This window comes from Thalassophryne amazonica, chromosome 19 (genome assembly GCF_902500255.1).
Source record: "Thalassophryne amazonica chromosome 19, fThaAma1.1, whole genome shotgun sequence".
NCBI classification, from domain to species: Eukaryota; Metazoa; Chordata; class Actinopteri; order Batrachoidiformes; family Batrachoididae; genus Thalassophryne; species Thalassophryne amazonica.
In genome coordinates, this window is record NC_047121.1 from 6,023,342 (window position 1) to 6,167,520 (window position 144,179).

Genomic DNA, 144,179 nt, shown 5'->3' on the forward strand with positions numbered 1-144,179 from the left:
GTTTCCACCCCCATGCTTCACAGTAGATATGATGTTCTTGGGATGCAACTCAGCATTTGTCTTCCTCTAAACATGACTAGTTGAATTTTTACTAAAAAGTTCTATTTTGGTTTCATCTGACCACATGATATTCTCCCATATGCTCTCTGGCAAACTTCAGATGGGCCTGGACACGTACTGGCTTAAGCAGGGGGACACGCCCACTGCAGGATTTGAGTCCCTCTCTGCGTAGAGTGTAGCCTTTGTCACTTTGGTCCCAGCTCTCTGCAGGTCATCAGGTCCCTCGGTGTAGTTCTGGGATTTTTGTTCACCGTTCTCATGATCATTTTGTCCCCACAGGATGACATCTTGCATGAAGTCCCAGATTGAGGGAGATTATTAGTGGTCTTGTATGTCATCCATTTTCTTACAATTGCTCCCACTGTTGATTTATTCACACCAACCTGCTTGACTATTGTAGATTCACTCTTCCCAGCCTGGTGCACATCTACAATTTTCTTCCTGGTGTCCTTCGACAGCTCTTTGGTCTTGGCCATGGTTGAGTTTGGAGTCTGACTGTTTGAGGCTGTGGACAGGTGTTTTTTTATACAGATAACGAGTTCCAACAGATGCCATTAATACAGGTAACAGGAGGAGGACAGAAGAGCTTCTTAAAGAAGATGTTACAGGTCTGTGAGAGCCTGAAATCTTGCTTGTTTTTGGGTGACCAAATACTTATTTTCCACCTTAATTTACATATAAATTCTTTAAAAATCCTACAGTGTGATTTCCTGGATATTTTTTTTTCTCATTTTGTCTCATAATTGAAGTGTGCCTATGTTGAAAATTACAGACCTCTCTCATCTTTCTTAGTAGGAGAACTTGCACAATCAGGGGCTTACAAAATACTTTGTTACCCCACTGTGTGTCTGGGGGCACTGCAGCACCCGCCTCAGGTCTTCCACCTTTACAATCTATTTGATCCCTTCAGTTTGGATCCGTCCATCATTCGTACCTCGGACAGAGAGAAAAAGAGCAGAATCAGTCGGCCGGAAAACATTACACCTATGACATAATTCATCAGCAGTAAATCAACAAAAAAACGAGAATGACTAAGGTGATTGTCGGCCGCTAGCCCGCTTCACTTACAGACACTAAATTTAGACAAAGTTGAGGCTGAGACCTGTTGTGTTACAAATAAAATTACTTTAAAAAGATAGGAAGCATCCACCTCACATGATTCTCCCGAAGTAACCACTTGTTTGACACATAGTCAATCCAACAGTATGTAGCAATTCTCCAAAGAGACCTAGTCCCAAATAGGCCACCGACCAAGACCTGACCCCATGCACCACCACATGTAACAGTGAAACCAATTTTTTTCAGAAGCCCAAACATGTCCTTTATCCAAATTTGACTGATAACTTGAGATGGTATGGGATAAGATTTTATTGATATCGATGCCATTACTGATTCCACTTATGATTCACACCTCTTGTGAATTTTCGGTGTACTAAAAGTAGGCTTTACAAGTTTTCTATGTCAACAACATTTTATTGAGTCTTAAATTAAATATGAAATTGGTCACTGGATCCTTGGTCTCTGGACATAAATAGAAATAAACAGTTCTGTTTTTTGTCAAAACCATTTCCTTTCAGACATTAATGGCATGAATGCCACTCCGTACCTCTGAGCTCAGCCGGCTGCGCTGCACGTCAACATCAATGTAATTCATAAAGAATGCAGGACGTCTCATTTGGGAGGAAAAAACATTTTAGTCAATTGTAGTTTATTGTTTGCATTACAACGTTTGGAAAGAGGTGTCATTTGATTTAAAACGGGGATTTATTTTGAAGTTATTAATTCCGGCCAGACTCTAACTTGACTTGGCAGACAGCGGCACAGCGTTTGGAGCTGTGCAAACGGAATGGAGGATGATTCTCATTTCTTGCCTGCAACAAGAGTCCCAGTTAGTGACTTTAATCCACAAAAAAGTGACTCGTGATTGATATTTTTAAATGGCTTTGAGAGGGGTGAAGAAGCAGACTTGCTGCTTCTGAAAAACAGTGAAGCAGAGAACCAAGAAAGCAGTGGGTAGGAGCACTGCTTCGTTAGTTAAAGCTTCAATCAGACTCGTGTTGCAGAAGCAGTTGATTACAGACCCACTGCAGGGTCTACAATCTTTAGTGATTGTAGACCCTGCAGTCACTAAAGAGAAATGATCATTTACCCAACAAACATCCTGAAAAACGACTGCTCTGAAGGACCGATAAGGGAATCATTAAGCAAAAAGGCTACTGATGTCAGTGGATTGAATCATTTCTTAACAATTCTCAAAAAGAACTGGTTCTTGAAACCCATCCCTACTGGTAACCGTGTATAAACTGTGATGTGTTATGCAATTTTAACATATTTCCATTGATACTGTCAACCGTGTTCAAGAATCCGCAGCAGGGTATAAATTTGTAGTTTTCATCATAACTCTGCTTCGAATTGCTGTTGAGTCCTAATCTTGGTGTCTAAAGTTATATTTTTCAGGCCAAGGAATCCATTGATAGTCCTTCTGACAATTTATTACTTACCATTTTTGAGAAATTTGAGATGAAAATGAGCAAATTTAATGTTTACATGGTTCTGGTTTTTGTGTACTTCCCATTTACTCAGCCAGTGTTTTTTATTTTCTTGGTTATGAACATGGTCCATGTAAGATAGCCAAAGTTGGGCAGTCTTACAAAGAGGACATGCTCTCCATTCTTCACGGTAAGCAAGGAAGTTGTCCAGGTAATCTCACACTGCATCATTATTTACGACTGATTCCAGAGCATCAGGAGAGCAGGTTTCAAGAATATCATTAAGGATCTTCTTGTGACAACTCAACACTCTGACTGTCCTGATACTGCCTGAAAAGGAGTTGCTCCAAAGCCTCTGTGAGAACTTTGTGACAGTGAAGTGCCCTATCATAGTGTTTGCCCGGGAGAACATCTTGTAACCCAGTTTCCAACAGGATATCTGAGAAGCCACTTCCATCCATTTTTGTCCCCAGAAGAAGAGGTTTATTATTTTATGTGGGTAACCAACGAAAACACTTTATCAGCAGCTTATTTCCAGAAGGGCCCACGCCACGTGTCTCTCATTCCTTCCCAGCACATCTGTTCAAGGTGTCAGTTGGGAGCTTGGCTGCAATCGGGAAGCGAACCTGGATTGCTGCCATCCCAAACCAACGTGCAAACCATTATGTTACCACCTCCCAGCATCTTCATGAATGCACACGCCCAATGAAAAGTTAGAATGATGTGGTTTTGGTACCTCTCCTGACTGTTCCATGTGACAGGGTTATGCTTTCATACACACCCCCAGGTTGAATGTGGTGATGGTGTATCTCTGTTGCACTTCCTGTGTTACACTATCTGCATATCACAGGCACTCCTGTTTGGTCTTGTAGTCTATGATGGGACTTGCAATCACTGGGTAGTAACCAATGGTTATCAATCAATCAATCAATCAATTTTATTTACATAGCGCCAAATCACAACAAACAGTTGCCCCAAGGCGCTTTATATTGTAAGGCAAGGCCATACAATAATTATGTAAAACCCCAACGGTCAAAACGACCCCCTGTGAGCAAGCACTTGGCGACAGTGGGAAGGAAAAACTCCCCCCTAACAGGAAGAAACCTCCAGCAGAACCAGGCCCAGGGAGGGGCAGTCTTCTGCTGGGACTGGTTGGGGCTGAGGGAGAGAACCAGGTAAAAGACATGCTGTGGAGGGGAGCAGAGATCAATCACTAATGATTAAATGCAGAGTGGTGCATACAGAGCAAAAAGAGAAAGAAACACTCAGTGCATCATGGGAACCCCCCAGCAGTCTAAGTCTATAGCAACATAACTAAGGGATGGTTCAGGGTCACCTGATCCAGCCCTAACTATAAGCTTTAGCAAAAAGGAAAGTTTTAAGCCTAATCTTAAAAGTAGAGAGGGTGTCTGTCTCCCTGATCCGAATTGGGAGCTGGTTCCACAGGAGAGGAGCCTGAAAGCTGAAGGATCTGCCTCCCATTCTGCTCGTACAAACCCTAGGAACTACAAGTAAGCCTGCAGTCTGAGAGCAAAGCGCTCTATTGGGGTGATATGGTACTACGAGGTCCCTAAGATAAGATGGGACCTGATTATTCAAAACCTTATAAGTAAGAAGAAGAATTTTAAATTCTATTCTAGAATTAACAGGAAGCCAATGAAGAGAGGCCAATATGGGTGAGATATGCTCTCTCCTTCTAGTCCCCGTTAGTACTCTAGCTGCAGCATTTTGAATTAACTGAAGGCTTTTCAGGGAACTTTTAGGACAACCTGATAATAATGAATTACAATAGTCCAGCCTAGAGGAAATAAATGCATGAATTAGTTTTTCAGCATCACTCTGAGACAAGACCTTTCTAATTTTAGAGATATTGCGTAAATGCAAAAAAGCAGTCCTACATATTTGTTTAATATGCGCTTTGAATGACATATCCTGATCAAAAATGACTCCAAGATTTCTCACAGTACATGTGGTACATAGCCAACTAATAAAGATAGATTGATCATATTTAAGATCGAAGCATTAATTAATGGTAGGGCTTCCTTGAGCAGCCTGGTAGGAATGGGGTCTAATAGACATGCTGATGGTTTGGAGGAAGTAACTAATGAAAATAACTCAGACAGAACAATCGGAGAGAAAGAGTCTAACCAAATACCGGCATCACTGAAAGCAGCCAAAGATAACGATATGTCTTTGGGATGGTTATGAGTAATTTTTTCTCTAATAGTTAAAATTTTATTAGCAAAGAAAGTCATGAAGTCATTACTAGTTAAAGTTAAAGGAATACTCGGCTCAGTAGAGCTCTCAAGATATCTGTCTTCTTCCCTGTCTGTGAGAGGAAACCTGAGAGTCCAGAAACTGGTTTCAATACAGTGTGGCCTTCTTTCCTCTTAAGGATCCGTAACATCTGCTTCAGGGTGGCCTCATACAAAGTGTCTTCACCTCCAGGATAAATCATGCGTGTTATTGTCAGTTTTGGGCTTTTACGTACTGTGACATAACACTCTGGCAATTCAGGAGCCTCTACGCTCAAAGAATGCTGTTTTCTCCTCTATTGATGCCATTTTGACCCAGAGACCAGTGTGAGTTTCTGATGGACCTGTAATATCCCGCAGCATTATGCCATGAGCTGTATGTATTGAATCCTTTCCATTACATGGCTCAGAAGCATTTCCAGTATGCTTGGGATCTGTAGGTTGTCTTCCAAATCAAGGGCACTTGGCGGCCATCTCAGCTCACCAGCTTCATTGAAGCACTGGTGAATGATATCATGGAGCTGATTCCCTGATTCTTTGAGGATATTGGATGAGCCAAGTTCATATGCCTTCCTTATTGCTTCATCCATGCTCACACCACTGCTGTAGACAATATTGCCATCCACCTTCTTTTACTTCACAAAAGGACAGAGATGATGAATACTTGGGATGATTCTGGAGTTTGTCTTCCAATTTGCTGCCCCTGTATTCTGGATTAGGGAAATCTGTTTTCTCCAGATGAGCTATGTACAATCTTGTGAGGTCACCCAGTTTCATCACTGACTACGTTTACATGCCGTTAATATTTGGGTTAAGGTCAATATTCCGGTTTCTGAATCATTAGGAATAACCCGTTTACATGCTTAAGCAGACAGAGTTACTCCTATATACATGGTCATTGGTATCATTTGGAATATCTCTGGAATATCTCCATCTAAACAGCGACGCACGTCGTCCACTGGTGCTTGATTTGGTCTGGCGTTCGTGCAAATCCTGCTTCGTGTAATCCTACTTTGTGTAAAACCCCTCACTACACACTTTTCTCAAACAGGCAATAACATTTTCTCATTTCTCTTCTGTGGGCTGCCTCTGCATCAAAACAGCGAGCGTCGTCTCTGGACCTGTTGCCAGATTTGGCGCAGCTATGCACAGAAGAGGGGGGGCGGTGTGAGTTTACTGAGCCCGCAGACAGTAAGCGCATCGGAGGCAGAGCAATCGTGGTGACATGCCGACCGATAAGGACGCAGAACACAATGCGCTGTTTATCTCTGTTTCTGTGGTGTCCGGTGGGCTGCGCGCGCCGCATACAAGTAATTGCTGTACTCAAAAGAAAAGAAGAAAAGGAGTAACCCAGGGGTCTTATTCGCGTTTTTAAAAACCGGAATATGAGCATATTCGGGTTTTTGCGGGTGTTTACATGGCTGTGCGCAACCGCGTTATTGCTAATATTCCGGTTATGAAAGGGTTATTGGCTGCATGTAAACGTAGTCACTGTCTTGTTGACCAACACTTCCTTCTCGATAACTTCACAAACTTTACCGAACGCAAATCTGTGAGTTTCTTCCAGTGCCATTTGTGCGTTTCTCTGTGCATCATTGTGGCACCGCCACGTTGTGGCATCTCGCATGTGAAATGATGTTCTGCATGAACAATGATCCTTGGCTTCACAGGCAAAAAGATCCTTTCCTCTGATTCTAGTGAGTACCTTGTTGTCTCCTTGCAGTTTAGCTCCTCCTTGTATGTCTTGTCAGCGTCCAAACTCGAATTGACTTTGACCTTCAGTCGTCCAACATCCTTTGACTTTAATCTTCTTTCATTTTTCAGAATTACAGAATATTACTCAGGTGTGAACAGCAGCACGGTGTATTAGTGGTTAGCACTGTTGCCTCACAACAAGAAGGTCATGGGTTTGATTCCCACCTGTGGAGTTTGCATGGTCTCCCTGTGTTTGTGTGCTCTGGCTTCCTCCCACATCCAAAGACATGCAGCTTAGGTGAATTGGAAACTTTATTATTGTCCAGGTCTTCCTTGTGAAAAAGATCTCAATCTCAATGGGACTAACCTGGTTAACTAAAGGTTGAATTTAAACAGTATATTGTTGCCAGATTTACTTGTAGGTCTAGATATTGACTAAGCATGTTCACCCCCTGGTCGAACAAGTCCAGTCAAGTTCATGGTGAATCTCTTCTGACATTCTCGGTGATAGCCATGCTTTGCAGATAACTCACCTGGAATTTGGCTGCAGATGTCTATCATTCTGTAAGGTGAGTACAGTGGCTCAGCAAGTCTTCTATGTTTTCATGTCATTTAGCCAGAATCTCTTCAGCATCCTCCTTTGAAGATAAGAGTTTGACTTCATCATATTTATCTGATTTCAATCCAGGCAAATGGACCACACACACTGGATGCTGGCATGCTGATGTTGGTGTCCTATCTCACCTAGGTTTCTTGGAGAGCTGACCCCCTGTAGACTGAGGCCTATCACTGTCCACCATCCTTCTCAGACTCTCAGGTAACATATCCTGGAAAATAATTTGCTGACATGGTCATGGTAACTGTATTTTATACTTTACAGTAACCAAGAATAAAAAAGAAGACTCTGGCCGAGCAAAGGGTGCAAATAGGAATTGCATAAAAAACAGAACCATGCAAACATGAACTTTTGATCAATTTCATCTCAAATTTCTCAAAAGTGGTTAGTGATAGATTTGTCAGAAGGACTACCAATGGATTCTGTGGCCTGAAAAACACAAGTTCAGACACCAAGATTATGATTCTACAGCAATTAGACGCAAAGATATGATTAAAACAACAAATGTACAACCTGCTGCGGATTCTTTGATGCGGTTGACAGTATCAATGGAAATAAGTTAAAACTGCATTGTGCATCCGAGTTTATACACTGTTACCAGTCAAATTTGGATTAAGGACATGTTTAAGTTTCAGAAAAAAACTGGTTTCGCTCTAACATGGGGGGGGGGGGGGGGGGTGCATATGGTCTGGTATTGGGCAGTGGCCTATTTACTGTTATGTTAGTTCTATTCCAAAATGAATTAAATTCATTTCTTTCCTCAAACTTCTACACACATTTTTTACAAATTAATATATATATATATATATATATATATATATATATATATATATATATATATATATATATATATATATATATATATATATATATATATATATATATAAATGTAGTCTTTCTTTCATTGGAAAAAACATTGTGGTTTAGAATGAATTTACATAAGAATATATGTGACTTTTTTACTATAAGGTATGTTATTGATATTTTACCACAATTTTCAAAATATTCAGCAAGCTTTACCTGTGGTTTTTGAAATGCTTTAACATTCTTTTTGGTCTACATGAATTTCATGTAGTTTAATTGTTCTGAGTTCATGATAGTTCCAATGAAAAGAATATGTGCTGCTTTGAGATTTTTTCTTCCAGGAGATGTATCATTAGAAAATGCATCAGATACAAAATTAATTTGGTTTCTGAGGCCCTGCGGGCCCCCGACCCTGGCTCATGGGGGCTGCACCCCCCAGACCCTGTGCAAATTTTCCTTGGATGTCACAATTTTCATTTCACAGTTCAAGCTTAGCTGCTTCCGTTAAGTTTTTTTTTTTTTTTTTTGGGGGGGGGGGGGGGGGGATATTAATTGACAGAGACCCCTGGAAGAATGCTAAATGTGCTCATTCTGTTTGTTTTAACATGCTAATGATTAATTATATTGTTTATTCATAAACAATAACATTGCATACTAATAAAAAAATAAAATATACCATTGTTTTGTTTTTCATTGCAAAAGACTGGAAAACACAAATTACAGTATTTTATTGCAACATGTACATCAGTAGGCACTCTGAATGAAAATATTAAATTGAAGTTTCACAGAATCAAATAACAGGAATTTCTTGTCCAAGTTGAAGTAAATATACAGTAAATAATAGATTACAGTATTTGACTGCAATATCACAGTAGCCTGTACTGTATGAACACAGTACTGCACTGTATTAAAGTTACTGCAAAAATCCTGGAAATTTCTCACTGCAATTAGTTGCCAAGAATTTCCCATAAAAATGCAACAAATTTCTCACAGTGTAGTTAAGATCATCAACCAACCCTAAGTGACAAAAATGACCAGAAACTAAACATCCTGTTAGCAGTAATATTTGACCCGATGTAACTGTTGTGATGATACAAATGATTTCCACCAAACAAATTGTGCACTGCTAACTGATTTCTACAGGGCTGCAAGAAAAAAATAATCATTCACCATCATTAACGTTTTTATCATTAAATGATTAATGTCAGAAAATGTCCATTAAAGTTTTACAAAGTGCCATCCAGGTTTTCAGTGTTTGACTTTGTTTTGCACACCCACAATATCACCACATCAGACACACTTATTAAAGGAGATAATTATTATTACTGTTTTTGGTTGGTTATTGGACTACTTGGACTCATATTCTTCAGTCATGTTGGAGACTTCAGCTGCATGTGACCACGCTGGGACATGTGCATGTTGATGTCATGTTCAAGGATATATGACATCATGTCCTATAGCACGGTGGCTTAGTGGCTTAGCACTGTTGCCTCACAGCAAGAAGGTCATGGGATCGATTCTCACCTGTGGCCTTTATGTGTGGAGTTTGCGTGTTCTCCCCATGTTTGCGTGGGTTTCCTCCAGTTTCCTCCCACATTTAAAGATATGCAGGTTAGGTGGACAGGAAATTTTATAATTGTCCAGGTCTCCCTTGCAAAAGAGATTTCGATCTCAATGAGACTAACCTGGTTAAATTAAATTAAAAAAGGATGTTCTCTGTGTCACAGTTGTGTGCTACTGTATCAGTGCATGATGGTAAATGTTTATTTCCACAGGATCTAAAAGCTCAGTCTCGTATACTCATCTATCCCTGTTAGGTTTTGTGGGGATTTAACATTCTTCATTATTTAGCCTTTTTTATAGACAAGAAATGCAAACAGAATAAATTCTGCGCAGTCAATTAAAGATTTGTCAGGTCAAAGAACATTTTATTACGTCCGCCACGGATGTAATTAAATCACCAGTGTTTATTTATGTGTCTGTCTGTCTGCAGGATTTCATCAAAACTACTGCAGGGATTTTAACCAAATTTTCACCACAGATAGATATTAGGGGATGAAAGACTCCACTGGATTTTGGAGGCAATCCAGATCCGGATTCTGGATCAAGATTTCACTTTACATAGGCTTTGAAGGATTACGTCAAAACTACTTCACAGATTCTCACCAAATTCACACCACAGATAGATATTAGGGCAAAGAAGACTCCACTGTATTTTGGAGGTGAGCCAGATCCGGATCGGCAGACGTCAGAAATCTCAGTTTGCTCTTGTTTGAAATATTGCACACAAGTAGGAGGCGTGGTGGCTTAGTGGTTTGCACTGTTGCCTCAGAGGAAGAAGGTCCTGGGATCACTTGGCGTCTGGTCCTTTCTGTGTGGACTTTGCATGTTCTCCCTTAGCATGGGTTCACTCCGGGGGCTCCAGCTTCCGCCCACTTCCAAAGACATGCAGGTTATTTGAGTTTGTGACTCTGAATTGAGCCCAACTATATACTAGTCCAGTTTTTGTGCAAACCAGTGTACATCTCCAATCCAAAATATCATTCCAACTCCCTGCAGATGTCGTCATTACATAGGTACACATTCTCACCCAAACACATATTCACATCCCAACACACTGTTGGCATATCTGTACTGTTCAACCCCCCCATCCCTATACCTATTAATAATAACCAGTTTGAACCTTTTCTTAAACAGACTTGGACTTTGTTTCAGCTCTTTGCCGAGTTAGTTCCAGATCTTCACACCACTGACTGAAGTGCACATTGTTTTCATGGTTTTTCGAACACTTTAGGTTTTGATATTTGAGTTTTCCCTATAATCATATCCACCTTCTCTCTCAACAAAGAGCTTTTTAAGTTATCATCTGGTAGCTGTTTGTTTCTCACCTCATAAATTAACTGAGCTGTTTGAAATTCTACCACATCTGGCAGTTTTAGCTGGCAGGAGTTAATGAATAATGAATTAGTGTGATCACAGTAAACCGCCTTGTGCACCATCCTGATGGCTCTTTTCTGGCTCATGCATAACGGTTGGAGTGAAATCCTGTAGGTGTTACCCAAAACTTCTGCACAGTAATTCAGATTATGGTTGAATCAGACAGCAATACAGAATATGTAGTGCTTTACCATTCAGAAAGTGTTTTACTTTATTAATAATTGAGATGCTCCTGGGTAGTTTAGTCTGAACATATTTAATGTGAGGTTTCCAGCAGATTTTGCGATCAATCATCACACCCAGATATTTAATTTTCTTTATTCTTTCCACATTCCCACCATCTGTTTTTAAGTTGCACTTCACTATTTCCATTATAATTTCCAATTAGCATAAACTTAGTTTTATCTCTATTTAAGGACAATTTGTTAATATCAAACCACTTTATTTAAATTTACTAATTTCTGGTGTGATTTCTTCCAAGAGGTTTGTGAAACCTGTAGAGAATAAACATTTTTGGTCCTAATACTGACCCTTGGGGACTCCCCCAGGGGTCAGTATGAAAGAAACTGACATACCAGCTCATTTCAAGCTACATGAAACCGACCATTCAAGTGCACTTGCTTTTCATTTCAATCATGCGTATGATAACAGGATTATTCTGTGCACCATGTGCGGAAATGTCACAAACGGGTATAAGACAAACAAAATTGCTTTTGATCTAGTACATCCTAGCTGGATGGCTAAATGGGGTACATATTGAGGCTTTTCCTAGACAAAGCGTAGGAATTCATTCAATCATTCATTCATTTTTGGTTGCTTAATCTGGGACTTGTGCAATTTAGACAACAAGCACAATCAAAGGTAACCACAGAAATGCCTCCATCTCTCTCATTCTGCTAAGAAGTGATGGCCAAATGAAGCTTCATGAAGCATTTACTGGGTTTTTTTTTTTTTTCCTAAGCATTGGTACCACATGATCAGAATATGTCTCAGTAACACTTCTGTATGTATCTCGAAACATTGTTGAAAGTGTCCACGTCAGTGTGCTTTGAACCCTTTTGTGAAATGATATCGCCCTCTAATGGACTCATGATTTAAAAAAAACGACAGCAAATGCTTCACAAAGCCTGATTTGGCCAACACTGCTGCTCAGTATCTGTGCTGCCAAGTGGAATGAAACTGTACAAACATTCAACCTGGTGTCATGTTGAATCCACACGTGGGTTCAGATCATCATGAAAACTAATATATGTTTGTCAACAAAATCATTCATGAGACTCATTAGTACCGTTAACAGGCCAAAGTTTGCTGTCGTGTTTTGTCTGTGCAGCATAATCTTGACAGGAAGGGCTAACTGGTGACATTGTTTGGCCTAGGGACAAGATCTGCATTCCATGGCATGCTGTCATGCAGTAAATTAACCTTTAATTTTAAGCTTCAGTGGTTTATAGTAAAGATGGAGGCAGTTCAGCTCGAGTTCAACTGTTCATCAGCATTACCACAAAACACTGAGAATCAGGCTCAAATTCAGCCTGCATTGATGACCATTATTGTTGTTGTCTCCAGGCAATGAGCAGGACCTGCAGCCAGAGCTCGCTGCTGAGCACCACCACCCCCTCATCCACCCCCCCTCCACCTGTGTCACGCAGACACAGACGTGCACACTGACAGAGCACCGTGCAGCTTGAGCTGTTTTACAGAAAGTCTTTTTTATGCTGGTCACTGAGCGACTTGACCTTCCGCCTTGTGGCAGCTGGCCTGACTTGGAAGAAATGACCTTGGGTATTTTCATGTGGCTGTCACATAATATTTCACAAAATTGAAATTAGTTGCAAAACATTATTTATTTAACCTCTTCTGAAGGAAAGTCCTCATACTTAAAAGCTAAGCAATATTGACATCTAGTGGTTTAAACTGAATCCATCTGCTGTCCACAAACAGATTGTTTATTGTGGGGGTTTTTTGGGAGGTGGGGACGGGGGGGGGTGTAACTTGTCAGTCAGAAAAAAATGGTTCTGGTTCAGGATTAAAACTTGTGTCTACTTTATGCCACTGTGAAACACATAAACATCAGAAAAACAGACGGACCCGATTAAATCAAGTGTATTAAACAAGACAATAATACCTGCTAGACTGTGACATCTACTGCAGAGGGAAGGGCTAAAGAACAACAACATGTCCAGAAAGCCCTCACAGTATGTGGGTACCCACGATGGTCCCTGGACAAAGTGCAGAAGTCCCAGAGAACAAAGAGACCATATAGACAGGAGACGGAGACAAGAAGAAGAGGAGTGTCTCTCCCTTATTTAGCAGGAGTAGGGGAAAAACTACAGAGGATCTTCAGACAGCACAAAATCCCAGTTTACTTTAAACCGGTTAACACCTTGAGACAGAAATTAGTTCACCCTAAGGACATGATCCCTAGTTACAAACAGAGCAATGTAGTGTATCATATCAGATGTCAGGAAAACTGTAACGAACACTACATAGGTGAAACGAAGCAACCTTTACACAAAAGGCTATACCAGCACTGCAGAGAGGGCGCCAGTGGACCTCCACCTTAAAGACACTAACCACACGTTTGAGGACAAGGAAGTTAAACTATTAGCCAGAGAGAAGAAATGGTTTGAGAGAGGGGTCAAGGAGGCATTCTTTGTGAAACGTTTGAAACCCAGCCTTAACCGGGGAGGGGGTCTGAGACACACTTTATCCCCTGTTTACAATGGGGTACTCAGGTCAAAGGAGTTTCAGTCTTTTGTTCATGGTAATGAATAATTCACATCATCAAGAGAGCCATCAGAAAGGCATCCATCCCATCATTAGAGGGACAGCTGTCCTGCCATTAGGTGTGCTAACTACAGCACAGTAGTTGCTAATCAGAGCTACTGTTTAGTCACTAGCCTATAGCAGTCTGCCTCTCAGTAGGAGGGGTCTGGTTAGGTTTAAAACTCCAGCTTTTGTTGGCTTCTGTTTTATTCTTCTCTACAAGAGTCAGAAGTCAGACTTCCAGAGCAAGAATTTTAGCTGAGGAAGCTTCTGTGATTTGAAGCGAAACGTCCTCGCATCAAGCAACCCAGTCCAGTCGAAGATTCAAGCTTCTCTACTAAGCCATGAGAAAGATGACAGCAGGTTGATTGTGCTCTGGAAGAGGTGCTGAGAGCAGGTCCCCCAGAAAAATGCCCCCCCCCCCCAAAAAAAAATAACAGTACAGCATTCATCAAGTGCATTACCATTTTGACATCCATTTAATATCTATTTACTATCCTCGTCTACAGGAGAGTCCTGTACACAGCAAACACTATCCAAATTAAGACTTTGATGAGATTGAAAATTGAGTGGCGTTGTGACTAATTAAAGTCAGAGACAAGCCGGGGATGTATTCCTTCTAATTAGAAGTTAGAGAGAACAGATGTGTCTTTTCATTCTGGGTTGAAAGAACTCAGTGGTACTGGACTGTCTTTTCTCAGCAGGCAGACGATTCCACAGTAAAGAAAGCCCTGAGGTCTGCTGACGTCTTTTTTACCTTTGGAACTCAAAACAATCCTGTTGTCTGAGAAGGTCAGGCATGGGAAGTTAACACATTCCACTTTACAAGGTCTACTAGATAGGGAAGGTGAGCTTTGTTCTTCAGAATTTGATATAACATTCAAAAGACACAGTTATTTAAAGTGCACATGGGTGTTTATGTATAATAGCAAACATGGAAATACATTTATTGAGCACGTAATAGATTTTATTTGCCCAGACAGAGGTGTTTGGAGATGCTGATATCTTTGCAGGCGAATGTATAGGTCCAAATCTTTAGCGTCTTGGTCCTGCCCTGTCTTGCTGTATGGTTATGAGACTTGGACACTAACCAGTGACCTAAGGTGACAACTGGATGTCTTTGGTACTTTAGTTTGGATCTTTGGATACCGCTGGAATGACTTTATATCAAACCAGCAGTTACTAAGAGAAACTAAGATGAGGAGTACCACTTGCATTGTAAGGGAGCATCAGCTTTGACATTTTGGCTATGGTGCCCGTGTCTCTGTGCGTGATCAGTGGTGAGGACTCCAGTAACTGGAGAAGGCGAAGGGGATACCCACGTTCCACCTGGCTGCGGTTGATAGGTATTTTAGAGATGGGGAAATGGCCTGGTTGTCTGCTAGGTTAGTTGCTGCCTGGGACCTCAGGTGGTTCCATGATGTGCACATTATATAGTGCCCATTATGAGCAACACAACAGGTCAGTAGCAATATTTAACATACTGTGTCCTAACGAAGCCACAATTACTTAAACTACGAGGTCTGTGAGAAAAGTATCGGACCTTTTTATTTTTTTCTAAAATCATATGGATTTGAATCACGTGTGATTGCATCAGCCAAGCTTGAACCTTCGTGCGCATGCGTGAGTTTTTTCACGCCTGTCGGTTGCATCATTCGCCTGTGAGCAGGCTTTGTGTGAGCAGTGGTCCACCCCTCTCCTCGGATTTTTATTGCGAATAAATGTCTGAATGATTTGGAGCTTTGCTGCATCAATTTTTTTCCAGAAACTGTGAGAGATCTCCAGGTGGACACCGTTCAGAAAATGAATATGGCTTTCAGGGACGATTTTATGGGGATTATACAGATTAAGGAGTGTTACTGCCGCTTTAAGGATGGCCCACAACTGCTGAGAGCGCGGCGCGCTCCCAGCGCCGATCGACATGCTCAGACCCCGCTGAAACAACCAGATCATTTCCAACGTGAAGGCTTTGTTGATCCGGGACCTCGTCTGACTTTCACAAAAAGGCAGGAGACGTGGACATCAGCACTTTTTCAGCACATTCCACTGTTACAGGAGTTTTTTTCATGGAAAGAAAAGCGGAGGGACGCGCCACGGAGCCATTCATTACGCGGGACAAAACCACCTCGGTGTTGGTCTCACAGGATGGCTTTCAGGTGGATTTCAGATGGATTCCGGTTGCTTTTCAGTCGTGTGATTATCTGATTGTGATTGTGCATGAGCTGGACATGCCCCAACATGTCCTGGAAGGCTTCATCATGGCGTTGCTTTGTGCCATGCGGCTCCACCGCGACGCGCAAAACTCCTCCGCACGTCTGTCTTAATGTGCTGAAAAAGTGTTAATGTCCACGTCTTTTCACAGTTCCTGTGCTAGTCAGACGACATACCGGATCAAGACAGCGTCCAGTTTAGAAATGAACGGCATATTCCACTGTTACAGGAGTTTTTGTCTATCAGGTGTGGCACAAACCAGAGGGACACAAATGCAAGCTCGCAAGACTGATAAAGTTCAAATGGTTTAATAACAGGCAGGGGTTCTGTACACGGGTGGTCCAGCAGCGATGCAAAGGTAGCAAAAGGACAAGAGGCTGAGACGTGGTACAAAAAACAGGTACAGGTCAAAAAACACGGTGTAAGAGCTATCAGAGGCAAGGCAAAGTCAAGGTCAAAAACAAGGCAGAGTCAAAATACTTACAGGCAAGAACAAAAAGGAATTGGGCTGGAAGGTGTACAGAGACAACGATCTGGCGGTGAGCTGTGAGACTGTGAGGGCTTAAATAACTGGTGGTGTAATTAGTTAAACAAGATGCAGGTGTCAGTGAAAGTTCTGGAAGGGGCATGACCGGGGAAGACAAAGATTGTGCACAGTGCGAGAAAGTGAAGGCAGGAAAACACAGAGTGGAGTGATGAAAGAGACAAAGACACGTGAGCAGGTGCAAGAGTGAAGGGGTAGAAAACACAGAGCAAAAAGAGTCATAGTGACAGACAAGGACACAAGAGCTGGTGTAGGGGCAAACAAAGAAGATGAGGCAAAAACAGAAACCATGGACAGATTAAAATACAACTATAACCAGGACAGAGCATGAACATGAGAACTGAAAACAAAACTGGACATAAAAGCATAACTGAAATCACAAAAGCGAAGAGCCAAAATAAACTACTGATGAACAGAGAATAAAAAACCCTGATGACTACAGAATAATGCAATTAATGAAACAAGATAACTGATAAACAGAAAGTGCAATACATAACAAATAGAACATATTCAGATAAGAAACACTGATGATAAATAATAACAAAACCCTGTGACTAAAGCATAATATAATAAATGTGATAAACAATGAAACTAAGACTAAAGCAACTAAGGGACCAAGAGTGAAAGAAAACAATAAACAATAAAGCAAAACAAAATATGTGAATCGTCCCTGAAAGCCATATTAATTTTCCGAACGGTGTCCACCTGGAGGTCTCTCACAGTTTCTGGAAAAAAAAATTGATGCAGCAAAGCTCCAAATCGTTCAGACATTTATTCGCAATAAAAATCCGACGAGAGGGGTGGACCACTGCTCACACAAAGCCTGCTCACAGGCGAATGACGCAACCGACAGGCGTAAAAAAACTCACGCATGCGCACAAAGGTTCAAGCTTGGCTGATGCAATCACACGTGATTCAAATCCATATGGTTTTTGAAAAAAATAAAAAGGTCCGATACTTTCCTAACAGACCTCGTATTTAATATGCAGGGGTCAAAGAGACAAATGGTACCTTTGAGTGACTGTCACAAGGGATGCAATAACCTGGAAACAAGTGGGAGAGTGGAGAATATTTGTGCAATATCCTTGATGAGTGAAAGTGAAACAGGTGGTGGCGATTGTGCTCATGAGTTCAGTAATAATAAAAATGAGGAACAGGGGTCAATTGTTGATTAGATAAAATGGCAAAACTGAACAGATGGTGTCAAACATAGAGTTTTATGTTCCTATTCTGTGAAATAATTTTTCTGTGTTCTGCAGTCAAATTTAGTCAGATCTCTTTTCAAATAGAATTTAGCAAACTGTGCAGTTCAGTGTGCATTCAATCTGTTTTCAAAAAGAGACTACTGTCTAGTGGGCTCAGAAATTCCAACAAATGCGTCATAAAGTTTGATTTCGTCATCACGACATGCTGGGATCCTCAGCACTAAGTCAGCTGTGTGCTGGATCATGTTCTCCTCAAAGGGCAAATGATACTACTCATTTGTATGTCCAGAAGTGCCTGTGTGATACAAAGTCATTCCAGTGATCTTCTGAGTAGACCTACATAGTACCAAGACATCATTTATCATCCAGTCATCACCATAACACACAGCAAATATGTAATAATGGATCCTGGAGACTTCATTTTACTCCAAAAATTATTGGTTTACCCAAACACCTCTATCCAGGGACCTCTTGACTCCATTAGCTGTACTCAGGAGTGTCTTGATCTGCAAAGCCGATGAGTCACAAATACCTATGAATGACACTTTTGAGAGAAATGAATGAACTATTTCACTGCATACACATACCGTACACTTCTGATGGCCGGGTCCTAGAAGATGCTGATTCAGTCCTGGAGCAGGTCCAACCTGGCCAGGCCACATCTTGATCCCCTCCAGTTAACCTCCCAGCTCCGGATAGGAGTTGAGGATGCCATTATTTACCTGCTGAAGCAACTCTACTCTCACTTGGTTAAGCCCTCAAGCACTGTGAGGATCAGGTTTTTTGACTTTCTCAATGCTTTTAACACCATCAGGTCTACGCTACTGACAGTGGTTTACGTGGATCCCTTCCCCACTCCTCCTGGTGTCCTGGATTGTGGATTACCTCACTTGCAGACTGCAGTACATGCGCTTGCAGCACTGTCTGTCAGATGTTGTGGTCAGCAACACCGTGGCACCGTGCTCTTGACTTTCCTCTTCACCTTTTACACCGCGGACTTCAGCTACCAGACAGAGTCTTGTCATATTGTTGCGTGGTTGTTGAGGATGAATGCAGAGCTGTGGAGGATGACATTGTTTCATGATGCAAGCAGAACCATCTGCAGGTAAATGTTTCAAAGACAAAGGAGCTGGTTGTGGACAAGAGGAGAGTCAGGGCACCGGTGACCCCCGTTTCCATCCAGAGCTATAGTGTGGACATGGTGGAGGATTATAAATATCTGCAGGTGCATGATGATTACACCCCCAGCCCCCTCCCCATGTCCAATAAATTTTTCATATATGTTTTTGTGGGTTTTGGAGTTGTCCAGGTTACATAAAATTTAGAGTTTTTCTCCAATGTTCTAGGTCAAGTCAAGTCAAGTCAACGCTGTGAGTGTGCACTGGTATAATGCTTCTCTCTACCACGAGACCACAGCACCTCCACAGCAATCACTGAAGCGGACAACTGATTCATCCACAGATTTCTAAAATAACCATCTGTCTCCCACAGGCAAGTGAAGCGTGGCCTTCTTCAGCCATGGGATTCCTCAATACCTGGGCAGCTATGTGCTGGATCATGCATAGAGAAAAGTACCACATTACCTCCCTCACAATGCAAGTGATACTCCTCATCTTAGTCTTCGCTAATAAACTGCTCACTTGATACAAAGTCATTCTAACTGTACCCAAGAGGCCTCGTACCAAAGACATCAGGTCATCTCTTTGGGTCACTGGTTAGCATCTAACTCTCGTAACCATACAGTAAGGCAAGTAGCGCCAGAACCACTTGGACATTCATAGTCCTACAGCAATATCTACAACCCCAAACACTTCAGTCTATCAACCTCATGACTCCAGAAGCTCTTGTCAGGTATCTCTCCATCTCAAAGGCTGAAAACCCAGAAACATGAATTTCAATGCCAAAATAAGTGAATGTTTCATCTTTATCCAGGACAATTTCCAAACCCAGACTATCGGATTCCTCACTTAACTTCTAACTTTGATTCTGTAAAAATCACAGCATCACTCCCAAAGTCAAGGTCAGTAAACCTTTCTTCACCAACAAAAGGAAATAAGCCACTGGCTTCCATGATCCTAAGACCATGCAAGCTTTGAACAGTAAAGAGCCAGAACACATCCCTGATGAACACCAGTTTTCACTGAGAAAAACTTTGACTGCTGTATGGATTGGAGGCCGAGACAATCCGTGTCCATGCATAGACTGGCTATGATGTCCAACAACGTCTCAGAATGTCTGAGAGAGCAGTTGGATCAACTGAATTTAATGCTTTACTAAAATCCACATAATCCATGAGACTAATCCATGTGAGGCAGCATTGTGGCTTAGTGGTTCATGCTGTTGCCTTACAGCAAGAAGGCTGTGGGATTGCTTCCCACCTGGACCTTTCTGTGTGGAGTTTGCATGTTTTCTCTGTGTTTGCGTGGGTTCCCTCCAGGTGCTCCAGCTTCCTCCCACATCCAAAGACATGTGGGTTAGGTGAACTGGAAATTTTAAATTGACCTTAGGTGTCCATGAACGTGTGTGTTTCTCTGTACGTGGCCCTACAATAGACTGGCATCCTGGCCAGGGTGTACTCTGCTTCATGCCCTGTGACTGTTGGGATAGGCTTCAGTCCTTCCATGACCCTTAACTGGAGAAGGGCGTATAGAAAATGGATGGATAATCCATGTGAGCACCTTCCCTGGCACCGACAACAGTGTACTAATACCCCTTTATGTGTACAAACCATACAATTGTCCTTTCCTTTACAGATTGGAACCACAAATCCTTTCTTCCCATTTGTAGGGGTCATGCTTGTCTCCCATAATGAAAAAAGATTGTTTGCAAAGCCAGGAGAACATCTCCACCCAGCAGGAGGAGCTCAGCTTGCACGCTACAGATCCCTGGAGCTTTTCCCACCCTCAGCTGTTTCATGGCTTTTGAGATATCACCAGTATTTAGTAGCTCACAGTTGATTGGAGAATCAGCCATGGGAACCCTGGCACTGGAGATGTCTAACATCACAGCAGGATCGACCTTATACAACTGCTCAGACGAGCCAGGCCAACATGACAATACAGCAGAGGCCTCTGCCAGGACTGAACCATCTTCTGCCACAGCTGCAATGGGGCCGTGCTTTGAATCCTCTGGAAGCAGGTCAAGTCACCTGATCGAAGATTCCTCGAACACACAGCTTCTTGTCCACTGTCAGGGCCATCACAGCCCATTTTATCAATTGTCCAACGTCCTTTCAATGAATTCCACCACACTTGGTGTGCCAATGAAGGCCAACCTCAAAATTTCCTGAAAATAACTAATTTAGGCAAAGACCAAGAAGATTTTCAACCTAATTTGGACCAAATGTGGCACATACGCACTTCAGTGGATTTCACATTTGCTCTGGCAAAGCCCGCCAGGGGTCCCTCATTTGAGTGAAGGTCAAGGTAATTTAGGTCACATGACAGGCTGCTGTATCCCTTTAGTGTAATTACTGCTGAAAGAAAATGTACCCAACATAAAAGAGCAGCTGAAGTCAGTTGATGCTGAGACAAAATGTCCAAAACAAAACAGAGCAGATGGAGCAGTGGCAGATGGGTGGTATTACATGTCCAGATCACATATTGATTCATCATTTTAACAACACTAAGTGATAGCTATTGGCTAGAGCAGTGATTTTCAACCTTTTTTGAGCCGCGGCACCCTTTTTATATTTACAAAATCCTGCGGCACACCACCAACCAAAATAATATTATAATGCTATTACCTCTGGTTTTGCGCAAAACCCAATTATCGCAATAGAAAATTGATACAGAAAACACCGCATTTCGAAAATCCTCAAGCATTTTGCACTCTGATCTCAACTAGGGCTGTCACGATTAGGAATTTCTGGAGACGATTAATTGTCAGACAAATAATTGCGATTGATGAATATATTGTCTATTTTTTTCTTTTTTTCCCCTTCTTTATATTCTACTATTGTAGTATAATTACACAACTCTGGAAGAACGTTTGGCTTCTGTGATGGGAAAAACTGGGAATGGTGCACCATTTTTATTTTTATCTTCATTTTACATACAGTCCCAACTTTTTCTGATTTGTGGTTGTTTCTGTTGCATTTCTGAAATTGTTTCTCCTCATCAGTCACGTTTTGTGCTTAAACACTGCATTAAGCTCAAGATTGAACAAATAAATACCTTTGGAAAATAACAGCTGTTAAAGTTCAGAGTTCTCACCTGCTTTTTGTGATCTCTGCGTCTGAACATTGTTTTTTTTTTTTTTTTGTGGCTCAGTTCATTCATATATTCTCATTTTTTAAATATGTTTTTAAAGATATTTGACCGTTTATTTCATCTCATGATCTCTTAAATTCAGCATATGACGCGCACATGGTGTGTACAGGACGGTAATGGCAGAATCACACCTTTAGAGAAAGTTCAGAGAGAAGTAAAGGCAGCTTCATGTTTCCGTTTTGTTAACGTTCACTCGGGTTAAAATCCTCTCTCTGCTCCGCGCTCGCTGCGCACTGAACGTGTCGCGCCTGCATTCAGGAATCTCCCTCACGCACCCCCTCCCTCACCCACCCCCTCCCTCGCAGTCTGCAGCCTGTTAACTCCGCGCGCGCACACACAGGCACAGACACACACACCGACAGCTCCGCATTTTAGATGGCTTTTGAAGAAGACAGCACTGTTTTAATCGGCCGTCAGCCTCCTTGTTATTGTCCCACCTTAAGACGAGAGCGAGGCTGCAGCACGTTTGACATCAGATTCTGAGTCGTTTTATGCTTTGTGGATAAAATAAATAATTCACGGTAACGGCACCCCTGACGATCGATCACGGCACCCTAGGGTGCCGCGGCACCCCGGTTGAGAATCACTGGGCTAGAGATGCATAAAGGGTGATGTGATGACAAACACTGAAACAGCAGAAGTGGGCAGAGTGAAGAATCACCGTGAAATGTCACCATTTTTGTGTCATCATGATGGTCAAACTTAAAATGTCAAGTGACATCACAAGTTCAGTCGAACCTGAGTGAATGTGCTGCACACAGAGAGGCCTCTGAAAACTGAAAAAGTGTTTTCAATTACAGGAAATTGCCTTTGCCAACATCTTAGCAAGTAAATTGGCCTTTGAACATTACAGAGGTGAGTGGAAAATGTTCCTCAGTTGCATGTCATATTTGGTAGCAATGTTTAAAGAAGGAAAAAAAGTGAATCCAAAAAAGTGATGGCAATATGGAAAAAGCAAATAAATAAATAAACAAAAATGCAGTGATTCTTACATTTACTTTGACTTTTGTTTCATTGCAGACATTATGAACCTGTCATTTTTGTCATTTATGGATTTACCTACAACACCAAAATTGGATGGAGGTTCCAATTTTATGACTGTTTGCCTTCCAGTTATCAGTCGGAAATAAAGTCCCTAAAAGCAATGACAAATTGTGCATAGCAGAAATAACCAATGTTCTGAGAAAATTATCGGAAAAAGAATTCAGAAACCAAAAACACCTGAAAAAAAACCTGACAAAACCACAAAAAACTTCCATTCAAGTGCATGAACTAAATACTACTAACATCTAATTTAAAAGCCACTTATAACAGGACTTTGACCTTGAAAGTGTTTTACAAGGTAAAGTTTTGTGGAATTGGAAATGGGTTTTGGCAAAGGTTTGTGCTCTACGAGAGCAGTGCTCTAGTTCTCTTTTTTCCCTTTTTTGTCAACTTAATTTAATTTGTCAATATACATACTTCCCTGTGTTTAAGGCCTGCAACACATTCCAAAAACATTGGGAGGGACAATTTAGGGCAAATAACAGAGATTACCCAAATAAATAGCCTTATTTCAAAATAGGTGATGATTGAGTCATGACTTCATGCAATTTCAATTCAATTTCAATTTATTTTCCTTTATATATCGCCAAATCACAACAGAGTTGCCTCAAGGCGCTTCACACAGGCAAGGTCTAACCTTACCAACCCCAAGAGTAACAGTGGTAAGAAAAAAACTCCTCAAGCAGACCAGACTCAAAGGGGTGACCCTCTGCTTGGGCCATGCTACAAACATAAATTACAGAACAATTCACAAAATGAATATACAGGAAATGCTGTTGGTGCACAGGACAGGAGGGTCTCCAACACAAACACAACTCCCATCTCTGGATGGAGCTGCACCTTAAACAGAGAAAAAACAGAAACAGGCATCAGAAAGACAAATAATACTGTATAATTTGCCAGCATTAATCAACAAGAAAAACAGAGAAATACTAACGTGATCGCCGGCCAAAAATGCAAAAGCAATGTCAACAAAAAGCTGTGTCTATGAGGAGAAAACATGGGCAGAGGGTCTCCAGTTTGTCAACAAATGCATGACAAAAATATAAAAAATATTTAAAAACAATGTTACTCAAAGAAAGAATGGAAGGAATATACGTATATATTTCTCCCTCTACAGAGCACACATACTCATCTTTAACCACGTATTCAAGATCGGGTCATGGGGGGCTGGAGCCTATCCCAGCATTCATAGGGTGTGAGGGGGGGTTCACCCTGGACAGGACGCCAGTCTGTCACAGGGCCACATGTAAACAACCAAACACATTCATAGCTACGGACAATTTAAAGTTTCCAATCCACGTATCCTGCATGTCTTTAGATGTGGGAGGAAGCCAGAGCACCCGGAAGGAATCCACACACATGGGGAGAACACGCAAACTCCAGACAGAAAGACCATAGGCGAGAATCAATCCCATGACCTTCTCGCTGTGAGGCAACGGTGCTAAGCCACTGTGCTGCCCCCTCCACAGTGCATTATATCATTAAACAAGGAATCTGAAGGAATTTCAGTGTGTACAGGACAGAGCACAAGCCTAATCTCTCAGATGGCACAACATGAAGAACTGTCATTCATCAATAGCCGATATAACCACATGGGCAAGGGATTACTTTGTCAAGCACTATACTAAGGAGTTGCATTCACAAATGCCACATAACGTCCACTTTTCTGGCATTGGGGGCATCTGGGTTGGACCATCACACAGCGGAATCTTTGTCAGATAAATCACTATTCCAAATCTTTTTTATTTTTAATTCAGAAATGGATGCAGTGTGCTCCGGATCAAAAAACACAATCCAGACTCTTACCAGGAACAAGTCCAAAGGTCAGGGGATGTGATTGTGTCAGTACCCTCAGCAAAGGTTATTTACACTTCTATGATGGCAGCATTAATGCAGAAAAGTACATTGTGGTTTTAAAGCAACATATGCTGCCTTTAAGACGACATGTTTTCTAGGGACATCCGTACATTTTTCAGCAAAACAATGCAAAACCACATTCTGCACACAATTTAAAAGGCATGGCTGAGGAAGAAGAGCGTACGGATACTGAACTGTCCTGCCTGCAGTCCTGATCTGTCCTTAGAAGAGAAAATGCGGAGAATTGTGAAATGAAAAACACAACTTGGTCAACACCGTAGTGCTGCACACCGTGTTTGCAGGAAGAATGGGACAAATTAACACCTGAAATGTATCAGGTGTTAATTTGGTGTCCTCGGTGTCAAAGCATCTTTGAAAAGAAATGGCAACATTACAAAGTAGTAAATACTTTATTCTAATCCAATTACATTTTTTCCACAAATCTGATTGGTTAATCTCGTGAGATTTCAGACTGTAAAATATTGGGGTAGCGGTGGCAAAATATTTGACCGTTTCACATTTAGACGCATCACTCCGCAACCTGACCCGTGTTCTGATGTCATTCCTGTCGACAGGCCAGCCCTCTGTGCAACTGCACATGCACATGCATGCGCAATATTGTTGGAACACGGAACCGTCGAGAAACACAGTTTGACAGAACACTGGCTGAGCACGCTGCTACGCAGATGTCATAATGGTGCTGTTAGCTGAGAGCGCAAGGAAAGTTGCGCACCGACGTTACCGCTGAAATGGGTGAATTTAGGATACCATATGAAAGTAGTGATGTGGATTCTAACACAGAATTACCGTTTCACATTTGATGGATTACTCCACACCCTGACCGCTGTTGGAGCAATGCTGCCACGGTAAGACTCGCCGACTGAATTAGCTACAGAAAAATAAACCATGCAAACAATGGAATGGGATGAGAATGGGAATTATCCCCTTCTGTCTGATGATTTGCGCATGTTCATGCTGTTATACGGTTACAAATATCTGTTTTAAAAACTCAGTTTGGGACCGTATAACCAGCGTGAACGTCCGCAAATCATCAGACACAACAGGGTTAGTCCCTAAGTGTCTCAACTTTTTTTTGAAAGGTGTTGCAGGCATTAAATGCAGGAATAGATGTACGTGTGGTACAAGGTGACCACACAAAATATCTTGAGTTCATTCTGTCTTCCAACTTTTTTCTGATTTGAGGTTGTAAATGTTGGCAAAGTGTTCTCATTTCGTATCTGGCTGCAGTGTGTTAAAGTGGACCATGAGGTCTCTCAGACTGATTCTCCTCTGAGTCATTGTGCATAATTCTCTGTGGACACATAGTACAGAGAGAAAGTTTGCCTTTGAAGGCTTCTTGTTGCTCCCTTTTCTCCGAGGTGACCTGACATTTCTTATTGGCGGCTGCGGCACATCCAGAGTTGACCTCTGCTCTCTTCCTCTCCTGTGGTTTGCTCAGCTGAAATGGGACAAAGCTCACAGGGGGGCTGACAAATTCGCAGGGGAGCTCCTGCAGAGCCACGCTGACAGATGTGCCGTGGTACAGTGGGACTGCTACCCCCTCCGGAGGCTAGTGGATTATCTTATTACACATATTTACAAAGGAAATGGAAGTGTGAAGATAATAATATTTCAACCCAGCAGGCAAGTTAAAACTTTTCTCTGCTTCTTTTCTCAGAAAGATACTGACGTAAAATATTGTGAGCTGCACTCTTTTACACAGGAATGATATGGATTTATGATTTTCCATGGTTTGGGGGGGGTTCAAGAAGGATAAATGTTTTCTTGTACCATGAAGTGCAGCCTGTTATTGATAGCAAGTTCATTCTTCCACAGTGAATTCCATTTTCACCTTCACTTCTAATCTTTTCACTGCCTGTCCTGCTCAGTGGTGGAAGACCTTTATTTCATTATAGCCATGTACACTCAGGTCCATCGGCAGTTGGACAAAATACACATTTTTTTGTAATTTTGCATTTATAGAGCAAGAGAGTCAATGTGATAAGGAATTTGTCAGCCGCTGTGTTGACCTGGGCTTGATTCCCAGTCACATAACCTTGGACAAGACTATTCATCTCCATTATGCCAGTCCACTCTGCTGCTAATGGGTACCAGTCTTGGCTGCATTGGAATGGGGTCCCATCCAGAATAAGTCATGTACTCCTTACCGCACCACGCTGCAGAATCTGGTGTTACGCCATCTAAATGTCACTTCTTGTTCTTTTCACCAACCACAATGCAGTTCAAATGAAACAATCAAGGTGTCCTTGTCGTGAAGGCTTTCAGCTTTTAATCAAACCAGCACACCCGGGGTCCAAGCAAACCCCAGGTTTATTTTTTTTTAAACATTTTCTCAACTGTTCTCTTTCCAGTTGTCTTCAATTTCATTTATTTCAATCATATTTGACTAAAGACTGTGGGCTCCATTATATTTTTTTCTTATTGGGTCCACTACTGGGTCCACCAGATACCAGTTTGATGTACTGGTATCTGGTCACTCACCACAGCAAGGTGTCAATTTTTCACAACAAATGAACTGTCAGTGTCATTTTTATTCAGGTTATTTACGCCAAAGTCCACAGTTATTGCATTGTGAAGTCAAGTGCAAAAAGAGATAAAGACTTATCAAAGGTCTTTCAAAATGAAATGTGGTTTATCAGCTCGATACACAAAAGTCAAAATAACTGGGATAGTTACACGTGCACACACATACACTCATAGTCTGCAATATGAGGTTTGAAGTTTCTTTGAATAGTTTTTTTCTGTGACATAAGGATTGTACAGCATACATAATAATAAAGATAATATTATTCACAATCAACAACCTGTGGCAGAGCCCAAAATCAAAAATCAAACCATATCTTTCTGAACCTTCATGTTGCATAGTGTAATTATTCATTCCTTCATTTAATCACTATATATATATATATATATATATATATATATATATATATATATATATATATATATATATATATATATATATATATATATAAGAAATCATATGGACAAAAGTATTCACAGTCTTTGCCATGAACCTCAGAGCTCAGGTGCCTCCTGTTTCCACTGACCATCCTTGAGATGTTTCTACAGCTTAACTGGAGTCCACCTGGGGTAAATTCAGTTTAACAAACTTGGACAGCACAGTGGCTTAGTGGTTAGCACTGTTGCCTCACAGCGAGAAGGTCATGGGATCGATTCCCACCAGTGGCCTTTCTGTGTGGAGTTTGCATGTTCTCCCCGTGTTTGTGTGGGTTCCCTCCGGGTGCTCTGGCTTCCTCCCACATCCAAACAGACACAGGTTGGATGCATTGAAAACTTTAAATTGCCCGTAGGGTGTGACTTTATTTGTTTGTCTATATGTGGCCCTATGACAGACGGGCGTCCTGTTCAGGGTGGAACCCACCTCACGCCCTGTGATTGCTGGGATAGGCTCCAGCCCCTGTGACCCTTAAACGGAGTAAGCAGTTGAAGATGAGTGAATCGGTCAGTTTAACAAATTTATGCAGGGTTGATACATGCTAGAAAAGATAGACTGACTTGGGTACATTTGTTCAAATGTTTTACACCACTAAGGTGTCGAAAGTTGTGAATGTAATGTGGATAAGCATTTAACTTTTGCAGACCACATCAGTATGAAGATTACCAAGGCAAACCACAAGGTGGGACTTACTCCCATGTTGCAGACGTGCTTGCTTGGGGGGAGTTGGTGAGATTAGATTTGTGAAGTGCCTTGGGATGACTTATGTTGTGATTTGGTGCTGTATAATCAAATTTAATTGAATTATTATGAGGAGTTTCCAATATCTGGGAGACCCCATCTTGAAAATTTAGAACCAGTGTGGAACTGTAGCAAAAGTCACATCCCTGAACTAGAGGTTAGTGACCAAATGGTACCAACCCTCCACTATTGATGCCTCGGAGGTGAAACGATGGTTGTTTACAAGATAGTTAGTCACACACACTTGTGATGGTGCTGGAGGTCTATGCATCTGGGTCTTACTAGGAAGATCAGAGAAATCCAGTAAAAGATGCTGGAGCCTGGATGCCGAATACGTAGCCACTCAAATTGTTTCACTCAATATATGCAACAGTAAGTCAGTTTGGATTTTTGAGGAATCAGCGCCAGCCCACTAATTCTAGATCTGAAAATACAGGACCAATACAACGAGAAGTGGTTTCAAGAAGAAAGTCTCATCAGTCCTGTATTTCCAGATCTCGAACTAGTAGGTTGGCAATGATTGGTACGTACCTTGTTACATGTCTCCTCATCATTTTTGACTTTGTCCAGAGGTCACAGGTGCATTTAAGCATGAAGAACCTTTGCCTGTGGCTTTCTGGTGAAATGCCACATCACAGATTAAAGAGATGTTCCTGCTGTGAAACTAAGCTGACATGATAGTTGGTCTTGAATGAGCAAAATCTGGTGTTTGAACCCCACTGGATCCACAAAGATTGTCAGTTTGGTTCCAGTAAGTAATTGATTAGTGTTAATTTGTTTCCATTTTGGACATACTGCATATTTTTATACCGTATTTTCTGGAGTATAAGTCAAGGGTTCGTCCTGCAAATTATACTTCTCAGCATCTGTCTGTCTGGGGCAGACGCTAGTGTAGTGTCCAGATTTTTAAAAAGAGTCTATTGACTTATGAGTCCAATGTGTGAGTGACCATCTCTGCTGAACGTGTACTGTGATTCCTCCTGAGGCTGCCGCTGTCGCTCCTTCCTCCTGGCTCGTTGCTCAGGCAGACCTTGGTTCCTCTCCTGCTCAGCCTTGTGTACCTACCTGTTCTGACAGTAAGGCGCCAGGCTGCGCGGTCCTCTGCACACTGTTCCCACGTGTTGATGACACTGATACTGCACATTTTCACGTCCTTCTTGTAGATATCCTTGAAGGGCAGGCGTGGTCGACCGGCCAAACGGGTGCCCTCTGCCAGCTCGTCATACAATAGATCTTTGCGAATGCCACCCAGATCCATTCTCCTAACGTGGCCAAATCAACGAAGACGCCTTTCGCCAAGAGTAGTGAACATGCAGCTCATGTTGGCATGTTCCAAGACCTCTGTGTTGGGCACCTTGTCCTGCCATCTGATGTGAAGAATTCATTTGAGGCACCTCAGATGGTAGCGGTTGAGCTTTTTCTTGTGTCTGGTGTAGGCGGTCCATGCCTCATTACCGTAGAGGAGTGTTCTGAGCACACAGGTCTGATAAACGCATTTTGTATCCTCAGTGAGGCTGGAGTTGTTCCAGACTCTGTGGCTTAGTTTTGCTATAACTGCTGCTGTCTTCGCAATTCTGCTGTTCATGTCTGCATCAATGGAGAGCAAGTTGGATCAAATAAATGTGCCACTAGGTGGCAACAACACATCCACTAGTGGTTTTGAACACCAAAAGTTTGCAATGAAATGCACTCATGCTGTTATGTTATTTTTTTAATTTAGATACACAATCACTAATAGACATAAAAAATTATTCATGTCTAAAATTATTTTTAACAAACCTTAACATGTGCACAATTATCATAAAGCATTTCAATCAACAGAATAAGTAGACAATTATTTATCATTATAGTTGTCCCAGAATCCTTTGTGCTCCTGCAATGGTGCTGTTCTGCTGTCTTTATTCAGGTAAAATCTGTCATAATGAAATAGGACCAGTCCCCATTTTTACATAAATTTGCAGGAAGGAAACTATTTGAAAAGTACCTTGTAGCAGCAGGCAGAGATCGAGGTGCTTGTTGCTGAGGTCAGAAGCTTCTGTTTAGTTCTGTTTTAGTTCTTTTCGCCACCAATGAGGCTGTATGGCTGTTTCTAAACCCATTTACTAATTTTGTACATACGAGTATTGTGCAGCAGATACATGTAACAATTGTTCAGTTGATGATGCAAACACCAAATTTTGCATAAATACTTCTGAGACATCTTTTTCTTCAAAAAGAAAAAGAAAAACTGTTCATCACATGAAACTTTAATTTTGGGGGGTATAATGTTGAAGTCACTGTTTAATCTGTCCAACAGTCCATTCTGGATGTTTCCTGTCTTCATGGCCTGATATGGGAGCAAAGTAAACTCCATCAAACAGAATCTCGCTGTGTGCTACCGTTACCTAGTTTAGCCCACAAGCCAATGCAGTTTACTGGGGTGTGGCCATCATTGTACACAAGCAACAACTTGGGCCAAGAGGTAGGTAAGCAGTGAGGACTAGTGTCCATCCAAAGGACATGGCTGACTTTAAAAGCAAAAATACTGCCTCTACTACTAAACCCTCACACCCCAAACATGTACACTTATTAAAATGATATACAATCTGTCTAAAAAGCATGAAAATACTGCCTGAAGTTAATTTCACCCCCCCCAGTCCACAGTACAACATTTAACAGCATTTAACAATTAACAACATTGAATTAAACCAAGATTGTACAAATATATGACAAAAATACATATTTCCAGGTGCCATCTTCAACAAATGGCTGCCAAGTGGTAAAAGGCTTTTTGTAAAAAAGTAGACCAAGCAGTATAACTGCCAAATTTGGTGCTTGTATCACAAAATGAATGATTCCTATAATATATGAATTTATCTGCTGCCCTATATTAATTTGAGGAAATAATGTCTAGCTGCAGTTTGCCTGTTCTACCACTAGATGCTGTGCATTTATTTACATTCCTAAGTACAAGATGATAAATTCCATACTTTGCACAGAAATGTTTGTGATAATGCTGTGTTTACACATTGGCAAGACGTGTTACGAATGTCATATATGCGTCATTCGTGGCACATTCCTGACACTCCTGCAGGTGTTCCACCTGCTGCTGTGCCTGATGTTTGGGAAAACAAGCGAGAAGAGAGCCACGTGGAGCCACACATCTGGCTCTCTCCGTCTCCTCATCCTGTCTGTGCCACTCCTTGGCACAGAGACCAACTAAGCATGCAGTCAAAGTTCTTCTGTTGTGGCTGTTGATTCAAAACTGTAGTGATCTGTTCAGCAACTGACGGTTGGATGAATATGGGTGTGTGTGGAGACAATTCGCCTCATTCACAACGTGACAGAACTTAACGATGCGCTGTTACACGCGATAGCGCGCAACAATGCGGAACATTATTCTTGACCGTGCGTAATGGTTCCTGATAATTCTCCAGCAACACGTGCCATTAATCGTAACGTGTGGTAACTTGTTGCAGCAGTTCCTGAGGACATCCGACGCCTCTGCCCTGAATCATCACATTCATGATCAGCCGCCAAGAATGTGTACTTCATGGCATTCGTGATGTGCCATCGTTATGTGGAAACAAAGCATAAATAAGGGTCCAGGAATGTAAGGCAGGAACAAATGGAGACTAACCACTGCGTGCACATTTCTACACTCAAAAAACTGATGGATTGGATGAACTCAATTCAATTATGTGCAGGATTTCTATCTAATAAATATATGTAGTCCCAACTAAATTAAATTATCTTGCATGGATGTGCTTTATTTGAGTTGGGGCTACATACAGTAGTGTTCAGAATAGTAGTAGTGCTATGTGACTAAAAAGATTAATCCAGGTTTTGAGTATATTTCTTATTGTTACATGGGAAACAAGGTACCAGTAGATTCAGTAGATTCTCACAAATCCAACAAGACCAAGCATTCATGATATGCACACTCTTAAAGCTATGAAATTGGGCTATTAGTAAAAAAAAAAAGTAGAAAAGGGGGTGTTCACAATAATAGTAGCATCTGCTGTTGATGCTACAAACTCAAAACTATTATGTTCAAACTGCTTTTTTTAGCAATCCTGTGAATCACTAAACTAGTATTTAGTTGTATAACCACAGTTTTTCATGATTTCTTCACATCTATAAAGGCATTAATTTTGTTGGTTCAGAGTTTGGGGGTCGACTCACAAACTGTCTGCGGCCCTTGGACCCATCCATCCATTTTCTTCCGCTTTATCCGGAGTCGGGTCGCGGGGGCAGCAGCTCAAGCAAAGCCGCCCAGACCTCCCGATCCACACACACCTCCCCCAGCTCCTCCGGGGGAACCCCAAGGCGTTCCCAAGCCAGCCGAGAGATGTAGTCCCTCCAGCGTGTCCTGGGTCTTCCCCGGGGCTTGGACCCAAAAAGAACAATTTTACTCTCATCAGTCCACAAAATATTCCTCCATTTCTCTTTAGGCCAGTTGATGTGTTCTTTGGCAAATTGTAACCTCTTCTGCACGTGTCTTTTATTTAACAGAGGGACTTTGCGGGGGATTCTTGCAAATAAATTAGCTTCACACAGGCGTCTTCTAACTGTCACAGCACTTACAGGTAACTCCAGACTGTCTTTGATCATCCTGGAGCTGATCAATGGGTGAGCCTTTGCCATTCTGGTTATTCTTCTATCCATTTTGATGGTTGTTTTCCATTTTCTTCCACGCGTCTCTGTTTTGTTTTGTTTTTGTCCATTTTAAAGTGTTAGTGATCATTGTAGATGAACAGCCTATAATTTTTGCACCTGCGTATAAGTTTTCCCCTCTCCAACCAACTTTTTAATCAAACTACGTTGTTCTTCTGAACAATTTCTTGAACGTCCCATTTTCCTCAGACTTTCAAAGAGAAAAGCATGTTCAACAGCTGCTGGCATCATCCTTAAATAGGGGACACCTGATTCACACCTGTTTGTTCCACAAAACTCACAAACTCACTGACTGAATGCCACACTACTATTATTGTAAACACCCCCTTTTCTACTTTTTTTTACTAATAGCCCGATTTCATAGCCTTAATGTGCTGTGGGAACTTCAACTGCTTTCCAAGATCAGCTTGTAGCTGCCAGTTAGAAGCTGTGTGGAGGAGGCCTGTTGTTGTTTTTGCCTGTGCCTGGGGTTTTTCTCCTGCTCTGATGAAGGTGACTTCCTTCCTCTTACAGTGGTGCTGTCCACAAGTGTTAATAGCTGAGGCTAGGCTCTCAGCAATTGATTTGAGCACCTGGTCATGGCGCCACCGGTAACGACAATCCGCCAGGGCTTTGGGGCAGCTGCTGAGAATATGCTCTTAATGAGCCTCTTCCAGTGCAGAGTGGGCAGGAAGGTGTTTCGTTCTTCCCCCAGGCATAAAGGTTCACCATGCTTGGCAGGGCATCGTAGACTGCTTGCACCAGGAATCGGACGCGGAAGAATACTGTATATTGTACTGTACTGTATATAATACTGTATATTAGATGGAAATCTTGCACATAACTGAACTGAGTTCATCCAAAGAGCCTTTTTTTAATGTAATTAATTTCAGCATACGAGGTTGTACATTCAATACAAATAAATAAATAAAAATATCTCTCTATCCATTTTTAACCTTAGCATTAACTGAACCAGAAATGGCAACACTACATCATTTGTTGAGGACTCGGAATTTAACCAGCTCTTCAGATTTATTGCAGTTCGCCCAAAGTGCCCTTCAAGAGCTTTTTGTTCAGTGCACGTTTCTCTCTTCACTCTGCCGTGTACCTGCAAAAACTGACGGCAAACAGATGGTGACTGTCCAGCTGGAAAATGCTGTACTGATAAATGTTCTATTGTAGCTCTGCATTGAAATATGCATGTAATTTTAATCTTCATGCATACTGAAAATGCATTATTCAATATGCAAAAGTCTCACACACACATTCACACAGTTATTGATGTAGTGGTATGCAGACGTATTATGTAAGCGTTCATGAATGTTAATCACCAGCGCTGGTCGTTCTGGAGATTGCTCAATTTCTGTCGGCTCTGTCACCAGTGATCTTAAGACCTAACGTGTCAGCAGCGTGTCAGGACCGTGTCCCTCATCAGGATTCTACTGGTCTTACTGCCAGACAGATAGGACATATAGACGGATCAAAGTGATGATTTCTTGGTGTTTTTCATTTGCACAAATAAACACAATGCTACATGGTTCCACTGTAAATGGTTAGAGCTCCATGCTTGTTCCCTGTGCTGGAGACAGAGTAAAGGCTGAGCAGAATAATGTAGATGGATGATGGAGTTGTGAAGATAGAAACTCAAACAACTATTGATCATCCTGTAACTGACCAAATTAAAATAACATATGGAGGACAAGCCCTCGTGCATCTGATGATTTTTGATGCACCAGATCCATAAAAAGTGCAGCTTTATTTTGATTGTGTAAAATTCCAGGCACTCTGCCACCTGCTGGATAGTTGCCCGTTTTCATAAGCATCAGAGTTGTTGGATGCAGGATAAATTGTAGAAACGGGTGTAGTAAAGACCCACATCTGGTTTGTCTACCTCCTGGACACACTGCTTGCTTTTTGCTGCACTGAGTGCTCCAACCAGCAAGTACAGCAAGAAACATGATGCCCGCTTTGTGGGCAAATTGGACACAAAATATGCAACAGAATGTGAATCTAAAACACAAATTAAAGACTAGACAGAATGTGTGGCCAGTGATGGTGCCAAAGGCTTTAATCAGTTTTACAAATAAGTGACACGAACAAAACACTAAAAAGTAAGTCCCTTCAGCATCTGTCTTGTTTTTGCTCAGGGTCACCAAAGTGGACCTTGATTTGGCACAAGTTTGATACCAGCTGCCCTTTCTGATGCAACTTCAAATTACAGTAGTGTTCAGAATAATAGTAGTGCTATGTGACTAAAAAGATTAATCCAGGTTTTGAGTATATTTCTTATTGTTACATAGGAAACAAGGTACCAGTAGATTCAGTAGATTCTCACAAATCCAACAAGACCAAGCATTCATGATATACACACTCTGAAGGCTATGAAATTGGGCTATTAGTAAAAAAAGTAGAAAAGGGGGTGTTCACAATAACAGTAGCATCTGCTGTTGACGCTACAAACTCAAAATTATTATGTTCAAACTGCTTTTTTAGCTAGTATTTAGTTATATAACCACAGTTTTTCATGATTTCTTCACATCTGCGAAGCATTAATTTTGTTGGTTTGGAACCAAGATTTTGCTGGTTTACTAGTGTGCTTGGGGTCATTGTCTTGTTGAAACACCCATTTCAAGGGCATGTCCTCTTCAGCATAAGGCAACATGACCTCTTCAAGTATTTTGACATATGCAAACTGATCCATGATACCTGGTATGCAATATATAGGCCCAACACCATAGTAGGAGAAACATGCCCGTATCATGATGCTTGCACCACCATGCTTCACTGTCTTCACTGTGAACTGTGGCTTGAATTCAGAGTTTGGGGGTCGTCTCACAAACTGTCTGCGGCCCTTGGACCCAAAAAGAACAATTTTACTCTCATCAGTCCACAAAATATTCCTCCATTTCTCTTTAGGCCAGTTGATGTGTTCTTTGGCAAATTGTAACCTCTTCTGCACATGTCTTTTATTTAACAGAGGGACTTTGCGGGGCATTCTTGCAAATAAATTAGCTTCACACAGGCGTCTTCTAACTGTCACAGCACTTACAGGTAACTCCAGACTGTCTTTGATCATCCTGGAGCTGATCAGTGGGTGAGCCTTCGCCATTCTGGTTATTCCTCTATTCATTTTGATTGTTGTTTTCTGTTTTCTTCCATGCATCTCTGTTTTTTTGTCCATTTTAAAGCATTGGAGATCATTGTAGATGAACAGCCTATAATTTTTTGCACCTGCGTATAAGTTTTCCCCTCTCCAATCAACTTTTTAATCAAACTACGCTGTTCTTCTGAACAATGCCTTGAACGTCCCATTTTCCTCAGGCTTTCAAAGAGAAAAGCATGTTCAACAGGTGCTGGCTTCATCCTTAAATAGAGGACACTTGATTCACACCTGTTTGTTCCACAAAACTGATGAACTCACTGACTGAATGCCACACTACTATTATTGTGAACACCCCCTTTTCTACTTTTTTTTTACGAATAGCCCAATTTCATAGCCTTAAGAGTGTGCATATAATGAATGCTTGGTCTTGTTGGATTTGTGGGAATCTACTGAATGTTCTGGTACCTTGTTTCCCATGTAACAATAAGAAATATACTCAAAACCTGGATTAACCTTTTTAGTCACATAGCACTACTATTATTCTGAACACTACTGTACATGAAGAATAGGCAGGGGTCTTGAACTAGAAACCTTCCATTCTAACGAAACACTGTTCTGGACTCCTTATCAAAAGAAGGACACCGCTATGTGGGTAAATCCAGACAAAATATACAACAGAATGGGAAAGTAAAGTCATAACATGTGGCTGGGGTCAGTTTCAAAACCTTACATTGGTTCTACAAATAACTGACACCAACTCAAAACACTGCTCCAGAGTTCATATCAAAAGGAGAATAGCAATAAGTGGGCAAAGTGGAGATAAAATACACAGCAGAGCAGTAAATTAAAAACAGAACTATAGATAGAGTGTGCGGCTGGGGACAGTGCCAAAATGTGAAATTGGTTCTATTCTTGGGGCCAGTTATGAATATTGAGATACAAAAAAGTGATTTTCAAAAAGAAACAAACATTTAATTTTGCATGATTTTTGTGTGAAATGGTTTAATAAAAAGGAAGCCTCCAACTCCAAAAGGTTCTTTAGAATATTTCAAAACCTGTTTTCAACACTGATTCAATTTGGTGTTGGATCATTAAAGCACAAGTAAACAAACCTTCCTTTCCTTTCCTTGCTTCCTGTGTGGCTGTAGCTTTGTTGTAAAGTGATACTAAATAACGCAGGTGGTATTTTGCATCTTGTGCTATCAAGTCCCCAGCACTGAGTTTGACAAGAAGTCCCTGGTCTTGAAGTTCTTTGGCACATTTTCTAACCTTCTCGTTGAGACCAAAAGTGGCTTCCTTATGTAGTGTGTCTTCTTTGTCATCCTTCCCATAGAAGAAACAGACATCTTTTGTCACTGCTTCATGTTTTGCAGTTTGCCGGGTGAACTTCTTGGAAGCACCTGAACTAGATTCACAGGTATTCTCAGAATGTCTCCTTTCTGCTCGCTCTAGCCTTGAACTGTTGAATTTTGCTTGGCAGGATTTGTGCCACCTGGCCATGTGTTTCAACATGGTAGCTTCTATGCCTTCACCATCGTCAAGGCGACTAAGGTTAATTGGCATGGGCATAGTTTGCAGTTCATCAAAATGTATGAGGTTTTTTGACATTGTAGCATACCCTTGACCAACACGAACATCAGTTCGTTTGCTTTCAGCTGGGCACTGCATTGTTTCTCGAGTTACTGCTTGGCAAAGACAGCACAATGTCCAGTCAGTTACAGGCATCGTCTTCTGAGGGACCAGCCTGCTGTGGATCAACAAACTTATACACCTTGGTTTTGGACATGGCTGTCTGTGGACATGTACCACCACCAATTAAGCACCAACACCTGACTACACTACACAGCTATATATGGGGATGGTTAGAGGAAACCTGCAAAAACAAGGGATTATTTGGATTATTAATTTGCATAAATGTAAGTGACCAGATGCTCTTACCAATATCCTTATCCTAAGCACCAGATTTGTCAAACATTCCTCCTGCTTCACCTCGCTGGCGACAAATTGAGACATTTTGCTGAGGCAGCATATATTTTGGACACAGCCAGGCATGTGATGGACCCACAATAGTCTTTGCATCATAAGGAAGTAATCTAAGGTTGGATAGCAACCACAAAAGTCTCTCATTGCATTATAAATTCTATTTTATTATTATTGCCTATGCTTATTAGCCACCATTTTGAAAAATGCCTGCCAAAGAATAGAGAGGCCTAATTCTCTGTGGCTCCATAGCTGAAAAGTTAATTAGGATCATGGTCTAGGCATGTGCCAAATTTCATGCTTCTATGTAAAAACCCACAATTCTTTGCTGGATTTCACATATCTGCTAGACTATATCTCCACTCATGGCATTCAATCCAGATTCTTCACTCTTATGTGGCACCCAGCAGGGATGTCCTTTAGCACCAATTGTTTTCATTAGCAATAGAGCCCTCAACAACATCCTATCAGAACATCTCTTTACAGGTACATTATCAGAAATGGCATTTAAACTGGCACTTTATGCTGATAATCTATTGTTGTATGTGTTAGATCTAGTTCAGTCTATACCCGGGTGATTCTTTAACTACGGGCACTATTGGCCTTGTAAATGTAATTTCCACCACACCATTGCCTTACAATATAAAGCGCCTTGGGGTAACTGTTGTGATTTGGCGCTATATACATGTGCTCTGATGTCACTGTTTATCTCCATAGAAACTACCCAATCTTTCATACAAACTGTTTAAAGGGACATTACAGTGTTGTGGTGGAAATTATGGCAATAGTGTGGGACTAGATTTTGTTTAAAAAAAAAAGTTGTATGACATTGAATACCCCAATTATGTTTTGATTATTTTACTGATATTTTATTCAGAGATATTTTAAAACATTAGAAAAAACGTTTCTTTACCATTCATTTGTCATTGAAGATCAAAATTCTGGGTGTGGGACAAGCACAAAACGTCAATATTTGCATATAATGATGCTGAAAAAAGGTGAAAAAGTCATCATAGACTACTAGAACAAATTTCTTAACACACTTTCATTGTAAAGATAACTATAAAAGTGTGAAATTTCCCATTTTCTGTTTTTCATACAATATGAACCATTGACATAAGTGCCCGTAGTCTAAGAATCACCCACCCACAATTTTTTTTCCCCATTTTGTCAAGAAAACTGATTATACATGGCACATTTTGGTGTTTAATTCATATCACATGGAGTTTTTCAGTTGAAAGGGCACAATGTCAGAGGTTTCTGATGTAAAAAAAAAAAAAAAAAAAAAAGCTATGGTGGCCCAAATGTTGACATCACAGGGCAGCACAATGTGACATTTCACTTCATCTTCCTTAAATTCGAGGTAGGTTTTATTTTTGTTTCATCCAACAAAATGGCTTGAACAAAAGAGCGCCTGATTGGCTGTGCCAACATAAAATATATAAACAGCTGTGATTACCTGAAATGGGGTCAGCAACAGATTTCTGAGCTTATGACCAAAGGTTTTCCACAGAACTGGACATCTTTGTGTTGCATTAAGAATGTTTCCTGACTTCTTAAATGGAACAGCTGGAACTGCCCCCTTTGATGCAGTTATTACTTTGTGTACAGAACACTGAAAGTGACAGCTTGAATTACCGTCGCTCAGATTCCAAGTATACTGTCAGTTGAAGTGAAACTGTCGGGGTAACATCTGGAATCTCAACCTAAACCCTACGTGCACTGACAAACCACGTGTTGTAAATGCAGACCACGTTCTTATGGACAAAAACAAAAAGTGTGCAGAGCGCACGACGAGCCTTCACCGTGAAGCAGAAATGACAGATGGGAGGTCAGACGTCAAGTTGAGCAAGTTCAGACAAAAACTCACTCCAGCTTCCAAATTAAATTCTCATATTGTATTACTACACACAGGTACAGAAAGACAAATTAAAAGAAACAAAAGCTGTGAGCCAACGACACGTAGAACCACAAGAGCCGTCAAACAAGCCCTGCAAACATCCGCGATTTACGCCTAAAAATGGTTCCTGTCAAATGTCAGACCAAAATATGGAAAAGCTTCTTGCAGAATAGTGAAGGTGGCAACTGTCCACTTTGTCCCAACCGTCACGGTGCTCGAGACAAAAACAGGCCTCAACATCAGGAAGTTTAAGCTGTGCCGGCTGTGGTGACCAGAAGTACATTTTTCTACCATAGCGTGACTACATGCTGTAGCAGACAGCACAACAGCTTTAAAAAAAATAATCACTGAATCAGCAGTTAAATCACCTGTGTTGGCTAATGCTAATACAGGTGGAAGTGTAGAATTTGTTCTTTAATAAATTTGGCCATCTGAAGTGTCAGCAGTTAGCTTCATTAACTCACACTGGCTTAAATTCCTGTTACACTGCTACGGCAGATGTGTACATCCATGTACAGTAACCATAGCAGCTGTTTGAAACACTCACTGCTGAAACTCGCTGGAACAGCAGCAACAGCAGCCAACGTCTATGTGAAAATGTATGAAAGTCACCTCAGCTCACCTGCCTCCCATTTTAATGGCTTAAACTGAAAGCCACTGTTGACATTTCAGAAGGGGCACAAAAAAAAAAAAAAACAGTGTATTAGCTCAACAGTGACTTCATGATTCATTATGCTTCAAGTCTAATTCTGCCATTTGAAAACCCCCTTTTCCCCACCACCTTGACTGTACGTCACGTTCTTTAACTTCAGTCTGAACGTGACCGCTGGGTAACAGAAAGTAAGCCCACATAAATAAACTGAAACACAGGAACAAATCTGAATAACGAAAGCCAGCATTCAGGAGACTCTGCAGTTCATTTAATTCCACAGATGGTGTGGCAGGAGCTGGAGAGGAAAGAGCTCGTACAAACACGTCACTGTACATTCAGAGTTACACCACACGGGGTCCCGTGCTCCACGAGGCCCACACAGCCCGAGTAAAAAAGCATCTCCTCGTCTACCGTTAAGACACAACATACTGTAAGAGCAATATGATGTTACAAAATTTGGAATGCGGCCCGTGAACACGGGGTGGCCCGAACGGTTGCCAGATGGAGATATTTTTCAGTCATTTTCAGCAGCTATTCACTGGGTGCAGCTGCACATCAACTGACAGAATCAACTTACAAAGTGAGGAGGACTCCATTCAGCACAGTGTTTTCGCCGCTGCCCCCCCCAAAATATAAAACTGAGGCATCCACTCTTCACGCGGTGGGTGGGGGAAACCGGTGCTGTGACATCACTGCTCTTGTGGCTGTGCAGCGACGCTGCCCAGCAGGGGGCCCCGTGCTGCCCAGGTCTCAAAGAAATGTCGATTTTGTAAAACCTCTGTCTTGATAAAATCAAAAGCATGAAAAATAAAAGTATACATATATATAACTTTCAGTTCCACTGGGTGTATAAACAGCGTTCTTTCCTCATTCCTCTTCACTCTCATTTTCGTGTTCCATGTCTTCTTCACCATTAGCTTTGGATTCTGTTCTGCCGTCTGTATCGTCCTCTTCGTCATCTTGGTCCTCCTCCTCCTCCTCCTCCCAATGCTGAGGAACAAAAATATTTTCCATGTCAGGGCTGAAGACCTAATCTACAAAGTGTTGCATGTACACTCAGACGAGCCACTCCTTACAGCTGCACATCACAAATGAAGCTGCTAAAACTGATCATAGCGACTTCACTAATCAACACCAAAAGCAAAACTATGTTGACGTACTGCAGGAACTTATGGATCTCCTGAAATAATTCTAACCAGTGGCTCTGAAAGGACAGCTGACTGGTGTTCTTAACCCACAAACCAACACGTCAAAGTAAACCACGCATCCTCTCTGATCATCTCAACCTACATCAGAGTCCTCGTGGAGTCCCTCATCAGCAGAAGCCTCATCTTCATCAGACGACTCTGTAAAAGGTCAAAGAAACAAAGCTCATTATCGCTGACAAACCTGCACACTGAGATGTCGGCGCGCACACAAGGGGAGGTCGTCTTCACTTGTTTGGACTTTTTGTGCAGAGGAGGAAAATATTTGCACTTTAGTTGTGGGTTGAGTCGGTTATGACAACAATGATTGTGTTGTGCAGCAGGAGGAATGTATGTCCTGATCAGCTGAACACATCTGCTCCATTAGGTCGGTCAGGCACCATCTGCTACCAACAGTAAGCCCCCCCCGACTTGCCATATTCCTTCAATTATAAAGGATTACAGGACTGCCGTGGTATCCAGGCTCCACTGTCTCACTGACTTGTGTTTTTGACGTTATGGGCTCCAGAATTAATTGAAATTAAGGCCTTACTTTGAAAGCCATGATTATAATAATAAAACCCTGAAGGGTCAGGTCAACATTGTGTATGAGCCTGAACATGAACTTGCCTGACAGACACCCAAGCTGGGCATGGCTTTATTTTCCCATAATTTTTCCTCCATTCTGCATCTGCAGGAAATCTATACATTTTATAGAAGTGGCAACCTGAGACAGCGTGCAGTTCCTTGACTGGCCACTTGAGGCTGGCTCCAAAACAGAGCACATTCCCACAGAACCCCATGGTAAAATGTTGAACTTTAGAGAAGAAATTATGGAAGTAAATATGTGCCATCAGAGTTTGAATTTTTAAGGTTTAATTTGTTTAGCATCAAAATATTCAGCCTCAAAAAACACCCTAAAAAAATACCTAAAAAAAAAAAAAAAAAAAAAAAAACAAAAGCAGGGAGAAGCAATCGATCCCTGTCTTAATCATCCAATGTTCAGCAATTTATCACGTCGTCTTCCTTTGATTTGGTCTTGAAGCGTCATGACCAATGGAGCAAAACGTGATTGGCTTGAACGTTGGATGATTGAGACAGAGATAGATTGTTTCTCCCTACTTTTCTATTTTTGAAGTTTAATTTTATTTTTTTGAGGTTGAATATTTTTAGATTGAATTTTTTTGTTGGTTGAAGTTTCTGAGACTAAATATTTTGATGCTAAAAAAATTCAACCTTAAAAATATGAATCCAAACTGATGGCACAGATTTACTTCCATAACCAATAAACATTTACAAGCTGGTACCAACAAACAAAAACAGGTTTTGGTCTCTATAGATTTCATCCTCGGTGACAACATAACCGGGGGGGGGTTCACTTTGAGTAATGGCGGCTGAGGCCAGTGACGACTGCTCTCGTCTAGCCTCACGTCTGCTCGCTGCAGCTGGTCCTGGAAACTGTGTCACTTTGGAATATTTTATTACAAACACCTGGAATAATGCATCCTAATGGATCATGTAAGCTGTCTCTGTTGCAATAGTCATTGAGTGAAATTCTCCTCAGTTGTAATGTCGCATGCTAACAGCGTTAACACTTTTAGCAGCTGTTGGCAGCTTCATCCTTTAGGTGCCCTTAATCCACAATTACTGATAAAATACTCGACTCATAACTTTTAATGTCCACAATAACGTAAACAATGAGGAGAACCACGGTGCAGTCCCCAAAAATATAAGCTAGTAAACACCCACACCCAGGTTAGGTGGATCGGACTTTAAGAGCGGAGCGTGTTCAGGCATCTTTTGTCACACACGGAGAACCACCCACACACCATCCGTTCATGTATTAATGAATTTATCAATCAACTGCTGTGAACACGACCCAGACACGGGCTTCATTTCAGCTGTTCTGGGTCTCTATAGAAAACCAATGAGTGACGCCACGCAGGCTTCGTCCAGTTTACTTACCGTACATCGGTCAAGAATTCACAGTGCTTCACTTTTTCAAAATTTTGTTTATGTTAGAGCCTCATTCCAAAATGGCTGAAATTCATTTTCTTATAAAAAAAAATTATGCACAGGATACCATAACAATGTGAAGAAAGTTTGAGATTTGAGTATGTTTATTAAAAATAAAAAACGAACAAATCACTTGTAGGTAAGTATTCACAGCCTTTGCCATAAAGCTCAAATTGAGCTCAGATGTCTTCTGTTTCCACTGATCATCCTTGAGATGTTTCTGCAGCTTAATTGGAGTCCACCTGGGTTAAATTCAGTTGATTGGACATGATTTGGAAAGACACAAACCTGTCTACATATAAGGTCCCACAGTTGACAGTGTATGTCAGAACACAGACTAAAAGCTTAGCAGCTAACCTGACCATCTCTTAAGCATGTTCATGGAAGTGACGCAAACAGGTCTGAATGAGCCCAAAACCACCAGCAGCTTTCATATTAGGGCAATACTGTAGGTTTGTGTGTTTATATGTATATAATAGCCATATAATAAATTATTAACCTTGCTTGTTCCATCTGTACAGGAAAATCTCAGACCTGTTTTTTGCACAGGCCTCACTAACGCTTGTTCTGTATTGTCAACACATCTGTCTGATATTTTCTCATACAGACCTCATGCTCAGTTAATCCTTTAGTATATGTGACTTTTTTTTTATATAATTTGCAAACAAAAAAACCCATGCCACTATGGGGTGTTGTGAGCAGAACTGAAGGGAAAATGAATTCATTCCATTTTCGAAGGCTGTAACATAAAATATAGAAAAAGTGGAGCGCTGTGAATACTTTCTGGATGCACGGTAATTATTTCACGAAGGCCAATTGTCTATGTGGCTCAATAAAGCATTTTATACAGTACGGTAATGAGGAATGAGAGTGAACAGTGCAGGGACTTCATGCTCCATTCAAAGGTCCAAAGATCTAAACGCTGCTGGTTAGGTTGCTAAGCAACAGGAGTCAAGCTTGCGTGGTATGCATTGTCAAGAGTGGTTACATGATGTACAACAGTGCCGTCATAAATCCTAACCAATTCACTGCAGTCAGTGACGCCTCATCAAATCACTTCACGAAGAGAGAAGACAACGGTCTGCACAGAGCTCCAACGTGACCCGCTGCACTGCAGCGTCACTCGTATTCACACACACACACACCTGAAACACAGCGAGTGTCGGCCAAACAAGTGTCAACTTGGCACGTCAGCTGCAGCAGAAGCACCAGGACACGCCCACTAATTCTGACAGGCCGAACACTGGGATCAAGGCTGGACAGCTCTGTCATGTTTATGAACTGAACAGTTCAGCGATCAAACTGCAGCGACTCGCACGTTCTAATGAATTTACTGCTGCTGGAGCGGACGCTGAAGATGGTTCTGAGGAACCAGAAGGGATGAGAAGATGAAGGCTGGTAAGACTGTAGAGAAAAGAAGGAATGTCAAAGAACACTTACCCTCCACATACACAACCCTGGCAGTGTGGTCAACATCTCCAACTGTGTTACTGCTGTCATTTGTTGCCACCTAGTGGTAGAGAGTAAGTTGTGCGTTAGTGCGGCAACAAGCAAATAAACCCAAACAGATCAACTTTTGCCCTTTTATGATTCAGTCACAAGTGAAGGCATCAAATTAAAGAGGGAACAGGTCTGTCATGTGCAATAGAGGGCGACATTCATAAAAAAAAAAAGCACAAAACACCACGACTAAAAGTAAATGTTAGCTCAGCCTTCAGGGCCACGGGATGCACTTTAGTTCAAGTAAGCGAAGTAATCCTCATGAATTTCACAACATGGATAAGTGCAGGTTCTTGCTGACTAGACAGAAATGGCATACTGGCAACTATAAGTACCGGCCATTGTTTTTGCTTTGGGTCCTTGAAGGTGGAGCAACACTGACATGAGATCTGACTTGCTACCAGAAGAAGCACCTCAAATGGTTCAGTTCTTTCTAAAGAATAAATGTCAGTTCTCAGGGGAGAATGTCTCACTAAGAGTAGAATGGGAGGCAGAGCCTTCAGCTTTCAGGCTCCTCTCCTGTGGAACCAGCTCCCAATTCAGATCAGGGAGACAGACACCCTCTCTACTTTTAAGATTAGGCTTAAAACTTTCCTTTTTGCTAAAGCTTATAGTTAGGGCTGGATCAGGTGACCCTGAACCATCCCTTAGTTATGCTGCTATAGACGTAGACTGCTGGGGGGTTCCCATGATGCACTGTTTCTTTCTCTTTTTGCTCTGTATGCACCACTCTGCATTTAATCATTAGTGATCGATCTCTGCTCCCCTCCACAGCATGTCTTTTTCCTGGTTCTCTCCCTCAGCCCCAACCAGTCCCAGCAGAAGACTGCCCCTCCCTGAGCCTGGTTCTGCTGGAGGTTTCTTCCTGTTAAAAGGGAGTTTTTCCTTCCCACTGTAGCCAAGTGCTTGCTCACAGGGGGTCGTTTTGACCGTTGGGGTTTTACATAATTATTGTATGGCCTTGCCTTACAATATAAAGCGCCTTGGGGCAACTGTTTGTTGTGATTTGGCGCTATATAAAAAAATTGATTGATTGATTCCCTCTGCATAGTGTTATATCTGGTTTGACAATGGCTGAATTCCAGTTTCAGGCTTGAAGCACTGAGGGAGGCCTCATGCTGTGGAGCATTGGTCATCTTAGCAGAAGCCATTAGACTATTAGAACTCAAGTACTTTAACAGATGAATCTGATCCCTTTGTTCTGGATTGCTCTGCAGTGACCATCCACTCAGAAAAAACCCAAACCATGTTGTACTGGCACACCCGTTGTCAGGTTAAGTACACTCTAATCACGCATCACTGTTTGTAAAGTTTAACTTATTACTTAGTCAATTTCTCAACGTCATCACATGACCAGCAGTACAAAAACACATTTTCCTACAAACAGAACGGCTCAACTGCACTGATACTTTCACACATTTTTGTACACATTCAAGTACACTGATGGAAGCTTTCCAGAAATGACCAGATTCTTGGATGTGGAACACTTACCATTATTGATGCCTCTTCTCTTCCATTGATGACTTATCTACATGCATCATTAACTTGAAATGGACCATTTCTGACTCATGATGGTTGATATTAAAGAACATGCTAATGGCGAGGTTAGCAAATACAGTCGCATGTTAGCAGTGAGCATGTGCGGTGACCGAATAGTGCCAATCTCAGTTAGCTCAACCAGGTATGCTAATGTGAAGGAGAGTTAAATTCTGGAACAAGTGGCACTCGCCACATGAGGAATTCCAGTAACTCCCTGAAAGCCTTAACCATGGTAAAGATAAAAACAGCCATTAAAATCCGAGACGTTCTTCACTGGTAACCAGAGTGAGACAGTTTGCACTTTAGAAGCCCTCTTTGGTGCGCCGTCACCATTATGCTCTGCCATGAGTTCATTAAAAACACTAAGGCATGTTTTGTTTTTTGGTGTACATACCTGTGTCATTAGGAGATACAGTTTCCCATGAAGCTTTGTTAGTTTGTGGAACATCTTCACTCTGCTTTCAATCAAGTGATACAGCACTCCTAGCTGGGTGGCCAGATCTGGGAGCTGTGGGTTGTACAGATAAAGCAGTTACTGGTGAGACCACGCCACTGTGAAGGCCTTCTTCTGAAGTGGCTAAGATGTCACGCAAACTACACACGAGGTTGGGGGCACAGGATGTCAAGTCTCATACTTTACTTTTCATAAGGATCAATGAGTTGTGCCATATAGCCGGATCCACCACAGATCCTTCTCACATAATTCTAACACACCAACACTGATGATAACATCCAGGACAGTGATGAAAAATTGTACACAATTATGCACGTACGTTTGGATACGTTTTATACAGGCCATCTGGTTGGTATTAATTACTGTGACCCAGTTAACTTGGGCCAAAGTAATGTGGAGCATTTACTCTGCTTCTCTACATCGTGGCACAATGGAGCATAATGATGCACATCTGAGTCAAACTCTGGCCCCGCCCACTTCCCTTTAATACCGATAGAGTAGTATAGAGACTGATGATGCATGCTTGGATGTTTGACTTCTCACTATTACTAGCGACTATCACGACCTCCAAGCTGCTGCTGGCAGGACATCCATGTGCAGCAATAACACACGTGCACTGCCATACTCATACTCAGTTGCAACTGGAGAAGAAACTACTTTCTTTCCCCGAGCCTCACCCAATACCCGCTGGGACAGACTTCAACCACCCGTGAGACCCTTTACTGGAAGAAAGGGCTTTTGAAAATGAATGACTGTAAATCACAGAATGAATCTTTCCCCCAGTCAATAATGATGAAATTAAATTTTCACATTTAAACAGTACAGAAATATGAGGTTTGGTTAAGGTGCCTTAGTGGTTAGCACTGTTGCTTCACAGCAAGAAGGTCCTAGATCGCTTACCAACCAGTATACATACATATTTCTACAAAAGGTAATAACGTGCTCCCTTTTCACAACAGTTACACTCAACGTATTTGTGTAAGTCCTTTAGTACAGACTTACCGAAGCCAAGTATGATGTGTGGTGCACAAGAACAGCCTTGAGCCACTTAATTGCGATCACTGCCCTGCAGAAAGAAATAAAATTCATGTTGTCACCATCTCCTGAAAATCACCTGCAACAATTTCACTTAAATTATGGAGAAACTGAGGCAACAACAGAAAACATATCTATTCCAGGACTGTGTGATAAAACAATCAGTGCATGAGAGTACAAGTTTGGTCAATGACGACGCACTTTGGAGACAGACTCTTGACATGGAGAAAAGCTAAGTAAGTGTGACCCTAGTTCTCAAATCCCAGAAAAAAAAAAATCTGTAAATTAAAATAACTATGGCCTAAAAATACTTCTGTCATTATTATGATAATATGTAAAACTGTCTTAAAAAGTAGCCCTTGACCTTAAGTCTTCTGGCCCCTGGACCCTCCCGTCATACAACAGCTGGTGTCGCAACAGTATTGTTAGCTTCCTCTTTCACTCTTGCAGATTAGTTTGAATAAGTTCACCAATGTTGAATCACTGCTCAGTTTGCACAAGTCATACTGCTACCACCAGGTACCTCACTGACCACTTAAACTCATCCTCCCTGATATCCACCTCAGGAGAAATATTACCTTACACATACACATCTGTACAATGGGGACATCAGTTATTCTCTAAAGTGGGCATCTTATTTATTTTTCAACAATTATACAGCAGAAACGTGCCCCAGAAATACTGAATATGGTAAATCAGAAACTACTAATTGAAAGTTTCTACTTACATCACAGGGTGTCCCTGCAGCTTTCTTGTAAGCTACCAAACAAAATGAGGGACTTATTAAAATGTATCATGAATGATTACAATTTTCTCAAAAACAGTACAAATATTCGTTAACCAGCTGGGATATTAGAAATGTGATGGTTACCTCTTGAAGCAAAGGTAAAACAGCAGGCAGAGGCAAACGAGCCACTGTTTTCTTTATCACACTGTCCTTGTTCATCTGCAGAACTTTCTGTATGAGAATACAAAATATTTACCAAGACAGCAGCGCTAAAAGTAGAGGTTACATCTAAAACAACATCTGAACTTCCAGATACCATTTAAGAGTTTCAAGTTTTAGCACGTATTTGGGTTAGATTATGGCCTTTCTGACTGGCAATTAAAACTGGTCTGAGACCATGTCTTCTTGGAATACATACATTTATTACGCTGGCATCGTTACTCTCCAAGCCCTGCACCAGCAGCACTGCAAAATTATCTGTCTGTAAAGACAGCGTCTCTTTAGAAGCTCCTTTCTTGGTGGAGACTCGAGACAGGTCAATGCCACCCAGTCGCTCCTCGATTGACATCTAGAGGGGAACAGATTGACTTTTATGAAGCGAGATAACCATGGAGCAAGAAAGCCTGCAAAAATGAATTCACGGGGAACATGATGTGCCAACAGCTCCCGTATTTATAAAGAAGCTAAACTCTTTTGAGGTAAGAAGAGATATCTTTCACAAATTTTAAATCCTCACTTGACCTCAAGGGCAGCTCGCCATCAATTTTGTTATTTATTTTTCACCATGAATTCACACACAGTATTTTCCAAAGTAGTCGCACCAGATTATAAAGCTCATTTTTTAGAACTGATTGTGTATGCTTCTGATGTAAAAATAAATCAAATAACTCATTGGATACCCAACCACGGTGTGTAATCTATGGCAATGCTGGCATTGCGGAAGGTATTGACTAGGGCTGGGCCATATCATACTATCCATGACAATACTGGTATAAATTTACATCATTTTAGTGCATTTTTCCCCCATTTGGCTTCTCCTAGATTATAACACTGAACATGGCTGCTCCTGAGAGGATCTGCTGGAGTTATTTCTTGGAGTACATCTGCGGAAATTAGCAAGTTTCTCTCCAATTTGTCAGCCGTGCTGCTGTTAGCAGGGGACAGTGAGCAACAGTCTGAGGACACAAGTCCCACACCTGAATGGAATGATGATTGTAGGGCTGCAGACATGAAGCAATTCTATCAATGTCCAGTCTGACTGGTTTTAAAGTGTGATGATCCTCCACAGCCGTCCAGCTCTGCTGTGGGTACATGTAAACAATGTAGCTCAGCTCCATCCTCAGTCAAACGGACTAGCTTTAGCCTGGCAGTAATTCTCCACAAAGGAAAACTCAATCATTTATTGAAAATGAAACTGACAAAACAGAAAGGCTAAAATCCAAGAGAGTTCAAGCAGTAAGTGCATCTACTATCATTATAAAGTTTGAGAAAAAAAAACCTGGCAGTTTTGGCTAAAGACACTGATGGAAAAATCAGCATATCAGCATATGGTGCGTAAGTAGGCACTTTACATACCTCTTTGGTGTCTACATGTTTTTTCCTCTTTTCTGAGCCTTGTGAAGATCCTGTAACTGGGGCTTGATGACCAGGAAGGCCTGGAACTAACACACTGCTCTTGGCACTGACAATCGGGGTTTTCACCTGCAAGGAGCAACGCAACAAAATTAAATGTTCACGCCCAATCGCAATTTGTATTTCACTGTTGTGCAACAGGAACGACAAATAAGATCAGGCCACTAGGTGCAGGAACACAGAGATAATATAATAACTGCCGTCCTCTGGATTCTCATTAAGCAACATCTTCAATAATACCTTAGAAATGGTCATTTCCGTGGATAAGGATAAGTTGGTTTGAACATCTCGCGTCAAACACACGTGTCTCTCTGCTGTGTTGATCTCCTGTACAGTGGGAATAATAATGAAGCCAGCTTAAAAAAAAACAAACATTTGGCTTCAAACTTAAAAGCTCAAAATTCTCTTTAGGATAAAACTGATCAGTCAAACTTCATGTGAAGGAAAAAAAAAAAACTCATACTGCACCTTGTCAGGAATTTATCACCACTACTTTCGCAGGGATCACAGCCTAATTATGAACACCATCTTCAGCGCAACTTATTCAAGGCAGTATTTGGTCTAAGTTGTTACAAATTTAATTACAGCTAATCTCGGAAAAGATGAGATACACAGCGTACTATTTTTAACTTGTACTATCAGGAGAAGGACAATAAGTAATAGTTGTGTAAAACTGCTGTAAATTTCAGGTTTCTTAATTATGTTCAAGTTGTGTTCAGAAACATTTTATAATGTACACCCACTAGCCACTTTAAGTACATATTCACAGGACCGGGTTAGACTCCATAACAAGGTGCTAGAAGCAGTCCTCAGAGATGTAGGTACATACTGACTTGATAGCATCAAACAGTTGCCACAAATAGATCAGCGACAACCAGCTGGAATTGTTGAAAAAAGGCTGGATGGATGCTTGCATTGGTGTTTTTAATGCCACGTTTTAACCACACCATCTACAGTACATCCAAAAAGTATTCACAGCCCTCCACTTTTTCCACATTTTATGTTACAGCATTATTCCCAAAAAGATGAAATTTATTTTTTTACCCTCAAACGTTGACACACAATACCCCATAATGACAATGTGAAAAGAGATTTATGCAAATTCATTGAAAAAGAAAAAAAAAAGAAAAAAAAATCACGTACGCAAGTATTTACAGCCTTTGCCATGAAGCTCAAAATTGAGCTCAGGTGCCTCGTTTCCACTGATCTTCCTTGAGAGGTTTCTACAACTTAACTGGAGTCCACCTGGGGTAAATTCAGTTGATTGGACAGGATTTGGAAAGACACACACCTGTCTACATATAAGGTCCCACAGTTGACAGTCAGAGCACAAACCAAACATGAAGTCAAACAAATTGTCTGTAGACCTCAGAGACAGGATTGTCTTGAGGCACAAATCTGGGGAAGGGTACAGAAACATTTCTGCTACTTTGAAGGTCCTAATGAGAACAGTGGCCTCCATCATCTGGAAATGGAAGAAGCTCAGATCCACCAGGAGCCAGGACTCTTCCTAGAGCTGGCCACCCATCTAAACTAAGTGATCGGCACCTGAAGGCCTCTCAGACCATGAGAAACAAAATTATCTGGTCTGATGAGACAAAGATTGAACTCTTTTGCATGTTTGGAGGAAACCAGGCACCATCCCTAAAGTGAAGCATGGTGGTGGAAGCATCATGCTGTGGGGATGTTTTTCAGCAACAGGAACTGGGAGACCAGTCAGGATTGAGGGAAAAATGAATGCAGCAATGTACAGAGACATCCTGGATGAAAACCTGCTCCAGAGCACTCTTGACCTCAGACTGGGGTGACGGTTCCTCTTTCAGCAGGACAATGACCCTAAACACATAGCCAAGATATCAAAGGAGTGGCTTCAGATCAATTCTGTGAATGTCCTTGAGTGGCCCAGCCAGAGCCCAGACCTGAATCTGATCGAACATCTCTGGAGGGATCTGAAAATGGCTGTGCACTGACGCTCCCCATCCAGCCTGATAGAGCTGGAGAGGTGCTGCAAAGAGGAATGGACCAAACTGCCCAAAGATAGGTGAGCCAAGCTTGTGGCATCACATTCAAGAAGACTTGAGGCTGTAATTGCAGCCAAATGTGCATCAACAAAGTATTGAGCAAAGAGCGTGAATACTTATGTACATGTGATTTCTTAGGTTTATATTATTTAGAATAAATTTGCAAAAAAAAAAAAAAAAAAAAAAATTCATGATGTCATTATGGGGTGTTGTGAGTAGAATTGAGGGAAAAATGAATTGCTGCCAAAGGTGCATCTACAAACTATTGAGCAAAGGGTGTGAATACTTATGTATATGATTTTTTAAAAGTTCTTTAACCCCCTGGGGCCGACGCCGTCGTACACGATGGCTAAGACCAAGCTTTACTATAATTATAAATAACTTTTTAATGATATGAGATAGAAACTTACTTTTGTTTTGCTGAAACGTTAACTCCGTGGACTTTCGAGCCAGCCATCGGCCATCTTTGTACTCCTCATAGAAGCTGTGTGATGACGCGCGCAATGTCAGTGCCCAATCGGAATTGGTTCACCGTCACATGGTTTTCCAAAATCCAATCATAGGGCAGATTTACCTCATGTGAAAAGCCAAAGATCATTTTCAGGAGAGATATGTTACTAGTTGGCCCGTTTGAATAGCTCCCTGGGTGCTCCAATGAGTACATACTAATAGTACATATTCAGTGCGCCCTGCGCCATTACGCACAACGATCAGTGAAAGCAGGAGCAGATGGAGAGCCTCTGATGACAATCTCATGTGCTCAGACAAAGTGTGTAACTATCAGGATTGCTCCACTAGTTTGCATGTGAATGTTACTGGATAACTCTGTTGCTTTCTCTGCGTAAAGCACTGTTTACCATATCAATGGACAACAAAACATAGACCATTTTGTATATATTGTTCAAAATGTGCATTTGTGTTTACTGTTTGAACCTTTTTGTTGTACAGTCTTTCACACAAGACCTCAAATTACCTTTATAAAGTGTCAAAACAGTTTATTATAGTTTGCTGGGTGTTTTGAATAAATGTGTGTGGAAAATTATTTTGCGCTTTATTTTTTCCTTGCCTATTTTTTATTGTAAACCTTTATTACACGTATAAAACACAACAAAAACATATATATTCTGAAAGCACAGGTTGACCTAAAAAAAAAAAAAAAAAAAAAAAAAAAGACACAAAACTTGATTGTGGGATGCAGGGAGAACTGTTAACAACAGTAATAAAACATTTATGCCAGGTGAGTGAACCGTCCAAAAAAATGCCCTCGCACCCCAGAGGGTTAATAAATTTCCAAAAATTCACTAAAACTTTTCATGCTGTGTTGTGAGTGGACCTTTGAAAAAAATTAATTGTTCTATTTTGGAATAAGACTAACATAAATTGTGGAAAAACTGAAGCGCTGTGAATACTTTCCAGATGCACTGTAAACGTTGCAGCAGAATGACTTAGACCTGGGAAATTTCAAATCTATCAATTCCAATTTCTATCTATCAAAATCCAATTTTGTTGAGGCTGAGCCGGCTGTAACCCGTTTCCTGTTCTGACAGCAGTGGTATATCCAGTGTGGTCTGTTGCTGCTGTATCTCATCTGCTTTAAATGTCAATGTGCTATGCATTCAGATATCAATCAATCAATCAATCAATCAATCTTTTATATAGCGCCAAATCACAACAAACAGTTGCCCCAAGGCGCTTTATATTGTAAGGCAAGGCCATACAATAATTATGTAAAACCCCAACGGTCAAAACGACCCCCTGTGAGCAAGCACTTGGCTACAGTGGGAAGGAAAAACTCCCTTTTAACAGGAAGAAACCTCCAGCAGAACCAGGCTCAGGGAGGGGCAGTCTTCTGCTAGGACTGGTTGGGGCTGAGGGAGAGAACCAGGAAAAAGACATGCTGTGGAGGGGAGCAGAGATCGATCACTAATGATTAAATGCAGAGTGGTGCATACAGAGCAAAAAGAGAAAGAAACTGCAGTCTGAGAGTGAAGCGCTCTATTGGGGTGATATGGTACTATGAGGTCCCTAAGATAAGATGGGACCTGATTATTCAAAACCTTATAAGTAAGAAGAAGAATTTTAAATTCTATTCTAGAATTAACAGGAAGCCAATGAAGAGAGGCCAATATGGGTGAGATATGCTCTCTCCTAGTCCCCGTTAGTACTCTAGCTGCAGCATTTTGAATTAACTGAAGGCTTTTTAGGGAACTTTTAGGACAACCTGATAATAATGAATTACAATAGTCCACCCTAGAGGAAATAAATGCATGAATTAGTTTTTCAGCATCACTCTGAGACAAGACCTTTCTGATTTTAGAGATATTGCGTAAATGCAAAAAAGCAGTCCTACATATGTGTTTAATATGCGCTTTGAATGACATATCCTGATCAAAAATGACTCCAAGATTTCTCACAGTATTACTAGAGGTCAGGGTAATGCCATCCAGAGTAAGGATCTGGTTAGACACCATGTTTCTAAGATTTGTGGGGCCTATGGCATGCTCTAATCTCTAATAAAATTTTATTGTCAACAGTATCAAAAGCAGCACTGAGGTCTAACAGAACAAGCACAGAGATGAGTCCACTGTCCGAGGCCATAAGAAGATCATTTGTAACCTTCACTAATGCTGTTTCTGTACTATGATGAATTCTAAAACCTGACTGAAACTCTTCAAATAGACCATTCCTCTGCAGATGATCAGTTAGCTGTTTTACAACTACCCTTTCAAGAATTTTTGAGAGAAAAGGAAGGTTGGAGATTGGCCTATAATTAGCTAAGATAGCTGGGTCAAGTGATGGGTTTTTAAGTAATGGTTTAATTACTGCCACCTTAAAAGCCTGTGGTACATAGCCAACTAACAAAGATAGATTGATCATATTTAAGATCGAAGCATTAAATAATGGTAAGGCTTCCTTGAGCAGCCTGGTAGGAATGGGGTCTAATAAACATGTTGATATGCACTCCTGCACACCTTGCAGAAGAGCTGGTGCTAATTCAAGCTACTGCTGCATTTCCATTCTTGTTTTTCTGCAATAAAAAAAGCCATTTTTGCCCAAGAACTACCGCTCACTGGATGATGCTTCTTTTCTGGACAGGTATATCTATCTGGGAAGAACTGTGCCATGTTTAAAATCATGGACGTCACCCTTCTCCACTCTGATGGTCAATTGATCTGCTGATGCATAGTTTCTGTAAATGCATAGTTTCTGCCACAATTTGCCAATCAGATACTCGTTTTTAGTAGCAGCTGCAGCACAGATGCATCTAATAAAGCAAATGGGGAGTGTGTATCAAAGGAATGGCTATCCCACCTGCATTATATAGCATACAAGCTGTTCAAAATATTAACCACAGATGTCCAAAATGAAATATTAAACAGAGAGAACAGTGTATGACTGTAGTATAATGAACCTCAAACACACACATTTTAACAGGCTCCTGTGTACTCACCACACTCTCTATTACAGGCTGCAGGTGGTTGCCATAAGCTAACAGCACAGCCTGAGTGTTGGCTCTGAGGGCTGCTGCCAGCAAAGGGATCGGCACCGGAGAATCACTTGTGTCAGAAATCTGCACCGAGCACGAGGGAAAAAACGGCTTCTTACAAGGCCTGTGAGAAAGAAAAGGGGTATTTATCATGATCAGTCTTAGGGAAAAATGGCCACATCTGAAGAAGAAAAAAGGATCAGTTGTAAAGTCATGACTGACACGGTGCCTGAACAAAATGCAATGCTTCTACTTATTGTGATGCTTCATCTTAATTTCCCTCTGTAATATCAAATTTAAGGCAATGCTCAAATACCCTCGGCCGTATGAGCATAGTCTTCTTTCTAACTTGTAGTTGTTTAACTGGTATCTCCAGTGCAAAGCATAGCTATAATATACATAGTTGTGCTCAAACGTTTACATGTTCTGGCAGAATTTATACAGAAAAAGTACACAGTAAAGAAAATGACAACTGAAAGAACTCAAAAATAATAATTCTCAGTATCAATACAAATGGAACAATAGAAGTATTTATGACATTAATACATCAACTTGTTAAATAATTCTTGGCCACCTTATGTACAGATGTCTTGGTTTTCAGTTTTCCCTGGTGACAATCCCAGTTCCTGCTGGCATTCATCTTTTTCTTTGGCTTTTGCCCATTTCTTTTTTAAAATACAAATATTGCTTATATTGAAAGGTACTAAATTCATTTATTCACTTTTCATTTCATGTAAAAATAGAGGTGAGAGGAAAATCACTGCTTATCTATTTAGATCCTGACTTTATTATAAAAAGTACATTAATGCCAACATTTTTATGCATAATGCAAGTGATAATCAAAAAAATCTCTTACCTCCCTGTTTGTTTTTCTGAGAGTTGAACTCTCACCTAAATGTTAACAGCATTAGCAATTTTAGCAGCTGTGTGTAGCTTCACCCATCAGCTCCACTTAATGTGCAATTACCAGTAGAAAACTTTTAATGCACACAATACAGTAAACCGTTAGGAGAACCACTGCGAAGTCCCCAAAAATATGACTTAATAAATACACAAACTCCCACCCCCACCCCAAAAATAACCCTTCTTTCGAGATTATTGGCGGCTTGCAAACCAACACGGCACACTACCACCACCATTTGGGAGTGGAACATAAATGGATTCTGACGTATACTGTCAAAAATAACACGGAAACGTTCACTGCGTCAGTAAAAACCCGGATCTCTGGGAATTTCTGGAAAACTTTCATCACTGGCTGTGCGTGTGAAGTCTCTGGCAGTAATACAACTGGACTTATGTTAAGCACAAACGGAGGGGCAGATGCAAAGTCTTCACAATACCTAATGGCCATATTTGAAGGCCTTGGGAAAAAAATTATTCACCATTACCAGATTAACACAGCAGATGCGCTGCATCTAAATTGTCCATCCATCTCTCACTGCCTGTCTTTTTTAATCAAAGAAAAACCAACATTAACTTGTCTTTATTGCTACTGTAAGCGGGAAAAGATGACATTTTTAACTTGACAGAAAGTGTCATTACAATGCATGGATGCTGCATTCATATACTGGTGGCGGAACTTTATATGTAACACCGAAATGTAGCAATAAGCTTTATTATTGTAACTTTTTATTTGGTTGATGTCTTGCTATTTTTAAAACAGAAGTCCTACTGGGGGGTTGCCATCAAACCCACCAACTTTTTCCTCCACACTTAAATAACACTGCCATTTGTTGTGCCTCAAATATTTGGAAATATTTTAAAGAGTCTTACCCATTTAAAAAGTGCTCAAAGAAATGCAGCTGTCCATCCTTACACACCACTGCCAGCTTCACTGCCTGTAAACAAAAAAAACCCATCACCATTATTGGCCATGGTCATAACTTAGCCTTATACACCCACAATATTGCATAAGTGTGACAGCACAGAAAATTGCATTTCGGCGTTGTGGAATTGCATTTCTGTATATAGTGTTAAGAACACATTTAACAGTAAAATTTAATACACAGCCAAACTCAAATCATACATTACATCAACTGAAGACAAAAAAAAAAAACACACAATAAGGATGAATAATTATATCAGGCTGACATCGGTTTTGGCAAACAAAAGCTTAAAAAAGAAATGTCTGCAGAAGACACTATTAAAGGTGACACATTAAAACAAAATGCAACACAGTATTCGATACTTTCAGTGAAACGCATTAAATGATTTACATCATGAACATAGAAGCTCGGCTGCATGAATACACCCCCAAGCATTCAGTCTCTGACTCAAACACCCCATCACATCCCTTCATGAACACCTCATGAGTGACTCAAACAGCCAATCAATGAACAAGTTGGTTACGAGCTTGACACGTGACCTTTTACCATGTCCACTTATAATATATGATTTTGTGCTCATTGTTTGCAGGGCTGTGAAATGAAAATTGTGAAATCCGAGGAAAATTCACAGAGAGAAAAAAAATTCTTACCAGTTCGCTTTTCCCGTTTATCTTTCAGATGTGTTGATGAAGCCAGCAACAATTCCACGGATTCTTGTCCTTAGACTTTTTCAAACCATCTTTCTCGCCATCTTCTCTCTGTCTGTCGTTCCGTGACACAGACATGCTGAAAAATTATTATTTTAAAAACTTGAAAGTTCTAAAAGTTTGCGATGTCCACATGCTACGTTTAGCTAAGCTTCGCACAGGAGCCATCCAGTGTCACCGCAGCAATCAACCAGTCCCGCTTTACGACAACTGTCGTAACAGTCAGGCTTGAATGTGGCCTTTTGAGCCCTTAGAATAGGTCAAGATTAGCCACCTTTGAACTTGTTCAAGGTTTGTGTCCCAAGAATGCTCTCTGTGAATTTGAAGACCCTGGCATAGGACTGGACTTCTGCCGAGCACAAACAGATGAACAGACAGACGGACGGAGTGACGGACACAAAGTCGCGGGGGGGGGGGGGGGCACTTTACCATTCTGTTTGAATAGGCAGGTTATGGTTCCAAGTGGGCCATGTTAGCTCAGTTTACATTCTCGCCACAACTGAACTAACATACTATCCGTGAACCAGTTTCTCCTAGCATTACCTTACTGGCCAGCCAGCATATTAAAAACCCCAAAATATATCAAGTGAAACTGTTCAGTATCCTGAGAGAAGACTTTGTCCAATTTGCAGCACAGAGTCACATTAAAAACAGATTGTGTGGTATTATCAGATCAGTTTCACAGGCTCTTGGACTCCTGAACACAAAGCAGAGGTGCCAACCTTCAATGATGCCATATATCCTCATGATGGCGCGCACACACAGATATGGACAGTTCTCAAAAAAATTATCAGATTATCAGCGTTTGTCATTAACAGTTGTCCACTTGTCCGATGCAACTGAAAAGTCTTTGGGGTGAAGTTAATGCTTTGCATCAGTTGTTCTGGAAAGGTGTTAAACTGTGCATTATGAGCGTATCTAGGGACGTGCCGATCAGATGAATCCTAGCAGTCTGCCTGATAAAGGCATTATTTTGATCAATATGGGCTATTTAAACGAGGTTCAAATGGTAAATGGACTGCATTTATATAGCGCTTTTCCATCTGCATCAGACACTCAAAGCGCTTTACAATTATGCCTCACATTCACCCTGATGACAGGGTGCTGCCATACAAGGCGCTTACTACACACCGGGAGCAATAGCGGATTAAAGGCCTTGCCCAAGGGCCCTTAGTGATTTTCCAGTCAGGCGGGGATTTGAACCCATGATCTTCTGGACTCAAGCCCAACACCTTAACCACTAGACCAATCCCTCCCCCCAGCAGAGAAAGAGCGCTGGCTGGGCAAGTGGCACAAAACCTTTAATGTCAAGGCCTGATTCTTCACTAACTACTTTTAATGATAACCATCAGTAATTATTCACATATTACAGTATACGAAGCTGTAAATAACTGGAGATATTCCAGTTTGGAAACTGGTGTCTTCTGTGCTCCAACATTGTTAGCTAGCTAGTTGGTGGCGAGCAACGCCGGAGAGCCCGAGCTTAAATCCTGTGTTCTCTGGAATTACCGAAACAGGAAGAAGCATTACCTCATCCTTGCTCTTGGATGCAATCAGGTCAATGTGCTGTGGTTCATCTGTCAATGTGAAGGACAACACGGAGTTCTTGTCTTTTTTATCTTTTCGTACTTGCCTACAGGAAGACAACTTCATATAAGTTTCTCAAAGCACATCATACATGTTTTCCAGTTTTAGTACATTTTATATCAAATGTAAAAATCACTGATACATCAACAGCTCGATTGTCTGTTACGTACCAAACGCTGAGCAGTCGACAATGTGCAGCCGCAGACAAGAAATACAGTCCACTGCTGTCAGGAGGTCGTGTAGTGGCAAAGCACAGAGTCGTCACAGCCGTGGAATGACCTGTGAACTTCTGCAGAGAGAAAACCAAAAACTAATCAGCACAACAACTGAAGCCATAGTGCTTTCAAAGGCGAGACCAACAGATTTTCAAAACATCAAAGAAGCATAGGCCAAAGGCAGCAGTGATTCAGAAAATAAGCAAGAGAGTGAGACTCACCCTGTAAACCTCCTTGGTGTCCAAGTCCCACATATTGATCGTGTGACCTGCTGAAAGCAGCAGCTTGCCATCGGGACTCACACATAAACTGGTTACTGCTGCACGGTCTGCTTTCCATTTACTGTGTAAATCATAAAAATAAAAATCCTTAAAAAGATCAAACAACATATCAAATCAATTTTATTTATATAGCGCCAAATCACAACAAACAGTTGCCCCAAGGCGCTTTATATTGCAAGGCCATACAATAATTAAGGAAAAACCCCAACTGTCAAAACGACCCCCTGTGAGCAAGCACTTGGTGACAGTGGGAAGGAAAAAGTCCCTTTTAACAGGAAGAAACCTCCAGCAGAACCAGGCTCAGGGAGGGGCAGTCTTCTGCTGGGACTGGTTGGGGCTGAGGAAGAGAACCAGGAAAAAGACATACTGTGGAGGGGAGCAGAGATCAATCACTAATGATTAAATGCAGAGTGGTGCATACAGAGCAAAAAGAGAAAGAAACACTCAGTGCATCATGGGAACCCCCCAGCAGTCTACATCTATAGCAGCATAACTAAGGGATGGTTCAGGGTCACCGGATCCAGCCCTAACTATAAGCTTTAGCAAAAAGGAAAGTTTTAAGCCTAATCTTTAAAGTAGAGAGGGTGTCTGGCTCCCTGATCTGAATTGGGGGCTGGTTCCACAGGAGAGGAGCCTGAAAGCTGAAGGCTCTGCCTCCCATTCTACTCTTACAAAGCCTAGGAACTACAAGTAAGCCTGCAGTCTGAGAGCAAAGCGCTCTATTGGGGTGACATGGTACTATGAGGTCCCTAAGATAAGATGGGACCTGATTATTCAAAACCTTATAAGTAAGAAGAAGAATTTTAAATTCTATTCTAGAATTAACAGGAAGCCAATGAACAGAGGCCAATATGGGTGAGATATGCTCTCTCCTTCCAGTCCCTGTCAGTACTCTAGCTGCAGCATTTTGAACTGAAGGCTTTTCAGGGAACCTTTAGGACAACCTGATAATAATGAATTACAATAGTCCAGCCTAGAGGAAATAAATGCATGAATTAGTTTTTCAGCATCACTCTGAGACAAGACCTTTCTAATTTTAGAGATATTCTGCAAATGCAAAAAAGCAGTCCTACATATTTGTTTAATATGCGCATTGAATGACATATCCTGATCAAAAATGACTCCAAGATTTCTCACAGTATTACTAGAGGTCAGGGTAATGCCATCCAGAGTAAGGATCTGGTTAGACACCATGTTTGTAAGATTTGTGGGGCCAAGTACAATAACTTCAGTTTTATCTGAGTTTAAAAGCAGGAAATTAGAGGTCATCCATGTCTTTATGTCTGTAAGACAATCCTACAGTTTAGCTAATTGGTGTGTGTCCTCTGGCTTCATGGATAGATAAAGCTGGGTATCATCTGCGTAACAATGAAAATTTAAGCAATGCTGTCTAATAATACTGCCTAAGGGAAACATGTATAAAGTGAATAAAATTGGTCCTAGCACAGAACCTTGTGGAACTCCATAATTAACCTTAGTCTGTGAAGAAGATTCCCCATTTACATGAACAAATTGTAATCTATTAGATAAATATGATTCAAACCACTGCAGCGGAGTGCCTTTAATACCTATGGCATGCTCTAATCTCTGTAATACAATTTTATGGTCAACAGTATCAAAAGCAGCACTGAGGTCTAACAGAACAAGCACAGAAATGAGTCCACTGTCTGAGGCCATAAGAAGATAATTTGTAACCTTCACTAATGCTGTTTCTGTACTATGATGAATTCTAAAACCTGACTGAAACTCTTCAAATAGACCATTCCTCTGCAGATGATCAGTTAGCCGTTTTACAACTACCCTATCAAGAATTTTTGAGAGAAAAGGAAGGTTGGAGATTGGCCTATAATTAGCTAAGATAGCTGGGTCAAGTGATGGCTTTTTAAGTAATGGTTTAATTACTGCCACCTTAAAAGCCTGAGGTACATAGCCAACTAATAAAGATAGATTGATCATATTTAAGATCGAAGCAATAATTAATGGTAGGGCTTCCTTGAGCAGCCTGGTAGGAATGGGGTCTAATAGACATGTTGATGGTTTGGAGGAAGTAACTAATGAAAATAACTCAGACAGAACAATCGGAGTGAAAGAGTCTAACCAAATACCGGCATCACTGAAAGCAGCCAAAGATAACGACACGTCTTTGGGATGGTTATGAGTAATTTTTTTCTCTAATAGTTAAAATTTTATTAGCAAAGAAAGTCATGAAGTCATTATTAGTTAAAGTTAAAGGAATACTCGGCTCAATAGAGCTCTGACACTTTGTCAGCCTGGCTACAGTGCTGAAAAGAAACCTGGGGTTGTTCTTATTTTCTTCAATTAGTGATGAGTAGTAAGATGTCCTAGCTTTACGGAGGGCTTTTTTATAGAGCAACAGACTCTTTTTCCAGGCTACGTGAAGATCTTCTAAATTAGTGAGACGCCATTTCCTCTCCAACTTACGGGTTATCTGCTTTAAGCTGCGAGTTTGTGAGTTATACCACGGAGTCAGGCACTTCTGATTTAAGGCTCTCTTTTTCAGAGGAGCTACAGCATCCAAAGTTGTCTTCAATGAGGATGTAAAACTATTGACGAGATACTCTATCTCACTTACAGAGTTTAGGTAGCTACTCTGCCCTGTGTTGGTATATGGCATTAGAGAACATAAAGAAGGAATCATATCCTTAAACCTAGTTACAGCGCTTTCTGAAAGACTTCTAGTGTAATGAAACTTATTCCCCACTGCTGGGTAGTCCATCAGAGTAAATGTAAATGTTATTAAGAAATGATGAGACAGAAGGGAGTTTTCAGGGAATACTGTTAAGTCTTCAATTTCCATACCATAAGTCAGAACAAGATCTAAGATATGATTAAAGTGGTGGGTGGACTCATTTACATTTTGAGCAAAGCCAATTGAGTCTAATAATAGATTAAATGCAGTGTTGAGGCTGTCATTCTCAGCATCTGTGTGGATGTTAAAATCGCCCACTATAATTATCTTATCTGAGCCAAGCACTAAGTCAGACAAAAGGTCTGAAAATTCACAGAGAAACTCACAGTAACGACCAGGTGGACGATAGATAATAACAAATAAAACTGGTTTTTGGGACTTCCAATTTGGATGGACAAGACTAAGAGTCAAGCTTTCAAATGAATCAAAGCTCTGTCTGGGTTTCTGATTAATTAATAAGCTGGAATGGAAGATTGCTGCTAATCCTCCGCCTCGGCCTGTGCTACGAACGTTCTGGCAGTTAGTGTGACTCGGGGGTGTTGAGTCATTTAAACTAACATTCATCCTGCTGTAACCAGGTTTCTGTAAGGCAGAATAAATCAATATGTTGATCAATTATTATATCATTTACTAACAGGGACTTAGAGAGAGATCTAATGTTTAATAGACCACATTTAACTGTTTTAGTCTGTGGTGCAGTTGAAGGTGCTATATTATTTTTTCTTTTGGAATTTTTATGCTTAAATAGATTTTTACTGGTTATTGGTGGTCTGGGAGCAGGCACCGTCTCTACAGGGATGGGGTAATGAGGGGATGGCAGGGGGAGAGAAGCTGCAGAGAGGTGTGTAAGACTACAACTCTGCTTCCTGGTCCCAACCCTGGATAGTCACGGTTTGGAGGATTTAATAAAACTGGCCAGATTTCTAGAAATGAGAGCTGCTCCATCCAAAGTGGGATGGATGCCGTCTCTCCTAACAAGACCAGGTTTTCCCCAGAAGCATTGCCAATTATCTATGAAGCCCACCTCATTTTTTGGACACCACTCAGACAGCCAGCAATTCAAGGAGAACATGCGGCTAAACATGTCACTCCCGGTCCGATTGGGGAGGGGCCCAGAGAAAACTACAGAGTCCGACATTGTTTTTGCAAAGTTACACACCGATTCAATGTTAATTTTAGTGACCTCCGACTGGCGTAACCGGGTGTCATTACTGCCGACGTGAATTACAATCTTACCAAATTTCCGCTTAGCCTTAGCCAGCAGTTTCAAATTTCCTTCAATGTTGCCTGCTTTGACCCCCGGAAGACAACTGACTATGGTTGGTGGTGTCGCTAACTTCACATTTCTCAAAACAGAGTTGCCAATAACCAGAGTTTGATCCTCGGCGGGTGTGTCGCCGAGTGGGGAAAAACGGTTAGAAATGTGAGCATATCTCACCCATATTGGCCTCTCTTCATTGGCTTCCTGTTAATTCTAAAATAGAATTTAAAATTCTTCTTCTTACTTATAAGGTTTTGAATAATCAGGTCCCATCTTATCTTAGGGACCTCGTAGTACCATATCACCCCAATAGAGCGCTTCGCTCTCAGACTGCAGGCTTACTTGTAGTTCCTAGGGTTTGTAATAGTAGAATGGGAGGCAGAGCCTTCAGCTTTCAGGCTCCTCTCCTGTGGAACCAGCTCCCAATTCAGATCAGGGAGACAGACACCCTCTCTACTTTTAAGATTAGGCTTAAAACTTTCCTTTTTGCTAAAGCTTATAGTTAGGGCTGGATCAGGTGACCCTGAACCATCCCTTAGTTATGCTGCTATAGACGTAGACTGCTGGGGGGTTCCCATGATGCACTGTTTCTTTCTCTTTTTGCTCTGTATGCACCACTCTGCATTTAATCAGTGATCGATCTCTGCTCCCCTCCACAGCATGTCTTTTTCCTGGTTCTCTCCCTCAGCCCCAACCAGTCCTAGCAGAAGACTGCCCCTCCCTGAGCCTGGTTCTGCTGGAGGTTTCTTCCTGTTAAAAGGGAGTTTTTCCTTCCCACTGTAGCCAAGTGCTTGCTCACAGGGGGTCGTTTTGACCGTTGGGGTTTTACATAATTATTGTATGGCCTTGCCTTACAATATAAAGCGCCTTGGGGCAACTGTTTGTTGTGATTTGGCGCTATATAAAAAAAAATTGATTGATTGATTGATTGAACGGGTTGGCGGTGTACACGGGGCTTCTGTTTAGGGCTACGCTTCCTCCTCACAGTCACCCAGATGGCCTGCTTTCCCGGCTGCTCGGGATCTGCTGGAGGGGAACTAACGGCGGCTAAGCTACCTTGGTCCGCACCGACTACAGGGGCCTGGCTAGCTGTAGGATTTTCCAAGGTGCGGAACCGAGTCTTCAATTCGCCCAGCCTGGCCTCCAAAGCTACGAATAAGCTACACTTATTTCAAGTACCATTACTGCTAAAGGAGGCCAAGGAATAACTAAACATTTCACACCCAGAGCAGAAAAGTGCAGGAGAGACAGGAGAAGCCGCCATGCTAAACCGGCTAAGAGCTAGTAGCTGCGCTAAGCTAGCGGATTCCTAAAAACACACGAAGTGAATAATGTGTAAATAATTTAGAGGTGATTCAGCAGAGGGAGTGCTTTAGTTAAGGCACGTGAAGATTACACTGTGAAACAAATCGTTATCTAGTTATCTAGATCAATCTAACTGCGCAGATTAAACAGCTAACAGATACAGCAAAACACCGCTGTGCTCCGGAACAGGAAGTGATACAATATCGCAGTGAGAGCCAACCACCAGTAGAGGTGTTTAATTTCACAGCATTTTCTAACCTTGTATATAAAGTGCCTCACGTGTGCACCTCTGTCAGTCTAAGTGTGTATGCTGAGCATTTTGATTGGCAGCATATGGGTATTATACTATATCCCTTTACCAATCAATCCATCCATCCATCCATCATCTACACCCACTTACTCTTGTGCTATCAAGGGTGGCAATGACAATATCTTGAATTTCTTGCTGTGACCTTGAAATTGACTCCAAATATCACTCTGTCGCATTTTGAAAAAGTAGCCTGACAATTGCGATGTCCTACATTCGCTGCCAACAAATCAAACACTCATCATGCTCTCACAAATCCAACCATGTGAAATTTTACTCGTGCACACTCTCAGAGCAGTTGCCGGGTCGGCTTAGTTGGTACTGGGGGTACTGCCTACTGTGGGGAATGAATTAAAAATTAATAGTTATCCAGGGAGAACAAAGGAATGTTCACAACCGACTTAATAAATATGAAACAAGTCTGGACAAGAGAGCTCTGAGAGGACAATATCCCCCGCTGGCAAATACTGCTTTGGTACAAGTGCTTGCTACATTCTGATAACATTTCAAGGACTTGGTACTAATTTTCCCGAAATTCATCCTAAATATGTGAGGAGTTGATTTCAGAATGCAGGCTGCCATGAACCCGGCAGTGTTTAGGTTTGTTAACCAAGGGCCATAACTCTGGTAAAATAGACCCAACTCGAACAATATTACAACGTGTGTATTACCAACCTATAACAAGGACGTGTACCAAGTTTCACAAAATTCCTAAAAGCATGAGGAATGGTTTCAGAAAGCTTACCCCCTTTTTGGGATGGGCGCGTCATATTAGGCGTATTTCTCCCAATAACCCCGTTTTTAATCAATCAGAATATCAGCAAAACCTCCTGACACATTGAAGGCAAGATTATCGTACACCTGCCCACAGTCAACAGACGCAACCGTAAATTAAGACACCACCATCACATACACAGCCAAAAAATGCAATGTGTTCATCACGACACAATTTGACGGTTCAGAAAAATGTGGATCCAGTTTGCTCCGAACTCTAAGATGGCTCCCCCTTCTGAGTGTGGAGAGGATATAGAAAGTAGTTACTGACCAGCGTATCTTTCCTGTCTGCAGGTCCCACTCTATAATGTGTGTATCATCTGAGCCGCTGTACAACAGATTGTCTTCAGGGTGCCAATGAACACAGTTCACTCCTCCGCTGTGTCCACAATCCTGACAGAAAAAGAAAACCATCTGATTGACATTTAGAATTTTTTTTAACATGTCAGAGGTTTACAGTGGGGCTGAAACCAACCAACCTGTTAATTTTTGAATTTCCCATTCAAAGTCAGACAACGTACATTTCTTCATGCACAGGGATTAAAGCAAAGCCATAACAATAATGCTACCACATGAAAAAATAACTGAATTTTTTTTTTTTTTTAATCATATCAAGCTATGCATCTTTTCCAATGATGAGTGGCCCTTGCAAAAAAAAGGGGGGGAACTGAAATTTTTTTTCATGACATTGGGGCTGTGGTTGGTCTGGGGGACCTTCCCTAGAAAATGTTTAATTACTACATGCTATTAATAAGCTAAACAAAGATATTTCTCAGTTCCATTTTAGTCATAAAAAGCTTATTTTCCCATATTGGCAAGATGACAGAACTACAATACAGAGTCTGTCACATGGATTCGAATACAGTGACAGACTCAATCACTGACACTTTCCAATCAATGACATGCACTGACATGCTGTGTTTGCAAATATGTTGCACAATGTTCATGGCTAGGTCATGCAAGTAGCACAACATTTCAAAATTTTCTTTGTGCACTGGCACACAGCCTCGCATAGTTTGCAATGAGTTTACTCATTGGCACTCAAGATTGCGTGACAGTGCAGGGGTGGAGTTCGTGCAAGTGTCAAGGTCGCTTAAGGGACTGTGCAAGAGGGAGGGGAGTGAGGAAAGTGAGTCACCAAGACAACACTGAAGAAGTTATAGGCTTCTGTGGTTGCAACTCCATGGTGTAGTGGAGCAGAGAAGGATTTTCAAACAAAAAAGATGAGAAATTTCAGCTACAGTTTGTCAGAAGGTATACGAGAGATGCAAGCCTATTGGTTTTGTTCTATGAAAATCCTTCTCTGCTCCATTTCACTATGAGGATGTGAGTGGTGGTGCAACACACGCAAGGCAACATTTCCAAGCAACACTTGGAAAATCACTAATACACTGAAAAATCTCTAATAGTTTTCCACTGGCTTCAAGTGCACAGCTGGGGTATTTTCAAACCAACAGTTGCCACTCTGCAAAATAAAATTTTTGAAGTTGAGAACTCATCAGCAATGGTGATAGAAGCAGACAAGTTCACCATTTAAAACATTCCTTATAAAAGCAGACTGAGATATAACAGAAAGCCAAGTTGATTGGTGGTAATGACACCGATTCTTTGCCAGCGACAGATTTTGGCAGTGTAAATTGTCCAGAGATAGAATATGGAGACTTTTTTTTTAACTCCCTTCTGGAAATAGGTTTCTACACCGGCAAGCCAAATGGATTACAAAAGCCCGAGAAGCTCACAAATAGATGGGTGGTGGACATCAAAACCAAAAGCATTAACAGACTCTTGGTGTTTACAGGATAAGGTCATGCACTGATCAATTCGTGTGTCAAAAATTGTAGCAATGCACTCAACACCATGGCACCGTGCAGCTCCGCTATGAACATGTCCCATGACATCACTCTATAGCAGCGCTTACCTCCAGTACGATTAGCGCTAATCTATAGCTTGTGTGAACAAAAGGGCCACAATGAACTACTCTATACGATTCAAGTTGGGTATTCAAATGGATACAGCAGGCAAAAATTTCAAAGATCCACTTCAAATTGACACACTTGAAAATGCTACATTGGCACCTGTACCAATCATATTAATAAGCTAGTTCAACATCTCAATCTGCGCAGTGCATGCAGGGCTGGATCAAAGTTCAAAACTACCCAAAACACACCATTACCGCAGGGTGTCAAATCACCGCTGCAATAATAACCTTCCTCCACACAGTTACCGCAATGATATCCACTGCCTGTACAATAATAGTAAGCAGTGCACTCTACCTCACGCTACATGTTATGAATGACTCTGGTGCTAGTGTACCATAATAAATATTATCAAATATTTGGGTGGGTTCATTTGGGCATGTAACAGATAAAAGTAATAATTATAACTTAATTTAGTTCACTCAGCACACCCTTTGGGATCTTAGAATTCCATTGGAAAAGTTGGAGGGTGAACGCAATGTGTGGTTTCCACTCCTGTAGTGAGCAAATTTGATTTTCCACTTTTGCATCCCATGTGGATCATCCACCGAACAATGTGGAACTGGCATGCTGCTGTAACACCACATAAAAGCTGCTAATTTAAAGTGCAAGATATAAATAGATGACATTCTGGTGTCGCTATCTGATCGTTCCCACTCCCTTCACTGTGCATGCATCATTTCAGAGCATCAGCATCAATTAACCAATTATCACCTCGTTTCTCCTTAAAACTGAGTTTAGAATGATTGAAGAAATTTTACTTTGTCATCTGATGGTTAATCACATCATTCCCTTTGATTGGTTTGGGTGTAGAGTGTCAGGCGCGCCAGGTTTTATCAATCTCAGATGATTTTTAGGACTTTCTGTAGTTTATTTTAAATCATTTTTACTTTATGTGGACTTGATTGTTGTGCAAAAGTTTCAGAGATCTGTCACTGAAATACACGATGACCGGAGTGCAAAAGTTTCAGAGATCTGTCACTGAAATACACGATGACCGGAGTGCAAAAGTTTCAGAGATCTGTCACTGAAATACACGATGACCGGAGTGCAGTTTTAAGCAGAAAGAGGCGATAATCAGTGAATCGCGGCTGATGCCCTGAAATGATGCATGCACAGTGAAGGCAGGATGACCAATCAGGCCACGACACCAGTAATGCAGCTTCTATGCTTCATTTACTAAAGTGGGTAGGCGTGACCTCTGACCGGAAGATCTGACATGGATCACGGCACAGGTGTGTTGACAATGCCGATTTGGCTTATTAAAGCAGAACACTGGCCTCAGTGCAAATGCTGATATGGTGGAGAACTCTTATCCGAGGGTGTTCCACTCACCAACGTACAGTGCAGCGCTCCTTTGGCGGTACTGTAGATGAACATACTGCCCGTTGCTGTGCCCATTGCCAACAGGTCTGCCCTCTCCTCCACCTGTCCTGCCTCTGATTTCCTCCTCTTCCTCTGAGGCCCCTCCTAAAACAAAGCAAGAGTCACTCTCAGATTCAGATTACAAGAAACCCAATATCCCTCTGGAGCAGTCTAATTCATTATAAAAGGAAAAAAAAAATACATCCAACTGCTCATAATGAAGGTCCAGTCTTAATTATATCACAAAAACTTGTTGAAGCCCACCTGAGAGAACTGTCACGTCAGTATTTAGGTTAGCATTAGCCAAGCAAAGCTTTTGAAACGGTTGGCTAAGGCTAACCTAAATAGTGGGTTTCTTCGCACCGACCACCTTCAACCACAGACTACAAACTCTGCCCAGTGTGAATCCGCAATAGCGGATGCTTTCCGGGAGAATCTTTGGTGTGACAGCGCGAACTGAAATAACACTTGACTCCATTTTCGGGGCCACCACATGTGGGAACATGTGCGTGCTAACAACGTTAGCTCTCAAGCTAACGGAGATAGCCAGAGAGAAAACTTAAAGCGTCTGCGTTAGCAACATTACACCAGCGCTATCTGAGAAAAGCAGCACTTTTATTTTCCGGCGTTGTGCACTGGTATAAGAAACCAGCACGAAAGGCTCTCCCGGGCCTTTGCTAACTAGCTTAGCTCCACGGTACCTTGACTGTCCGGCATGGTCCCCACGCTAAACATGTACAAGTGGTGCTCAAGTGAGCCGAAGGCACATATTCCCGCTGGAGGGTTTTACTGTCTGTGTTCCAAATGCGAAGCCTGCCGTCCTGTGCGCACACGGCTAAGTACTGTCGGGATTTGGGTGAAAAAGCACAGGGTAGCTGCGACGAACCGCTGCCGCTAACGGCCGCCATTTCTGCAGCGCCACGAGAGTGTGCGTACGTGCGCACACCACGCAAATTACGCATGCGCCACTGCGAGAGCGCGTCATCATCACGACACGTTCCCATTGGTTGCTGCCGTATAACGATGCCTTCGCGTGTCCGTGCTGTACAGTGGGAAATATTATATTATCAAAATTTGATATTTATGATGAAGTCAGACAGAATATAATGAAGCGATATGTTGTCAAAAACACCATTACAAACACGTATATTTACTTGTGTGTTTATGTCGTGGTGAGTGAAGCCTTTCATAAACATCAAAGGCTTCATGTTTTTTAAAGAAACAATTTCAAATATACCAACAACATGGCAACAAGAGAATATTGTTGGTACATGCAACAGTGTGTACAAAAGGATAGAAAGGATCAATACAATTCAAATCAGAAACTAAATTAAATCAAATTAAAGCATCAATAAAATTTAATTAAAGCTTTACGGCCTTTCCAATTTGACAAACTGAGAAAATTGAGTTTGTACTTCAATCATATATATATATATATATATATAACGTTTTTAAACATAAATGTGTTTTTTAGTATACAATTAGTTTTGAAGGTATTGCTAGGTCATGTAAGGTATCTCACAATTATGCCAAATACATTTTCCTTTTACTTATTATGAAAAAAAATGCAAATCCAGAGAACAGACCATGCAAATCATACTAGAAAACATTAGGAAAAATACAGTCTTCAAATAAATAAATATTCTCTAGTTTCAAAGTTTTCATCACGGAATGAACAGCTGTGGCGATCAAAACCTGTGACGTCAGCAGAGGGATCTATTCCATTGACAGTGAACCTATTCTGCTTTTGGTGCAATAGGAATTATTATTATTGTTTTTTTTTTGTTGTTGTTGTTGTTTTTTAAATGGAAAAAAGTTTTTTTTTTTTCTCTTTTGCTTGTTTTTGGAGAACGAATATAGTTATTTAGCAATTGTTTGCCATTTCATGAAATTAGGTCATTTTAAGTTAATTAAGTTGTGACTATTCACCAAATGCAAAGGAAAAATCTGGTTTATATTACTTTGAATTATAGTAAATCACAAATACCTCTTGAGAGAGATTGCTTTGACCTCAAGTGATTCCTGAGGTCAGAGGAGAATGGACAGACTGGTTGAATGGGCGACTGTGTGATGTCATCATGTCAATATGGACCAACATCTCTGAGGAATGTTTTCAACACCTTGGGCAAAAGGGGGTCCAACCCAGTACTGGCAAGAAGGTGTAGTAGTGACCGTTGAGTTTTGGTGTAAGCGCGCCCTCTGTTGGTTGATGTAAATTACTGCAGTTGTCGCACAGATTTGACGTCGCTTTTTTCCCCTCAGCATGGCCATGTGATTTTGTAGTTGTCAGCCAGACGGAAATTGGATGTTTGTTTAGTTATATAGCGTAGTTTGAACAGTGTAAGTGAATTTTGTGCGCTGTAAATTTGTGTTACATCACATTATATATATTTTTTCGGTTCTGGGAGTTATGTGGTGATGGATCACTGTTTGCAGTCTATACATTCTCTTTTCCTCTGCAGTAAATTGTGAACACGTGGCTTTTGCCGGGGTTGTGATGATGCACCGACTGGCGCGGATGTGGACGTGGGGTCACAGACGGCAGAGACACTGTGAGCTGCTGATTCGAGCGCTGGAAAACAGCAGAAGGATTTCAGCTGGATCATCTTGTTGGAATGAGAATGAGGGAAACCACTCTGGTGCTCCACGTCTGAGGTCCAAGCTGACCTTCAGGAGGAGGCGACCCCTATCTCCTCTGGAGAGGATCAGCGGGTTACTGTCCCGGGATGTCCTGAGCCCCGAGGTGGATCAGCTGCTCCGGCAAAATGATGTGAACGGCAGAACAGAGCTGAGGGAGTCTGATCTGCCTGCACAGTGCGATGACACGCAAGAGGAGAGTGGAAATGGTGAGACAAACACAGGAGGGGATGAAGTGGGCGGTTCTGCTGTGGACACAAACGGTCCAGGACCAATCCACGACAGTCAAAGGTGCACTCTTCCAGGAGAGCGGCTGCTTGCATTCGGGGAGATCCTCACTGCTGAGTGTCTTAAAGGGACGTTGGAGTTCAGGAAGATGTTCCAGCTTAAGGCTGGGTCATGTCTGAACAGCAGGTGGGGGGTTATTGAACACAGTGACATTGCCGGACAGCCCGCAGGTCGAGTTCTGCACACAAACATGGGGGTTCCTCTGCAGATACACCGTGCCAGCCTGGAGGAGTATGTGCTGTTTATGAAGCGAGGGCCTGCCATCACCTACCCAAAGGTACTTCTCTGCCTTAGTCATTAGGATTTGAATTTCTTCCGCCTACGTATTGGAGCCAGATCCGGTAAATCAGCAAGCTGATACCATCAGCTGGTATCAGCGACTTGCAGGTAAATCACCATTTATAATGGCTGATAAAGGAGAGAAAAGAAACAGCGAGATAGAAGATCAACCGTGCCATACCACTGCATACACACTAGCTCCCCTTTGCCAACACACCTTTGTGGAACACAACAATCAGCAGACAGAAGACAACTGAGCAACGTGGAAATCAGCTGTCTTCATGCCAAGTTGCTTGTCATAGTGAAATACTTAACAGGATTTGATTTAATGCTGTCCCTCTTAAAATAAAATGATATAAATATATATTTAAAGGAGGTGATTTCTGTACCATGCTGACAATGCAGAATCTCACCAAATATTTGTGCTGAGGTGTGCTGGATAGAAAGTGGATTCTGATTAGAGCAGAGTTTGTCGTCACTAAGAGCACCGCGTGGAGCTTTTACAGTGAGCTCCATAACAGGAGTTTGGCATTTAAAAAAAAACAAATACATAGCCTTATTTATCAAAACTAGAGCCCGACCGATATATCGGTCGGCCGATATTATCGGCCGATATAAGCCCTTTTCAAAGTACTCACTATCTGCCGAAATTTTGCCGATAGAACACCGATAATTTCTCATAAACAGAACAGTTCTTGAAATAAGGTTTGTGTCGGCAATGTAAGATGTCCTTGCACCGTTTGTCCAGTAGATGGAGCTCTGACTCCATTCAACTGAGAGCTGCTTATACCCCTGCTTAAATGTGTTCATCACCAGCCCCCGTAGTTTGCCATCACACTGCACTGATCGGCTGACAAAAGCATACGTAAGTTTATAAGGATGTTGTTTGAAATAACTTTGAGATTACATTCACCCCACATTTCTCCCGTTTTGTTCAACTCAGTTTGATTAACTCAGTTTATGTAGTAAGATCAGATATATTTCACAACTCTTTTTAAGGATATGTATTTGCTAATTTCACAAAGGTTCTTCTCTGTTATAAAGTTAATCAATATGAGGACAAAGCTTCAGCTTTTAGCTCATACCTTTTTTGTTAAGGGTCCAAAAAAGAACATTTTAGTTATAAAAAAAAACAATAATAATAATATCGGCTGATTCATCGGCTATCGGCAAATCAGCCGATTTATCGATTATTGGCATTTTTTTCATTCAAATATCGTTATCGGCATTGGCCTCAAAAAATCCATATCGGTTGGGCTCTAATCAAAACTCTTACTGTCAAGTACTGTTCAAATTCCATTCACGTTAATTAAGCAAGTTTAATTTCAAACTACATTGTGTCGCGGTATCTTGGCAATGACTCAAAAACTACACAAAACAAACTGTAGGTGAAATCTTTGCTTATGCTGTACATTTCTCGGAAAAAAAATATTGGTCAATTTATCAGACTTCAGTATCATCAGTTATCAAAAATCAGTATCAGTCTTAAAAATCCTGCATCAGTATGTTCCAGTTTGTAAATTACTCCACAGGTTTCCACTGATCTACGTGATTGCTTTTTTGTTTGCTTTTGTTTTTTATTTCTACACCCCCCCCCCCCCCCTATTTTTTTTTTCCTCAGGATGCAGTTGCTATGCTGATGATGATGGATGTCACAGAGGGAGATTGTGTGCTGGAGGCGGGCTCCGGGTCGGGGGCTATGTCTCTGTTTATGTCTCGAGCAGGTCTGTTCCCTGTAATTCAGTCAACATCTCAGTATTATCAGTCTCAGATTAAAATAGTCGGAATTGTCTACTTTAAAGGAATCTGAAAACATGGGTCACGTCAGCACATTGACGCCACACCTACAAGTATCAGGCAAGATGTAAAAATGTCACATGGACTTTAAAACAGTCGACAACTAATTTTCACATATGAGTTATTTTGCTATGTGTATTAGCAGGGGATTGAAGATATGACGTTGACCTCTGACCTTGATCATTGACTAACCCAAAACAAAACCAGTTCTTCTAGATCCTGTGTGCCTGCCAAGGAGGCCTACACGATATGAGGGCAACCTGTGATATCGCGGCTCAGTGTTGCAGTGACAATATGACTTGTGATAAATTAACAAACAGATATTTACCACATTTTTCAAATTAAAAGTCACAGACTTTTTCCCTGTTAGTTTGGAAACCTGTCCTGCAATTTATACTCTGTTGCCACTTGCACACACCCCCCCCCGCATTATTAATAATAGTTATGACTATTGATGTCGGACTTTCCCAGGATTCAAAGCACTAAACATAGTAAACTCTAATAATAAAAGAATAAATGAATAATTAAAAAATACACAATAATGCACCAAAATCCCAAAATAAAGAGCTTGAAAATAGAGAAAAAAAGGTGCAACTTATACTCCGGTGTGGGTTTTCCCTCTTCAAGAGGCATTTTTTTTTTTTTAACAGGTGCCACTTATACTCCGAAAAATATGGCACGAGTGCCCAGAGGTCATTTGATGTCAGCTTTGTGGCCACATATTAAACTGTTGATCTGACTTAGTTTGAGGCTGCTCAGGCTCTTTGTTTTCAGTAGGAGATTTGTTATTTAAGGGCTTATACTTAAGAGAGTGAATTTACTGTGAAATACGAGGTCTATTACATAATAAACCGACCCTTTTATTTTTTTTTAACTATATGGATTTGAATCACGTGCGATTACACCAATCATGCTTGAACCCTCGTGCGCATGCATGAGTTTTTTTTCACGCGTGTCGGTGACGTCATTTCCCTGTGGGCAGGCCTTGAGTGAGATGTGGTCCAGCCCTCGGCTGAATTCCTTTGTTTCACACGCTGCTCGAGACGGCGCGCGTTGCTTTATCAAAATTTTTTCTGGACCTGTGAGGAATATCCGAGTGGACACTATTCGAGAAATTAAGCTGGTTTTCGGTGAAAAGTTTAACGGCTGATGAGAGATTATGGGGTGTTTCTGTCGCTGTAAGGACTTCCCACACAGCGGGACATCGTGCAGCGCTTCCAGGCGCCGTCGTCGGCCTGTTTCGACCTGAAAACATCTTAATTTAAGGCTTAATTCACCCAGGACGTCGTGAGAGAACAGAGAAGGTTCAGAAGAGGCCGGCATGAGGACTTTATGCGGATATTCCACTGTTTAAGGACATTTTGTAATGAAAGATGTGCGCGCAAATTCGCCGAGTCGTTTCCGTGACGACTCGGCAAATCTGTGTGCGCCGCGACAGAAAAAACACCTCCGTGTTGAAAACCATTTGTAAAATTCAGGCGGCTTTTGATGGCTTTCAACAAGTGAGTACCTAAGAAATTGTTTAACAGCTTGGGCATGTTCCAACTTGCCCATTAAGGTTTCCAACGGAGGTGTTTTTCCTGTTGCGACCCCCCGCGCGACTCTTCCCACACGTTCTTTCATTACAAAATGTCTGTTAACAATGGAATGTCCGAATAAACTCCGCATGCCGACGTCTTCTGAAAGTTCTCTGTTCTCTGACGACTTCCTGGGTCAACAGAGCCTGAAATGTGGAAGTTTTCAACTTGAAACGGCGAGACGCTGCCGCCTCGAAGCGCAGATCGCCGTCAGGCACCGTGGGCCGTCCTTACGGCGACACTACCAGACCAAAATCTCTCATCAGCCGTTAAAATTTTTACCGAAAACCAGCTGAATTTATCAAATGGTGTCCACTCAGTTGTGCCTTACAGTTTTGAAAAAAAGTTGATCAAACAAAGCAGCAGTCTCTGAGCCATTCCTAAACAATGAAAAAATGACGAGAGGGTGGGCCACTCCTCACTCAAAGACTGCCCACAGGCGAATGACGTAACCGACAGGCGTGAAAAAACTCTCGCATGCCCACGAGGGTTCAAGCATGTCTGATGTAATCACACGTGATTCAAATCCATATGCTTTTTGAAAAAAATAATAAGGTCGGATACTTTTCTAATAGACCTCGTATATATATATTTAAAGTGTGAAATGCCTCTTTATTGTGCACATTCGTTGTGGTGATCAAAATTCAGGGAGATCTTGCTGGATTCAGTTGTCCGTCCTCAGTCAACAAACTCTTGCTGGATTGATATGTTCTGACCACATACAGTTGTGGTCAGAAGTTTACATACACCCACCATGGGCCTAATTAGTGTTGTAGTGAAAAGCCAGATGTCAGAAGAACTGAAATTCTGTTTGTTTTCCTCAGTGGGCTCCAAGGGCAGTGTGGTCAGTGTGGAGGTCAGGGACGATCACTATAGGACAGCCGTGCAAAACTACCAGTCCTGGCGGGCATCGTGGAGACTCCGACGAGGCGAGGAATGGCCCGACAATGTACGCTTTCACAAGACTGACCTCTGTGTGGCGTCTTCACTCCTCGCCGGACATGGATTCCATGCGGTTTGTCACATTTGTCTAGCTTAAATATTTAAATCCAAAACTTTATGGCAGCATCTGGTTATTTACCATTCCACATGTTGTCATGCGAGAGCCGATCCGGAAAATATTTACAGCGCTTCTCTTTTTCCACATTTTGTTATGTTACAGCCTTGTTCCAAAATGGAGTAAATTCATTTTCCCCTCAAAATTCTACTCACAATACCCCATAATGACAACATGAAAGTGTTTTTTTATTTTTGCAAATTTATAAAAAATAAAAAAACTAAGACATCAGAGACATACAGAGATTCATTCATTGACCTAAATTTCTGTATTAAATTTGAGTGCACTGCTGATGTTTGATATACATCGTTTCACATTGCGGGATATCTTACAAATTTTAGGGACCTAGTTTAAGTAGTTTTCTCTATATAGCACTTTTAAAATCTGCCCTATATTGAATGCTTTTTTGAGGAAACATTGCATCATAGATAATTAGCAACAGAGACCTGATATATTGCACTTTTCTTTTTAGTTAAGAAGTATTATCTTCCCCCTATAACTTTGCCTGTTTCTGAGATGCAACTCAACACAGAAAATAAAGTGACATGATAATGAAAACATATTTTACAGACTAATAATTATTTCCATCCACCCATCCATCCATTTTCTTCCGCTTTATCCGGAGTCGGGTCGCGGGGGCAGCAGCTCAAGCAAAGTCGCCCAGACCTCCCGATCCACACACACCTCCCCCAGCTCCACCGGGGGAACCCCAAGGTGTTCCCAAGCCAGCCGAGAGATGTAGTCCCTCCAGCGTGTCCTGGGTCTTCCCCGGGGCCTCCTCCCAATGGGACGTGCCCGGAACACCACTCCAGCGAGGCGTCCAGGGGGCATCCGGAAAATCTACAACCCCAAACACTTCAGTCCGAGCCACCTCAACTGACTCCTTTCGACGTGGAGGAGCAGTGGCTCGACTCCGAGGTCCTCCCGAGTGACCGAGCTCCTCACCCTTTCTCTAAGGGAGTGCCAAGCCACCCTGCGGAGGAAACTCATCTCGGCCGCTTGTACTCGCGATCTCATTCTTTTGGTCATGAGCCAAATCCCATGACCATAGGTGAGGATCGGAACGTTGATCGATCGGTAAATCGAGAGCTTTGCCCCCCTACTCAGCTCTCTCTTCACCACGACGGTCCGATACAGAGACCGCATCACTGCAGATGCTGCACCGATCCTTCTGTCGATCTCACGCTCCATCTGTCCCTCACTCGTGAACAAGACCCCGAGATACTTAAACTCCTCCACTTGAGGCAAGGACACTCCACCGACCTGAAGAGGACAAAGCACCTTTTTCCGGTCGAGAACCATGGCCTCGGATTTGGAGGAGCTGATTTTCATCCCAGACGCTTCACACTCGGCTGCAAACCACCCCAGTGCATGCTGAAGGTCCTGATTTGATAAAGCCAACAGAACCACATCGTCCGCAAACAGCAGAGACGAGATTCTGTGGTTCCCAAACCAGACCCCCTCTACACCCTGGCTGCGCCTAGAAATTCTGTCCATAAAAATAATGAACAGAACCGATGACAAAGGGCAGCCCTGCTGGAGGCCAACGTGCACTGGAAACAGATTTGACTTACTACCGGCAATGCGAACCAAGCTCCTGCTGCGGTCATACAGAGACCGGATAGCCCTTAGCAAAGGACCCCAGACCCCGTACTCCCGGCGCACCCCCCACAGGGTGCCCCGATGGACACGGTTGAACGCCTTCTCCAGAAGGTCTTTCTTTTAAGAAAATCCTCCGCTATACCACTTCATCATGAAGATGTAGAACTGGGAATACAAAATATCCTCATATAAAGTCAATAATAACAATAATAATAATAAAGCAAACAAGAGTTCTGATATCAGAATAGTATTGGTAGATATCCAAATTCAGGTATCGAGATCGGACATGACAAAATGTGGATTGGGCTTGCAAGATTTTTACAATGTACAGTGACCTTGATCTTTGACCATTTGACTGAAATCAAGAGCCTTCTTGGGGTCAGTGTATAATGCATATACAGTAGTGTTCAGAATAATAGTAGTGCTATGTGACTAAAAAGATTAATCCAGGCTTTGAGTATATTTCTTATTGTTACATGGGAAACAAGGTACCAGTAGATTCAGTAGATTCTCACAAATCCAACAAGACCAAGCATTCATGATATGCACACTCTTAAGGCTATGAAATTGGGCTATTAGTAAAAAAAAAAGTAGAAAAGGGGGTGTTCACAATAATAGTAGCATCTGCTGTTGACGCTACAAACTCAAAACTATTATGTTCAAACTGCTTTTTTAGCAATCCTGTGAATCACTAAACTAGTATTTAGTTGTATAACCACAGTTTTTCATGATTTCGTCACATCTGTGAAGCATTAATTTTGTTGGTTTGGAACCAAGATTTTGCTGGTTTACTAGTGTGCTTGGGGTCATTGTCTTGTTGAAACACCCATTTCAAGGGCATGTCCTCTTCAGCATAAGGCAACATGACCTCTTCTGATCCATGATACCTGGTATGCGATATATAGGCCCAACACCATAGTAGGAGAAACATGCCCATATCATGATGCTTGCACCACCATGCTTCACTGTCTTCACTGTGAACTGTGGCTTGAATTCAGAGTTTGGGGGTCGTCTCACAAACTGTCACAAACTTTTATTTAACAGAGGGACTTTGCGGGGGATTCTTGCAAATAAATTAGCTTCACACAGGCGTCTTCTAACTGTCACAGCACTTACAGGTAACTCCAGACTGTCTTTGATCATCCTGGAGCTGATCAATGGGTGAGCCTTTGCCATTCTGGTTATTCTTCTATCCATTTTGATGGTTGTTTTCCATTTTCTTCCACACGTCTCTGTTTTTTTTGTCCATTTTAAAGCATTGGATATCATTGTAGATGAACAGCCTATAATTTTTTTGCACCTGCGTATAAGTTTTCCCCTCTCCAGTCAACTTTTTAATCAAACTACACTGTTCTTCTGAACAATGTCTTGATTGTCCCATTTTCCTCAGGCTTTCAAAGAGAAAAGCATGTTCAACAGGTGCTGGCTTCATCGTTACATAGGGGACACCTGATTCACACCTGTTTGTTCCACAAAATTGACAAACTCACTGACTGAATGCCACACTACTATTATTCTGAACACTACTGTACCAGGTTTGGTGATACAGATGACAGGGTGAGATGGAAACGATTGATCTGCTATGGTGACCCGGGAGCAGCTGAAGGAAGAAGAGAATAAGGTGTCTCAGTCAGTCAGTCACCTGCACACTAGTCGAGCCCACTGGCTCCGCTGTGCAAAAAACAGAAAATGCTCATATTTAAGAAGCTGAAATCAGAGAATTTGGACTCAAAATTATCATTTTATAAGCAATCATAACTGAATAGCCGTGACGCTAGTCTCTCAATGGCCCGATTGGACGTGTTTCTGCTGCTGGGTTTAAATGCTGTGACGCAGGCTGGATGATCTCTCTTGCAGGTCGCTCTGGATCTGGCAGATCCACACCTGGCTTTACAAGCTGTGATCCCACATCTGCAGCACGGAGCTGTTTGTGCCGTGTACCTCACCAAGTGTGTATCCACTGCTCGCACTGCCACATCTCACCTACACACAACGTGAAGATTTACAGTTAGAGCCAGAAACATTTGGATAAATGGATGTGAGCTCAAAAGTGTAAATTGTCTGCTTGAATTTCAGTGCATATGCATCCAAACCTGGTGGCCAGTAAAGGAATTGCAGCATGTTGTCTGTGTTGCCCAAAAGTAATTGGACGCCTGGCTGCGTCGCCATAGAAAGGATCGCTGTTATTTACTTCCACCTTTCCCCACACATGCATACACAGACGGTAGGCAGAAAACTCCAGACTCCAAGCAGATGCACGGGAAGGTGGCTTCAGATTATGTGTCAACTCTTGATCCCGAAGATCGAAAGCAATATTTTGAGGAATGAAATATTGGAAGACGACGACCATGAAGGATTTCAAGTTTTTGGAGGCGTACAGTTATTTTATCAGTCATCATGTGATCGCTGTTATCAGCCTGTTGCTGCAGACATTGATGTCTCTCTGAGCTCTTTCTGCTGTCTGCTGTTTCTGTGGCTGAGTGCAGCAACAGGATGTGCTTTGAAGTTGAGGAACTTTTTAAACGTGGTCCACAAAACACACTCCTGCAGAGTCTGGCTGGCGTGCGCATCGTGCGTCAGGCTGCAGTTCACCTGTGTTACAGTCATTAAATGCAGTTCTGCATCTGCGCAAGGTTGAAAAAATGATGAAGAAAAAAAATGAGCCAAAGGTTTCTCTGTGACCAAAAAAAAAAAAACCCCACCACAATGAGGGGCCGCTTTAATTATATACACCGGCACATTGATTACATACATCTGTGGATCACATGACTTCCCAAAAATAAAAACAAACAAAAAGATCCACAAACACAAAATCAGCCTGTGTGTGTATTCATACATTCATACATTTTAACAACCTGAAAGCCACAAGACCAGCTCGAACCGAACCCTGGGTTCCAGGACAGTCTCCTCTGTGTTTCTTCTTGCTGGTTTTATTTCTTCCGCGGCTTACAGTCATTTTGACGCTGGTGAGCCCAACTTTACACTTTGTGATCATCCGTTTGTCTGCAAAATTGCTCTTTTGCACATTGACCTGTGTTTGATTTCAAAATGAACTGAAAATCAGATCATTGTTAGTTTGCAGCCCTCATAATAACTTCAGCCACAGTATATCACCTAAATGTGAAGCTGCACAAAGCAACATCATGTGAGGACTGATTGCTCTCCTGTCACTCACAATTCCACGGCCCTCTCAATCGAAGCCACACCCTCCCACGCCAGAACAGGGCCAAAAGTTTGAAACTGAAAAAATAAGATCTGAAAGTGAAAAAAAGATCTGAAGGTGAAAAAAGAAATATGAATGAAAATAAATTATTTGATCAAAAAATTACAGAGCTGAATCAAAAATGTATTTAAATTGAAGAATGTATTAAAATAAAAAAAAATGTATTAAAATTCAAGAACAAGACAAGTCAGTTTCAAAATTTATTTTTTCAGTCTTTTTTTATTTTCAGATTACAAAACTTTTGGCCTTGATTTAGCTCCATAGAGTTGACATTTGTTATGTTTATCTGTTTTGGGTCAAGAATGAATGTCGCAAAACAGAAAGTTGATAGGACAAATATTTTTGGAGAAATTAGAGATTTTAGATAACAGCAGTGAATAATGGATGCTAATAATTAAATTCTGGACTCAAACGCCATCCCAGCAGGGGGCGGTAAATCATCTACATATTGTATGTGTACATGTATGCGTGTGTGTGTGTGTGTGTGTGTGTGTGTGCGTGCGTATAACTTCAATCACGGGCAAATTGGGCACAGCTGGCATTTGCTGTTTGGTATGTTTATGTATTTTGGGTCATGGATGAACGCTGTCATAATGGAACATTGATAGGACTAATATTTTTGGAGCCATTACGGATATTACGTAACAACAGTGAACACTGAATGTTGATAATTACATTCTGGACTCACACCATTCTAAATCATTATAGAAACTTTGCATAATTTATTACAATCCTTGAAAAATGTCAGCTACCTATTTTATGAACACTGCCCAATCTAGAGCCCATGGATCCCCATGGACAACACACTAGCAGAATTTATGTGGCAAGAAGTAACCATGCACAGTCGCAAAGACAGAGGTGGGATCCAGTCTGTCTTACATCTGTGTGAGCCAATCAGTGCTCAGTGCAAATAGCTCTCAGTCAATGAAATGGAGGAACTCGCTACTGTTTGCCTGCCTCCTTTTCCGTGCGCATGGAGGGGGCGGGCGGTGGTAAGGGAGGGGCCCTGTCCCACGGTAGCACCTGCTGTTCATTAAGGAGAAATGTGTGCTTTCACATTAGTGTGTCCAATAATACCAGGAAAAGTCACTAGATTTCTCGCTAGTTAATTAAAAAACAATCACGGTAGGGGTCTGAATAGTCGCTAAATGTAAGGGCAAAGTTGCGAAGTTGACAACACTGGTTCTTTGTGTTTATTGGTGAATTACAGTCCAGCTTTAGAGGGCCGTACTGCCACCTACTGTATTGGAGTGTGTAGAATCCCGGCATGACTAATTCTCAGTCATTATAGTACAGAACATGGCACAATAAATTCAAAATATTCAAAATGTACAAAAGATACCTTTAACACTTTGAGTGGGCACCTCTGACCTTCTCTCCATGACAGACTGTTAACATTCATCTGGCTAGTCATTTAAAAAAAATAATCTATTTTCTTGAAAACCTATTACTTCCTTACTTTAGCAAGGGGAGTCCAACCATTGGTGGAGAGAAACGGTATTAAAAGCACTTACCACCCCCCCTTCCCTTAGTTTTTATTTTTGCACAGTTAAAAATCTCAGACTTGCTTGTGTCAGTCTGAAAAATAAAAAAGTAAGAAAGAAAGAAACGTTCCGTAGTGTTGCCGATGCCAGTGTCCAGATTGCTTGCTGCTTACATATGGAGGCGTGACCTTATTTGGTATATTTGGGGCCATTGTTGATAATAAATCGCTATTCTCATGAATGAATGCTGAGTTTCATGCAGACGGAATTCAGGAGGTTTACACAAACTTTAGGCAATTCCCTGGATTTGTGAGTGTTTGTTGAATCTGGTGTCACACAGTCACCCATCATGAAGAATTTGAGAAATTTAGGACAGTGCTCTTGCATGAGTCCCATTTTGTACAAAATGGAGCGTTCACTTATCAAGTATTTATCAGGGAGAGAGTTTGTACCCTGCCAGTGTTTTCTCAATTTCACTTTCAAATTTTGATGCGAGTTCACGATGAGGGTGGGGACTTTAATGACTCTGTACGTCATCTTGTTTATTCCAGTATAACACAGATCGTTGAGCTGTTGGATGCACTTCGGTTGATGGCGCTCCCTTTGCAGTGTGAATGTGTCATTGAGGTTCCTCACCGGGCTTGGCTGGTGGCCCCGGTTCTCAAGAAGGACGGGAGCTACCTGAAGAAAAAAGCTCTGTCGGTAGACAGGAACCAGGTGGACAAAGCTGAGACTTCAGATGAAGCTGACAAAGGTAAGTCGTAGGAACACGCCTGATCACCTGTGCTGAATGATGCTGATGGTTTTGTGTTAATTGTGGGCGTTTATTTCAGAAGAGTTCACGGTGGACAGTCGTCCCTGTGGGAGTGTTCCCTACATTGCCAGACCTGACCACGAACAAATGAGCCACACAGGTGGTATACTTCATTTCTGGTGAACAGCCTAATAGTTTTCATTTGTTCAGTCTTGTTATCTGTTGTTGTAAATTCTCATTTTGTATTCTTTAATTTTCAGCGTTCCTTGTAAAACTGAGGAAGATTATCATGTAATGAAGTCTGGAACTCTGGAAGCTTTAAGAAATAAAGCTGTCAACCAAATACCAAATGAAGGCCTCATGTTGCATAATTACATCATTTAACTCTGGAATTCTTTTCATTTACAACCCCAATTCCAATGAAGTTGGGACGTTGTGTAAAATGTAAATAAAAACAGAATACGATTTGCAAATCCTCTTCAACCTATATTCAATTCAGTACACCACAAAGACAAGATATTTAATGTTCAAACTGATAAACTTTATCGTTTTTGTGCAAATATTTGCTCATTTTGAAATGGATGCCTGCAACACGTTTCCAAAAAGCTGGGACAGTGGTATCTTTACCACTGTGTTACATCACCTTTCCTCCTAACAACACTCAAGAAGCGTTTGGGAACTGAGGACACTAATTGTTGAAGCTTTGTAGGTGGAATTCTTTCCCATTCTTGCTTGATGTACGACTTCAGTTGTTCAACAGTCCGGGGTCTCCGTTGTCGTATTTTGCACTTCATAATGCACCACACATTTTCAATGGGTGACAGGTCTGGACTGCAGGCAGGTTAGTCTAGTACCCGCACTCTTTTACTACGAAGCCACACTGTTGTAACACGTGCAGAATGTGGCTTGGCATTGTCTTGCTGAAATAAACAGGGACGTCCCTGAAAAAGACGTTGCTTGGATAGCAGCATTTGTTGCTCCAAAACCTGGATGTACCTTTCAGCATTGATGGCGCCATCACAGATGTGTAAGTTGCCCATGCCATGGGCACTATCACACCCCCATACCATCACAGATGCTGGCTTTTGAACTTTGCGCTGGTACAAACAGTTTGAAATGTGGACTCATCAGACCACAGCACACTTTTCTGTTGTGTGGGCTGCTGAAGAGGAGGTACTGCTGGCCCACCACCACCAGATGGCGCCCTGCTTGGAGTGTGGGCTTCAAGCACGAGAGGGCGTCGGCGCCACTGGGAGTGACAGCTGTCACTCATCATCAGCACCAGCTGTCACTCATACAACTCATCACCATCACCATAAAGGCCGGGCTGCAACTCCACCTCCTCGCCGAGAAATCAGCTACCATAAGAGGTAATTTCTCTGCTAAACTTGACTCTTATAGTCTGATACCTTTTTGCAGCCGTTTTCCTGTGGTGGTGCCTTATCTGTGGGATTGGCGTTTGGTGTGATCAGCGACGGCTTCGCTTCACACCCCAACCAGATAAGTGGTTAGACAGGAGCTGCACGAGTGTGTGATTGGAGGTGGAGGTGCTCCCTCCCAAAAGAACAGACTGTGGGATTACTGAGTGTGCGAACTCACACTCATCAACTCTGTTTCTGTTCTCTGCCAGCAGTACCAGGTCTGACAGCTGGAGACGGTGGCCACCTGGGGATCCAGGACTTGGCGGCTCCGGTGTTCTTCAGATCCGTTGGCGGTGAAGGCCGTGTGGGATCCGGCTCGGTTCTGGACGGACGTCTCCTATCCTCAAGCCTGCCCACACGTCACTCAACATATAATTGTTTGTAGTACCAAAAACTGTATTTGTCTGTATTCCGTTGCGCACTTCACAACATTAAATTGTTACTGTTTGGCTTATCCATTGCCCGTTCATTTAACGCCCCCTGTTGTGGGTCCGTGTTCCTACACTTTCACAACACTTTTCCACTTTGCGTCTGTCCATTTCAAATGACCTCGGGCCCACAGAAGGCGGCAGCGTTTCTGGATATTGTTGATGTATGGCTTTCACTTTGCATGGTAGAGTTTTAACTTGCACTTGTAGATGTAGCGACGAACTGTGTTAAGTGACAATATTTTTCTGAAGTGTGTGAAGATCCTTTACACAATGATGTCGGTTTTTAATGCAGTGCCGCCTGAGGGATCGAAGGTCACAGGCATTCAGTGTTGGTTTTCAGCCTTGCCGCTTACAGTTGTGCTCAAAAGTTTACATACCCTGGCAGATTTTTTTGGCCATTTTTCAGAGAATATGAACAATAACACAAAAACCTTTTTTTTATTCATGGTTAGTGGTTGGGTGAAGCCATTTATTGGCAAACAACAGTGTTTACTCTTTTCAAATCATAATGACAATAGAAATTACCCAAATGAACCTGATCAAAAGTTTACATACCCCTGTTCTTAATACTGTGTGTTGCCCCCTTTAACATCAATGCAGTTTGGAGCCTTTTATGGTCATTGTGGGCGAGGTTCTCTGATGGTGAAGCTGCCACTGAATATGTTTCGGACTTTATTTACATCAATTACAAAGAAATACAAACATCGCACTCTATGGTAAATCTGCATGGAATAGACAGTTCTCAAAAACTGAGTGACTGTGCAAGAAGTAGAAGAGCGAGGAATAAACAGTATGACACTCTATGGTAAATCTGCAAGCAGTAGACAGTGTTGTCATTATGATTTCAAAAGAGTAAACACAGTTGTTTGACAATAAATGGCTTCACCCAACCACTAACCATGAGTGAAACAAAGTTTTTGTATCATTCATATTCTCTGACAAATGGCCAAAAAAACTAAACTTCTTCTAGGGTATGTAAACTTTTGAGCACAACTGTACATGTAGAAAGTTCTCCAGATTCTCTGAATCTTCTGATTATATTATGGACTGTAGATGATGGAATCCCTACATTGAGAAATATTGTTCTTAAACTGTTGGACTATGTGGACTATCCTCACCCCATCTTTGCTTGTGAATGGCTGAGACTTTTGAGGATGCTCCTTTTATACCAACGGTGTCCTCAGTTCCCGAACACTTATTGAGTGTTGTTAGAAGGAAAGGTGATGTAACACAGTGGTAAACATAACACTGTCCCAGCTTTTTTGAAATGTGTTGCAGGCATCCATTTCAAAATGAGCAAATATTTGCACAAAAACAATAAGGTTTATCAGTTTGAACATTAAATATCTTGTCTTTGTGGTGTATTCAATTGAATATAGGTTCAAAAGGATTTGCAAATCATTGAATTCTGTTTTTATTTACATTTCACACAACCGATCAGGGGCTTCTCGGCCAGGCATTATACCATCTCCATATCCAGCCTGACTGACCTTCAGACCAATGGGCCATTCGGAACATTGAATAGTCACCGTTAAACCGTGTCGACAGGTGTCCTGGTAGGTTGCGATTGGCTTCCCCATAGAAAAAAATTGCAAAATGGCAAACTCACAGGATGATCTCCAAATCCACCGCAATCCATCTGCAATCATACATGGTCATCCTGGAACATGTAACCCACCATCTGGAGTGTCGGCATTATTGGTAACAAAATTTTGGACTGTTTAAAATTGCAACGGCGATAGAAAACACTGGGTCACCGGCAAGCTCGTGCCACCATAACCATCATTAACAGAAACAAATTCATCATGTGATGGCACCTTTATAGCAACATTTGTGCAGTTAATTGCTCCGATTACATTTGGGAAAACGTCTCTCGCTGCAAAATGCACTGTAATGTTGGAATGTATCTGGATGACTTTTGGATGATTGCATTCCACAAAGCTGGTGACTCGGCTCTTGGTCCACTGGCACACGCCTGATGGATCAGCCAGCTCATGCTGGAATGCCCCTGATGCCAGGACGCCCAGCGTGGTCAGCACCTGTGTGGACACAGACAACCCCTGGCTCCTCACCGTATTGTGCTCTGGGCCACCTGCAGTTCTGTCCGCCTCTCCAGTCACAGTGGCCTTGATAATCGAAATCGGTTCATGAGCCAATTATCCTCATTTGGAAGTAAATTCTCGCATTTCCTGAATACACACGCATGTCGGATTGCACCATTTGCAAGGTCCTCTGATGTTAAAGCAGCCACTGTTAGTGTCATTTTACGCATCACTTTGCGCATGCTTTTATATCCACACATATAATTGCAAACATGTGGGTGTGTTAATTGTTCATCAGTGTGTCTGATGTGCACATCACTCTGATGACTTATTGTTTTCACACTATTAACGGTTCCCTGCGTCACCTGTACATGTCAGGCTGGTACTCCAACAGTTGTTGTCTTCTCAACAAGCTGCTTGCCTGTTGTCCTGTAGTCCATCCCAGCCTTGTGCAGGTCTACAGTTTTGTCCCTGGTGTCCTTAGACATCTCTTTGGTCTTGGCTATGGTGGACAGGTTGGAGTGTGACTGATTGAGTGTGTGAACAGGTGTCTTTTATACAGGTAACAAGTTCAAACAGGTGCAATTAATACAGGTAAAGAGTGCAGAATAAGAGGGCTTCTTAAAGAAAAATTAACAGGTCTGTGAGAGACAAAACTCTTGCTGGTTGGTAGGTGATCAAATACTTATTTCATACAATAAAATGCAGATGAATTATTTCAAAATCAAACTGATTTTCTGAATTTTTTTTACATTTTCTTTCTCACAGTTGGACTGAACCTACGATAAAAATTACAGACCTCTCCATTCAAACTCGACAGTGGATAAAGTACTTACTTGCCTCACTATGTCAAACCCAACCTCCCCCCAAAAAGTAAAAATCTGGCACAACTGATAACTGACCAATTTAACTATCATTTGACAGTCAAAATTTGCATGGGGAAAAGGGATATTACATAGATAGATAGAATAGACACTTTATTGATCCTTCTAGGAAAATATGTTGTTGCAGCAGCTCACACAGACATAAATTTCATACATCTATCATTAACATATAAAATGAAAGTGCAAAGCCACTGACATCATTTTAAGTCAATGCGCATTAAACAGCCTGCTGGCTAATATTTCTTAATGAACTCAACTTTTATTGTAAAATTGGATATAAATATGTTGCACCCTTTTTCAGAATGTATTAACTGAAAATAAATTTTGCCTGCTTATTTCCCATTTTTCATGGAATTGCCCATTTGATGGAGTCGACAGGATATTTCTTATTAGATAGCTTCAAAGAATTTGATCATTGGGATAATATGGTTTATATAGGTTCGAAGTCCAAAGTCAGAGTTAATAGTTATTGCTCTGAGTTTTTTTAAAGATAGAGAAGATGGTAAAGCAGGGGGATTCTTTGTCTGCAATTCTTTTTGCCTTTAGTGTAGAAAGTTTAGCTGAAGCTGTCCATCAAAATGCACAAATTCAAGGAATAAAAGATAAAAATGGATCAGTCCACAAGGTGGCACTATTTGACAGACAGACAGACAACAAATACTTTATTAGTCCCAAGGGAAATTGTGCATTATCTGTTTTATTATCTTATCTGTTATTTGCAGATGACATTCTGCTTTTTATATCGAACGCTCTCCTTTCAAATTCTGCACTTATGCACCGTCTGTATAAACATGGTTCAATATGACAATAAGCCTGAAGCCATGATGATTTCAGGTACTTGGCCATCAGAACTAAATGATAATGTCGCTTGTCACTGGTCCAAACAAGATTTTAGGTACAGTAGTGTTCAGAATAATAGTAGTGCTATGTGACTAAAACGATCAATCCAGGTTTTGAATATATTTCTTATTGTTACATGGGAAACAAGGTACCAGTATATTCAGTAGATTCTCACAAATCCAACAAGACCAAGCATTCATGATATGCACACTCTGAAGGCTATGAAATTGGGCTATTAGTAAAAAAAGTAGAAAAGGGGGTGTTCACAATAACAGTAGCATCTGCTGTTGACGCTACAAACTCAAAATTATTATGTTCAAACTGCTTTTTTAGCTAGTATTTAGTTGTATAACCACAGTTTTTCATGATTTCTTCACATCTGTGAGGCATTAATTTTGTTGGTTTGGAACCAAGATTTTGCTGGTTTACTAGTGTGCTTGGGGTCATTGTCTTGTTGAAACACCCATTTCAAGGGCATGTCCTCTTCAGCATAAGGCAACATGACCTCTTCAAGTATTTTGACATATCCAAACTGATCCATGATACCTGGTATGCAATATATAGGCCCAACACCATAGTAGGAGAAACATGCCCGTATCATGATGCTTGCACCACCATGCTTCACTGTCTTCACTGTGAACTGTGGCTTGAATTCAGAGTTTGGGGATCGTCTCACAAACTGCGGCCCTTGGACCCAAAAAGAACAATTTTATTCTCATCAGTCCACAAAATATTCCTCCATTTCTCTTTAGGCCAGTTGATGTGTTCTTTGGCAAATTGTAACCTCTTCTGCACGTCTTTTATTTAACAGAGGGACTTTGTGGGGGATTCTTGCAAATAAATTAGCTTCACACAGGTGTCTTCTAACTGTCACAGCACTTACAGGTAACTCCAGACTGTCTTTGATCATCCTGGAGCTGATCAATGGGTGAGCCTTTGCCATTCTGGTTATTCTTCTATCCATTTTGACGGTTGTTTTCCGTTTTCTTCCACACGTCTCTGTTTTTTGTCCATTTTAAAGCACTGGAGATCATTGTAGATAAACAGCCTATATTTTTTTGCACCTGTGTATAAGTTTTCCCCTCTCCAATCAACTTTTTATTCAAACTACGCTGTTCTTCTGAACAATGTCTTGAACGTCCCATTTTCCTCAGGCTTTCAAAGAGAAAAGCATGTTCAACAGGTGCTGGCTTCATCCTTAAATAGGGGACACCTGAACTAAATTAGAATGTCTCTTGTCACTGGTCCAAACAAGATTTTAGGTACGTGGGATTTATTATTACACCCAGTCCCACACAGCTATTTGACAACAAATTAATCAATCAAATAAAGAGTGACATGAAAAGATGAGAGGTCCTCCCACTTCCTCTATTAGGAAGAATCGAGACAGTGAAAATGAATATATTACCTTGACTTTCATTTTGGTTCCAGGCCCTCCCCGTGAAAGTTCCTGCAAGTATTTTTACTCTACTTGATAAACTATCAATCAATCAACTTCAATCAACTTTTTTCTTGTATAGCGCCAAATCACAACAAACAGTTGCCCCAAGGCGCTCCACATTGCAAGGCAAGGCCATACAATAATTATGAAACACAGTCTACGTCTAAAGCAACATAACCAAGGGATGGTCCAGGGTCACCCGATCCAGCCCTAACTATAAGCCTTAGCGAAAAGGAAAGTTTTAAGCCTAATCTTAAAAGTAGAGAGGGTATCTGTCTCCCTGATCTGAATTGGGAGCTGGTTCCACAGGAGAGGAGCCTGAAAGCTGAAGGCTCTGCCTCCCATTCTACTCTTACAAACCCTAGGAACTACAAGTAAGCCCGCAGTCTGAGAGCGAAGCGCTCTAATGGGGTAATATGGTACTATGAGGTCCCTAAGATAAGATGGGACCTGATTATTCAAAACCTTATAAGTAAGAAGAAGAATTTTAAATTCTATTCTAGCATTAACAGGAAGCCAATGAAGGGAGGCCAACACGGGTGAGATATGCTCTCTCCTGCTAGTCCCCGTCAGTACTCTAGCTGCAGCATTCTGAACCAACTGAAGGCTTTTTAGGGAACTTTTAGGACAACCTGATAATAATGAATTACAATAGTCCAGCCTAGAGGAAACAAATGCATGAATTAGTTTTTCAGCATCACTCTGAGACAAGACCTTTCTGATTTTAGAGATATTGCGTAAATGCAAAAAGGCAGTCCTACATATTTGTTTAATATGCGCTTTGAATGACATATCCTGATCAAAAATAACTCCAAGATTTCTCACAGTATTACTAGAGATCAGGGAAATGCCATCCAGAGTAACGATCTGGTTAGACACCATGCTTCTAAGATTTGTGGGGCCAAGTACAATAACTTCAGTTTTATCTGAGTTTAAAAGCAGGAAATTAGAGGTCATCCATGTCTTTATGTCTGTAAGACAATCCTGCAGTTTAGCTAATTGGTGCGTATCCTCTGGCTTCATGGATAGATAAAGCTGGGTATCATCTGCGTAACAATGAAAATTTAAGCAATACCGTCTAATAATACTGCCCAAGGGAAGCATGTATAAAGTGAATAAAATTGGTCCTAGCACAGAACCTTGTGGAACTCCATAATTAACTTTAGTCTGTGAAGAAGATTCCCCATTTACATGAACAAACTGTAATCTATTAGACAAATATGATTCAAACCACCGCAGCGCAATGCCTTTAATACCTATGACATGCTCTAATCTCTGTAATAAAATTTTATGGTCAACAGTATCAAAAGCAGCACTGAGGTCCAACAGAACAAGCACAGAGATAAGTCCACTGTCCAAAGCCATAAGAAGATCATTTGTAACCTTCACTAATGCTGTTTCTGTACTATGATGAATTCTAAAACCTGACTGAAACTCTTCAAATAGACCATTCCTCTGCAGGTGATCAGTTAGCTGTTTTACAACTACCCTCTCAAGAATCTTTGAGAGAAAAGGAAGGTTGGAGATTGGCCTATAATTAGCTAAGATAGCTGGGTCAAGTGATGGCTTTTTAAGTAATGGTTTAATTACTGCCACCTTAAAGGCCTGTGGTACATAACCAACTAACAAAGATAGATTGATCATATTTAAGATTGAAGCATTAAATAATGGTAGGACTTCCTTGAGCAGCCTGGCAGGAATGGGGTCTAATAAGCATGTTGATGGTTTGGATGAAGTAACTAATGAAAATAACTCAGACAGAACAATCGGAGAGAAAGAGTCTAACCAAATACCGGCATCACTGAAAGCAGCCAAAGATAACGATACATCTTTGGGATGGTTATGAGTAATTTTTTTCTCTAATAGTCAAAATTTTGTTAGCAAAGAAAGTCATGAAGTCATTACTAGTTAAAGTTAATGGAATACTCAGCTCAATAGAGCTCTGACTCTTTGTCAGCCTGGCTACAGTGCTGAAAAGAAACCTGGGGTTGTTCTTATTTTCTTCAATTAGTGATGAGTAGAAAGATGTCCTAGCTTCACGAAGGGCTTTCTTATAGAGCAACAAACTCTTTTTCCAGGCTAAGTGAAGATCTTCTAAATTAGTGAGACGCCATTTCCTCTCCAACTTACGGGTTATCTGCTTTAAGCTACGAGTTTGTGAGTTATACCACGGAGTCAGACACTTCTGATTTAAAGCTCTCTTTTTCAGAGGAGCTACAGCATCCAAAGTTGTCTTCAATGAGGATGTAAAACTATTGACAAGATACTCTAACTCCCTTACAGAGTTTAGGTAGCTACTCTGCTCTGTGTTGGTATATGACATTAGAGAACATAAAGAAGGAATCATATCCTTAAACCTAGTTACAGCGCTTTCTGAAAGACTTCTAGTGTAATGAAACTTATTCCCCACTGCAGGGTAGTCCATCAGGGTAAATGTAAATGTTATTAAAAAATGATCAGACAAAAGGGAGTTTTCAGGGAATACTGTTAAGCTGCACTTTAGAGCTGCTCCCTCTAAAGTGGGATGGATGCCGTCTCTCCTAACAAGACCAGGTTTTCCCCAGAAGCTTTGCCAATTATCAATGAAGCCCACCTCATTTTTTGGACACCACTCAGACAGCCAGCAATTCAAGGAGAACATGCGGCTAAACATGTCACTCCCGGTCTGATTGGGGAGGGGCCCAGAGAAAACAACAGAGTCCGACATTGTTTTTGCAAAGTTACACACCGATTCAATGTTAATTTTAGTGACCTCCGATTGGCGTAACCGAGTGTCATTACTGCCGACGTGAATTACAATCTTACCAAATTTACGCTTAGCCTTAGCCAGCAATTTCAAATGTCCTTCGATGTCGCCTGCTCTGGCCCCCGGAAGACAATTGACAATGGTTGCTGGTGTCGCTAACTTCACATTTCTCAAAACAGAGTCGCCAATAACCAGAGTTTGATCCTCGGCGAGTGTATCGTCGAGTGGGGAAAAACGGTTAGAGATGTGAACGGGTTGACGGTGTACACGGGGCTTCTGTTTAGGGCTACGCTTCCTCCTCACAGTCACCCAGTCAGCCTGCCTTCCCGACTGCACGGGGTCTGCCAGGGGGGAACTAACGGCGGCTAAGCTACCTTGGTCCGCACCGACTACAGGGGCCTGGCTAGCTGTAGAATTTTCCACGGTGCGGAGCCGAGCCTCCAATTCGCCCAGCCTGGCCTCCAAAGCTACGAATAAGCTGCACTTATTACATGTACCGTTACTGCTAAAAGAGGCCGAGGAATAACTAAACATTTCACACCCAGAGCAGAAAAGTACGGGAGAGACAGGAGAAGCCGCCATGCTAAAACGGCTAAGAGCTAGTAGCTACGCTAAGCTAGCGGATTCCCAAACAGGGAATCCGACACTAGACAGGCTGTGGAGCAGCACAGGTAACGCACGACAACAGTGCTAAAATAAAATAAAAATCCACTAGACAGGCTGTGGAGCAGCACAGGTAACGCACGACAACAGTGCTAAAAAATAAAATAAAATAAAAATAAAAATCCACTGGACAGGCTGTGGAGCAGCACAGGCAACGCACGACAACAGTGCTAAAACAAAATAAAAATCCACTAGACAGGCTGTGGAGCAGCACAGGTAACGCACGACAACAGTGCTAAAATAAAATAAAAATCCACTAGACAGGCTGTGGAGCAGCACAGGTAACGCACAACAACAGTGCTAAAAAATAAAATAAAATAAAAATCCACTGGACAGGCTGTGGAGCAGCACAGGCAACGCACGACAACAGTGCTAAAAAATAAAATAAAAATAAAAATCCACTGGACAGGCTGTGGAGCAGCACAGGCAACGCACGACAACAGTGCTAAAACAAAATAAAAATCCACTAGACAGGCTGTGGAGCAGCACAGGTAACGCACGACAACAGTGCTAAAATAAAATAAAAATCCACTAGACAGGCTGTGGAGCAGCACAGGTAACGCACAACAACAGTGCTAAAAAATAAAATAAAATAAAAATCCACTGGACAGGCTGTGGAGCAGCACAGGCAACGCACGACAACAGTGCTAAAAAATAAAATAAAATAAAAATCCACTAGACAGGCTGTGGAGCAGCACAGGTAACGCACAACAACAGTGCTAAAAAATAAAATAAAATAAAAATCCACTAGACAGGCTGTGGAGCAGCACAGGCAACGCACGACAACAGTGCTAAAACAAAATAAAAATCCACTAGACAGGCTGTGAAGCAGCACAGGTAACGCACGACAACAGTGCTAAAACAAAATAGAAATCCACTAGACAGGCTGTGGAGCAGCACAGGTAACGCACAACAACAGTGCTAAAACAAAATAAAAATCCACTAGACAGGCTGTGGAGCAGCACAGGTAACGCACAACAACAGTGCTAAAACAAAATAAAAATCCACTAGACAGGCTGTGGAGCAGCACAGGTAACGCACAACAGCAGTGCTAAAAAATAAAATAAAATAAAAATAAAAATCCACTGGACAGGCTGTGGAGCAGCACAGGCAACGCACGACAACAGTGCTAAAACAAAATAAAAATCCACTAGACAGGCTGTGGAGCAGCACAGGTAACGCACGACAACAGCGCTAAATAAAAATCCACTGGACAGGCTGTGGAGCAGCACAGGTAACGCACGACAACAGCGCCCAAAAAAATAAAATAAAAATCAAAATCCACTGGACAGGCTGTGGAGCAGCACAGGTAACGCACGACAACAGTGGTAAAAAATAAAATAAAAATCCACTGGACAGGCTGTGGAGCAGCACAGGTAACGCACGACAACAGTGCTAAAAAATAAAGTAAAAATCCACTGGACAGGCTGTGGAGCAGCACAGGTAACGCACGACAACAGTGCTAAAAAATAAAATCAAAATCCACTGGACAGGCTGTGGAGCAGCACAGGTAACGCACGACAACAGTGCTAAAAAATAAAATAAAAATCCACTGGACAGGCTGTGGAGCAGCACAGGTAACGCACGACAACAGTGCTAAAAATAAATAAATAAATAAATAAATAAATAAATAAATAATAAAATAAAATAATAAATAAAAATCCACTGGACAGGCTGTGGAGCAGCACAGGTAACGCACGACAACAGTGCTAAAAAATAAAGTAAAAATCCACTGGACAGGCTGTGGAGCAGCACAGGTAACGCACGACAACAGTGCTAAAAAATAAAATCAAAATCCACTGGACAGGCTGTGGAGCAGCACAGGTAACGCACGACAACAGTGCTAAAAAATAAAATAAAAATCCACTGGACAGGCTGTGGAGCAGCACAGGTAACGCACGACAACAGTGCTAAAAATAAATAAATAAATAAATAAAATAAAATAATAAAATAAAAATCCACTGGACAGGCTGTGGAGCAGCACAGGCAACACACGACAACAGTGCCAAAAAAAATAAAATCAAAATCAAAATCCACTGGACAGGCTGTGGAGCAGCACAGGTAACGCACGACAACAGCGCCAAAAAATAAAATAAAAATCCACTGGACAGGCTGTGGAGCAGCACAGGTAACACACGACAACAGTGCCAAAAAAAATAAAATCAAAATCAAAATCCACTGGACAGGCTGTGGAGCAGCACAGGTAACGCACGACAACAGCGCCAAAAAATAAAATAAAAATCCACTGAACAGGCTGTGGAGCAGCACAGGTAACACACGACAACAGTGCTAAAATAAAATAAAAATCCACTGGACAGGCTGTGGAGCAGCACGACAACAGTGCTAAAAAATAAAATAAAAATAAAAACGAAAGCGTTAGCAAGCTAGTTAGCTTGCCAACGCTGATGAAGGTTAGCTGATAAAAGAGCTCCGTCGCGATGCTTCGACCGTTAGAGGTCTTCTTTAGGCGTTGGAGCACGGTGAAAAAGTAAAAAAAAAAAAAAAGTAAAAAAGTCTTGAAAAAGACTGTTAATTCAAAGAACTCAAACAGCTCAGTTCAAACAGCTAACAGATACAGCAGAACACCGCTGTGCTCCGGAACCAGAAAAAAGTCCACCCTCCAGTCATCATGTCTGGAGGGTGGACTAATCTAACTAATCTCTGAATTCATCTGGCAAAACAAAAGGCCCAGGGTAAGACTTCAAACTCTTCTCCTGCCAAAAAACAAGTGCGGTCTGGGCCTGCCCAACTTTCAAAACTACTGCTGGCCTGCACATTTGACCGCTGTCGTGACCCAGCTTAGACAGGACAACAAACTAGATGGGAGTCCCCTTAGCAATACTACCATTTCACAATAAGAAAACAGTTCAAGTTAGTGGACTCGCCATAGTCTGAGTGTGTGGGCAACAGTTTGGAAAAAACTGCATTCTTCCCTTCCATATGGGACAGTGATTTCAGACAGGAGACTGACAAAACCTGTGTAGACTAAACAAACTTTAGATCTTTTCTCTCCCATCCCTTGACCTCCTTAAGTACACCCAAAGAAGACATTATATTATGACCCGTAATGAAAAAGAGATGAGTAAAATGCCCAATGCAATTGAAGAATACCCTAACCACTACATCACTGTACCACCTACATATGGCTCACATTTTTTTTTTCCATACATTGATATGAATTAATGGATTCTTCTCCCTTTATTGTTCTGCTCTCTAAATGTCAAATAGGTATGTATTGTTGTGCAGGCTATAAAAAGCCACCTGATGCTCAGCCTCAAATGAGCTTATGAGCTTAGAAGTAGGTGAGTGTTGTACACCTTCACATGACATGTGCATGCTGAAGAGTTGACTGAAAGCCTCACTAATCTTCTCAGCTGCTCGTCCTTTGGAAGACACAGAAGGAATCGTTTCACAGCAGTGCTGTGAGGACATTTTACAAGAAAAAGAAATGATAACGGATCTAAATTTATTTTTAGTAACATATGAAGAGCACAAAGGAGTTGTGAAATGGATTTTCAGCGTTCTGTTTTCCTAACGTCCGTGTGAAGAGGCAGCTTATTGGACTCAACAACCTCTGCCATGTGACAATGACTGACACAGCAGGCGGCTAAGGACTTTGGCAATTCTCTGCACCGTTATAGAGCTTGTATTTGAATATATGAGAAATGGGATGCTCACCTTCTAAAGGTAACTTCGGCGCTCACAGTTCTTTCACAAAGGGGAGAATGCTGCCTTCTGCACCTCAGCAAATTCTCAGAGATGCCCAGTGTGAACAAAGGGGCAAACAGAACACAGCTGGAGCCACCAACGACGAAAACGCAGACAAGAAGAAGGCCGGACACACTCCCTTAGTGCAGAGTGACACTCATTTGTTGCCACAAAAGAAGAAATCTGAAGCAGAGAAAGTGGATAAATTGGCGAGTCAAGGGACGGACAACAATTCAGTGTCACAAAGAAAAGAAAAACATGAGGACAAACCAGACATTGTAACAGATAAAAAGTCTGGCAGAAAACTCAAGAAAAACACAAGAGGTATAAAGATGTTAAAAAAGAAAGACAAAGACAAACCTGCTGAACAGAAAGTAGATTTCCCAGAACCTTTGGTAAAAGCTCATCAAGCTGCCTATGCCTTTATGAATCCTAGCATAAGCAAATATGACACTCTCCTTGAACATTTGGAGAAGGCAACACAAACCCAGGTTTTTGTGCAGCCTATGGTTGCTTTCATGGTGCTACGCTATGATAAAATTATTCAAGCACTCGAAGAAATGGCAGACGAGGGAGAAAATGTTTTCAAAGAAATTGGAGAACATCTCGCTTGGCCAAGCCAAATGAAAAACGTGTTGTCTTCTTCAACCCTGAAGTCTGGTTCTGCTGATACTGAACCCCCACCAGATTTGTTACAGCAACTGCTTCAATATACTACACAGAGAATGCAAAATGTGAGCAAGACTGTGGGAGGAATCGGGGACTCGGCCTTAGAGGAGACTGTTGAATACTTTTCTTCCATCTCAGAACTTTTAGAGGAGAAACTGAAAGTCAAACGTGTGGTTGAGTCCAGACTAATGCGACTGTTATCGCGAATTGAAGCTGCATCTTTGCACAAGACTGGACCAGAGGACTCGGCTCTCTTCAGTGAGGACAGCGGTATCGGAGCTGAGAGTGAATCCCTGGCCGGATCAGAGAGATGCCACAGACGAGAGAGCTGTGCCTCTTCTGGGACAAATAGAACTACCCCCGTCAATCAACTTGAACACAGCTCAGTGGCTATAAGGCAACGAATGTTAAGACAAAAGCTTGCAAGTAAAGTTAGCCCAAGTGTTAGCCTTACCTCACTCAACTCAACTGATTCTACATGCACCTTAATGGCGAAGGAGCAAAACGACTCATTGCTTGGGTCCGTCTCCTTAGATGACGGTGAAGAAAATGACAATGATGTTGAGACTGATGGAAGCACAGAAAACAAGCAAGTAGAATGTAGTATAAATTTACATTCTTCACTTGTGTATACTGAACATCAACCGTGTCGCCTACCAACAAAGCGCATAGAAAATCCTCAAAATGTAGAAATGACTCTGAAAATGAAAAATGCTATAAGTGGGAAGATACAGTTTGTCTCGCAGCCGAATGCCAGTGCCAAATATAAGTCAGGAGAAAGTGTAAAAGCCAGCAAACATCAGTGGGCCGAAGATTATGGACAAACTCCAAGGAGACCTCAAACAGCAGCACCTGTTCAGAAGGCAGTAGGAGACAAGGTTCCAGTTGCTAAAAAGAAACGATCTCGGTCTGCAGATTCTCTGCGGAGCAGAGGTGAAGATTCTACTCTGCTCGAGTTGGAAAGGACCCAGAAGGATTTAAGCCAGAAGTTACAGAGAATGAATAAAAGTAAAGCAAGAGGATGTACACAGACTGTTCCCTTGAAAAAAAGTCAAGGAAGCTCACCAGTGAAATCCCAAGCAAAGAAAAATGAATCTCAGTCAATCAATGGTAAGGCAGGCTTTACAAGGCAGACCAACAGCAAGAAGGAGACAAGTGAGATAGAAGAAGATAAGATGCAAAAAGACAAGAAAACGTTCAAAGGTCTGATCAAAGCGACCCCACCCCCAAGTCCTCCTTTATCACCACGGCCACCTTCGGACCTTTACAGAGGCAGGAATTCAGTCAGAAAACTAATCAATACCTTCAGTCAGGGTATAGAAGTGTTAGATGATGCAAATGTTTTGGGACCTCTCAAAGGTGTACGAAAGTGTGGTGTCCCCGTGCTTCCTGGTTTAGGGAATGTAGAAGCTGTTCTTAGCACAGGGATAACTAGCTGTAGACCTGAAAACACTCCATCTGAGAAAACCAATGATTTAGACATGGATAACCTTCCTCCACCTACACTCGAAGTATTAATGGACAATTCCTTTGAAAGTTCTCCGGGTCTTTCTGCCAGCATTGTAGATGATGGAGCTACTAAAGGAAGTAAGTCTCTTGCAAAGAGGCCTGTAATATCACAAAGACTGAGGGCTTCAGTTCAGTCAGTGACAGTGCTACCAAGCAAAGCAAGTATGCCACAAGGTTCCAAGATTATGTCCACCAGAAAAGATTGGGAAGACTCATCTGCCAAGTCAAAATTCAACCAACCAAATGGCCAACAAGAGCCAGAGTCAGAAAAGGAAAAGGGTTCCTCTTTTTCCAAACAACCTGTAAAGATGGAACACCAAGAATCTCCAGACTCTCAGTCAGAAAGAGTGTCAACTCAATATGTAACTACAAATCCATCAACAAGTCAAGCAGAATCTGTAGATATGCAGGATGATGATGACCTTCTAAAACCCGGCTCTAAAACTACAGAGACTACACACTCTCCTTCAGTATTCACTGGACAATCACATGCCATTCTTCCCATGTCCAAGACACGAATGCTACCAATCACACCTTCCACTCAAAGCAGCCTAAACAGAAAACTTCCTAGTCCCCAAAAACTTAGAAAGCAGCCCACGTCACCTTCTCCACCCCCAGTTAACAGGAAACTCCCCACGCCACATGCACTTCAGAAGAGGTTACCCAGTCCACCTGTTACAAAGGAGAAGACTGTCAGCTCAAACACTACCCACTCATGCCCTTTCAAAGCACCGTCTCCACCGGCCTCACCAAAAGTACAAAGATCATCAAGACGAAACAGCAGTGAAGACTCCTATGCTACTCGAGTGATCCGCAATGCATGTTCTGTCTTCTGTCCTGCAGTTTCATCCATCTTTCATGCCCAGGTTTGTCCAGTTCCTCCACCACCTGAAGCATGGACTTCTACTGGAGTTCCTTTTCTTCCACACGGTTTTAGAAATAGTGGCAGATTTCCTGTGTCCATTCATGGACCCAAAACTTTTATCCAACGTAGTTACTCAGACCGACGACCAAGTCTAACTGTGCCACAGAGACCTCCTGGCATTTCTGCAGTACACTCTTGTGGGAGTGAGCCATCAATAAGTACAAAGGGGTAAGTGTTTATATTTTTGGATTACTGTGTGTGTGTATGTGTGTGTGTGTGTGTGTGTGTGTGTGTGTGTGTGTGTGTGTGTGTGTGTGTGTGTGTGTGTGTGTGTGTGTGTGTGTGTATATCTATCTATCTATCTATATACACTCAACAAAAATATAAACGCAACACTTTTGGTTTTGCTCCCATTTTGTATGAGATGAACTCAAAGATCTAAAACTTTTTCCACATACACAATATCACCATTTCCCTCAAATATTGTTCACAAACCAGTCTAAATCTGTGATAGTGAGCACTTCTCCTTTGCTGAGATAATCCATCCCACCTCACAGGTGTGCCATACCAAGATGCTGATTAGACACCATGATTAGTGCACAGGTGTGCCTTAGACTGCCCACAATAAAAGGCCACTCTGACAGGTGCAGTTTTATCACACAGCACAATGCCACAGATGTCGCAAGATTTGAGGGAGCGTGCAATTGGCATGCTGACAGCAGGAATGTCAACCAGAGCTGTTGCTCGTGTATTGAATGTTCATTTCTCTACCATAAGCCGTCTCCAAAGGCGTTTCAGAGAATTTGGTAGTACATCCAACCAGCCTCACAACCGCAGACCACGTGTAACCACACCAGCCCCGGACCTCCACATCCAGCATGTTCACCTCCAAGATCATCTGAGACCAGCCACTCGGACAGCTGCTGAAACAATCGGTTTGCATAACCAAAGAATTTCTGCACAAACTGTCAGAAACCGTCTCAGGGAAGCTCATCTGCATGCTCGTCGTCCTCATCGGGGTCTCGACCTGACTCCAGTTCGTCGTCGTCGTAACCGACTTGAGTGGGCAAATGCTCACATTCGCTGGCGTTTGGCACATTGGAGAGATGTTCTCTTCACAGATGAATCCCGGTTCACACTGTTCAGGGCAGATGGCAGACAGTGTGTGTGGCGTCGTGTGGGTGAGCGGTTTTCTGATGTCAATGTTGTGGATCGAGTGGCCCATGGTGGCAGTGGGGTTATGGTATGGGCAGGCGTCTGTTATGGATGAAGAACACAGGTGCATTTTATTGATAGCATTTTGAATGCACAGAGATACCGTGACGAGATCCTGAGGCCCATTGTTGTGCCATACATCCAAGAACATCACCTCATGTTGCAGCAGGATAATGCACGGCCCCATGTTGCAAGGATCTGTACACAATTCTTGGAAGCTGAAAATGTCCCAGTTCTTGCATGGCCGGCATACTCACCGGACATGTCACCCATTGAGCATGTTTGAGATGCTCTGGACTGGCGTATACGACAGCGTGTACTGGAGAGCATGCCAGCCTTCACTCCACCAGACTGACGCATCTTTTGTTTATACACTTTGTTATGCACCAGAGGGTGAAAGAAATAAATTGTTTTGTTATTGGAACCGCTTTCTGGTTATTTTAGCGCTGGGTTCCGTCAGACGCAGGTCCGCTCCTCAACCCGCGTCGACACATAACACTGGCCTGCCTGCAGTCCAGACCTGTCACTCATTGAAAATGTGTGGCACATTATGAAGTGCTAAATACGACAACGGAGACCCCGGACTGTTGAACAACTTAAGTCGTACATCAAGCAAGAATGGGAAAGAATTCCACCTACAAAGCTTCAACAATTAGTGTCCTCAGTTCCTAAACGCTTATTAAATGTTGCTAGAAGGAAAGGTGATGTAACACAGTGGTAAACATACCACTGTCCCAGCTTTTTTGAAACATGTTGCAGGCATCCATTTCAAAATTAGCAAATATTTGCACAAAAACAATAAAGTTTATCAGTTTGAACATTAAATATCTTGTCTTTGTGGTGTATTCAATTAAATATAAGTTGAAGAGGATTTGCAAATCATTGTATTCTGTTTTTATTTACATTTTACACAACATCCCAACTTCATTGGAACTGGGGTTGTACAACAATAATGACTTTAAGAAACAAGGTGGTGGATATGTAGATGAAGATCCCAAATAAATTCAAACATGTGCACGTTTGAATTTATTTGAGATCCTCTTTAACCATTAAATAATAAATGCACCTCAACCAGATGTTTTTGGTAGCCACCAACAAGCTTGTGACATAATTCTGGCTAGCTCTTTGATCACCTTTCTTGGCAGAATTGAATTGTTGTAAAATTAAAATTGCTTAAATTGCAGAGTTTGATAAACAATACCGTATCATCTGCATACAGATGGTATTACAGTTTGTTGTGGAAGATGTTGTTGTGTGGGCCGCCAGAAGAGGAGGTACTGCTGGCCCACCACCAAAGGGCGCTCTGCCTGAAGTGCGGGCTTCAGGCACGAGAGGGCGCTGCCGCCACGGACACAGCCAGGAGTGACAGCTGTCACTCATTAATTCCTGACAGCTGTCACACATTCTACATCATCGCACTCCATAAAACCCAGACGTCATCTCCACCTCATCGCCGAGATATCGTACTTCATTAGAGGTAATATCCTCAGCCTTTTTGTGGTATTTTCTGAATCTGTTTATTGTGAGTGTTTGCAGGTCCTTAGTTTGTGGAGGCTGTGCAAGACAGCACTCTTTTTCCTCTGAGGGATCGCTGCAACGTATTGAGTGAGAGGTGGAGGTGGCATTCCCACCGTTGTTGTTACTGGGTGTACACACACCCACACTTGACTGTCTTTGTTCTCGCCAGCAGTACCAGATCCAACAGTCGGGGACGGTGATCACCTGGGAATTCGGGACTTGGCGGCTCCAGTATTCACCAGGTTCTGTGGCAGCGGAAATCGTGTGGTTCCGGCTCTTCTCAGGACAGACGTCTTCTATCCTCGAGCCTGCCCACACGTCACCTTTTGTGGATTGACAGTAATTATATTCTGAGATTGTCTGTATGTTCGTTGTGCACATTTCACAACATTAAATTGTTACTTTTTGGCTCATCTATTGGCCGTTCATTTGCGCCCCCTGTTTTGGGTCCGTGTCACTACACTTTCACAACAGGATATCTCGGCCAGCGTCATGGACTCCGAGGGGCGTCACCCGGCTGTTGAATGACCAATGGGAGAGCAGGGAGCGCAGGCGTCTGCAGGAGGCGTGATTGGTGAGCTGCAGCACATTCTCACCGCCTTCACGGCTCGGTTGGATCAAATGACCGAGCAAAACATCCTCCTGAACCGCAGGGTGGAGGCTCTCTCCGCACAGATGGCGGCGAGCGCTCAGGGCGCTGCTGCAGCTCTTCCTGCCGACCCTGTGCAGGATATGAACGTTCCAGTGGTGGTTCAACAACCCCTCCCACCATCCCCTGAAGCATACATAAGCCCTCCTGAGCCGTACGGAGGTTGTGTGGAGACGTGCGCGGACTTTCTCATGCAGTGTTCGCTCGTCTTCGCACAACATCCCGTCATGTACGCGTCAGATGCTAGTAAAATAGCTTATGTGATTGCTCTGCTTCGGGGTAAGGCACGCGCCTGGGCTACGGCGCTCTGGGAACAGAACTCACGGTTGTTATCAGCATACACTGGGTTTGTGGGGGAGTTCAGAACAGTGTTTGATCACCCTAACAGAGGAGAGACCGCTTCAACAATGCTGCTGTCAATGCGACAGGGGCGCCGATGTGCAACCGAATTTGCAGTCGACTTCCGCATCACGGCTGCGAGGTCCAGCTGGAATGACGTTGCGCTCCGCGCCGCCTTCATAAACGGACTGTCGTTAGTCCTGAAGGAGCATTTGGTTGCTAAGGAGGAACCGCGGGATTTAGATGGCCTTATCGATCTCGTTATATGGTTAGACAATCGGTTGGAGGAACGCCGTCGGGAGCGAGGCGAAGGACGTGGCCAGATACGCGCCGCCCCTCTCCCTTCCGGTTTCGAAAAGGGGCCGCCCTCCCCATGCTCCACAGCCGCAGCGCTCTGTGGGGCAACAGCTCCCCCTGCTGACGTTGTTAGGGAAATGCACAGGGCCAAAATGAGCAGGCTGATCCGCGGGGAGTGTTTTCTCTGCAGCTCAAAAGAGCACACACAGAGAAACTGCCCCAAACGGCCACAACAACAACCGCCCTCAGAGACTGGGCTAAGGGGGGGTCAAAACATTCACGTGAAACACACACAGATTGCCACACCACTCCCAGTTACAATCCTGAGTGGGGATTTAACCCTTCAAGCCCCAGCACTGGTGGACACGGGGTCAGAAGGGAATTTGCTAGACAGCAGATGGGCAAGGGAGGTAGGGCTCCCTCTGGTGGCGCTTCCTTCGCCATTGCAGGTTCGGGCACTAGATGGCACCCTCCTCCCTTTACTCACACACAAGACACAACCAGTAACTCTGGTGGTGTCTGGAAACCATCGGGAGGAGATTGAGTTTTTTGTAACTCCTTCTACCTCCCGCGTGATTTTGGGCTTCCCATGGATGTTGAAGCACAATCCCCGGATTGATTGGCCGTCTGGGGTGGTGGTTCAGTGGAGCGAAACCTGCCATCGGGTGTGTTTAGGATCCTCGGTTCCTCCCGGTTTACAGGCTAAGGAGGAGGTCAAAGTCCTTCCCAATCTGACGGCAGTGCCAGTTGAGTACCACGATCTTGCTGACGTCTTCAGCAAGGATCTGGCACTCACCCTTCCCCCGCACCGTCCGTACGATTGTGCCATTGATTTGGTTCCAGGCGCTGAGTTCCCATCCAGCAGGTTGTACAACCTCTCCACGACCTGAGCGCGAATCAATGGAGACCTACATCCGGGACTCATTAGCTGCCGGGCTGATCCGGAACTCCACCTCCCCGATGGGGGCAGGTTTCTTTTTTGTGGGCAAGAAAGATGGCGGACTCTGTCCATGCATTGATTACAGGGGGCTGAATGAGATTACGGTTCGCAATCGATACCCGTTGCCATTGTTGGATTCCGTGTTCACCCCCCTGCATGGAGCCAAAATCTTTACTAAGCTGGATCTTAGAAATGCATATCACCTGGTTCGGATCTGGAAGGGAGACGAATGGAAGACGGCATTTAACACCCCGTTAGGTCACTTTGAGTACCTGGTCATGCCGTTCGGCCTCACCAACGCCCCCGCGACGTTCCAAGCCTTGGTTAACGACGTCTTGCGGGACTTCCTGCACCGATTCGTCTTCGTATATCTGGACGATATTCTCATCTTTTCTCCGGATCCTGAGACCCATGTCCAGCATGTACGTCAGGTCCTGCAGTGGTTGTTAGAGAACCGACTGTTTGTGAAGGGCGAGAAGTGCGAGTTTCACCGCACGTCTTTGTCCTTCCTGGGGTTTATCATCTCCTCTAACTCCGTCGCCCCTGATCTGGCCAAGGTTGTGGCGGTGAGAGATTGGCCCCAACCAACAAGCCGTAGGAAGCTGCAACAGTTCCTCGGCTTCGCTAATTTCTATAGGAGGTTCATTAAGGGCTACAGTCAGGTAGTTAGCCCCCTGACAGCCCTGACCTCTCCAAAAGTCCCCTTCACCTGGTCAGATCGGTGCGAAGCCGCGTTCAAGGAGTTGAAACGACGGTTCTCTACTGCGCCAGTTTTGGTGCAGCCCGACCCTAGCCGCCAGTTCGTAGTTGAAGTGGACGCCTCTGACTCAGGGATAGGAGCCGTGCTGTCCCAGAGCGGAGAGACCGATAAGGTTCTTCACCCGTGTGCCTACTTTTCACGCAGGTTGACCCCGGCTGAACGGAACTATGACGTCGGCAATCGAGAACTCCTTGCGGTGAAAGAGGCTCTTGAGGAGTGGAGACACCTGTTGGAGGGAGCGTCTGTGCCGTTCACGGTTTTCACTGACCATCGGAACCTGGAGTATATCAGGACCGCCAAGCGGCTGAACCCCAGGCAAGCCCGCTGGTCACTGTTCTTCGGGCGTTTTGACTTCCGGATCACCTATCGCCCCGGGACCAAGAACCAGAGGTCAGATGCCTTGTCCCGGGTACACGAAGAGGAGGTCAAAACTGCACTGTCTGATCCACCGGAGCCCATCCTGCCAGAGTCCACTATCGTGGCCACCCTCACCTGGGACGTGGAGAAGACCGTCCGGGAGGCCCTGGCACGGAGCCCGGACCCCAGAACCGGTCCGAAGAACCGTCTATACGTCCCACCAGAGGCCAGAGCTGCAGTCTTGGACTTCTGTCACGGTTCCAAGCTCTCCTGTCATCCAGGGGTGCGAAGGACCGTGGCAGTTGTCCGGCAGCGCTTCTGGTGGGCGTCTATGGAGGCCGACGTCCGGGAGTACATCTAGGCCTGCACCACCTGTGCCAGGGGCAAGGCTGACCACAAGCGGTCCCAAGGGCTTCTCCAGTCACTTCCTGTGCCTCATCGCCCCTGGTCCCATATCGGCCTGGATTTCGTCACGGGCCTCCCGCCGTCCCAAGGCAACACCACCATCTTCACGATAGTGGACCAATTCTCCAAGGCGGCCCACTTCGTGGCCCTCCCGAAGCTCCCAACAGCCCAGGAGACAGCAGACCTCCTGGTCCACCACGTCATCCGTCTGCATGGGATACCCACCAACATCATCTCTGATCGTGGTCCCCAGTTCTCCTCACACGTCTGGAGGAGCTTCTGCCGGGAACTGGGGGCCACTGTGAGCTTCTCGTCCGGGTATCACCCGCAGACCAATGGACAGGCAGAACGGGCCAATCAGGAGTTGGAGCAAGCCCTGCGCTGCGTAACATCCGCACACCCGACAGCCTGGAGTGAACATCTGGCCTGGATCGAGTATGCGCATAACAGCCAGGTGTCCTCTGCCACCGGCCTCTCCCCGTTTGAGGTGTGTTTGGGGTATCAGCCCCCATTGTTTCCCATGGTGGAGGGAGAGGTTGGTGTGCCCTCGGTCCAGGCCCACCTGCGGAAGTGCCGTCGGGTGTGGCGCTCCGCCCGTTCTGCCTTGTTGAAGGCCCGGACGAGGGCGAAGACCCATGCGGACCGCCGGCGATCCCGGCCCCTGCTTACCAGCCCGGGCAGGAGGTGTGGCTGTCCACGAAGGACATCCCCCTCCAAGTGGACTCCCCCAAGTTGAAGGACCGTTACATTGGACCTTTCAAGATCCTCAAAATCCTCAGTCCTGCCGCAGTGAAGCTCCAACTCCCAGCTTCACTGCGGATCCACCCGGTTTTTCATGTGTCCAGACTCAAGCCTCACCACACCTCACCCCTCTGTGCTCCCGGTCTGGCGCCGCCTCCTGCCCGGATCATTGACGGGGAGCTGGCTTGGACAGTGCGCCGGCTCCTGGACGTCCGTCGAATGGGCCGGGGGTTCCAGTATTTGGTGGACTGGGAGGGGTATGGACCCGAAGAACACTCCTGGGTGAAGAGGAGCCTCATCCTGGACCCGGCCCTCCTGGCCGATTTCTACCGCAGACACCCGGACAAGCCTGGTCGGGCGCCAGGAGGCGCCCGTTGAGGGGGGGGGTCCTGTTGTGTGGGCCGCCAGAAGAGGAGGTACTGCTGGCCCACCACCAAAGGGCGCCCTGCCTGAAGTGCGGGCTTCAGGCACGAGAGGGCGCTGCCGCCACGGACACAGCCGGGAGTGACAGCTGTCACTCATTAATTCCTGACAGCTGTCACACATTCTACATCATCACACTCCATAAAACCCAGACGTCATCTCCACCTCATCGCCGAGATATCGTACTTCATTAGAGGTAATATCCTCAGCCTTTTTGTGGTATTTTCTGAATCTGTTTATTGTGAGTGTTTGCAGGTCCTTAGTTTGTGGAGGCTGTGCAAGACAGCACTCTTTTTCCTCTGAGGGATCGCTGCAACGTATTGAGTGAGAGGTGGAGGTGGCATTCCCACCGTTGTTGTTACTGGGTGTACACACACCCACACTTGACTGTCTTTGTTCTCGCCAGCAGTACCAGATCCAACAGTCGGGGACGGTGATCACCTGGGAATTCGGGACTTGGCGGCTCCAGTATTCACCAGGTTCTGTGGCAGCGGAAATCGTGTGGTTCCGGCTCTTCTCAGGACAGACGTCTTCTATCCTCGAGCCTGCCCACACGTCACCTTTTGTGGATTGACTGTAATTATATTCTGAGATTGTCTGTATGTTCGTTGTGCACATTTCACAACATTAAATTGTTACTTTTTGGCTCATCTATTGGCCGTTCATTTCCGCCCCCTGTTGTGGGTCCGTGTCACTACACTTTCACAACAGATGTGACATTATTAATGTAGATAGTGAATAGGATGGGACCCAAAATTGAACCTTGTGGCACTCCCTTTGATAGGGGTAAAAATGTAGATGTTAAACCTTGCAGGCTAATGTTGGTTTGGGTGTTTGATGAACACATATTTTATTTTTGGACTGGGTGGTGGTTTTTATAAACAGGCAGCCTGAGATATGGGTATTAAAAAGTATGCCTGTCATATTGTTTCAGTAACCATGGAGTAAAAATGGAGATAACCTCACCAAGCTCTTGATACCTGTTAGTTGGTGCTAATGATGACAAATTAAACAATATCAAAATTTCACTCAGAAATACTGGGGCACAAACTAAAAACATGCCAAATTATGTCAGATGGTCATAATAAAATGCCCAGAAAGGACAAACATAACCATGTCCACAGTAACTAGCAACAAGACTCCACAGCCACTTGCTGTCACTCAGAATGACCATGCTTAATTATTCATAAGCTTATGACCAGCCTGTTATGAATAAGTAAACTAGCTAGAGGGACAAAGCTGTTTTTTTTTGTTTTTTTTTGACCAGGTTGTAAACATGTATATTTCTGCTGTAAAGTTGGGGTTTTAACATGTTTGTCTGTGGTGTTTGATTTGTATTTGGCAGCAGCCTCAAGTGGCCATTCATAGAAGTGCAAGATTTGCCACTTACCTGTTGGCTTCATTTCCACAGGAGGCTGGGGCTTGGAAAATACTCAGAATACCATCAGAGGGTGGAGGACACTCCGGCAGAGTAGTGTGCTTTTTGAGTGCCTTTCTTGTTTTTTAGAGGGCGGAGCCAACCAACACGACATCTGAAATCTCTATCAAAATTGTGCAGTCCAGACCCGATTCTTTTCTTCCTGGCACCCTGCTCTTAGTTTATTGTGAATTTATAATAGAACTCATTTGATAATGCTGTTAAACTAAGAGAATATTATTTATCGGTCTTTTAAAGTTTGACTATATTAAATTTACGGTTTGAAACTCAGTGTTTAAGATAAAGATGTCTAATCTTAAGTCAGAACTTTTGTGGGCTACTTGCTTCAGATGAGTCTTTTTTGAGCGAGAACGATTTAAAGGTTAACCTTGGGAGCAGACTGTTCCTGTGTGACACTAATGCACAACACAAACTGCTTCTGACCACCTTCTTCTTCTTCTTCTTTTTGCAGGCTGGAAGATGATCTGAATGCACATGATGACATATGGAGTAATCTCTCAGCCTTCAGAGCTACATTACGCTCTGTATCGCACCCAGACCTCTGTGTTGTTGGACAGTCCTTACACAAAGTCTGAAGGTGCCAGGTGGATTATGGATTAACAGGCTTTGGCAAGGATTTAAAAGGCAAATTTGTTTACTCCATTGGAAAGAATTGTACCCACTTTTCTGGAGGAGAAATATAAAAAAGTGTGCTTTATAAGTCACTTTTTTATATTTCTCTGTATTAGTTTGCATATCATAAAAAACATTTTTATTAATAAATTCAGATACAATCACTCTTGTATCTGTATTTTTCACTAATGGGTTCAATCTTTGCCTATTATTGTCATTATATAAAGTGCCTTATGTGTGTGAATGGCCACATATGGGTAACAAGGTGGAGCATGTGTGACACTTTACATGACATGGGCAGGACAAAATGACGCCCAAACATGCACCCATGTTAAGAATTACCAACAAGCTTGGCTATCAGGATGACCATGGTTCAGGTGTTTATAAATCATATTTTTGTGGGGCTGAGCAGTAGCTCTCATAATAGTTTTGCTTTGGTGTGGGCATTAAAAATTATGACCCATTTATTTCCTCAGTAATCATGGATTAACTGGATCCGACATCATCAAGCTACCTAAGCTGCAATTTCAGTTAAATATATCATATAGCAGACAAACACAGCGATATTTGAGAAGTGAACTGAAGTTTATAGGATTTACAGAAAGTGTGCAATAATTCTTTAAACAAAATTAGGCAGGTGCATAAATTTGGGCACCCAAACAGAAAAAATACATCAATATTTAGGAGATCCTCCTTTTGCAGAAATAACAGCCTCTAAATGCTTCCTATGACTTCTAATGAGAGTCTGGATTCTGGTTGAAGGTATTTTGGACCATTCTTCTTTACAAAACATGTCAGGATTGTTGGTTTCTGAGCATGGACAGCCCGCTTAAAATCACACCACAGATTTTTAATAATATTCAGGTCTGGGGACTGAGATGGCCATTCCAGAACATTGTACTTGTTCCTCTGCATGAATGCCTTAGTAGATTTTGAGCAGTGTTTAGAGTAGTTGTCTTGTTGAAAGATCCAGCCCCGGCGCAACTTCGGCTTTGTCACTGATTTATGAACATTGTTCTCAAGAACCTACTGGTACTGACTGGAATCCATGTGACCCTCAACTTTAACAAGATTCCCAGTACCTGCACTGGCCACACAGCCCCACAGCATGATGGAACCACTTCCAAATTTTACTGTAGGTAGCAAGCATTTTTCTTGGAATGCTGTGTTCTTTTTCAGCCATGCATACCGCCCCTTGTTATGTCCAAATAACTCAATTTTAGTTTCATCAGTCCACAGCACCTTATTCCAAAATGAAGCTGGCTTGTCCAAATGTGCTTTAGCATACGTCAAGCAACTGTTTGTTGTTGGGAAAGTGTCAGTACACGGACCCACAACAGGGGGCGCAAATGAACGGACAATGAAGAAAGTCAAATAACAAGGCTTTACTGTTGTGAACACGCACAACAAATACAACAAATCACAATTTCGGTCTCAAGTTAAATTCCAACGGTGTCGTGTGGGCAGGCTCGACGATAGGAGACGTCTGTCCAAGACGAACCGGAACCACCCGATTTCCTCTGCCACCGAACCCCGGGAATACTGGAACCGCCAAGTCCCGAACTCCCAGGTGGTCTCTGCCTCCGCTCGTCGGATCCGGTACTGCTGGCGAGGAACAGACACAGTCAGACGTGGGTGCGGCTGCACCCAACAACACGTGGGGTGGAAAACACCACCTCCACCTCTAATCAGAAAACAACACTGTCTAGTAACTAGGATACTTATCAAATACGTTCCTTTCACAAATGATGAAGGGCTGGCTGAGTTCGTTACCTCCTTGGTAGAGCGATATCTCGGCAAATGAGGTGGAGATGCCGTCCTGCTGATATACCTCCTCAGTGATTGGGATCAGCTGTCTCCAGTGATAGATGACAGCTGTCATCCTGGCTGCTCCCGTAAGGCGGCAGCGCCCTCAGGTGCCTGGAGCCCGCACTCCAGGCAGGGCGCCCTCTAGTGGTGGTGGGCCAGCAGTACCTCCTCTTCAGCGGCCCACACAACAGGACCCCCCCCTCAACGGGCGCCTCCTGGCGCATGACCGGGTTTGTCAGGGTGGCGACGGTAGAAGTCGGCCAGGAGGGCCGGGTCCAGGATGAAGCCCTTCTTCACCCAGGAGCGTTCTTCGGGGCCGTACCCTTCCCAGTCCACCAGATACTGAAAACCCCGGCCCATCCGTCGGACGTCGAGGAGCCGGCGTACGGTCCAAGCCGGCCCTCCGTCGATGATCCGGGCAGGAGGTGGCGCCGGACCCGGAGTGCAGAGGGGTGAGGTGTGATGGGGTTTAATCCTGGAAACGTGGAATACTGGATGAATCCGCAGTGAGGCCGGAAGCTGGAGCCTCACTGCGGCGGGATTGATGACCTTGAGTATTTTGTACGGGCCGATGTATCGTTCTTGCAGTTTTGGGGAGTCCACTTGAAGGGGAATGTCCTTGGTGGACAACCACACTTCCTGCCCAGGACGATACGTGGGAGCCGGGGCCCGCCGCCGGTCTGCATGGTTCTTCGCCCTCGTCCGGGCCCTCAACAAAGCAGAACGGGCGGCACGCCACACCCGACGGCACCTCCGCAGGTGGGCCTGGACCGAGGGCACACCGACCTCCCCCTCAACCACCGGAAACAACGGGGGTTGATACCCCAAGCACTCCTCGAAAGGGGAGAGGCCGGTGGCTGATGACACTTGGCTGTTGTGGGCGTACTCGATCCAGGCCAGGTGGGTACTCCAGGCCGTCGGGTGCGCGGCTGTCACACAGCGTAGGGTCTGCTCCATCTCCTGGTTGGCCCGTTCTGCTTGTCCGTTGGTCTGGGGGTGATACCCGGACGAGAGACTGACCGTGGCCCCCAGTTCCCGGCAAAAGCTCCTCCAAACATGCGAGGAGAACTGGGGACCGCGATCAGAGACGATGTCTGATGGTATCCCATGCAGACGGACGACGTGGTGGACTAGGAGGTCCGCTGTCTCCTGGGCCGTTGGTAGCTTCGGGAGGGCCACAAAGTGGGCCGCCTTGGAGAATCGGTCCACTATCGTGAGGATGACAGTGTTTCCCTGGGACGGCGGAAGACCCGTGACAAAATCCAGGCCGATGTGAGACCAGGGGCAATGAGGCACGGGCAGCGGCTGCAGCAACCCCGATGTCTTGCGGTGGTCGGCCTTGCCCCTGGCGCAGGTGGTACAGGCCTGGATGTAACCCCGGACGTCGGCCTCCAGGGACGCCCACCAGAAGCGCTGCCGGACGACTGCCACGGTTCTTCGCACCCCAGGATGACAGGAGAGCTTAGAACCGTGACAGAAGTCCAAAACTGCAGCCCTGGCTTCTGGTGGGACGTAAAGTTTGTTCTTCGGTCCGGTTCCGGGGTCCGGGTCTCGTGTCAGGGCCTCCCGGACGGTCTTCTCCACGTCCCAGGTGAGGGCGGCCACGATAGCGGACTCCGGGATGATGGGATCCGGGGGATCCGACGGCTCCGTTTTGACCTCTTCTTCATGTACCCGGGACAAAGCATCCGATCTTTGATTTTTGGTCCCGGGATGATAGGTGATCCGGAAGTCAAAACGGCCGAAGAACAGTGACCAGCGGGCTTGCCTGGGATTCAGCCGCTTGGCGGTCCTGATATACTCCAGGTTCCGGTGGTCAGTGAAAACCGTGAATGGCACGGACGTTCCCTCCAACAGATGTCTCCACTCCTCAAGAGCCTCTTTCACTGCAAGGAGCTCTCAATTGCCGACCTCATAGTTCCGTTCGGCTGGGGTCAACCTGCGGGAAAAATAGGCACACGGGTGAAGGACCTTATCGGTCTTCCCGCTTTGGGACAGCACAGCTCCTATCCCTGAGTCCGAGGCGTCCACTTCAGCCACTAACTGGCGACTAGGATTGGGCTGCACCAGAACAGGTGCAGACGAGAAGCGCCGTTTCAACTCCTTGAATGCGGCATCGCACCGATCCGACCAGGTGAAGGGGACTTTTGGTGAGGTCAGGGCTGTCAGGGGGCTAGCTACCTGACTGTAGCCCTTAATGAACCTCCTGTAGAAATTAGCAAAGCCTAGGAACTGTTGCAACTTCCTACGGCTTGTGGGTTGGGGCCAGTCTCTCACCGCCGCAACCTTGGCCGGATCAGGAGCGACGGAGTTGGAGGAGATGATGAACCCCAGGAAGGACAAAGAGGTGCGGTGGAACTCACACTTCTCGCCCTTCACAAACAGCCGGTTCTCCAACAACCGCTGCAGGACCTGACGTACATGCCGGACATGAGTCTCAGGATCCGGAGAAAAGATGAGTATATCGTCTAGATATACAAAGACGAACCGGTGCAGGAAATCCCGCAAGACATCATTAACTAATGCTTGGAACGTCGCGGGGGCGTTTGTGAGGCCGAACGGCATGACCAGGTACTCAAAGTGACCTAAGGGGGTGTTGAATGCCGTTTTCCACTCGTCTCCCTTCCGGATCCGAACCAGATGATACGTGTTTCTAAGATTGAGCTTGGTGAAAATTTGGGCTCCATGCAGGGGTGTGAACACCGAATCCAACAGGGGCAACGGGTATCGGTTGCGAACCGTGATCTCGTTCAGCCCCCTATAATCAATGCATGGACGGAGTCCGCCGTCTTTTTTGCCCACAAAAAAGAAACCTGCGCCCATCGGGGAGGTGGAATTCCGGATCAACCCGGCAGCTAATGAGTCCCGGATGTAGGTCTCCATTGATTCGCGCTCAGGCCGGGAGAGGTTGTACAGCCTACTGGACGGAAACTCACTGCCCGGAACCAAATCAATGGCACAATCATACGGACGGTGGGGGGGAAGTGTGAGCGCCAGATCCTTGCTGAACACGTCGACAAGGTCGTGGTACTCCACTGGCACCGTCCCCAGATTGGGCGGGACTCTGACCTCCTCCTTAGCTTGGGAGCCGGGAGGAACCGAGGAACCTAAACACACCCGATGGCAGGTCTCGCTCCACTGAACCACTACCCCGGACGGCCAATCAATCCTTGGATTGTGCTTCAACATCCAGGGAAATCCTAAAACCACACGGGAGGTGGCCTGAGTCACAAAAAACTCGATCACCTCTCGGCGATTTCCCGACACCACCAGAGTTACAGGTGGTGTCTTATGCGTGATCGGAGGGAGGAGGGAGCCATCTAGTGCCCGAACCTGCACAGGCGAGGTAAGCGCCACCAGAGGGAGCCCTATCTCCCTAGCCCATCTGCTGTCCAGCAGATTCCCCTCAGAGCCCGTGTCCACCAGTGCTGGGGCCTTCAGGGTTACATCCTCATGAAGGATTGTAACTGGGAGTCGTGTGGCAATGTGGGTGTGTCCCACGTGAATGTCTCGGCCCACCCCTAGCCCAGTTTCTAGGGGCGGGCGTTGGAGTTTAACCGCTCGGGGCAGTCTCTCATATGGTGCTCTATTGCACCACAAACAAAAGAAGCTCCGTGGGCCCGTCTCCTCTGTGCATCTGGTGCCCTAAATGTTGCCCTACTCATGTCCATAGCTTCGTCAGCAGGGGGAGCTGTGGCCCCACGGAGCGCAGGGGCTGTGGAGCGTGGGGAAGGCGGAGCGCGGTCGGAACCGGAAGGGAGAGGGACGGCGCGTGCCCAGCCACGCCCTTCGTCTCGTTCCCGCCGACGTTCTTCTAACCGGTTGTCTAACCGTATGACGAGATCGATGAGCCCATCTAAATCCCGCGGTTCGTCCTTAGCCACCAGGTGCTCCTTGAGAACCAAAGACAGTCCGTTTACAAAGGCGGCGCGGAGGGCAGTGCTATTCCAGCCAGACCTCGCAGCCGCAATGCGGAAGTCGACTGCATAGGCAGCTGCGCTCCGACGCCCCTGTCTCATTGACAGTAGCATGGTTGAAGCGGTCTCGCCCCTATTAGGGTGATCGAACACGGTTCTGAGCTCCCTTACAAACCCATCGTATGTCAGAAGGAGCCGTGAACTCTGCTCCCAGAGCGCTGTAGCCCAAGCGCGTGCCTCACCGCGAAGCAGGTTTATTACATAAGCTACTTTACTAGCATCGGTCGCGTACATGACGGGACGCTGTGCGAAGACGAGCGAGCACTGCATCAGAAAATCCACGCACGTCTCCACACAGCCTCCGTACGGCTCTGGGGGGCTTATGTATGCTTCCGGGGAAGGTGGGAGAGGTCGTTGAACAACCAATGGAACGTCTATGTTACGCACAGGGTCTACGGGACGGAGAGCCGCAGCGGCGCCCGGAGGGCGCGCTTCCACCTGCGCGGCGAGAGCCTCCACCCTGCGGTTCAGGAGGACGTTCTGCTCGGTCATCAAATCTAACCGAGTCGTGAAAGCGGTGAGGATCCGCTGCAACTCACCGATTACCCCTCCTGCGGACGCCTGCGCGTCCTGTTCTTCCATTGGCCGTTCAACAGCCGGTTGACGCCCCTCGGGATCCATGACGTTGGCCGAGATATCCTGTTGGGAAAGTGTCAGTACACGGACCCACAACAGGGGGCGCAAATGAACGGACAATGAAGAAAGTCAAATAACAAGGCTTTACTGTTGTGAACACGCACAACAAATACAACAAATCACAATTTCGGTCTCAAGTTAAATTCCAACGGTGTCGTGTGGGCAGGCTCGACGATAGGAGACGTCTGTCCAAGACGAACCGGAACCACCCGATTTCCTCTGCCACCGAACCCCCGGAATACTGGAACCGCCAAGTCCCGAACTCCCAGGTGGTCTCTGCCTCCGCTCGTCGGATCCGGTACTGCTGGCGAGGAACAGACACAGTCAGACGTGGGTGCGGCTGCACCCAACAACACGTGGGGTGGAAAACACCACCTCCACCTCTAATCAGAAAACAACACTGTCTAGTAACTAGGATACTTATCAAATATGTTCCTTTCACAAATGATGAAGGGCTGGCTGAGTTCGTTACCTCCTTGGTAGAGCGATATCTCGGCAAATGAGGTGGAGATGCCGTCCTGCTGATATACCTCCTCAGTGATTGGGATCAGCTGTCTCCAGTGATAGATGACAGCTGTCATCCTGGCTGCTCCCGTAAGGCGGCAGCGCCCTCCGGTGCCTGGAGCCTGTACTCCAGGCAGGGCGCCCTCTAGTGGTGGTGGGCCAGCAGTACCTCCTCTTCAGCGGCCCACACAACAGTTTGTGGCATGTACACAGAAAAGGCTTCCTCTACATTACAGCATCATACAGCATCTCCTTGTGCAAAGTGTGCTGTATAGTTCAACGATGCACTGAGACACTATCTGCAGCAAGATCATGTAGGTCTTTGGAGCAGGTCTGTCGGTTGACTATGACTCACCATCCTTCACTTCATCTTATCTGAGATTTTTCTTGGCCTGCCACTTCAGGTCTTAACTAGTACTGTGCCTGTGGTCTTCCATTTCCTCACTATGTTCCTCACAGTGGAAACTGACAGCTGAAATCTCAGAGATAGCTTTTTGTATCCTTCCCCTAAACCATGATGTTGAAAAACTTTGCTTTCAGGTCATTTGAGAGATGTTTAGAGGCTCCCATGTTGCTTAGTGAGCTTACCAAACCAATTTTGTGTTCCAATAATTAGTTCTAAATTTATTCAAATCAATAAAATGACAAGAGTGCCAAAATTTATGCTCCTGCCTAATTTTGTTTAAATAATTATTACACACTTTCTGTAAAAACTAGAAACTTCATTTCACTTCTCAGATATGTGTGTTTGTCTGCTATATATTTAACTGAAATTTCTGATCCAGACAACCAATGATTTATAAAGAAAAATCGTGAAAATTATCAGGAGTGCTCAAACTTTTGCATACAACTGTAGCTACCAAAAATACAATAAAGATAAAGATGGACATCCACAGCAGCCAGTGACACCACACTGAAAGTGGTCATCCGTGAATGCGTCAGGATAACTGGGCTTTGTTTCATAGTGAACATGATTATGATGTCTGAGAGACAATAAATACATTTTTAAATGACACCACTGGATTGGACTTTACATGTATTTTGATCTGTTTTCATATCTGCAATTTGCTTGAGCAGAGTATCTAATGATAGTATGTTCAAAGATTATGATAATAATACCTATTGTTTAACACACACACACACACACACACACACACACACACACACACACACACACACACACACACACACACACACACACACACACACACACACACACACACACACACACACACACACACACACACACACACACAAAACCTACTGCACCCATGGCCAGTATATAGTCTTTTTCCAACAGTTCATTCTCTGATTAAAATAATATGGTCACTGTATTTATTTTTAACCTTTCGTATGATGTATTTGTGGATGATTTAGATGCCAACACAGATATCAACCAGAAGTATGCAGAACACGGTCCTTATTGGCTTGATAGGGAACAGGTCAAAGGTCGCTGCATAGGCGAAAGCAAAAATGTCCATGAGGGAGGTTTGGACAGGATTATCAGAGAGACAGATCAATGTCCAAAAACACAGAAAGCTATCAACTGTCCAAAAATGGCAGGCAAACACAGAGAACACTCTAAATGTGATGAGATACTGTAGCTGGAGTTATAATAAAATGCTTTAATAATAAAAAATTTAATAAATAAATGACACACACACACACACACACACACACACACACACACACACACACACACACACACACACACACACACACACACACACACACACACACACACACACACACACACACACACACACACATTCAAACAGGGAAATGAGAGCCACACAGAGGTTTAAATACCTGGGAACAGAAACAGGAACTCAGCCACATGGGGTGTGCAGCCAGTACATTCTGAGTGCCGGTCCCAAGCCCGGATAAATGAGGAGGGTTGCGTCAGGAAGGGCATCCGGCATAAAACAAGCCAACCCAACTATGCAGACTCAGAATCGAATTCCCATACCGGATCGGTCGCGGCCCGGGTTAACAACGTCTGCCACCGGTGCTATTGCCCAACAGGGTGCCGGTGGAAATTGGGGTACTACTGGGCGAAGATGACGAAGAAGAGGAGGAAAATGTTGCCACGAACAGCGGGAGAAGAAGAAAACTAGAAGGGTGGAAATGAGAGTGGGGACTTTTAATGTTGGTAGTATGACTGGTAAAGGGAGTGAGCTGGCTAATATGATGGAGAGGAGAAAGGTAGACATATTGTGTGTGCAAGAGACCAAGTGGAAGGGAAGTAAGAGCAGGAGCATCGGCGGTGGGTACAAGTTGTTGTACCATGGTGAGGACAGGAAGAGAAATGGTGTTGGGGTCATTTTAAAGGAAGAGTATGTTAAAAGTGTGTTGGAGGTTAAGCGAGTGTCTGACAGAGTGATGAGTGTGAAGTTGGAAATTGAAGGGTTGATGATGAATATCATCAGTGCATATGCCCCACAGGTAGGTTGTGAGATGAAGGAGAAAGAAGATTTCTGGAGTGTGTTAGATTAGGTGGTGGAGAGTGTGCCCAAGCATGAAAGAGTGGTGATAGGAGCAGACTTCAATGGGCATGTTGGTGAAGGGAACAGAAGTGATGAGGAAGTAATGGAAAGTGTCAAGGATTTTATATAGTTCATGCTCTTATTATCATTTATTTTCTTTAGTTTATGCTTATATTATTATTATTTATTTTCTTATAGTTTATGCTTATTATTTTTTCCTCTTTGTGAGAAGAGGAGGTTTTAGAAAGAAAGACTTGTTGTCTGCATTCTTCATGATTGAGCAAACTATTTTTCATTTTGCATAAGTGCCTTATCCTGCTTTGACGAGCCACAAGGCTCATGTTGCAGGAATGGAAGGTTTCAGCCATCACCTTGCTTTGCTATCACCCTCTTGCAGACATGACTCATGTGTAACCTCTCCCGACTGTCCTTGTTTGTTTTTTCTCATGTTGATGAACTAAATAAAAGGCTGGGCCAGAGGAGGGGATTTTAGGAGAGCTTTTAAGCTGAGCACTTACAAGCTGTTTCTTGCTCTCCTCCTCTGCGCAGAGCAAAAAATATATATATATATTTGTCTCTCTCTGACTGGTTTCTTTTCAGTGTTTGTGCCTCTCATTTCTTTAAAAACAGGGTGCAAACCCAACAGTTTTTTCTTGGCGCCCAACGTGGGGCGTCGACAGATCTTCTCGAGCGAATGGAGGAAGACACGCCGCAGACTGTGCACAGCCGATTCCACTAGAGGGATCGAAGGAAAGTCCTGAGGAGTGAATTCTCCGTCGGGCCGGTGACTATAGACGTCCACCTCCGCTCGCCGCAGTAGATTGACGACGCCTCCGAAACCAAATGAGGGGCGCAACAAATTAACGTAAGTAATTACTGCCTGCCTGTGAGGAAAATATGTTGAGGAGGGGTTCGAGTCCCCATCCAGAATAAAGTGCGGGGGAGGGAGTTAGAGTCTCCGGTCCTGCCGGCACATTTGGCGGAGGGGTTCGAGTCCCCATCCGGAATAAAGTGTTGGGGGAGGGAGTTAGAGTCTCCGGTCCTGCCGGCACAAGTGGCGGAGGGGTTCGAGTCCCCATCCGGCTGAGAAATACAGGAGGAGTAAGAATAAATTTCAGGAGAAGCAGTTAGAGAGACGCAAATTAATTGATTATTGCAAAAGTGAAACTAAGTGTGTTTGTGGTATGAATGAGAGAAAATTCTGTTTTTGTTGTTTTGTTGTAAGGATTTTGTTGTTATTTATGTCTTGATATGAAATGATTTATTATTATTATTATTATTTTTTTTTTAAGATGAGGGCTTGTCTGTAATTGCAATCATTGATGAAATCTGTAATTTATTTTGTATATGTGTGAGAGTTGGAGCGGTTGTGGGAGTGTGTGTGTGTGTGTGTGACAGTGTCGGACTGTATGTGTGGTATTGTTTGACTGAGTATTCCTTAGTAATAATAAAAGAATGAGACTGTGAGTGACTGAAGCACGGACAGCTTGATATTCCATTTTATCAGGGGATAAAAGTGGAGCCGTTGTCTGCAAAGTAGGTCATTTTAAGTCCATACGCACCACACTCACATATTCCCGACGAGTCTGCAAAGAGGGGGATTCCAAGGAAGGTCCGCCCCACGGGGTAGAAGCTTGACCTGAACTTTGCAGAGTGAAGGGGAATAGGTGAACAACATGGGAAACACATGCACAGAAAATAAGCCCCTATTTCAGGGCGACGAAAAATACATGCACAAACGCAATCTGGAAAATCTGAAGTACATAACTAAATGGAAAAAGAAATATGGCTTTTCAGGTAAATGGGTTATGCCAGATTGTGAAGGTTTGGTGTTAAAACTTACAGCAGCAGCAGCAAATAAAAAGGGTAACAGGAAAGCAAGAAAAGAAGGAGAAATAGTGTGCAAAAGTATGGCTCAGTGAAGCACAGATGAGAGTAGAGGCCATAAAGAGAAAGAAAGACCTGTGGTGACTCTAAAGGTAAATGGACAGGACATGGATTTTCTCTGTGACACAGGAGCATGTAGGACAGTGATAACAGACAGACCTCCTGGAACTAAATTTGCAAAAGAAGTCGTTTGGGTAAAATCTGCAAATGGACAGGTGAATTCAGAGAAAATATTGAAGTTTCTCAATTTTGAAGATCCTGAAACGAACCAAACTGCTTGTGTCTCTGTGGTTTATTCGCCCCATTGTCCAGTAAATTTACTGGGACGAGATTTGATGACTGCGTTATCTATAGGAGTCACACCAACAGTAGGTGGTATGAGAGCTGCCAGGCAGCCCGCTACTGTATATACAAATTTGGCCCAGGCCTGGCAGTACTCTTTGGATCTGTCGGAGTTGAGACAAACTGAACAATTATTAGAGGAAGGTCTGACGACGTGTGAAAACAGAGAACATGTAGTAATGATGTCACCAAAAGATCTACACATAACTATGCTATTCACTCCACGAAAGGATGAAAGGTATGGAGCAGGATTTCTGAAAATTCCATCAGAATTACAGACAGTAGCACACCTATACACAGACAGAAAAACCACCTCTGTGTGTAGTGTAGTGCTGACCCAAAGTGCAGACAAATGGTACAGAGGAAAACCTGAGGCTGTGCCGCATATTTCACTGATAAGGGCAGACACTCAGTCCTGGAAGGACCTTGGAGGAATTGCTAAAATAGCTGAGGAAGCGACTGATTGGCACGAAGCAGATGCAATGTCGGTGTGGGATTTCAGTCCATCCACAGGCTTGTATCGGAAATACATGTTTGTAAGTGCTTGGACGACACCGGTGATACATGAAGTAGATCTGGACGATTGAAATTTAACATCTGTGTTGTTGACACAGGAAGATGAGACTTTATTGGCCAAACTGCCTCCTCATCTCTGGGTGAATGCACCCACAGATGTAGGACTGTTGAAAAATATTCCGCCAGTCAAAATTAAGCCACGATCTGATTGGAGACCACGGATTAAACAATATCCATTAAAACCTGAAGCAGAAAAAGGAATTGAACGGTTATTGCAGAATTATTGGAAGCAGGCGTCATCAGGGAATGTTTAGATGCATCCTGTAACACTCCAATATATCCTGTGAAAAAAGCAGACAATCAGAATTGGCGAATGGTACAAGACCTACGTGCAGTAAATGCTGCAGTAGAAACTAGTGCCCCTCTGGTCCCAGACCCACATACGCTGCTAAATAGATTAAGTCCTGGAAACATGTACTTCTCTGTCATAGACATCAGTAATGCATTTTTCTCAGTACCTGTTCATCCAGACTCTCAATTTTGGTTTGCTTTTACATTCAAAGGGAAAAGATACACATATACAAGACTCCCTCAAGGTTTTGCTGACAGTCCGACCATTTTTACACAAGCAATAAATTGTTGCTTATCTTCATTTACTCCACCAGAAGATTCACAAATCTTGGTGTATGTAGATGACATTTTGGTGGCAGGAAAGACAAAAGACAGCTGTACAAAATGTACTATGATGCTTTTTGCAACATTTGGCAGAAATGGGAAGTAAAATTAAAAAGCAAAAGTTGCAGTTTGTGCAACCACAAGTGACTTATTTAGGCCACGTCCTATCAGCTGAGGGGAAACGAATACAAGACGATCGAAAGCACGCTATTCTCAAAGCGCCTAAACCGTCAACAAAAAAGGAAATGATGACTTTCTTAGGTATCTGTAATTATTGCAGAGCCTGGATTCCATGTTATGCAGAGAAGGTGCAGAAATTGCAGGATTTAATACACTCTATACCAATGGCTATGACTGACAAAATACAGTGGAATAAAGAAGCTGAAGTACAGTTTACAGCTCTTAAACAAGAACTTGTGAGTTCCACAGTATTATCTCGTCGGTGCGGACCAAGGTAGCTTAGCCGCCATTAGTTTCCCCCTGGCAGATCCCGAGCAGCCGGGAAAGCAGGCTGACTGGGTGACTGTGAGGAGGAAGCGTAGCCCTAAACAGAAGCCCCGTGTACACCGCCAACCCGTTCACATCTCTAACCGAGGATCAAACTCTGGTTATTGGCGACTCTGTTTTGCGAAATGTGAAGTTAGCGACACCAGCAACCATAGTCAATTGTCTTCCGGGGGCCAGAGCAGGCGACATTGAAGGAAATTTGAAACTGCTCGCTAAGGCTAAGCATAAATTTGGTAAGATTGTAATTCACGTCGGCAGTAATGACACCCGGTTACGCCAATCGGAGGTCACTAAAATTAACATTAAATCGGTGTGTAACTTTGCAAAAACAATGTCGGACTCTGTAGTTTTCTCTGGGCCCCTCCCCAATCAGACCGGGAGTGACATGTTTAGCCGCCTGTTCTCCTTGAATTGCTGGCTGTCTGAGTGGTGTCCAAAAAATGAGGTGGGCTTCATAGATAATTGGCAAAGCTTCTGGGGAAAACCTGGTCTTGTTAGGAGAGACGGCATCCATCCCACTTTGGATGGAGCAGCTCTCATTTCTAGAAATCTGGCCAATTTTCTTAAATCCTCCAAACCGTGACTATCCAGGGTTGGGACCAGGAAGCAGAGTTGTAGTCTTACACATCTCTCTGCAGCTTCTCTCCCCCTGCCATCCCCTCATTACCCCATCCCCGTAGAGACGGTGCCTGCTCCCAGACTACCAATAACCAGCAAAAATCTATTTAAGCATAAAAATTCAAAAAGAAAAAATAATATAGCACCTTCAACTGCACCACAGACTAAAACAGTTAAATGTGGTCTATTAAACATTAGGTCTCTCTCTTCTAAGTCCCTGTTGGTAAATGATATAATAATTGATCAACATATTGATTTATTCTGCCTTACAGAAACCTGGTTACAGCAGGATGAATATGTTAGTTTAAATGAGTCAACACCCCCGAGTCACACCAACTGTCAGAATGCTCGTAGCACGGGCCGGGGCGGAGGATTAGCAGCAATCTTCCATTCCAGCTTATTAATTAATCAAAAACCCAGACAGAGCTTTAATTCATTTGAAAGCTTGACTCTTAGTCTTGTCCATCCAAATTGGAAGTCCCAAAAACCAGTTTTATTTGTTATTATCTATCGTCCACCTGGTCGTTACTGTGAGTTTCTCTGTGAATTTTCAGACCTTTTGTCTGACTTAGTGCTTAGCTCAGATAAGATAATTATAGTGGGCGATTTTAACATCCACACAGATGCTGAGAATGACAGCCTCAACACTGCATTTAATCTATTATTAGACTCTATTGGCTTTGCACAAAAAGTAAATGAGTCCACCCACCACTTTAATCATATCTTAGATCTTGTTCTGACTTATGGTATGGAAATAGAAGACTTAACAGTATTCCCTGAAAACTCCCTTCTGTCTGATCATTTCTTAATAACATTTACATTTACTCTGATGGACTACCCAGCAGTGGGGAATAAGTTTCATTACACTAGAAGTCTTTCAGAAAGCGCTGTAACTAGGTTTAAGGATATGATTCCTTCTTTATGTTCTCTAATGCCATATACCAACACAGTGCAGAGTAGCTACCTAAACTCTGTAAGTGAGATAGAGTATCTCGTCAATAGTTTTACATCCTCATTGAAGACAACTTTGGATGCTGTAGCTCCTCTAAAAAAGAGAGCTTTAAATCAGAAGTGCCTGACTCCGTGGTATAACTCACAAACTCGTAGCTTAAAGCAGATAACCCGTAAGTTGGAGAGGAAATGGCGTCTCACTAATTTAGAAGATCTTCACTTAGCCTGGAAAAAGAGTCTGTTGCTCTATAAAAAAGCCCTCCGTAAAGCTAGGACATCTTTCTACTCATCACTAATTGAAGAAAATAAGAACAACCCCAGGTTTCTTTTCAGCACTGTAGCCAGGCTGACAAAGAGTCAGAGCTCTATTGAGCTGAGTATTCCATTAACTTTAACTAGTAATGACTTCATGACTTTCTTTGCTAACAAAATTTTAACTATTAGAGAAAAAATTACTCATAACCATCCCAAAGACGTATCGTTATCTTTGGCTGCTTTCAGTGATGCCGGTATTTGGTTAGACTCTTTCTCTCCGATTGTTCTGTCTGAGTTATTTTCATTAGTTACTTCATCCAAACCATCAACATGTTTATTAGACCCCATTCCTACCAGGCTGCTCAAGGAAGCCCTACCATTATTTAATGCTTCGATCTTAAATATGATCAATCTATCTTTGTTAGTTGGCTATGTACCACAGGCTTTTAAGGTGGCAGTAATTAAACCATTACTTAAAAAGCCATCACTTGACCCAGCTATCTTAGCTAATTATAGGCCAATCTCCAACCTTCCTTTTCTCTCAAAAATTCTTGAAAGGGTAGTTGTAAAACAGCTAACTGATCATCTGCAGAGGAATGGTCTATTTGAAGAGTTTCAGTCAGGTTTTAGAATTCATCATAGTACAGAAACAGCATTAGTGAAGGTTACAAATGATCTTCTTATGGCCTCGGACAGTGGACTCATCTCTGTGCTTGTTCTGTTAGACCTCAGTGCTGCTTTTGATACTGTTGACCATAAAATTTTATTACAGAGATTAGAGCATGCCATAGGTATTAAAGGCACTGCACTGCGGTGGTTTGAATCATATTTGTCTAATAGATTACAATTTGTTCATGTAAATGGGGAATCTTCTTCACAGACTAAAGTTAATTATGGAGTTCCACAAGGTTCTGTGCTAGGACCAATTTTATTCACTTTATACATGCTTCCCTTAGGCAGTATTATTAGATGGTATTGCTTAAATTTTCATTGTTACGCAGATGATACCCAGCTTTATCTATCCATGAAGCCAGAGGACACACACCAATTAGCTAAACTGCAGGATTGTCTTACAGACATAAAGACATGGATGACCTCTAATTTCCTGCTTTTAAACTCAGATAAAACTGAAGTTATTGTACTTGGCCCCACAAATCTTAGAAACATGGTGTCTAACCAGATCCTTACTCTGGATGGCATTACCCTGACCTCTAGTAATACTGTGAGAAATCTTGGAGTCATTTTTGATCAGGATATGTCATTCAAAGCGCATATTAAACAAATATGTAGGACTGCTTTTTTGCATTTACGCAATATCTCTAAAATCAGAAAGGTCTTGTCTCAGAGTGATGCTGAAAAACTAATTCATGCATTTATTTCCTCTAGGCTGGACTATTGTAATTCATTATTATCAGGTTGTCCTAAAAGTTCCCTAAAAAGCCTTCAGTTAATTCAAAATGCTGCAGCTAGAGTACTGACGGGGACTAGAAGGAGAGAGAATATCTCACCCATATTGGCATCTCTTCATTCGCTTCCTGTTAATTCTAGAATAGAATTTAAAATTCTTCTTCTTACTTATAAGGTTTTGAATAATCAGGTCCCATCTTATCTTAGGGACCTCATAGTACCATATCACCCCAATAGAGCGCTTCGCTCTCAGACTGCAGGCTTACTTGTAGTTCCTAGGGTTTGTAAGAGTAGAATGGGAGGCAGAGCCTTCAGCTTTCAGGCTCCTCTCCTGTGGAACCAGCTCCCAATTCAGATCAGGGAGACAGACACCCTCTCTACTTTTAAGATTAGGCTTAAAACTTTCCTTTTTGCTAAAGCTTATAGTTAGGGCTGGATCAGGTGACCCTGAACCATCCCTTAGTTATGCTGCTATAGACGTAGACTGCTGGGGGGTTCCCATGATGCACTGTTTCTTTCTCTTTTTGCTCTGTATGCACCACTCTGCATTTAATCATTAGTGATCGATCTCTGCTCCCCTACACAGCATGTCTTTTTCCTGGTTCTCTCCCTCAGCCCCAACCAGTCCCAGCAGAAGACTGCCCCTCCCTCAGCCTGGTTCTGCTGGAGGTTTCTTCCTGTTAAAAGGGATTTTTTACTTCCCACTGTAGCCAAGTGCTTGCTCACAGGGGGTCGTTTTGACCGTTGGGGTTTTACATAATTATTGTATGGCCTTGCCTTACAATATAAAGCGCCTTGGAGCAACTGTTTGTTGTGATTTGGCGCTATATAAAAAAAATTGATTGATTGATTGATTGATCTCTGCCCAGTTATGCCAAGCCATTCACTCTCATGGTGGACACAAAACAGGGATTCATGTGTGCAGTCTTGCTACCATTGAAAGATGCAACACCTTGAATCCCACCATGCTCCTACCTACTGAGACAGATGGTGAACCGCATGATTGTTTGGCAGACACACAGAAACAACAATTACCTCGACCAGACTTAACAGACGAACCATTTACAGATGGACTACATTACTTTGTGGATGGCTCATGTTTCAAAGATCAGAAAGGACAGACATTAACAGGCTATGCTGTTGTTCAATTACCAAATACTGTTATTGAAGCAAAACAGATTGATCATTTTAAATCAGCCCAAGCTGCAGAACTCATTGCATTAACCAGAGCTTGTATCTTGGCTAAAGGACAGAAACTGACACTCTATACAGATTGTCAATATGCATTTTCAACAATTTGGTTCTTTGCAAAACAATGGCAACAAAGAGGTATGATAACTTCTACAGGGAAACCAGTGACACATGCAGGCTTACTCACAAATTTGCTAGAAGCAGTGACATTACCATCACACCTGGCATTATGCAAATGCGCAGCCCACACCAGAGGTACAGATTTTGTCTCCAGAGGAAACTGCCTGGCAGACAAAATAGCGAAAGAAGCAGCAGCTGGTCGATATGGCACTTCTTCTATTTACACAGCTCAGACAGACAATGAACCATTAATAGATTCTGACCTTTAATTGGATATGCAAAAACAGGCACCAGCACAGGAACAACATTTGTGGTTGAAAAATGGGGCAACCCCAAACCCCAAAGGACTTTATTGTGTACATAACAAACCCATCCTACCCAAAAGCTTATTCAAAGCAGCCGCAATTGCGACGCATGGGTTAACGCATGTGTCGACAGGGGGGATGGTATATATGGTAGACCAATACTTTACTACCTATGGATTTAATTTATACTCAAAAAATTTTTGTAAAGCCTGTGTTACCTGATTGAAACACAACCCACAGGGAAATATAAGACCCCGGAGAGGGCAATTCCCAAAACCACAGTATCCTTTTCAAATTGTTCATATGGACTTTATTGAACTAAATCGATGTGGACCTTATCAATACTGTCAAGTATTAATTGATGCCTTTTCAAAATGGGTAGAAATTGTTCCATCACAAAAAGCAGATGCTTTAACAGTAGCAAAAGCATTGTGTAAGACAATTATTCCGTATTATGGAATACCAGAGACATTGTACAGTGATAATGGAACACATTTTGTAAATGAAGTTGTACAAAGAGTAGCAGAACACATGAAAATTAAGTTAAAACATCATTGTGCTTACCACCCACAAAGTGCAGGATTAGTGGAAAGGACAAATGGCACAATAAAAATAAGACTAAGGAAATGTATGGAAGAGACAAAATGAACCTGGATTGAATGTTTGGACCTAGTAAAATTGTATATGAGAATAACACCAACACCATCAGGTTTAACACCATTTGAGATACTTTATAGACGACCATATCGTCTACCAATTTTTGACATGGATACTAAAACAGCAGATGAGGAACAAACATTAGCAGATTTTATGAAAAAGACTAACACAGAAAGAGATAACTCAAACACATTTACTGCCGAATAATTTTGATCTCCCACAGGACAGCCTTCTAGTAGTCCAGCCAGGAGACTGGGTGTTCATCAGAGTGATTAAGAGGAAGAACTGGTCCAGTCCTTGTTGGGAAGGTCCATACCAAGTGCTGTTAACAACACCAACTGCAGTAAAGATAGCGGAGAGATCAACGTGGATACATCTAAGTCACTGTAAGATACAGCGGGTGTTGGCTGCCTCCACAGTGTAAGGGGAAGTCTGGCTACAAAGGGAGTCTATTTAATTAGCAATAGATTGTCTCAACGCCAGTGAAGCAGGGAGATCCTTGCACTATTAGGTGAGGTTGGTTAACAACACTGTATCCTAGCAATCATGACTGAACTACAGCAGACCCCGGAGTGGGTGCTCAGCGCCGCCGCTGCCGGACTGTTGGTAGGGCAGCCGGTTGCGTTGTGATCTTAGTGTGTTTTGTGCTCCCCGGATTCCTGGCCTGGTGGTTGACCCAAGAATTGCAGCTCACTGTGGACCGAGCCAGAGAATAACGGAAGCAACGTCAGAAGAGGTTTATTCATAATGTGAATGAGACACCCTCATATATACCATACTAATATGTGGTACAGATATGTTCATTTATTGGCTATGGAATTACATGTTACTAATTGTTATGTTTGTTTGCAAATGCCTATATCCTCAACACACCCAGCTCTGACGGCTAAACCGTACCCTGCTAGGGTGACAGAATGTCTTATCATACGGATGCATAATCAAACTGTATTTCGGGGGCAACAGTTCTCAGCAAATCTGACAAGACGTAATACCACTTGCCTCAGTGCAACCACTTATATGATAGGGATTTCAACAGAAGACGTACAAGCGTGCCCAAGTGCTGCTCCATTGACTAGACTGAAGGGAAATGCAAAAATATCATCACATGTTAAATTGTCATCACAGCGGCCATTCCCGATTTGCTTTTACGGGACAGGGAATAAAACTGTAGGTAAAATTAAGAAATGTCTGTGTACCCAAACGTATGTTTTATCAAATAATTTAAGCCTAACCAAAACATAATATGTGGATGGTACTTATCTTCATCACATTGGACGGGGATGTAATTATACAGGCTCCTGTCCATGGGGAACGGATGAATCGTGTGCTTATGTTAGTAAGTTTTTGCTACCACCTGTAAATGGTACTCCGGTGTATGATGACATCTATTGGCTTTGTGGTTCCAGACTGTACATGAGTCTCCCACCAAATTGGGGTGGTGTGTGTGCACCTACCCAGGTGACTGACCATACATATGTGGTAGTGCCAAGGACCTCCACAGAGAAGAATGGCAGCACCAGACGGAGGAGATCGATATACCCAGATGTGTTACCACATGATCACATGTGGGGCTCGGATGTACCAAAGGACCAAAAATTGTGGTCTGTAGGAGATAAAATAGCACATTCATTGTTCCCCTGGATAGGAGTGAAAAAAAAAAATTCATTAATGATTGAAACTCTGAATTATCGATTGGGTCTGTTCATGGATGTAACTGAGAAAATAGTAGCAGCTCAAAATACTGAAATAGATGCTTTACGTACCAATTTTGATGCAAAATCGCATGGTTTTAGACTTGCTTACTGGTTCACAGGGAGGAGTTTGTGTTCTGCTGAACACAACATGCTGTACTTTCATCCCAGACTCCATTCATTCAGTGGATGTGCAGGACGCATTGGAAGAGCTGAATAAACTTCGTGATGCAATGCATAAAGACACCCTAGCCGTGAGCCGGTGGAATCCCTGGTCCTGGTTGACTTCAGGACCATGGTGGCAGTTACTATTGAAAATGGTGACACCAGTTATTATAGTCCTAATTCTGATTGGACTTTGCATGTGTTGTGTGATCCCTTGTATCAAAACAATGGTTGGCAAAATGGTGTCAAATACATTTGTACAGTGTAATCTGGCTTTCCAACAAACTATGCCAAAATATCAAGCATTGAAACAGTCAGACCTTAGTGGAGAAAACTATAATGACTGTGTTGAGAATTATGATGATATTGAAAAGCTCACAACTCCAGTTCAAGCTTGAACTGTTGACGTGATGAGTTAACACACTCTTAGCCTATGAAGCTTTAGCTGAAAATGTAATAAGACAAGTGGTTAAAGTGGACAAATGTTCTATTGAAGTGTGTTTTGGACATGACAAACTTATGTAAATAAATGATAAACAGGGAGGATTATGTCAAGGATTTTATATAGTTCATGCTCTTATTATCATTTATTTTCTTTAGTTTATGCTTATATTATTATTATTTATTTTCTTATAGTTTATGCTTGTTATTTTTTCCTCTTTGTGAGAAGAGGAGGTTTTAGAAAGAAAGACTGCATTCTTCATGATTGAGCAAACTATTTTTCATTTTGCATAAGTGCCTTATCCTGCTTTGACTGCTCATGTTGCAGGAATGGAAGGTTTCAGCCGTTACCTATCTTTGCTATCACCCTCTTGCAGACATGACTCATGTGTAACCTCTCCCGACTGTCCTTGTTTGTTTTTTCTCATGTTGATGAACTAAATAAAAGGCTGGGCCAGAGGAGGGGATTTTAGGAGAGCTTTGAAGCTGAGCACTTACAAGCTGTTTTTTGCTCTCCTCCTCTGCACAGAGCAAAATATATATATATATTTGTCTCTCTCTGACTGGTTTCTTTTCAGTGTTTGTGCCTCTCATTTCTTTAAAAACAGGGTGCAAACTCAACAGTAGATATGGTATCAAGGATAAGAATGGGGAAGGACAGATGGTAGATGATTTTGCAAAAAGGATGGAAATGGCTGTGGTGAATACCTACTTTAAGAAAAGGGAGGAGCACAGGGTAACATATAAGAGTGGAGGAAGGTGCACACAGGTGGACTACATTCTTTATAGGAGATGCAAGCTAAAACAAATCACAGACTGTAAGGTGGTAGCAGAAGAGAGTGTCACTAGACAGCATAGGATGGTTGTTTGTAGGATGACTTTAGAGGTAAAGAAGAAGAAGAGAGTGAGAGCTCAACAAAGGATCAGATGGTGGAAGCTGAAGGAGGAAGACTGTTGTATGAAATTTAGCGAACAGGTGAGAGAAGCACTGGTTGGAGGGGAAGCAATTTTGGACAACTGGAAAAGTACTGCAGATGTGGTGAGGGAGACAGCTAGGGCAGTACTGGGTATGACATCTGGACAGTGGATGGAAAACAAGGCGACTTGGTGGTGGAATGAAGAGGTCCAGGAAAGCATAAGGAGAAAGAGGTTGGTGAAAAAGTTTTGGGATAGTCGGAGAGATGAAGAAAGTAGACAGGAGTACAAGGAGATGCGGCGTAAGGTGAAAACAGAAGTGGCAAAAGCAAAGGAAAAGGCATATTGCGAGCTGTACAAGAAGTTGAATAGTAAGGAAGGAGAAAAGGACTTGTACCGATTGGCCAGACAAAGGGACAGAGCTGGAAAGGATGTGCAGCAGGTTAGGGTGGTAAAAGATGCACATGGTAATGTGCTGACAAGTGAGGAGTGTGTGCTGAGAAGGTGGAGGGAATATTTTGAAGAGTTGATGAATAAAGAAAATGAGCGAGAGAAAAGGCTGGATGATGTGGTGAGAGTAAATCAGGAAGTACAAGAGATTAGCAAGGAAGAAGTGAGGGCTGCTATGAAGAGGATGAAGAGTGGAAAGGCAGTTGGTCCAGTGGAGGCATGGAAATGTCTAGGAGAGATGGCAGTAGAGTTTCTAACCAGATTGTTTAATAAAATCTTGGAAAGTGAGAGGATGCCTGAGGAGTGGAGACGAAGTGTGCTGGTTCCTATTTTCAAGAACAAGGGTGATGTGCAGAGCTGCAGTAACTACAGAGGCATAAAGCTGATCAGCCACAGCATGAAGTTATGGGAAAGAGTAGTAGAAGCTGGCTTAGAAAACAGGTGAAGATCTGTGAGCAGCAATATGGTTTCATGCCGAGAAAGAGCACTACAGATGCAATGTTTGCTCTGAGAATACTGTTGGAAAAGTACAGAGAAGGACAGAAAGAGTTACATTGTGTGTTTGTGGACTTAGAAAAAGCTTATGATAGGGTGCCAAGAGAAGAGTTGTGGTATTGTATGAGCAAGTCTGGAGTAGCAGAGAAGTATGTTAGGGTAGTGCAGGATATGTACAAGAATAGTGTGACAGCGGTGACATGCGCAGTCGGAATGACAGATTCATTCAAGGTGGAGGTGGGATTACACCAAGGATCAGCTCTGAGTCCTTTCTTGTTTGCAGTGGTGATTGACAGGTTGATGGATGAGATCAGACAGGAGTCCCCATGGACTATGATGTTTGCAGATGACATTGTGATCTGTAGTGAGAGTAGAGAGCAAGTTGAGTCTAGTCTGGAGAAGTGGAGATATGCTTTGGAGAGAAGGGGAATGAAAGTCAGTAGAAGCAACACTGAGTACATGTGTGTGAATGAGAGGGAGGCCAGTGGAATAGTGCAGTTACAAGGAGTAGAAGTGGTGAAAGTAGATGAGTTTAAATATTTGGGGTCAGCTGTTAAAAGTAATGGAGAGTGTGGTAGAGAGGTGAAGAAGAGAGTGCAGGCAGGGTGGAGTGGGTGGAGAAAGGTGGCAGGAGTGATTTGTGACCGAAGAATATCAGCAAGAGTGAAGGAGAAAGTTTACAAAACATTAGTGAGACCAGCTATGTTGTACGGTTTAGAGACAGTGGCACTAACAAAAAGACAGGAGGCAGAGCTGGAGGTGGCAGAGCTGAAGATGTTGAGATTCTCTTTGGGAGTGACAAGAACGGACAAGATTAGGAATAAACATATCAGAGGGACAGCTCAGGTGGGACGGTTTGGAGACAAAGTCAGAGAGGCGAGATTGAGATGGTTTGGACATGTGCAGAGGAGGGACCCAGGGTATATAGGAAGAAGGATGCTGAGGATGAATCCACCAGGCAGGAGGAGAAGAGGGAGACCAAAGAGGAGGTTTATGGATGTGCTGAGAGAGGACATGCAGGTGGTTGGTGTGACAGAGGAAGATACAGAGGACAGCGTGAGATGGAAACGATTGAAAGAAGAAGAAGGTGATTAGAAACAGGAGTCAGCTGAGGGCAATCAGAAGGGTCCAACACAGCTGGAGATACAGGAAGGAAGCCACAAACACACATTAGAACTAGGGGCATCAAAATAAAGCAGGAAGTGGGTCAAAGACACAGAGATAATAAATACAAAAGCACAAAGCAATTCAAGCAGCTGAGTGGGCACAGGGCTGTCATCTATAAGGAACTTAACTGAAATAAATCATGAAAGCAAAAGCAGAATTAAGATAAACCAAATGTTATGGGTTGGACGCAGGTGAGAACCAAACCAGCGTCTGACAGGACCCAGCGCCAAATAACCAGAAAGCGGTGCCAAAAAAAAACAAGTTTATTTTTCCCCCTGTGCTGTACAAAAACATCTAACTAATAAAGTCTGGTGAGGTGAAGAGGCGGCGCGCTCTCTCAACGCCAAACTGGATCGGAGCCCTGCGTTCTGGACCCAGGTACCCCGCCGACACCCCCCAGGTGGTTTATGACCAGGACTGACTTCTGTGAAGGATGGACAGAGGTGAGGTTAGTCAACACTGTTACCAAAAGATACCATTTAGAGGCACACTTATCAGCAACATGTTCAGGTCTGAATTCAAGCTTAATTTTAAGGGCGGCTGCTCACAGCCAGTGGAGGATCGTTAATCCATGCACCACAGCCGTGAGGAGCAAACCCGACAATTTTCACCAAGGTTCAGTTATAGCTGCGTAAAGACGCCAAATTACAATCACTAATAAGTACTTCAATAGTAGTCACCTCTGACGTGTGCTGACAGCGTTTGTCTCTCAACCTCGACCTCCTTCACAGGCGCAATGTGTCAGAACCTGGAGCGGCCCTCAGCGTCCCACAAACGGTCGTCACAAGGTTGTATTCTCCGACAATTCAGCTCTGATCACTGCTGGCTTAAATGCAGTGCTTCATCTCTTAATTGGCACCAGCTGAGAGTCCTTAGGTCCGCACGTGAGTGCCACAGGTGCAGCAGATCGTCTTGATAGAGGTGAGAGACTCTTCTGCAGCACACTCAGCCAACAATGATCAGCCACAAACCACCTGGAGAGGAAAACAAACACAAAGGCAGTACAAAAAGTCCAGCCAAACCCCCAACACACAACACCAAAACTCCAAATGGAAACTCGAGGATAGCAGAGGACAAGGACAGACGAGACACATAATACAGAGCTCAAACCTGAATCTGATACGATGAAAGCCATCATATTAAAACATGAACTTTTCACACTATATCATAATTTATAATATACAGTAGTGTTCAGAATAATAGTAGTGCTGTGTGACTAAAAAGATTAATCCAGGTTTTGAGTATATTTCTTATTGTTACATGGGAAACAAGGTACCAGTAGATTCAGTAGATTCTCACAAATCCAACAAGACCAAGCATTCATGATATGCACACTCTTAAGGCTATGAAATTGGGCTATTAGTAAAAAAAAGTAGAAAAGGGGGTGTTCAAAATAATAGTAGCATCTGCTGTTGACGCTACAAACTCAAAATTATTATGTTCAAACTGCTTTTAGCAATCCTGTGAATCACTAAACTAGTATTTAGTTGTATAACCACAGTTTTTCATTATTTCTTCACATCTGCGAGGCATTAATTTTGTTGGTTTGGAACCAAGATTTTGCTGGTTTACTAGTGTGCTTGGGGTCATTGTCTTGTTGAAACACCCATTTCAAGGGCATGTCCTCTTCAGCATAAGGCAATATGACCTCTTCAAGTATTTTGACATATCCAAACTGATCCATGATACCTGGTATGTGATATATAGGCCCAACACCATAGTAGGAGAAACATGCCCATATCATGATGCTTGCACCACCATGCTTCACTGTCTTCACTGTGAACTGTGGCTTGAATTCAGAGTTTGGGGGTCGTCTCACAAACTGACTGCGGCTCTTGGACCCAAAAAGAATAATTTTACTCTCATCAGTTCACAAAATATTCCTCCATTTTTCTTTAGGCCAGTTGATGTGTTCTTTGGCAAATTGTAACCTCTTCTGCACATGTCTTTTATTTAACAGAGGGACTTTGTGGGGCATTCTTGCAAATAAATTAGCTTCACACAGGTGTCTTCTAACTGTCACAGCACTTACAGGTAACTCCAGACTGTCTTTGATCATCCTGGAGCTGATCAATGGGTGAGCCTTTGCCATTCTGGTTATTCTTCTATCCATTTTGATGGTTGTTTTCCATTTTCTTCCACACGTCTCTGGTTTTTTTGTCCATTTTAAAGCATTGGAGATCATTGTAGATCAACATCCTATAATTTTTTGCACATGCGTATAAGTTTTCCCCTCTCCAATCAACTTTTTAATCAAACTATGCTGTTCTTCTGAACAATATCTTGAACGTCCCATTTTCCTCAGGCTTTCAAAGAGAAAAGCATGTTCAACAGGTGCTGGCTTCATCCTTAAATAGGGGACACCTGATTCACACCTGTTTGTTCCACAAAATTGACAAACTCACTGACTGAATGCCACACTACTATTATTGTGAACATCCCCTTTTCTACTTTTTTTTTACTAATAGCCCAATTTCATAGCCTTAAGAGTGCGCATATCATGAATGCTTGGTCTTGTTGGATTTGTGAGAATCTACTGAATCTACTGGTACCTTGTTTCTCATGTAACAATAAGAAATATACTCAAAACCTGGATTAATCTTTTTAGTCATATAGCACTACTATTATTCTGAACACTACTGTAATGTGGAAAGTTTCACATGATAATTGCGTTGCTTTCAGGTGCAGCAGGAGGGTTTTTAATGACTGTGGCAGCTGATCACAGCTGGTTGAGTCGTCTTTAACAGCTGGAGAGACGTCTGCTGGAGTTATTGTCTACACACGAGCGCTTGGTTTATATTAATAGAGACTCAGAACTGCACTATGACGTCTTTATCTCACCTCCATCTTCTGCATCCACACACAGAAGCCGACAAAGTTTTCTTTTTTAATCTGCATCCTTTATTAAACAACAATAGTAAAACAACAAACAAACAACAAAAAACAGCCAGAGGCTCCTCCAACCAAGTGAGACGCAGGCAGGCAGCAAAGCACAACCAGGACCCCCAAAGCAAGATGATCCCAGTTTCACTCTGTTACATTACAGGGACATTTCTCCAGGGGAGAGATCTTCACATAATGAATCAGAGGCTTCCAGTCGTTATTAAAGCACATCATTGCACAGCAGCGGTTTGTGCTGTGATTCAACAAAAAGGTCAGTTCTTGATGGGGCTAATAGTTTTGATTCTGGTAGTTTTTGGTAATCATTTTGTTTTTGTGTGCAAAGCAAAATAATGTAAACATCCAAAATAAAATGAGGATCTTTGGAAATGCTGTGTTGAAAATTCCTTGCATTCCTGATCTGTATGTTCATCTTAACAAAAGCTGCCAAAGTTTTCACATTAATCCACTCTGGAAGGCATCTTTAAAAAGCGTTGCTTTGGGACATGAATGCTGGATTAGTGTGGATATGACACGAAGACGATGGAAAAATTTTGGTTCTGAAAATCCTTGGATTAGGATAGACAGGGTTTAGGTTCAGCTGGAACCAATCAGCTGTCATTATGCAAATTCTGAACCTGCATGATGTGCAGCCACTCAGAAAGATGCTTCCATAGAAACAGGTTTCTATAGAATAATATGCAGACTTATATTGTTTCCCTGAATAAGCAGCACTACAGTAAATTTGCTGCAGTACTCTGAAACATGTTTGGAACAGACGTGCACCAGAATGAAGCAATGCCACCTTTTCTCCACCAGAGAGAGATCTCACACTGTGTTGCCTCGTCTCTCCAGACATACAGTGATTCACAGAAGCAGATGAAATCAACAGTAAAGTCATGTAATCTTATACTTTATTATTTATTATGATACAAACATACACCGTTGTTAATGAGCTCTGTCATGTGCCAGACATTACCGCAATACACTTTATGAGTCACATATTTCTTGTTGCCTCTGGAGCTGAATTTACACTTGCCAACAATATAAAAGTGCCACTATGATATGTGGCAAGTATGAATATAAACCAGATACTTTGTGTAATAAAACAAGGAAATAACAACAAATAAAACCTCTTTTCACTCCAAATGTTAACAGTCATCAATCAATTAAGAATGCAGTTGATCATACTGACTTTATTATCACATTCCTCCTGTAAATTCTCTGGGATTTTTTTGTTTTATTTTAAATATATTCACTTTCATTTTTATTGCAGGTGATTTTTTTATGTCTACCCCGAGTAAAGTCAGTCAGAATAAAAAGAAGAAACCTGATTTTCCTTGTTTTATGTTTCACACATTTGTTCTCCTTTAAGTATCACACATCCCTTCTTGCAATTGGTGAATTTAGAGCCACAATTAATCTGGAAAATGTGCTGACAGGTGAGGACAGTGTGTTGAGAAGGTGGAGTGAGTACTTTGAGAATTTGGGGAATGAAGGAAATGAGAAGGCCAGAAGGTTGCTGTGAGTGAATCAGGAAGTGTGACGGGTTATTATGGATGGAAGAGTGGAAAGGCAGTTGGTTGTGATGACATAATAGTAGAAGTGTTATGTGTCGACGCGGATTGAGGAGCGAACCTGCGTCAGACAGAACCCAGCGCTAAAAATAACCAGAAAGCGGTTCCAACAACAAAAACAATTTATTTTTCACCTGTGCCTAAATAAAATGTACAAAACCAAAACCAACGTCCTTCTGGAGGAGTGACTGCTGGCACGCTCTCCAGCGCCCGCAAGGAGAGAAGTCCGGCGCTCCTGGACCCACTACCACCAGACAAACACCCCCCAGGTGGACACGACAAACTGACTCTCTGTGAAGCAAAGAAGATGTGAGGTAAGTCAGCAGTTACAACGTCTTTCAAAAGACACACGCTATCAGCAACACATTCAGGTCTGTACTTTTTATCTTTATGCAAATGAGCAGCTTCTCACAACAGGTGGAGGATCACTTATCCTGCACGCCACAGCAGTGAGAAGCAAGCTGCACAATTCTCATCACAATTCAAGTATACTGTGTAACAAAACACCAAGTTACTATCAACAATTAGTCAAATACTTAATTACCTTTAATGTGTGCTGACAGCATGTGTCCTCACCCTTCCTTGCTTCACGGCTCGATGTGTCAAACCCAGGTGCGGTCCTCAGCGTCTCACAAACGGACATCACAAGGTAGAGTTCCCAGCAGTTCTGCTTGAATCACACATGCCTTAAAAGCAGAACGTCATCCAATTATCTGCTTCAGCTGAAAGTCTTCAAGGTTGCATGTGAGCACCAGTCACAGGTGCTTCACATGATGTTGATGAGGGTGAGGATTCTTCAGCCAGCACCTTCTCCACAGACAAATCAGTTTCCATGCCACCTGAAGAGCAAAGAAAAGAAAAGAACACCAAAACATCCAGCCACACCCCCCAACACACAACAAGAAGGAGAAGGAGAGGTATGGGAATGTTTATGCTGCTGTCACACTGTGACAGATTAAGGAAATGTACGGACACAAAATGTTGATATGTGTCAGCTGATGTCCGATGAGTCAATGGGAAAATTTTGTGCCTGCGCAAAACTTTAAGTAGGCATCAGATGGAGATCTTCCCCAGGGGTTCATCATATCTTTTATTTAACCAGGTGAAAGCCTCACTGAGATTAAAAATCTCTTTTCCAAGAGTGGCCTGGCCAGGAAGGCAGCATAACAACATGATCACAAAATACCACAATACAAACAGGCATAAACAACTGTCATACAGAATATATATATCCGTATGTTGTCTGCTCATCTTCATATTCGGAAGTGCTGTGAACCAACATTTGTTGGAGCCACAAATCCAGAGACACATGGAGTAGGCATTTTTTCCACTAGAAAAATGATTTAAATCCATTACTCATTTGTTTACTCAGTCCATCACTATATGTCCACACCAGTAGGAGCGCTAGAGTGGAGGATTTAAACAGATTGTTTAATAAAATCTTGGAAAATGTGGATGGCTGAGATGTGGAGAAGAAGTGTACTGGTATCTGTTTTTAAGAATGAAGGTGATTTGCAGACTTGAAGTAGCTACAGAGGCAAGACGGAGAGCCAGAGCATGAAGTTAGGGGAAAGAGCAGTGGAAGCTAGGTTGGCAAAATAAAGGTGAAGATCTGTGAACATCAATGTGATTTCATTCAGAGACAGCACTGCTGCTTTGAGAATGTCAATGGAGAAATACTGAGAAGACCAGAAGGAGTTCCACTGTGTGTTTGTTGCTTTAGAAAAATCTTTAATAGGGTGCCAATGGAGAAGTGGTGGTATTGTATAAGGGATTCTGGAGTGGTGAGGACATATAAGAATAAGATAGAACTTTACTAATCCAAAGGAAATTGTTTTGCCAGAGTGCCGAAACGGTAAACAGTAAACTTTTTTTTTTTTTTACAATGAGAACAATGAGTACAGCATGTTAATGCAAAATGACAAGATGCTGACATTACTGCACATAGCTCTGAGTAACTGAAAAACTCTGATCATTATGTATTCATCCTACAGAAGGGGGAGGAGTGTATACAGTCTCTGCCACAGGTAGGAAGGACCTCCTGTGATGTTTTGTGGAGCACATTGGTGGCCTCAGTCTTTCGCTGGAGGTGCTCTGACAGGACATCAGTGTGGCATGCAGGAGGTGGCAGGTGTTGTCACGGATGTGAGCAGTTATATAGAAAGATATATAGAGCGATAAAAGAGAGTTTGGAAGATATGTATGAGGACAGTATAACAGCAGTGAGGTGTGCAGTAGCAAAAGTAGACGGGTCGTCCTGTCCCCTTTGCAGAAGAGCACCCCCAGAGTGTGATGTTTCCACCACCATGCTTCAAGGTTGGGATGGGTTTCTTGGGGTTGTTCTCATCCTCTAAACATGGTAAGTGGAGTTAATTCCAAAAGACTCTACGTATTCTGGTCTCATCTGACTAATGTAATCTTTGTGACTGTGGTCCCAGCTCTCTTCAGGTCATTGACCAGGTCCTCCTGTGTAGTTCTGAGCTTTCTCAGACTCATCCTTACCCCACAAAGTGAGATCTTACATGGAATCCCAGACCGAGGGAGACTGACAGTCATCTTGTGTTTCTTCCACTTTCTAATAAATAATCATAACAGTTGTTGTCTTCTACCAAGCTGCTTGCCTGTTGTCCTGTAGTCCATCCCAGCCTTGTGCAGGTCTTGTCCCTGGTGTCCTCAGACAGCTCTTTGGTCTTGGCTATGGTGGACAGGTTGGAGTGTGATTGATTGAGTGTGTGAACAGGTGTCTTTTATACAGGTAACAAGTTCAAACAGGTGCAATTAATACAGGTAAAGAGTGCAGAATAACAGGGCTTCTTAAAAAAAAATTAACAGGTCTGTGAGAGACAGAATTCTTGCTGGTTGGTAGGTGTTCAAATACTTATTTGCAGCAGTAATACAATACAGTATACATACAAATAAATTATTAAAAAATCATACATTGTGATTTCCAGATTTTTTTTTTTTTTTTTAGATTATGTCTCTCACAGTGGACATGCAACTAAGATGAAAATTTCAGACCCCTCCATGATTTCTAAGTGGGAGAAGTTGCAAAACTGCAGGGTCTTCAAATACTTATTTTCCTCACTTTAAGTAAATGTCAAGTTCTACGCTTTCAATGCATACAGATAGACGTCTGATGGCCGACTCCAAGAAATCATTGAAACCATGTATGAAAACGTGGTTATGTATGAATTGTTTCAGTGTCAAACAACTCTACTAAGTTACCAGAAACAGGTGAAATTAGAAACAGGGCAACAAAATCTCTACTAAATTTATTTGTGTCCTGT

At 42.8% G+C, this 144,179-nt stretch overlaps 3 protein-coding genes across 4 annotated transcripts; 2 read left to right on the forward strand and 1 right to left on the reverse strand.

Moving 5' to 3' along the window:
• Window positions 1-40,994: 40,994 nt before the first annotated feature.
• On the reverse strand, window positions 40,995-71,592 carry wdr43 (WD repeat domain 43). The gene is made up of 18 exons (XM_034159359.1): window positions 71,359-71,592; window positions 70,628-70,762; window positions 67,588-67,709; window positions 60,900-61,020; window positions 60,634-60,752; window positions 60,407-60,509; window positions 58,117-58,181; window positions 56,308-56,467; window positions 51,076-51,162; window positions 50,779-50,904; window positions 49,622-49,771; window positions 49,348-49,434; window positions 49,204-49,235; window positions 48,444-48,507; window positions 47,382-47,495; window positions 45,389-45,458; window positions 42,039-42,094; window positions 40,995-41,738 (listed from the first exon to the last, which is right to left on the reverse strand). The coding sequence occupies exons 1-18, from the start codon at window positions 71,563-71,565 to the stop codon at window positions 41,616-41,618; spliced, it is 1,941 nt and encodes a 646-aa protein (XP_034015250.1). The 5' UTR covers window positions 71,566-71,592; the 3' UTR covers window positions 40,995-41,615.
• Window positions 71,593-72,960: 1,368 nt separating this feature from the next.
• Window positions 72,961-85,698, forward strand: trmt61b (tRNA methyltransferase 61B). Of its 2 annotated transcripts, none has more exons than XM_034159747.1 (7): window positions 72,961-73,859; window positions 75,483-75,585; window positions 78,060-78,250; window positions 81,752-81,843; window positions 85,153-85,355; window positions 85,438-85,515; window positions 85,616-85,698. In XM_034159747.1, the coding sequence occupies exons 1-7, from the start codon at window positions 73,155-73,157 to the stop codon at window positions 85,648-85,650; spliced, it is 1,407 nt and encodes a 468-aa protein (XP_034015638.1). In that variant the 5' UTR covers window positions 72,961-73,154; the 3' UTR covers window positions 85,651-85,698. The 2 variants fall into 2 exon arrangements, with proteins under 2 accessions (XP_034015638.1, XP_034015637.1); XM_034159746.1 differs by having other exon boundaries at window positions 72,966-73,859; window positions 85,435-85,515.
• Window positions 85,699-99,488: 13,790 nt separating this feature from the next.
• On the forward strand, window positions 99,489-112,321 carry pcare1 (photoreceptor cilium actin regulator 1). The gene is made up of 2 exons (XM_034159835.1): window positions 99,489-102,802; window positions 112,108-112,321. Exons 1-2 carry the CDS (start codon window positions 99,489-99,491, stop codon window positions 112,229-112,231), a joined length of 3,438 nt encoding a protein of 1,145 aa, XP_034015726.1. The 3' UTR covers window positions 112,232-112,321.
• The last annotated feature ends 31,858 nt before the right edge of the window (window positions 112,322-144,179 follow it).

Coding starts and splice junctions, on each gene's coding strand:
- wdr43 (XM_034159359.1), bottom strand. CDS start 71,565: ATGGCGGCCGTTAGCGGCAGCGGTTCGTCGCAGCTACCCTGTGCTTTT. Junction 60,510..60,633: donor TGTCGACTGCTCAGCGTTTG/GTACGTAACAGA, acceptor GTCTTCCTGTAG/GCAAGTACGAAAAGATAAAA. Junction 56,468..58,116: donor TTTGAGCACTTTTTAAATGG/GTAAGACTCTTT, acceptor TCTTTCTCACAG/GCCTTGTAAGAAGCCGTTTT.
- trmt61b (XM_034159746.1), top strand. CDS start 73,155: ATGATGCACCGACTGGCGCGGATGTGGACGTGGGGTCACAGACGGCAG. Junction 78,251..81,751: donor CCGGACATGGATTCCATGCG/GTTTGTCACATT, acceptor TCTCTCTTGCAG/GTCGCTCTGGATCTGGCAGA. Junction 85,356..85,434: donor TTCAGATGAAGCTGACAAAG/GTAAGTCGTAGG, acceptor CGTTTATTTCAG/AAGAGTTCACGGTGGACAGT.
- pcare1 (XM_034159835.1), top strand. CDS start 99,489: ATGGGATGCTCACCTTCTAAAGGTAACTTCGGCGCTCACAGTTCTTTC. Junction 102,803..112,107: donor CCATCAATAAGTACAAAGGG/GTAAGTGTTTAT, acceptor TTCTTTTTGCAG/GCTGGAAGATGATCTGAATG.